Source organism: Epinephelus lanceolatus, chromosome 7 (genome assembly GCF_041903045.1).
Source record: "Epinephelus lanceolatus isolate andai-2023 chromosome 7, ASM4190304v1, whole genome shotgun sequence".
NCBI lineage: Eukaryota > Metazoa > Chordata > Actinopteri > Perciformes > Serranidae > Epinephelus > Epinephelus lanceolatus.
Genome location: NC_135740.1, coordinates 14,208,791 through 14,320,184, shown reverse-complemented (window position 1 = coordinate 14,320,184; position 111,394 = coordinate 14,208,791). Strand labels below are relative to the sequence as shown.

Below are 111,394 nucleotides of genomic sequence, written 5' to 3'. Positions count from 1 at the left end.
GGAGTTCTTTTGCTGTGCTCACAGGCTTCTCAGAGGTTTCTCAACTGAGAACAGACACAATACATAGAGAAATGAGACTTGAGGTTGATCACTGAGACAAATTTCTGAAATTGTGCAAACTCATTTATGAGCCAGTCAAGTTTTCTTTTGAATCTTACTGTTATCTCAAGAGCTGATTATTTCAGACAAATGAAGATTACTGTAGCAAGAGAGTAAAATGAGCATTTTTCAGATCTTAAAACAGGACTGCACCTAGACAGAGGGAAGCTATTTTTCTGGAGCTGAACTTGAGAAGTATGTGAAAATGCTCAAAATCTCATATTGATGTTGACCTCAGGTATGTCTAGGAGAAATAGTCTGGACAAAGAGGAGATCTTATTTTGAATTTTTATTTCCTCTGGGAAACCACTGTATCAATCAATATGCTATCTAACTAGTAGTTCCAGTGAAAATGTGCAGTATGACACATTTTCCTTAAATGGCTTGAGGTCAGTAAATATTTTGAATGGACTTACTTTTACAGTGTGGTCAGTAACTCTGGTCAGCAGCAGCTTTAACATTTATCACACAGGCCACAGCTGGGTATTTGGCGGGCTTTAGGACCCAGCGGTGCAGCTCCGTGAAGACGTCCGGGCAGTAGCAATATTATGGCAGTGTTTACCTGCACGCTACAAACCTAGGCATTAAACTAACCCACAGCACACTGTAACACTACTGTACACATGCTGTGCTGCTGGTAGTTGTGCTGTGACAGGGTCAGTGATCGCAGGAAGCTGCGGCACATCTCTCAGCTGCTGATGGAGCACATCCGACTACCAAAGGTAACCGCGGCTCTGGCTGCAGTGATTAGCTACAGTTTCCGCACTGTAACGTTACCTCATCTGTCACCATCAAAACCCGCCAAATGCGGTCAGGATGACTGCAGAGATTGAATCCAAATGATTAAACAAATACACAGGATTAATTAAAGGGTGTGTGGAGCCACGTAGGCAGCCAGTGTCCTCTTGTTGTTATCAGCCACAGTAGACGGCTGGGTGTGTTGGTATATCAGTGCAGCAGTTTACATATGAACACAGCTGTGTCATGTATGTAACTGATCGTGTGCTGAGGATGATGCTGTTTGATGTCCTTCCTCCTCCAGGTGGAGAATGTCAAGCTGCTTGACAGAGTCTCCCCCAGAAGGAGCAGGGTGGGCACCCTCTACCTGACAGCCACACACACCATCTTTGTGGAGAACGAGGCAGGAGTGCGCAATGAAACATGGGTAGGCACCAGCTATCAGATAAGACATGCATTGCACAATGTAGCACATGACATGTTACTTTGTTTAGATTCTGTAGTCACTGTGTGCACATATGCATCATGCTGTGCACTGTGTTTGCAACATACAATAAAAGATCCATGTTTGCCTTCCATATCCAACCAGGTGCTTCACAGTTTAGTGTGCAGTGTGGAGAAACAAGCTGCCACAGCGTCAGGATGTTCTCTGCTCATTCACTGCAAGAACTTTCAGGTTCTGCATTTTGTCTTGCCTCAAGAGCGGGAGTGCCAAGATGTCCATCTGTCCCTGCAGCGGCTCTCCCAGCCAGGTAATCTGTTAAGATCAGTTTGCTGAGGTTAGTGCTCAAATTAAAGTTAGGACAAGATCAGTACATAAGAAGTTTAATATTACTGTCCAATATTGGCTTTTATGACACCTTTTTGTGCTAGACATCTGCTTGTAATTATCCATATCAGTGATTGCCTCAACACCCTGTGCTTTTGCAACACTTTGATCCATCTAACTTCTACACAGTGTAGTTTTTGTGCATCAAACCTTAGTTGTCAGCCGGTGTTGTGCCTTGCAGAATGTTACGAGGAGCTGTATTGCTTCGCCTATAAGCCTAATGTTGATGAGGAGGAGAGACGGCAGGAATGGGACTTCTTGAACCTTAAGGCTGATTACAGCAGAATGGGACTCCCAAACTCCCTGTGGAAACTCTCCTCTGTCAACCAACGCTACAAGGTCAGAGAGCCAACTTCTATGACCAGTTGTACTGTTTTATCCTAATATGGACACGGCAGAAGCTTAGACTTGTGTTATTTTTTAAAGGTGAGTGACACTTACCCTGCTGACCTGTTTGTGCCTGAGTCCGCCACACCTCCGGTCATAGTGGGGAGCTCCAAGTTCAGAAGCAGAGGCAGATTTCCCACTCTGTCATACTACTCCAAAGAAAATCATGTAAGTTGACAGCATACATTTTCACTTGTTATTTTTCAAATGCTTCCTTTGACAAACTCATGTTAATTCAAAGGTTGCGAAGCGTCAATGACATTTCTCAAACTCAGTGATGAGTAGCACTTATAGAACCTGTCTCTGTGACCTACACAGGCATGATGTGAAACTTGTAAGAGAAAAGCCTAAAGCAGCTCAGTTTAGCAGAAAAAAACATATTAAGATGTAAAATGTCATGATGACATTAAGTCTTGTTTTTTATTGCTTTGCATGGCCAGTTTTTGTTGCAACACAAATCAGTCATCCTCAGCATTGTCCTCCCTGTTTAAGCTGCCAAAGTTTTGGTTTTACAAAAAAAAATGCAAGCAGGAAAGTAGAGATGAAACAGTATACAAATTTCAAAAATGTCCAAAAAGTACTGATACACACACTGAAATCTTTCAGTTTTATGGTTAAAACCACAAATAAAATTAGCAGCACTATGCACTTTTTACTTGCATTAAAGGTAAAACAACAGCATTGCCATTACTTTACGAAGACCATGTCAAATGTGCATTAATATTAGCATATATTTGAAATGTTTGCTCGAATGTTGGTGCTACTGTAGATGAGGACAAGGGACCAGTAGTATCACCGGGTTTGCCTGCTGCACGCCTGCTCTGTAAACAAAGGAATAGTAAACCAAACCCATGTTGCACGCTGCGCCTGCATCTAGGAAAAAGTTGCTATCTTCAGTTGCTGATAGACAGTGTTTAATGTTAGTTTTTCAAAGATAATCAAACAAGATTTTAACAATTGTTCAAATTTGAAACAGTAATACTAAACATTGGGAAATTTTACAGCAGTTTAAACTGGTAAATGTTTCATCCCTGCCAGAAGTTTCAAAGGTCACAAACCCCCAAAATAAACATCAAGCCAGTGCTGTTGAGTCATTAGTGCTGTATGCAGATGTATTATGGCATTTCATTAGCAGTTTGAAAGTAAAAATGTAAAAAATATTGTTGATTTGAAACCAGATTTTAACAATCTAATCGTACATCAGATTAAGGCACTGAGCTTGAAGTGAAATAAGAGAAACTGATGATACTCAGATGGCACCAAAGTAGCACCAGATTCTCTATTTGGTTTGGTATAATTTGCTCTGAATGTCTGACCGATCACGTGGGGTAAGTGCTTTCTACTAATAATGTGCATCTGCTACAACACAGCAGAGCCATAGGCAATATGAGACTGTGTTTGTGAAGATACAGAGCATAAACAGATGTCCACTCTGCTATTAATGTCATTTCAGTTTATAATGATTTTAAAAATGGCCCTGAAAAGTCTGATGTGTAACAACAAGTAGATCTTTAACATGGATATGGAAAAGACATGGAATCAAAATTGTGTAATAAAAAAAGGAACACGTACTGAAGATATAAAATAGAAAGAAACTACGCCATAAACAGGAGATCCTCAGCCATGAAATCTAAACAGGGGCTTTGTCAAGTTCACAAAAGGTCCTCTGAGGAGACATCTATTCTGTCATCATGTCAAAGCACGAATCATTACCATTTTCTATATCTGAATCCAGAATAAGGCTACACAGCTATAATCCCTTCTATTAATCCTTGACTGGACAGTTGGGAGTGCTTTATGTGTGTGAGGTCAGCTTCCCAGGCTTGAGGGTCCAGTGTGTGGAGCTCAGTTTGTATGAAGGGGCTCCACTCTGTTTCATGAGCCATAGGGGAGAATCACAAAACGCTCTCTGTCCCTCTCCCTTGTGGCTAGTAAATGGAGATAAGAGAAACTGTGTGGTTGATTAATTCAAATTGAACATGCAAGAAAAGAAAAAGTACTGTGAATCTGTATTCATGCTGATTCTCATATATTGGATTGTTTTGCTCTAGATGTCATCCAAAGTAATAAATCACTTAAAATCAGCTGTCAGACAAACATTCCTGTCCCCTTGCCTCCTCCCAGGCTGCCATCTGCCGAAGCAGCCAGCCCCTGTCAGGTTTCAGCGCTCGTTGCCTAGAGGATGAACAGATGCTGGAGGCCATCTTGAGGTCCAACCCCCACAGCGACTTCATGTATGTGGTGGACACCAGGCCTAAGGTGAGCCCTTTTTGCCCAAGGAACGGCCTGCAAAAATACAAGTCTTACAGTACTATGCTGTATGTTCAGGTGGGCTTTATTTTCCATACAGCGTTTTGCCAGCTGGATGGTCTCACAGCAAAAGCCTTGAAAACATCCTGGCTATGTGCATGTTGAACCGTGATCAATATTATGTAACAGAGGGTTGTGCTTTTTATGTCCCTGCCGGTAACAGCCATGGCCGGAGGCATAATGTTTTCAGGCTGTCCGTCCATCCCATTCTTGTGAGGGTGAGAATGGGAACGCCTTGAGGGAATTTCTTCAAATTTGGCACAAACGTCCACTTGGACTCAACGATAAACTGATAAGATTTTGGTGGTCTAAGGTTACCTTTTCCTCACATAACATGTTTTTGGGCATAACTCAACAATTATTATGAGGAAATTTCATACAAATGTCTAATAGAATAGGATGACTTTTAATATTCAAAAGGTCAAAGGTCAGCTACACTGTGACATCATAATGTTATGCAAAAACACTTTTCTAGCCATCACTCAACGCCATGTCTCAGGAACAGAAGGGGAGATATCTGATCAGATACTGAATTAATGACGCTAATCTTAGGTGTTCAACTTGAAACTGTGCTGAATGTATAGATCTGTGCTACCGGGTTACAGATGTGTGTGAAGCATTAACATTTTACAATTTATAGATTCTTTGCAGAGAAATTCATATTTGAAACATCATCTACTGTTATTAGTACAACTTTGTGTGCTATCCATAGATTGTAAAAAATAATGGATGTAGCTACTACGACATAACTCATTGGTCAGTGGACTCCAACTTTGAAGCCTCGAGTTTGGCATTTTGGCTGTCGCCATTTTGGATTTTTTGAGCCTGAAGTGACCATATTTGGATGAGAGGGTGGAGCTAACCTTAACGCTAGCTGCTAGCTTGGTTACTGACATGCATTTACCACTATTACTAACTGTGATAATGCTAATGCTAATTTTTGCTAGCAAACGCAGGCTTAAAACTATTAAAAGACAGTCAACTTACCACGAAAACTGACCATCTGAATTTTAAGAGGGTCTTTTAGTACAACTAAGAGCTAAACAAGACTTTTCTTAGACGACCAAAATGTTACCTTCCATTTAATTAAAACACACTTAAATGGCAAAACCTACACCTATACTCTGCAACTCTGGGGCAATAAGCTAACCAACGTTGTCGCTGTGGTAGCAACTTGTCAACAGGCTGCACCGTCCTGTTCCTTAAAGTGGGCACACTCTTAATTATGCATAACTTTAAGTCATGATAAAATGTAAATGGATGAGTCATATAAAAATTCACCCCCTATGCAGTTGTCATGAATGGGGAAATTAGAGACCAAAACATTTTTTTGTACCAGGCTGTAAACATGTTTATTTCTGTTGTAAAGTTGGGCATTTTAACATAGGGTCAATGGAGATTGACTCACTTTTGGAGCCAGCCCCAAGTGGCCATTTGAGGAAATGCAGTTTTTGTCACTTTCGCATTCGCTTCATTTTTCAGCCCCAGAGGCTGCAGCTTAGTTCTGTCCTGCTCCTCTGGTAGTCCACCACAAGCTTATTGGCTTTGCTGATACTGAGCTTCAGGTGTTTGTCGTTGCACCATATGACTGAGCTCTCTATCAGTCCTCTGTACTACTCTGTAAAAATAATCTTTACATGCAAACATCTTGTTTCTCACTGGAAATAATTCACTGGAATCATACACGTCAGTATAGTAATAACTTCCATTTTGACATAAAAATACACATTATTAAATTCCTTAAAAGTTTTCACTGCATATATGAGTCTGGACAGACATGAATGTAAACTACAACCGGATTGGTTGGCAGAGGCAAACAACTGTGAGGCAGTAATTCTAGTTTATTATTTTGCTCTTGAAAAACTATGTTTTGATGATTTATGAAATGTCTTTTCAGCTGAATGCAATCGCAAACCGAGCTGCAGGAAAAGGCTATGAAAACGAAGACAACTACTCCAACATTAAATTCCAGTTCATCGGCATTGAGAACATCCACGTCATGAGAAACAGCCAACAAAAAATGCTGGAAGGTAATTATCTTGTCTTACTGAAATGATTTGTCATACTGATTTGAGATTTATTTACTCTAGAAACCATTTGGAAGCCACAGCAGTGCATTCATCACTGTCAGAAGTGTTTCAACACATCAGTGTTTGTGGAACGAAATGTATATTTTCTGACATTGTCTGTCTAAAGTCCACTGCTTCTTCACATTACTAAAGCAGAGCAGGACCCCATGCTACCCTGTGGCTTTCATATGCACTCATGCAGACTGGACTGTGCTGCAATCAGGCCTCAAATGAGCCCACAGGAGAATTTCTGGGTATTGTGCAGGGGTGCTCCTAGGAAGACTTTGAATCCATCTGGATTTTATTTCTGAGCTATTTTGGTTTCCCGGAGTGGACAATCCGGGACCTTATCCCCCAAAGAGAGACCGAGGGCGTGAGAATGATGTGATTTCAAGTCTGAAAAGTTATAGCCGTTCTTAGTTGTGATAACTCTTTGCCCCCTGGCAGCACAAGGGAAGTCTTTAAATGCTGGAGGCAGTGACTGCCCTTCAGAGCCTGCCCAGCTCTCTCTCTACCCCACTGCACACTTCAGTGAGATTTCGAAGGCCCCCCGCCTGGCAGCATTAGCTCAAACATTTCTTCTAAGTGGAAGTCGGCCCTGCTAAGTGTTACAAAAGGTTGAATGAACCCAGTCACCTGCTCGCTCCCTATCAGTGGCCTCAGAGAGCGCTTACAGGTCAGCGCACTGATAAAGTGTCAGCAAAATCCACTTTGTCACCTCTGTCAACACCTTAATGAGTACAGAGAGAGCAGATGTTTTCACACAGTTATCTAAAAGTGTGTCTAAATTATGAATGCTAATGTGATAAATAATCCCATGCTTATGAAATGTCAGCTGAGGAGAAACGGGTTCATATCACTCTGCCCATCAGTCAACTTGCAAATATTTGTGTTGAACCCTGAGGACGGAGAAATGAATTGTAGGTTTCAGTTTTACAAGATAAATAAACAGAAGACAGGAAGTCTTACATTCATATCATAAAATACACAATAGCAAGACTACAGTCTACAGCGTTGCTAGCATTTCTGTGAGGCTATACCAGCACAAAGTGGTTCTAGTTAGCTAAATGCTAACTTTTAACTGATAATGCTAATATGTTGATGTTAAGCAGGTATAATGTTTACCATGTCCACCATCTTAATTTAGCACTTTAGCATGCTAACAGAGGTGGAACCAAGCTATTGCTTTGCAAGTCACAAGTCTCAAGTTCCAAGTCAAGACAGGCAAGTCCACGTCCTAAACTCTGAGTAACAAGTCCTAAACTAATCATAATGCACTCTACACCAAATGTATTGCCATTTTAACAACAGAGTAGTTATATATTAAATTCACAGAAATGCCTTTTAAATGTGTATGTATTTGGTAAAACAAGTTGCAATTAGTTTTTTATTGGCTACCGCATAGTTTTTCACCAACAAAATTATGTTTTGTATCATTTGGTCTTCATGGCTCTTTCCTGCAGCTTGATTGGTTGCTATCGGATTGGTTCAAACAGGTGGATTTTATTTAAGTGTCGACTTGCAGGGAATGAATAGTGTTAAGATTCAGGATATGATGGGAAACTAACTGATTTATGGCACGTTTTTAAATATATTCTTTTAAATCTTTGGGCTCGGGGAAAGATATTTATATTTTCAAGTCAAAAGGCTCAAGTCCAAGTCGAGTTGCAAGTCTTTTTTGATTTTGTGAAGTCCGGTCTACAGTAGTAGAATTTGTGACTTGAATTTGACTTGAGTCCAACTCATGTGACTCCACACCTCCAGCCAATAAACACTAAACATAAAGTACAGCTGAGGCTGATTAGAACGTTGTTAGTTTTGCATGAATTTAGTCATCAACCAAAGAACTGGACAAATTAAAAAATGTGATGTGATTTGAAAGATTTGCCAAAGTGATTAAAATTCATCATCAGGTAAATATATGAACGTTTCTGCCAAATATCATGGCAATCTATTAAATAGTTGCTAAGACATTTAACTCAAAACCACAAATGATGTCATGGTGGCATTAGAAGAAAAGTTAGGTGTCCCCAAAAGCACTACGATTATCATCTAGGAGCTATGATTATTTGTACTTTTTTGTCAGTCCATGTAGCACATGTACAGAGAGTAAATCGCAAGTGAAAACTTTGACCTACTGATGGGCCAAGATGAAAAACCAAAGGTCACCAATGTCAGTAGGATTAATCCTCTGGGGATCATGAATATGTGTTTAAAATTAAAGAATTGCTGAGCTATTTTAGTCTGGACCAAAGTGTTTGATAGAGAGACAGACTGCCATCCCTAGAGCCACCGTGCGTGACTAAAAACATTGACTGTGGTCCAAATGAACCATCATGTGAGAAGCTGAAGGAAATCTGTTCTGAAAAAGCACTTCAGACAATATTTTCTCATACTGTGCACAGATTCCCTAGAAATTCATTGTTGTGGATGATGTTAGTGATGTGAAAGTGAATGTGAGGTTTAATAAAGTCCAATGATCAGGTATGCTCCATGTTTCCTGTTGGTGAGACAGCTGTGTTGTGGTTACAGTGTGTGAGCTGCGTTCCCCCTCCATGTCTGACTTCCTGGAAGGTCTGGAGAACTCAGGCTGGCTAAAGCACATCAAAGCTGTTTTGGATGCAGGCATCTTCATCGCCAAGGTCAGTCTGGAGGTTAATCCCCGCTGTCTCTCTCACCACAGCACTCAATATTAGCTTAGGTGTGTGTATGTTTGTGTGTGTGTCTGTGTGTGTGTTGTATTCTGTGTGTGTAATACAGATATTCTATGTCTGTGAACACTCAGTTATGAGCTTTACCTAACCAAAACTTAGAAATTATGATACTTAAGTTCTGCAATAAATACTTGAGGCTACCCTCATGGCAGCTCAAAATAATAGAAACATTTATCAGTGTATCAACCACATCCCAAACTACAGCCTCCAAAATGAGTTACTCAAGTAAGTCCCCTCTGACTTCTTAGACAGTACTTGCCTTCAGGCTCCACCAGTCAAACACTTAAAGGATCTTTAATATGACATTCTCACCACGGGGGTGGCTGAGCTGGCAATGAGCAGCTAACAATGCTAACTCCATAAACTGCGCTAACAGTGGCGACAGTGCTGACAGAGGCAAGGCAAGGCAATTTTAGTTATGTAGCACCATTCATACACAAGGCAATTCAATGTGCTTTACAAGAGAAATACATCAAAATAAAACATTAAAGGAACAATAAAATTGTGTTTGAGATCATCAAAAACAAAAGCTAAAAGCAAGACAATAAATAGTTAAAAACAGTGCAGAAAATGCATTTAAAAAGCAAACATAAAGCAAAAGCAACAGCAGACAAATATAAAAACAATAGCTACAGATTATCCTAACAATAAGTTGCATATCTAGTTCACTGGTAAGCTGCAGTAAATAGTAATGTTTTCAGCCCTGATTTAAATGAGTTGACAGTTTCAGCCAACCTCAAATATTCTGGAAGTTTGTTCCACAGGCGGGGAGCATAGAAACTAAAGGCTGCTTCACCTTGTTTGGTTTTGATCCTGGGAACACTGAGTAAACCTGTTCCAGATGATCTGAGGGGTCTGGATGCTTCATAACGTACAAGTATATCAGAGATGTATTTAGGCCCGAGACCATTTAGTGCTTTATAGACAAGTAACAAGATTTTAAAGTCTATCCTTGGACACACAGGAAGCTAGTGCAGTGACTTAAGCACTGGTGTAATGTTCTCCACTCTCTTGGTGTTGGTGAGGACTCTGGCAGCAGCGTTCTGGACGAGCTGCAGTTGTCTGATTGATTTTTTACTCAGGCCTGTGAAGACACCGTTACAGTAGTCCAGCCTGCTGAAAATGAAAGCATGAACAAGTTTTTCTGTATCTTGTTTAGACAGAAATTCTTTTATTCTTGCTATGTTTTTAAGGTGGTAGTAGGCTGATTTAGTAATTGTCTTAATGTAACTATTGAAATTTAGGTCCGAGTCCAGAACTACACCAAGATTTCTGGCTTGATTCGTAGGTTTTAGTGTCATGGTGTCAAGGTGAGCACTGACTATTGATCTTTGTTCTTTGGGGCCAAAAACAACTATCTCAGTTTTGTCTGTGTTTAGTTGTAGAAAATTCAGAGCTAACGGTGTTACCCTGGCGGCGAACCAGAGGGTGGGCGCTACCCTTCTGCGATGACGCTGTGGGTCAGGACGGTGTTAACAGCAGTAACCACTGTAGGAGCACAGTGCAGAGTGGTGGCAATTAGCTAGCCAGTGGAATACACACACAGGGCCTCACATGCACATCTGGCACAACAAAGAACAGAGAAGTTCAGATTACAACGCATAAACAGGTAGTGCGGCTTCATTCTCTGTTCAGGACACCGCTATACTATATCATTATATAAATAAACAATGGTGATCATGCAATATTTCCATCCATGATTGCTTGCTAGCAGTCTTCTTCTTCCTTGCCTTCTCTGACATGTTGGTACATTTTGAAACCAGCATTGATCAGTAGAATAGCATATAACCAGGGGCAGGAATTTGTCTTTAATGTGTGTCCTTGTGCATACGCATGCATGGTGTACACAATGGGCACCCTCTCGTAAAAAACAACAACAAAGAATTTGCTTTGTTTTTGTGCTTTTTTAAACATTTCTAACATGTGTTTCGACACATGGCCTATACTAGATATTTGCACTTTGACGACAGTAGATCTTTCTAAATGTATTATGTTACCCTGATTGTGCTGTGGCACTGCATGGTGTGTGTTTGTGTATGTGTGCAGGCTGTTGCAGAGGAGGGCGTCAGTGTCCTGGTTCACTGTTCAGATGGTTGGGACCGCACTGCTCAGGTGTGTTCAGTGGCCAGTGTGCTGCTGGATCCGTACTACAGGACCCTCAGGGGACTCATGGTAGATACTAAACCTTTTTGTATTTAAGCTACAGTTTAGAATTGCATCTTTTTAAGTAGCACTGTGAATGTCACTTACCCTCTGTTTCATACTCATATATCCAGTTGCATTCAGGCTACAGCTGACAGTAGCCCACACTGGGCTCCTAAGGCTTGTTTCTTTGATCAGAAGGATTTGCACAGGCTAACTTGGAATCCACCAGGAGCCACTGTGGAAAATAAATATAACAGAGAAGCCTGCTTTTGGGAATTGCCTCAGAATAAAAGAATAAAATGACCCCACACAGACGGTGAAGAGGTTCAGTCATTCTGCAGGGATTATCTGTGAGCTATGTCTGAACCTTTAATCGTGACATACTGAAATTGTGCAGAAACTGATGGTCCTGTTTGTGTTTTGGGATATTAATGTGTTTTCTGTTCTTAGGTCCTCATTGAGAAAGACTGGATCTCATTTGGACACAAATTCTCCCACAGGTTTGACTTAAAAATATTACTGTCACAGCTTCCATGATTTTAGATGTTTCATTTCATCTAACCATCCTCACCTCTTCTCCAGATGCAACCACCTGGTCGGAGACCCTAAGGAGGTGTCTCCCATCATCGATCAGTTCCTGGAGTGCGTGTGGCAGCTCATGGAGCAGTTCCCCTGTGCCTTTGAGTTCAATGCGAGGTTCCTCATCACCATTCACAGCCACATCTACTCCTGCCAGTATGGCAACTTCATTGGCAACAACCAGTGGGAGAGGATAGAGCTGGGGTGAGATTTAAACCTGCAGCCACCATCACTTTCCTTTCCTTTTCACAGCACAGACATCTTGTCAGAGCCACCAAGACTGACTACTGAAGAGAAGTGATAGCCACTAGTATATCACATAACCCGCTTTCTGCAAATAAGGCGACTCTGTGCCATAATGTTCATCTAAATTGATTTCTTTTTCATCAAGCGTGATTTTATGTTGTCTTTATCTCTTGACATTCAAACAGACTGCGTGAGAGGACTCACTCTTTGTGGAGTTATCTATGGAAGAACCAGGCAGACTACATCAACCCTCTGTACCGGCCAGACCACAGCCAGACACAGGGTCTCCTCCGGCCGTCTACTGCCCCCTACTGCTTTAAGTAGGTCCTCACAAACAACCACACCACATACAACTTAGGTATTAAAGCCTGGTACACGCATTTCCTATTACTTGTACGTTGAAAACAATGGTCTGAGTCGTTCAGCTGTCTTGTAATAAATCCATTCACAGTGGAAATCATTTGAAATAATCACAGTTACAGTGATAAACCACTTACATGAATCAAAAAGCTTGAGACAGACTCATTTCTATACAAATGTTTAAATAATTCACCTATCATATTCAAGTAGTCCACTTACAGTTTTCATTTAGGGTCTCTTGTAGGAAGCACTTTTAAAACTTTTTTTTTACCTTACTCACATGGGTAAAGTATCTGTGGTTGAAGCCACCTCTTGTTGATTGACATCTAGTAAGGGAAAAGGCAAAAGAATTGGCAATGATCCCGGGTTTCCATAAGCTGGTTTGAGCAAAATTAAAAGGAGAGAACATTGTGTGTAAGAAACTACACGAGGAGGCTGCTTAGGCTGACACAGTGTCACAGGATGACTGGCCTGAGGATCAGTGGAGACAGATGAGACAAGAATACACTGAAGAAAACATTTGGAATGCCGATGAGAGCGGAATTTATTTCTGAGTACATTTTTAAAGCTTTTGTACTGTATTTTGAAGCAGTTAATAAAGTTCAGTAAATAGCAGCTGTCCATTTTACTACTTTATATTCATGTTATAAACAAAAAAATGTCAATTAGATGGTAATCTGCTTTTAAAGGTACGTGTGTAGGGCGTAGAGGCATCTATTTGTAGAAAGGTTTTATAATATTTATAACTATGTTTTCATTAGTATATAATTACCTGAAAATAAGAATCGTTGTGTTTTCATTACCTTAGAAGGAGCCGTTTAAATCTACACATGGAGCTGATTCTCTCCCACAGACTCCGCCATGTTGTTTTCGCAGTAGCCCAGAACAGACAAACAAAACACTGGCTCTAGATAAGGCTATTTGTGTTGGCGTTTCAGCCATTGTAGCTCTCCTACACGTTTGGTGCAAAAGGTTTAGTTCTGCAACCTCGCTGGTAGATGCCACTAAATCCTACACACTGGACCTTTATAGAAAAAGAAGCTTATAGTGATCAATTTGACCCGGACAGATGTGATTACAATAAGAGGTTTTCACCAGAAGTTGTATATGAAATAAAAGGAAGGAGCAAGAGTTGATGTGTTGATGTAAGAGCTGTAAATCTTTTGCTTCTTGTAGGTTTTGGAGAGGGCTGTACAACCGCTTTGACCGAGGGATGCATCCTCGACAGTCTGTGGAGGATTATCTGAGAGCCATCCAGGAGGAGACACAGCAGCTGGAGGAGCAGTTGGCTTCACACAAACAGGTAGGACAGGGCTGTAAATTCATTCTGCTTGTCATTGCTCCTGAGAAAAAAAAATCTACTGTAGTGTTTTTGCTGGTTTTAGAGGATGACCGTAGTCTTCATGCCTTATATTATCAATAGAAAATTGCTCAGCTGGAACAGGACCAGGAGTGGAGTGTTACCCAAAAAGCAACCGCCTTTGATAAGAGCCCCACAGCATGGGCTCTGGGTAACGACCTCGGTCTGGCCAACACCCCTCAGGACTACACCGGGGGCTTCTTCACCAGCAGCCCCTGTCAGCCCAAAGCACCAGACAGCAGCCTGATCCTGCCGACCCAGGACTTGAACCAAACATCTGAATCCAACCTCTCCAACGGCAGCGACCAGGAGTCAGGGATCGCAGACGTGAGCTGTCGTTCCCCTCTTAGTGAGGACAGCACCAGGGATCCAGACTCTGATGAAGCTGCCTACTCAACTGCCTGATCAAATGTAGCACATAGTGGAAGGTGTAGCATCAACCCTCCGTCCACTGTGCCACTGAACAAACACTACTGTACCTTTTTTACACTCAACAAGTAACCCAGCTATTGGCCAACTCCAGTGAAAAGTTTTATTGGGTTACACAAGTGACTTGCACTCCTGTTTGCATGTGGTGTGGTGGGCCCTCTCTGTTGCCACATACATACTAATTAATAGTTATTTACTGTAGCTGACCACATTTTACTTCTTATCCCGGTACAATGCTAAAAGTAATAACACAACTGGATATTGCTCACTGTCATGTATCTTGTTGATGGCAGTTAACCCATAAGAGTCTCCACAAAAAGTTGAAAATAGTTTGATGCCTCCATGGCCAGTGAACAGTTTAACGTTGGAGATATTTCAGCCACGATTATATTGAAAGCCTAAGGTGAACAAAAACAAGTTTACGAGAGTAAAGAATGAGTTAAGAACAATTTTGAACAATTCAGTGCACATGTAAGCAGAGGGTGTCCTCTCAAATTATTGGTGAGCCATTTAGTTGTGTGTGCTTGCTTTTTACTATGATCTTCCACACACTTTCATTCATTAGGACTTTGTCATTACAGTGTACACCTTTTAAACATGCTGTCATCAGCGGCACTTTGATATTGAGTTTTCAAAGCCACGTGAAACAAGAACCAGAGCTCCAACAAGACCAAATCATCATTTCAGTTGCATTGTTTGCACTTAAAGGAGCTCTATAAGATAATCAGAGCGTATCTATTGCTGCGTTCCCGTTTACCCTGGAAGTTGAGCTGGAAATGACGTCACACCTGAGTTGACCGTGTTCCAGTACGTAAGTTACAACACCTAGACGTTGTTAGCAATACCAGTTGATAACAATGCATCATACTGTATTTTGCACCTCAGCAACATTTCCACTTGGACAGAACTGTGTGTAAAACTGTTTTAATGAGACTTAAATAAGAGAGAAGTGCCAATAAGCAGTATATTACTGCAGCTTTCACTACCTTTGAGGCGCGGAGCAGCCATCTTGAATTTTAAGATCAGGGTTGGTGAGGTCCCTCCTTCTTTCCAAATCGAAAATCTGGCTTCAGAGGACAATTCAGTTAAAATTTCCAACTCCAAAACCCACAAATTCTGACTTCCTGGTGCAAATGGAAAGCACCATATCATTCAGAGATTGTCTCCACATGGCTCTCATCATGGAGGTGGCTGAGCTGGCAGCTAGCAGCTAGCAGCTACGGTGTTAACAGCGCCAAAAGTGCTTACAATGGCAACAGTTCTAACAGAGCTAACGGTGTTAACCAGAGTGAAACTGGACGCTTTTGAATGACTCATCTCTGTTGCAGTGTTTGCAAAAACTTTGTTTTATTTTTCTGTGTTTTAGTAATTTTGTTTAGCAGCTAATTTAAATGCTGTTGCACCTCATGGGCACTGCTGCTCAACCATAGTCAGTCTGAAGTCAAGTTTCCAGCAGTCAACCCAAATTTTAGTTCAAATGGCAAAGTAGCAGTGTTTCAACCCCAAAGGACTTATTGGGACCAAACTAAACTCACTCAGCACAACACAGTGACCTCAGCTGGGAATTTGTACCATTACACTACAGCTATAGCAAGTGGTGAGTTGTGGTTGATTGGCACCTTGAGGTTCACAGCTGGGTCGCTTCAACTTGATAGACAATATTGTTTTAAATTTACACTACAAGACATAAAAAATAGCTTTTAAAAGGCAACTTTATACATTTCTGTCCACAATATTTTGCTGTGAACAAACCAACATTCTTACCACAGAGAATTGACCCTCTACAGGTATAAATAGTGATGAGTCCAGACACAAAAATTCAGTAAGCAGTAAGTGATAGGACTACTGATAACTGAACCAGCAGATGAAAGCATGCGAACACAAATATAGATTACAGAGTGTCTATATTGGTGCCATCTCGATTAGCATTAAAACTGCTGACTTTAATAGTAAAGTAAACATGACTGCACTCCAATACTGCTAATGAACAATGCAAAGATTATCAAGCAAAGCATGTTAAGATATTTTTGTACTATGGCGTATTTTTTTGGCTACTTGCTTTAATGCATGTTGTTTTTATTTGTATGATAGAGTCTAAAATGTCCAGTCATAAGGGATTCTGACCCTGTAAAATAAAGAAAGAGCTTTATATTGCTGTGTTTATGTGTTCAGGTGGAATAAGAGCCAAATTTGTCAAACTTATCTCAATGCAAAGTTGTGTAATTTGTGTCAGTTTTCTTTTGAAATAAATAAATATGTTATTGTCAATTGTATTGTTCAACCATTCTTGTGTTCTTGACTTAGAAAGTAGAAAGTAGTTTTATTTAGAGTGACTGGGATGCTGATTGTAAAAATAAGCTGTGTCAGATTTTTATAGTGTGATTTTTTCATGCTCCATTGTGTTTTTGGGGTAGGCAGAAATTGCAGTCCAATCACCTGGACAAATAAAACCGACACAATTCACGTGGCTATATACCGCAAGTGGCAAATGACAAATTATGCTTTTTTTTGTAATTTGGGCAAACCAACCCTCTAAAAATGTTATCCAGCATTTGTATACTTATTTTACAATAGGTAAAATCTATACAGAACTCACACAGGTTGACCGATGACCAAGTACTTTTATTCAACAGTAGGGATGAAATCCAGTTATGTCCCCCTCCTGTTTAATTTTTTAACCATACACATATAAGATGCAAGACGTGCAACAGTTTATGTCTGAACATAAAAGAAAAGTTATCCAAGATCTAATGCTTCAATGAAGTGTGGAGATGTATTAGCATAAGACTGTATGAAAAGACAAACGCCATGGGGTGCTGTGCAAAGATATTAATTAACTAATTAAAATAAAAATTAGATAAATAAAAAAAGTGCACATACCGTATTCTTTATAGTTTGTATTTATTAATTAATTTATTTTTACCTGTGTTGTTCCTGTTTGTGTTGGTTTCTCATTAGGTCTTGATAGATAGATAGATAGATATATATTCACAATGTATTTGTGTCATAACAGGTGACTAATAAATAAAAAATAAAACTGCAAAATAAGGCTTAATAATATGAGTAAAAAATGTAACAGTGTGCGGACAAAAAGAAGTGGGATAATGTTTAAATGTTTAATTTTCGTTTTTACACATAAGAAGTTATTGAGGCACGAGCACTGGACAAATAGGACGCGGTCGCATACGCACATGACATGTGTGTCTTACGTGATGACGTCGTGTTGTAGGCTCAGCTATGATGGCAGCCGTGGGTTGACATCGATACATTACAGAATATAAACTATTTAAAAGTTAGCGGAAAAAACCCCGACACAATAACGTAGGACAAACTAACAGTTTTCAGATAGTACACACTTAATCACACATCCGCCCGGTTTGGGGAACGGTAAGTTCACGAGGCTGCAGTGAGCTTTGCAGTGTCAAAGTGGCGCTGAGTGTGTACCAGTGAGTGTGTGTGTGTGCAGCTAGTTAACTCGTCTCTTTCACGTTTTGCACACACTCATATTTATCTGTCGAGCTAGCTGTGTACCTGAGAAGTGTGTCACACAGCCTCCCACATGACAGCCAGCACTGTCCTGCTCATGTTAGCATGTTGTCTGTAGCCTGCTAACTGCTACAGGTAACCTAGCTAGCCTAAAGTGCTGCTACAGACTGCCTGCGACGAGCTAATGTTAACAGCAGCAAGCAAAGCGCGTCCAGCATGTCATGAGTCAAGTGTTAGCACAGTTGTTAGCGTCTAAATAACTTGTTAATTGAGCAGTTAAGGCAAAGTGTCCCAGCTGAGAGGAGGCAGAATCCGCTCTGAGGTTGAACTAGCTTCAGTGTTGAGACTGACATGGAGGTATCAGTGAATTGACACCCAGAGCAAGTTGTTTTTATGCAAATAATATTGCAACATTATCTATTGTAAGCCAAAATGGTCTGTCAGCACTTCTTGGGTGTCATATGCTGTATGCCTTTGATCTGCCACCTCTTACCATTTGATCTGTCATAGGTCAGCATGTTGGGGCAGCTCTATGACCAACTGTCGTCTCTTCTTACTGTATGTCTTATCTCTGTACATGAAGTGGCACTATGCCCGCAGCTACTGTGGATCACAGCCAAAGAATATGTGAGGTTTGGGCCAACAACCTGGAGGAAGAGCTGAAGAGGATCCGACATGTCATCCGAAAATACAACTACATTGCTATGGTGAGTGGTGCACAGGGGATGAAAACTGTCTGATGCAGCCGGATTTACATTCTGCATCATGAGCTGTCTGTCTTCTCACAGGACACAGAGTTTCCAGGTGTAGTAGCCAGACCGATCGGAGAGTTCAGAAGCAACGCTGACTATCAGTACCAGTTGCTGCGCTGCAATGTGGATTTGCTCAAGATAATCCAGCTGGGCCTCACGTTTATGAACGAACAAGGGGAATACCCTCCGGGAACATCGACATGGCAGTTCAATTTTAAGTTTAACCTCACGTAAGATGACTTCTCCCACTCTTTTTTACTTCTTATGTGCCATTCAAATTCATCCATAGCATGTAGTTGAGTATTTGGGTAGAGTATCTCAGCTTGCTCACAGCATGCACAGAGGTGAGAGAGAGTTACACATTTAGCTTCAAAACAAATCACCTAGTTGGCAGTGTTTCAAATGCAGATTGTCATTTTAGAAGCCTGAGGGCAAAATTTAGAAGTCTTTGAACTGCACACACTGACAGAGCACAGCACCTGAGTCACAGCTTATAAAATGCAGACTATTTTTATAATTATGATGTGCAGTTACTGCTCTCATACTTGCTCAATTGTCTTTTGTGGTTGAAATAATAACAGTGTGACATGTGTTTGTCTTCATCAGAGAAGATATGTACGCACAGGACTCCATTGAGCTCTTGACCACTTCAGGGATTCAGTTCAAGAAGCACGAGGACGAAGGCATCGAGACGCTGTACTTTGCCGAGCTGCTGATGACATCAGGAGTGGTGCTCTGTGATGGGGTCAAGTGGCTGTCTTTTCACAGGTATATTGCCTTTAATGTTTTTTCTTAAGCAGACAGTTGTACATAAAGTAGAGAGCTGCACAGCAACAGGATTCATATTTGCAGAAGTTTTTCTCCCAGGTATAACATCTCTTACTTTCACTTTTTGCATGTCCGTTAATAATCAAACACTGATCAGACACATTGTGTTTATTCTGGTATAATAGGGTATTATTTTATTGTGTTTGTGCACCACCATATTCATGATACGCACTATCTTTTATCCAAATTTTCTATATTATAAGTGTGCTAATGTGTAGTATATTTTGTCATGTCTGCACACATGCATCCCCCTGTGTTTAAATGTTTACTCATGATATTTGCCATGGCCTTTCAGAAGGACCATGAAAAGCGTCAAGATTTTTTTTTTGTAATATACATTTAAACTGGATATAAATATCCCGCTTAAGTGTGCTGGTCAGTTGTAATAAACACTTACATAGTTATATTTGGTCTTTAGTGACGAGCAGCCTTTTGCAAGTTTTTTCTACAATCTGCAGCTTAACATCTTCATTTCATACTCAGTTTCCCACTGTGTCTCCATGGCAAACTGAGGCTAAAGATAACCAGGCTTTGGAAAAATAAACAAAGCTTAGGTATGAAACACCACTGTCATCTGTTTCAGGTATTTAGAACACATTTTTACCAACAGGCTTTAATGTCATGTTGTTTTTATTTATATTGTTTCCTGGCGTATTTGTGTTTGTTCTGTTTTTGAAATCCTATTTCTTTAAAGGTATACTATGCAGGATTTCTTGACTAAAGTAATAGAATAGAATGATCTTTACTGTCACTATACACATAATCCCTCTCAATCATCACTTTTGACCCGCTAGAAGTGTGTGACAGTGTGTTTATCTTCAGAGACTCTGCTCTCTGCCTGTATTTTCTTCTTCTTTTGCTTTGTTCAGGACGGTCTGGGGGCACAGAGTGCAGGAGGAGGTAGCGAACAGGTTCCACAATGTTAGCAGCAGCCAGGCATGCAGGTGGAAGCTAAAAACATTGCAGACACAGTGCAGGGGAAAAACAAAACAAAAACGCAAATATAGTGAGGCAAAAGCCAAGCGGACAAAGCTGGATTTTGCTTTCACTTTCACTTGTGATACTGTTTATAAAGAGTAGCCCAAGCATTTCCTGCATAGTATACCTTTAAGTCATCCTAATTGTAACTGATTTTTTGTGAATTATCTGTTAGTGGATAATTGGTTTGTTGTGAGTATACTTAACGTCTTATTCACCGTTTTTAGTTTCTTTTAGCCACTGATTTATTTGACTTGTTGTTCATTAGGAAATTAAAAGCACAACAACGTATCATGACACAAAAATCCCTGAAGATAGCACTTAAAAGCATTACTGAAAGCACTTACTTCCAAGAGTCCTCCATAGGAATGCACGATAATATTGGCACGTCATCTGTATTGGCTGGTGTCAGATTTAAAGAGACTTCATAATCACTAAAATTAGGTGGAGAAAATAGTGGCTGTATCTATCAGCATCGATTATTGGCCAAATAAGTTGTTAAATACCGGAATATCTGACATTGGCAAAAAATCCAATATCGTGCATCCATAGTCCTCAATGGAAAACACAATACATGGCATGGCAGATCGATGGAAACAAACAGTATACAATGTAAACCTACTCGTTCCCCTGGCAACACCATGCCAGTAGTTCAAATTCCCTTCCTTAAAGGTGAACCATCAAGCCTCCCCTCAAAGCCGCCTTAGCTTTTGTTTCATAAATTGCCTTTGTTGAGCTCTGTGTAAAATGCAGGGGAAGAGGTTTCCATAAGGAGATCTCGGTGTTGTTATTTGCCCTTACGTGTGCAGGTGCAGGCGTAAGAACAAGAAAGCCAGTCTGCCTGTCTTTGATTATTTTTCGTGTCATAGCAGATTGGAAGTGACAGTATATCTCAAAGCCTCCTGCTGTCTGCTTTATACAAGGACATAGTTAAGAGTTGTGCACGTGTTTGTGTGTATGTGTTTTGTAGTGGCTACGACTTTGGATACCTGATCAAGATTCTGTCCAACGCAAACCTGCCTGAGGAGGAGGTGGACTTCTTTGAGATTCTTCGCTTGTACTTTCCAGTCATTTATGATGTCAAGTACCTCATGAAGAGTTGTAAAAACCTGAAGGTACCTAGATAAATATTTCAGCAGGTAGCTCAGAGTTTCTCCTGTTTTATTCATTTTAAAGCTTCACACCTTGATGTCTGTTGTGATCTCTTGTGAGTGTGGCCCTCAGGTTTTACTTTGACTTGATAGACAGACGGTGTTGTGTTTTCAGGGAGGGCTGCAGGAAGTAGCTGAGCAACTGGAGCTGGAGAGGATCGGACCACAGCATCAGGCCGGCTCTGACTCTTTACTCACAGGCATGGCTTTCTTCAAGATGAGAGAGGTAGGCTCCTCAGGGCAGAGAGGAGAGCCCTGTGAAACTCAAACCTTGCAAAGCCAGGTCAAAGTGTTACTTAAACCGTTTTAGACTGTTAATCTGATGGCAATTTAACATGGAAGTCTCATATCTGAATACGCACCCTGGTCAGTTTTACATAATAGCCATGAAGCCAGTCTTACGAAGTAACATTTCAGTATCTTTCAACGCGGCACAAGTCTAAACGCAATCCAATCAGATAAACAAAGGCTGCTGCAGCACAAGATAAAACATGCAGAGATTAAGAGACAGATCCCTTTAACAATTTTTATAGCAATCATCTTTTATATTCAAAATCAGTTTGATAAACTATGAACCACCGTAGAAGAGTTAATCTCCAGTTCTTGAGGATTCTTCACGTACCAGACCAGAATACAAAAAGAATTGAAAAAAACACACAGTACAAACAGCAATAATCTAACCAACAATTTCTCTCGATATTATTCATGTATAGTTATGTCAGCTGCACTAATGACTTAATAAATGTGCAGCACTCATAGCTGCTGCTTCTTTGCAATGGTCTTTTCCCCTTCCTGCCCCCTTCAGCTCTGGCTGGTTAACATAAAATGCGTCACCTCTGGTGCACCGGATGAGAAAGTCGACACAGACACCACAGCTCTAGAAATTGCGAAATACAGAGAGCTTTCCCTGGCAGCGATAGGCGTAATCAGCATTGTGTGACCTTGTTTGGCATGACTTTCATTTCTCAGTTAAAGTCCTACTCTCCAGCTTTAAACAAGAATTTACATTAATGTTTGGTCATGTCTGAGTGAAGTCATCACAAACATCATGTGACATGCCTGAATGACAATATGCTGTCACTCTAAATGTAACCTGAATATATTTAATAGAAGCAGATTCACACAATTTTCACATTTTGAGAACAGAAAACTTAATGTCTTTTAGCATTTTTTATTGGAAAAAGTAACTTCAGTGATAAATTGCCTGTCAAAATAGATTTGTTTTTGTAAATTAACTTATGTTCTCATAGACTAATGAACCAGTCACTTGCTTCTGTCTTCTATTTTGTAAACACAGTGCAGCTCTCTGGAAACTACAGTGAGATGTGTACATTTCTCAGAATACTTATCTAATGAAATCTGAGTTTCTAAAAAAAAAAAAAGTGATTTGCAAAGCTGTAAATGATAAAAAAAAAGACACAGACAACATATAAAACGGACAGATTTAAACAATTCCGCGTTAATGGCTGTGCAGTTCACTTTATAGCATAATTTACCAGCACATTGAGCTGTGAAGAAACACTCCAGTGCCTGTATTTCACATAATGTAAACATAAGCGTAAGTTTATGACCAGTTCCAGTGGATATGATTTAAACCAGATGTATTTCATAATACGACATTACAGTAATACTTCGCCTGCAAAATTACCATTTTCACATCATTTACTCACCATGTGTTACATTGAATTCGAGAAGAAATCTTGCTTTACCCGCATGCCTCCAGTAAATGAAGAATCCAAAAACAAAGAAAATTCTTGATTAATTGAAGTCATTGAGGTCCGCATTAACAACAACAAAGCTACATCAAGAAGTCTGTTTACAAACTCTCACACAACTTGTGCAGTGTTATCTAAGTGTCATTTATCCAGTCGTATGCTCAGTACTTCCTAAACAGATAGACGTTTATCGAAGGGAAACTGAACTAGGAGTGAAACTTGTCTTTGCTCTCTTTAAAGCCAGACTCCATTGACAAAGACAGCAATTTTATGACACAGAACACAGGAGTTGCTGGTCTACTGCTGCCTCCATAGGTAGTTTGTTTATGTTATTGTGTGAGTTTGGTGTTTTGAAGGGTTAGTTTGGATTTACCAAAGTCACACAATAGCACAAACAAACTACAAATCAAGGCAGTGGTAGATCAGCAGCTTTCCTGTTCAGCAAAGTTAAATTATTGTTTTTTTTCATATTTGTTTTTTTTTTTTTTTGGAGTCTGGCATAGATACATTTTTCTTTCAGTTCAGTTCCCCAGCAGAAATAGCTGTCTTTTTGGGAAGTATGAGACTTCAATTCATCCAGAATTTGCTCCGATATTTGGATTTTTCATTAACTGAAGGCATGCAAAGAAAAATCCCAAAGTTTTCTTCACAAATTCAACCTAACACAAGGTGAGTTTTCCTTTAAATGAACATGTGTCTGTTCTCAGTATCCTATGTTTTGTGGTTTTCCCCCAGATGTTCTTTGAGGATCATATCGATGATGCCAAGTACTGTGGTCACTTGTATGGGCTCGGCTCCGGCTCAGCCTACGTCCAGAACGGAACAGGGAACGCTTACGAAGAGGAGGCAAACAAGCAGCAGTCGTGACATCACTTCTGAAACTCTTCCCATCCTGCAGTTCACATGCACAATCGGTGCGGCGCTAAAGCCAAGCTTCGCCACCCGGATGATGATAACAATAATGGATAAACAAGAAAACATACACACGTCATTTAGCAAACTGCTTCTCATAGGCTCTGCTCACCTTAGACAACTGAATATGATGGTCAAAAAAAATCCCAGCTGTCCTCACACATGCCCCTGCTGGCTGCATGTGTGTGTGTGTGTGAGTTTAGTCTTTTATTCCTACGAAGCGGTGTAAATCAGTTGAATTTAACATGCTTGAAAAGATGGGATTTTAGTTTTCCTAAAATGTTCTGTAGAAATGTTTTTGCACTTTAAAGCTCTAACCTGATTTTATATGGAAAGCTGAAAACAATGTTTCTGGTGTCTTTCTCCTCTTTGTTGCCTTCTCTACGTTCCCATTTTACATTGAGAACATAAACCTTTAGCATCACAACAACCGCTCTCACCACGTTCAGCCTTAATATTAGCTGCTTTCTTGTTCTTTTAAAACTTTAATTTATTGTCTTGGTTATCTGACATCCAACAGACGCTCCACTCGACGCTGGGACATCACGTGTCCCCTTCTGTCATTGGATCTCTTTTATGATAACAAGAAAGGGAGTGTGTTTATGTGCACATTAATATTTCATTGAAGTTTTTTTCATTTGTTCATATAAAGATAATGTTTGTAATGACCTGAATAAGCTCTAATCCCACTGTGAGAAGCCTTTAACTAACCGGTGTAATCTGCTTATACAGTATGCAGATGGGGATACTAAAAAAACAAGTGAACTCATTTTCCTTTATACCATTAGTTCTTCCTGTTTGTATTCATGATAACGTTCAGAATAATTGCTTTCAAGGATATTTACAGTATGTACTAGGTGCATACAGAGGAATATGGGTTGTTTGTGCATGTAAACACCCTCATTGACACAAGCACATATGAACACATGCATCACCTTGTCGACATGGTCTTGCAGTTGATTTCAACCAAATTCACCAGACCTTAAAAAACTGAAAAGTATAAAAACACTCGCCTGCAGTAAGACATGCTGAGATTACCCTGAACTACTCTGTTGAGAGTAAATTTTAGTTGAATTTAAGGGTTTGTAGAGTTCTAGTGTTGTAATAAAATAAGAGAAAACTGTTACTCGATGGAAAAATGATAGCATTGCCTTTTAACATGCATCTTTCTGTTCCAGTGGAGTTCACTACACTTGTAGCTCTGGCCTTTTGAATGACCTTTTTTTTTTTTTTATGTATTGCTTTCCCGTTCATTCATGCTGCGTAGAACAGCCGCATGTACTAAAATGTTTGAATAAATGCTGTGTTGTTATAGTAGTATCCTGAACTTCCATAGGTGTGTGATGACGTGTAGGTTCAAGACTTCTTTTAACCTCCCCGAGCGTCAGAGACTGATAACTGAAACGCTTCTCCTTCTTTCTGCAGCACATCTTCCACACTGTAACGGAGTAAAAAAGGAATATGCAATATACAAGAGGATTGTTTTTAGATTATTTTGTAAATAAAGGCTTGAAACTTTTTCTACCGTACAATGCTCTTGGCCCGTTACATCCCTTTAATGACTCAGAGTTCTTCTGGACGTGCAACAAGGAGCTGAAGGAGGCTGAAGATGAGCTCATTTTATTCTTTAAGGCATCACAATTGTACAGTACATTGCCTCACACATCCATATTGTCTCTTGAGTCATACAGACAGAAGAATAGAAAAATATAGATTGACACTGACTGTCACAATGAAGCTTTTTTTTTTTAAACAAGCATACATTCTACCAAATTTTCAGTGATGGTTTAATCATTTCCAGTCGGAGACGAGAACAGACAGAATCCTCAGAAGGTGAAAAGATACTGCACAAAGCAGCTGGAGCTGATTATCTTTGTTTTTTTGCTCTGTAGTACATCCACAACATCATGTTGTGAGTTAGAAAAACACTCCACAGTATCTGCTTTGTGATGGTGAACAGATCTGCAGCATTACACAGAGGCTTTTGCTGGCGGCCGGTGTGCCGGCCCTCCAGAGACAGTCAGGAAGCTTTTGGCCGGCAGTTTGACGTGTACTGTTATGCTACCAGACAGCTGATTAGATATTTGGCAGAGGGGACGCACGCTGTCTCAGCACCAGCTTTCAGGTGTTACAGTGTGACAGCAACGTCCTCACTCATGCTATAACAAGTCAGAAGAGCCCTTATTCAAATGTAATTACTAACGACTACACTTTTTTTTTTTTTCAAATAAATCCAAGCAAAGGGGAGAACATCCTGTGGTACAGTTCACTACAACAAGGTGTGTTTGTGTTGACATCCTGAGATGAGAGCATGCATCGATTCAACTTCCACGACACTCAACATGGTGGGTGGAACACCTGTCCCCCCTCCCCCCTCCAAAACAAAATACTTCACTGGAAGAAAAAAAATGGCCAAAGGAATATCAGTTACATCACATCAACACCACTACTACTCTATACTTCATGTGCAAACATTTGGCAGACTCAAAACAGCATTTACCTCTGCGCTAAGCTACGGAAATAACAAATAAACATGTAGATAATTCTGTCTCCGTGACATGAACTGGGACATACAAAAGCAGCTCAGATTGTTCTTCTAGTATACAAAGTGCAAAACATCTCGTCCATGGCTGCTCTGTGCTTATTCATATACAAACAAAACATGATTGTTGGAATGCAATTTGTTCTGAAGCCCAAAAACTTTCAGATAGCAGCAGGAGTTGTTGCTGATTGCAATAAGAGTAATACTGACGGATGATAATTAGGCCTATATAAGTCTGATCTCAGTCATGTAAACCTCTCAGAAGCAGGGTGCAGTACGGAAAACAACAAATATTGATGATGTCACCACGTCACATTCTGATAGGCACAAACACTGAGGAGGGGGCGGCATAGACCTGTTGGATGAAACACATGGTAATAGATGTTGATTTTATATCTTGATATGTGGATAGTTTCTATAGGACTGAAACACTCACTTTTTCTTGAAGGTGTCACCTCCATCTGTGACTCTGGTTACGCTTCATTCTCTATGGTCATCCCTGGGTTACTGGCACCTGAACGAACATTTAAGTCATTAAAAGTCAGTGTTTCTCTTAGTAAAAAGTTTTCTCGGGGTTATGTGAGCAGGCAGCTATTGAGAAACTTATTAAAAGAAATATAACTTCACCCTTCCTGTCTTTGTCTGTTGCACTGTCACTCTCTGACCAGGAGGGAGTGCTGGTGAGCAGTCGGCTCTGAGACTCCCTCAGCGGCTTGGAGGGGAACTGGCGGCCTTCTGCTGCACTGCAAACACAAATACATATAAGCAGGGGTGAAGCCAGGAATCCTGGCCCCAGCTGTGGAGTATTTTGGGCTCACTTTCTTCTCTGAATAAAATTCTCTTATCATCATAATCCTATGATCTGAATTATTAATTAAAATTGCAACGCTGTGACTGTTTCAAGGTGATTCCCCTGCATCATTAAACCTACAGGCATAATTAACTACAGAGGGCTGACTTGCAGTTGTGCAGCTCTTTTGTTTCTGTGCTTTACTTTATGTGATGTGATGTGTGTGTTTCTACGTGTTTTACTCACCCCTTGTTGGCAGGGTTGGAGCCAGTGGGTGATGAAGGCTGCTCCGGGTCCAGATTCACCAGACAGGTTGGGAACGAGCACCCGTCACCTAAACTGGAAGCCAGCAGTAAACACAGTAGAAAGATGTTTAGATAACTAGCAGGTAATAAATCTGCTTCACTGTTACCACAAAGAAATTGTTTTGCAAAGCAACATAAGAGAAGAAGCTTCCCATGAGTTTGAGTATCACAGTGGGGGCTTAGTTTACAGAATAAATAAATCCATAGTAACCAGTTGTTGCAACAAAATGAGCTTCTGTCTCCCATTAGCAGCTGAATCTGAGCTGAATTGTTTGTTTGTAAAAACTTGGGGTTTATGTTTTAATAATTTGCCTGCGATTGCCAAAAAGCTGTATATTCATAATATTATTCATTCTGTCAGCATGAATTACTAATTTTTGCAAAACTGGAGCTTCGGCATGAATTCACAGTGGTGTTGTTGTTGTTGTTTACTGAAGATGGTGCTCTCTTGTCTCCTCTGGGACTTTCCCCTCTTCTGAACCATTTTGTTTCAAACTAAGTGGCAGGGCTCTCTAATCCCCGAGCTGAGGAGCGACTTCATTCATTCAGCACTTCTCTGACACCCTGAGTCAGATCATTTCAACTACAGAGGCACTGAAGAAGTGTGTGATGTGTACCATCGCTGTGCCTATTGATGCTGATTGTCAGGATTTATATAATCAATATGAATGAATTACAGTTATAGATGCAATCGTGACTTTGAAACACAGTATTAGATTTTAACATGATATGATATAGCACCTAAAAACTGTACATCATCATCATAATGACCTTAAAGGGGGCCAGTGTGTAGGATTTAGGGCCACCTATTGGCAGAAAGGGTACATAATATTCATGATGGGGGTCACGGGGAGAATGGAGCCTATCATGGCTGACATTGGGCGAGAGGTGGGGTACAACATTGAAACACTGAACACTGAACATTGAATTTCCCCTCAGGGGGATTAATAAAGTAAATAAACTTAAACTTAAACCTGGACAGGTCGCCAGACCATCACAGGGCTGACACATAGAGACAGACAACCATTCACACCTACAGGCAATTTACAGTCACCAATCAACTTGCATGTCTTTGGATTGTGGGAGGAAGCCAGAGTACATGGAGAAAACCCACGCTGACAGGGGAGAACATGCAAGCTCCGCACATAAGGGCTCCACCACCCTAGGGTTTGAACCCCCCCACCCTGGGTTTGAACCAGGACCTCTCTTGCTGTGAGGCGACAATGCTAACCACTGCACCACCATGCCACACTAAAAAAAATTGTGTTTTTGTTGCCTTAGAATGAGTTGTTTCTATCTACATTGGAAGCGGGTTGCAAATTTGTGTTTCCTATGTCAGTAAAGGCATGACCTGCCTTACTCTCCCTCTGATAGACTAGTACTTGTTGCTTGGTCAGGGTAAGAATATCAGAGTTAGCCAATTAGAGGCAGTGTAAGGCAGAGTATGGCGGGTCAAGCCTTCGGCATCCTAGGAAACACAAATTCGCGAGCAGGTCCTCTTTTACCGAGTCCTCCATATTTTTCTAAAGTAGCCCAGAATAGACATATCAAACACTGGCTCTTTCACATTTTTGCATTTGCAAGCCATCTGCTATACACTTGGCACACAGGAGAAGCCTCAGTTCTGCAACCTCACCACTGACGCCACTAAATCCTACACACTAGACCTTTTTGAACTCTGAGTCGAGTTTGTGCTGTATACAGATGCGTGTGTTAAAAATACAACTGGACCAAGTGGCCTCCATAAATATTAATGCATTATATAACTCCTAATAACTCATAAACTGGACATACCAGCATAATGCACTCACGTACACTTGATCAGTGTGTAATAAAGAAAGAAAAGATGCCCTTGACATCATGTTTTGACGCATTGCCAAGGATGTAGGTTTTGTTTCAGGTTTTTTAAAACGGGGGGTCTATTGTCCTCTGCCAGAAAGTTTAGAGCATTAAACATTTAATTTTGTACTTTTTGGTGATTTTTTTTGTACCACTTTGTTCCTTTTCTGCATCAATGTATGGCGTAAATGTCTTTTGTCAAAATAAAAGTCCTCTATTGAGACCCATAACCCTGATCTGTGGCTTCTCAACAGGTTTGATTTTCCTGATCCCATTTTTAGTCGTAGCCACACCGCAGGTGCACTGGGTTGTGGTTGTTGAAGCAGAGCCGGAAGTCTCTGACCTGCTTGTCCTTCAGTCTAGACTCAAATTACAGGTCATGAGGGCTGCTAGACTGTCAAACAACCTGCTGGGGGAAGTTATCAATAATTATAGACTTGCTTTACTGAATTTGTTTCTTTAGTTTGCCCTTCTTAATCTTATATTTCTTTTTAAATATAATTTTATCTGATAAATAAACCTAAAGGATTTTCTTAAGAAGAGATAAAATAAGATTAGGTAAGATAAAGTAGACTTATACCCTGAGGGAAACTGCTGTGCAGCAGCTGCAGTGCAAAGTTGGAGAGTGCAGAGACAAAGACTCCATTATACAAAAAGACTAAAATAACATAACAGTAGGTGCAAAATATAAAACTAGATAACAGAGGGGTGAAAATAAGATATATATTCATGTCTTTTGAATATCTTTGACAGTTGCCCATGAGACCTTACCCAGAGAAAACAGGAACAGGCCAGTATTTAACTTCATCACCAAAGACCTGGCGGAAGTTCTTACTGAAGCCCAGACTGAAGCCATTCTTATCGGTGCCGTGGCGAAACACTGGAGCGCGCACAGCCTCTGAGAGGACACACACGGAGAAGAAGAGTCAGTCTGACATGGAGATGAATACATGCAGCACTCCCTCTCAGTCTTTCTGTAATCTATTATTCAGATTAATAGCAGGAGCCCATTCAGACAACACATGAACGACTCCCGCTGAATGGCTGCGTCAATGAAACAACTCTGAATGAAAGTGTCTTTGTTGTGCAGGAGTAGCAGATCTGAGGACTGTGCCACCATGTGTGACTTCTCTTCCTAGCAGTGTCTGTTACTAAGCTGCTTACTGCTCTGAGCCTTGTGTCTTTGCATTACACTGTAACATACTCCTCTGGATAATCCACTCTCCTAAACGCACAGACAAAGTGTGCCACTGTGCACACATAATGAGAGACTGCTCCGTCTGATAACGGCCCAGAGAGGCTCATCAAATCACTGCACTGATGAGGACGGTGACTGACGGTGGGAAAAATGCAATGAAACATCCTTCATCATTAGTGCAAAGACGACACCATAAGCAGCAGATAGTGAGCATACACAGAGCTGAGCGAGCTGCTGTCCTACAGAGGCTATATAATTACTGCATCCACAAACAGGATACACACACACACACATGTAGGTACGATGCACGCCACCTACCGAGAGTGGATCTGTTCTTGCAGACGAGCCAGCAGTGATAGATGAAAAGTGAAGCCAGGCTGACGGAGAACATGGAGGCCGAGAAGAAGAGGAACAGGATGTGGAACTTGGCCTGAGTGTCTGGGAGGCCGTTCTGACGGGGAAATAACAACCAGACAATCAACACAGCTGAAAACACAACACACACAGGACACTAAGACACTCTGAGACTGAGCGGGATCTGAGAGATTTCTACTCAAGTGTTCTAGGGGAGCTCACTGAAGTGCTTCTATCTCAGTGCCACTAACAAGTTCATACCAGGTATTCTCTCAGACGGAAATGTGCTCTACCTCCAGCCTTGTGAAAAAGAAAAATACCAAATGTTTAACACAGACTGCATCTTTCAGATTTGATTAGAGATATTTAGTGCTAACCCAACACTTTCTAAAGAAAAAAAAAACAGTATAATCAATTGTGGGCACGCTTTACTTACCAGCCAAAACTTGATGAAGTACTGAAGATCTGTCGCAGTTATAAAAAGGCAGTAGAGTAGCGAATACAACAAGAACAGCATGAAAAACTTGTAGTTGGAGAATCCCACACAGTTGTTCACCCTGTAGCACGAATGAAAGGATGCAGGTCAGTTTGCGAATATAATCATCATTAATACATGTTCAGAGCTTTTCTTTAAGGAAAACTCCACCTGCAAAATGATCATTTGCATATCAGTTACTCAACTCGGTGTTACACTGAATTTATGAAGAAAACTTTTCCCGCATGCCTCCACAGTGAGGGATGAATCCAAAAGCGGAGAAAATTCTTGATAAATTGGAGTGAAAGGGGGTCCACATTTAACAACAGCAAAACTATCGCAAAACATCTGTTTAAAAACTCTTAATCAACTCATACAGTATGATCAAAGTCTTATTTAGTCCAATTAACCTCTGGCTAAGCCCCGCCCTCAAACGTGATCAGCCAATCACAGTGCATATAGCCATTCCCATACACTCAGACATTCTCTGCCTGGACGTTCATTGAAATGCATTACAGAAAGTCAGTCAGTTTTGTTCAGTTTTATGAGCTTTTTCTGAGATTTGAGGTTTAAAAATGGTCAAACGGTGTGCATGGGGTACATGCAACCCCGACACAAGGTATCCTGAGAGGCTGGGCGACGGGGCATATTTTTTATCCTTTTCTAAACCACATCTCAACCGAGAAAAGTGTCTCCTTTGGATAAAGGTGTGTGGTAACGTTAGACCACAACATCAACTCAACGTGAATAAGATTAACAATGATGTCTACATCTGTTCTAAGGTAAGTCAACATCATGTTTGAGCCAACATATTGTCACTTTACTGGAAATAAATATAAAGTTATCTCTAACATCTCTAGCTAACGTTAGCTAAAGTTAGCCTTACGTTAGCTCCTAGCTGCGTTGTTCATCATGTCACCTTGTTTGCTGGGAGTTCATTAGCCTATTTTGTTCTAGTTTTGTACTTTGGTGATCGTACATCATTGTTAGCTGTTGTCCAAAGGGCTCTAGTTAAGCTAACGTTAACTTCTGGAGTTTAGCTTCATTAACTTATCTGTGATCGCAGAGATAACAAAGGTTGGCAAACATTATGCTGAATGATTCAGTGTAAATACTGTAGCACCAAACCAACGGAGAGACACTCTTGGTAAAGATGGTAAAAAGGCCCTTATCCTTTTCTCATATACTGAGCCAAAAACCTGAACTTCAGTGGCAACGAGATGCGGTTCACAAGCGTACACTGTGACCTGTAAATTTTGCTTGTAATTTAAGCTTTTCATCGACCTTCTCAACAATAAAATGCTGAATATCCCTCCAGTGCGTAGTTTAGGCCCTTTTGGTTACCTCTCAATGACATCTGATCATTATGTCTCAAAAATTCATCAGTTGCCTCCTGCGAAATGCCGTGTACTGACACCTGCCATAGCGCCGGACTGGTCACTGAATGTTGATATTTTGTCCAAGTGACTGGAGGGCCTAGTCCCAATTAGAGGCCCAGTAGTTCTTTTTTTATCGACATTCTTCGGACGAATCAAACTGGGTTGTTGGCTACCTCAAATTAAGTGTCCATTCCTTGATTACCCTGTAAGTTATTCATATTCAAGCATTTTTCATAATAAATAATCCAAGCTGTGAGTATTGTTTTAACGGTATGCCGGGTGTCGTAATCCTGGAGCACCGTTACACTCTCTCTCTCTGATGTGCTGTCTATTCATACTGTTTTAAAGAATCAATTTGATCGTATTTCTCATCTTTGCTGAGCAACAGTTTTGTGTGAAAGGAATTAAAGACCTGTCCCATATATAGGCCTCCTGATTTCAGTGATTTAAGCAAATAATAGCCTTGGCTATTGATTTAAGTTTTAAAGTATGCCAAAGTGTTTTATATTATAATGTTTTCGCCAAAACGCATGTGTTTGGGGGATGTACTGAGCACATGACTAGATACATGAGACTTGGATTATACTAAACAAGTTGTATGAGATTTTGTAAACAAATGTTTTGATATAGATTTGCTGTGGTTAACATGGCCCCCATTTACTCCAGTTCATCAAAAATTGTCTCCATAATTAGATCCTTCATTCACCGTGGAGGCATGCAAGAAAAACAAAGTTTTCTTCACAAATTCACTGTGACACAGGTTGAGTAACTGATATACAGATAATCATTTTGTGGTTGAAGTATTTCTTTAATGCAGAGATACAGGAACTGAAGAAACACAGTGCAGCAGAGGAACAGTAAATATTGGGGGTTTTGTGGATGTGCAAATAACTATTCCAGGCAATTTTTTTAAATGACCCACTTTCCGTCCTGTTTGAGCCTGAAAAACAGGTAAATGCATCACAACTGGCAGAGCTTCATACGGAAACCTTCAATCAGCAGGTTTGTTTCATGTGAATTAGAAGCCCTGTTATTCTCAACCAATCAGGGATCCTGAGGACACACTCACACCAGAGCATTATAGAAAACCACCTATTGCTTTATGACATATGCTTCTATTCAGCTTCTTTCATGAAGCTGAATTATTGCAGATTTGTTTTGTCTCCCTCTGCTGCCAGAACGTGTCATCTGGCAGGATGAGAGGTTACTGTATTAAAATCTGTCCAGTACACAAGCTCTTTGTGCTTCCATGTGATGTGTGTTTACAGGCCCTGTTAACTGGAATGTGACTGTGAAGTGTGATGCTAAAGAAAAACTGTTTCTCCCCCGATGAAACCATGGAGCCTGAATACTCTGGGGCCTTTAATGAAAAGGAGATGATTTAATGATAATGATATAACAACACCATGTGAGTACAGTGGTACATCAGTACAGTGCCACTGATGTTAGTTTTAAATCCTATTGCCACTACATACCACGGGCAGTGGTGATCCATCTTCAGGATGCATCTGTAACACAGCAGGGTCAGACGTCAGTGTAATTGAATCTTACTCTGCCTGCCAGAATGCAATATATGGTGTGGTCTGATCTCTATAGGTGCATGAGCAGAGAGCCATACTTATCACAGACTGAACAATGGTGACATCGATCAGGCTTCAGCAGCTGGCAGCGGTCACAGAAACGGATTGCTGAGGAGACACAGCCAATTCAATCACACAGCCGTCAGCAGCAGCCTGTCTAACACTTGACCACAGACTTACAAGGTGACGGGGGTGAAATGAGCTCTGAGAGCTGCATGTCAGTCTAGACTGCTCCTGTTGTTCTGCATCATCAGCAGCAGCAGCAGCAGCAGCAGCAGCAGCAGCAGTGTGCGTTGTACTGTACCTCCAGAGTTGGTGCGGGTGTAGATGGGCAGATCCTTGGCTATCCTCCTCAGGATCTCCTGCTGAGACTCTCCCCGATCTTCACGCTCCAGCAGCTCTTTGTCAGAGTAGGACAGGTGAAACTATGTAGGGCGGAACGCACAGGGAAAGACAAACAACACCTGCGATTTAGCAATAGCTCAATCTGTGAGCAGTGCTGTTGATTTCTAATGAATCAAATCCTCGCATTTTTCAAACAGAGTCAAATCATTTGTCAGATGAGCTACAAGCTGTCTTAGTGTCAGTTACGCAGGGATGTCTGTCGCTGTGGAGCCGCAACTCAGTAGGCTGCGAAGGGAATTTCTGTGTCTTCCATTTGTTTTGATTCTTTCTGCCCCAGCAGGCAAATGGGAGCAAAGCAGCACTGAGCTGAGATATTACTTTCAGCCACTCAGGCAATTTATGATTGAACACTGGAAACAAATAACTCTGATGATAACAAATAGCACAGCACACATGAAGTGTGACTTTTATTACAATCCCAAAACCTCAAGTGATCCAGTTTTCACATCTCATAAAAGAAAGCCTTCATATGAGGAGCTCCGCCTCGGTTAGAATTGAAACGCAAAGGTGGCTTGTTTTTTTTTTTTTTGTTTTTTTCTCTCAGCGCCCTTGCTAAGATGTATGCATGTGTGTGTTCACCCTGCAGAGCCAAAGTGCTGCGGTCAGGATCAGAGCCATTACAGAGCAGCTCCAGGCACTTCCACTGGAAAGTATTATTAGTCTAAATGCAGTGTTCAATCACACGGGGAGGCTGTAACCTACATCTGCACTTCTCACCGTGCCTCATCATCCCAGCCGACAGTAACACTGCATCGCAGACAGACACACTCACCTCCTTCAGGGGGTTCATGGGCTTGGTGAAGATGGTTTGCCAGTACGCCCACACAAACATGATGAAGATGACATGGTACACCAGCAAGTATATAACTGAAAGCAGACAAATATAAACAAATCATCATCATCTATCATCAGTGGTGAGCATTTAACCATTTTCATTTGCAATAATAACACTGGTGTGAGTCAGTGTAATTTCTTTAGTTTTTAATAGCAAATAAAAAAAATCATTTTTGATGTCACAATCAGTATTTCATCATTATCATTCACTGTAGTAATGCACACTGGGTTAGTATGAAAATGTAAAAAGAAATATGACCAAATGCACAAAGTCAGCTCTAATAACTCAGCACTCACATGAACACGACTTTGATTCAGAATCTAATAATTTCTAACATTGTGTGGTGGGAGAAATATTATTGCAGTAGATAGATTTACAGTATTTGAGACTCTGAGCAGTTATTTTGGTGTCGTCTCTGGTGCTGATTGCTGCAAAATTTTGTAAAGATATCAGTTTCGTGTAGCTGCATTTAAATCTGACTATGAGAGTGAAAAATACATATTATGTTTAGTTCATAAATTTGCATATTAAAGGAATACTTCACCCACAAAATGATCACTTGTAAATCAATTGGTTATACGATGTACCCTTGAATTTGTGAAGAAAACTTTCACATATGCCTCCACGATGAATGAAGGATTTAAAAATGGATATCAGTGATCAATAAATAAATATGTTCGCCCTTTTCCATGGAGGCATGCGAAAAACAAAATTTTCCTCACAAACTGAAGATAACACAGCATGGCTAATTGATATTTAAATGGTCATTTTATGGGTGTAGTATTTCTTTAAGGCAGTGACAGCGTGTTTTTTTACATTTCCAGAATAAACAAGACTAAGAGTCTGCAGCTAAGCTAGCAGCTCTGTGAGGCTGTGTTTAGGCACAGTGGTGCATTGAGGTGAATGCTAACATCAGCATGCTAATAATGACAGTGCCAGCATGCTGATGTTTTGTAGACCTAGCTTCAGTGTTCACCATCTTAGTTGAGCATGTCAGTAGCATGCTAACATTTGCTGATTAGCACCAAACACAAAATACAGCAGAGGCTGATGAGAGTTTTATTAGTTTTGCAGATATTTGGTCATCAACCAAAGTATTTGCACAAACTGATATTTTAATCTGATGGTGGCGCTAGATGAGTCAGGGGATCACTACAGTGATTACATTTCATCCAGAGGGGGACTAGCTCCAAGGTTCATGGCAATCCATACAATAGTTGTCAAGATATGTCACAGCTTCATCCCACAGGCTGTAAGACTGCTGAACTCTGAACTCTCACTCTGGTTACTGTCACTCTAATCTCTCAAGACAGATTCTGCAATCTACATTGTAGAATCTGTTGGCAGCCCTGTGTGAAAGACGACTGGGGGGGGGGGCTTTGAGTCTGAACGATGCTGCGCTTTAGCCAATCACAATGGAGGGCGCACAGCCGAGACGTGCAGGTGTAGGAGGCCCCTTCACTTCCAGTTAGTCGAAAAACTCCGGGCTGTGCCTCCAGAGGTAAAGGAAGAAATTTTTTTTTTTTTTTACCGATGGATTTCCAGATTGCTGTCACTCTACACCGATCAGCCAAAACATTAAAACCACCGACAGGTGACGTGAACAACATTCATCATCTTGTTACAGTGCAATGTTCTGTTGGGAAACCTTGAATTGTGACATTCATGTGGTTGCCACCAAACACGCTCCACCCACCTAAACATCAGTGCAGACCAGGTACCCCCCCTTATGGCACCATGTCACACCACAAAAACTACTCAGGAGTGGACCAAGGAACATAACAGAGACCTCAAGGCATTGACCTGGACTCCGAATTCCCCAAATCCCAGTTTGATCAAACATCTATGGGATGTGCTATTACCCCACCTCACAACCAACAGGATCCAAAAGATCTGAAGCCAACGCGTTGGTGCCAGACACTATAGGATACCACCCAAAGGTCCTGTGTTCATGCCTTGACAGGTCAGAACCAAGTCCTGTCCAAGGAGGGCCCACCATGGATCGGGGGTACCTCCGGGGTACCAGCATGTCCCTCAAATGTTCGATCAGATTGGGATCTGGGGTATTTGGAGGTCAGGTCAACGCCTTGAGCTCTTTGTCCCATTCCTCGGGTCCTTCCTGAGCAGTTAAGGTGGTGTGGCATGGTGTGTTGTCCTGCTGGGGGGCACTGCCATTGACAAGTGCCATTTACTTGGGGTTTACTTGGTCTACAACGGTGTTCGGGTGGGTGGAGTGCATCAGGTAGCATTAACATGAATGCCAGGATCAAAAGTTTACCAATGGAACATTGCATTGTAACAAGATGATCATTGTTATTCACTTCACCCACCAGTGGTTTTAATGTTTTGGCTGATCACTGTATATTACATAAAGACAGTGTACCTTCCTTTAAATCAAAGCATACATTGTACATTGTATATCACTTCCTTCATATCTTAATTATGTTACATTTATCGTTTACTTAATTTTGCACTACTTTATATCCTTATATTTAGCTTCTCTTTTTCTCTACCTGTGTGATTTTAAATCATTACTATGTTTAATAAATACTTAAATTGCATTGTTGGAGGAATCTGTGACCCTAGTTTTTTATTGACAATAACTGCTCTTGTAATTATTGTTTATTTGACAATAAATAACCTTGCACCTTGAAAAATGAACCTCATCTTTGCAAGTCAGGGATCACCAAAGTCAGTGGGATGCATCCTGTGGGGACCATGAATGTGTGCACACTTCTGTAAATTTCTAATGGCAATCTATCCAATATTATATATTTCACTGCACTAAAGTGGTGCATCGACTCACTGACAGACCAACATTGTTATCCCTACAGCCAGGCTGCTAGAACATCTAAAAATAAAATGTAATTGTGTTCTGGTATCTTTCAGTTCATCTATACACTACAAAATGCACTCTGAATAAAAGTCTGCATTTATACATATAACTGGGATAATGGAAAAAAAATCTTATGACACACTTCCGGCTGATACAAGCTGATTATAGTGTTTTGATGTGGGCTGCCTCTGCCAGACTGAAGGCTGCTGAACCTCCTCTGGCCTAAACTCAACATCTAACAGATGCAGAACAGCTAAAGACACTTGTAATTCCTCTTGATTTTAAACAGCATTACAAAACACTTACCCTTTTCTCCCGTGTCTTCAATAGACTCTGAAAAATGAAAATGAAAAGACACAGTCAGGCCTTTGTTGAATTAAGAAGGTGAAACATTAAACACACATTTGTAGGTCAACATTAAAAGTTTCTTTTTTTTTTTAATCCTTGGCACAGAGACCACCTCTGCGTGGTGTATCGTATATGATAGACTGACAGTCGGCTTCTGAATTCAAATCAGCAAAACTGAAACATGCTGACTCTGTAACCCCTTAATACCACACCAGTCATAAAATCAATACACAGCACACTCCCAATCGAATAGCTCGACTTATTGATCCTCTCATGTAGACAAGCATAACTGTGCATTGACAAAAAGCATTGGAAACAACAGGAGTGTGCTGCACTTGATGAGCACCCCAAAACCCTCATACACACACCCACAGTGAAACAGTCAAACATAAAAACAGACAAGCAGAGACCTGTTGGAAGAAATGAGCTGAGACTGTTATATTTGTCCCAATATCTAAGCAATGATTAGCTGAGCATACAGAGCCATCCATCTTCAGCTGTTAGCCTGTGAAGCAGCACACGCGCACGCGCACGCACGCACACACACACACACACACACACACACACACACATGCGCACGCACACACACACACACACACGCACAAAGCAGGAACTGAGGAAAGGTGAGCCAAGGAGCTAAATCGAGGCATGCAGCCAGAAATCAGCCTTAAAAGCCCCACAGTCTGACAGTGAAGCATAAGTGTATGTGTGATTAAGAGACTGTGCAGAGACATATATTAAAATGTCTATGAGTGCATTATAGTCACTGTGCTGCTCTGTATCTCCTCCTGTTTGCATTTTTGCAACAACAAGGTCGGTCCCCTACAATAAATGAACTTCAAAAAGCCAAAGAGCACCTGATTCCGCATTTTTTAACAATCTTGGAAAAAAGGACCAATTGTTCAAAAGCTGACGTTCGGTGCTTTAAAAGAAAGTGGGTCAACCGCAGATTGCTTGGGGTGAATTATGTAAGCCAGACAATGGGATTAACTCAGCTACTGAACAAGAGGTATCAGCTGACAATACTTTCACACAACTGTCTCTGTGTCTGTTTGCAGAGCACATGCTGGCCCTGAGCAGCCGCTGTCCTGCCCTCCTGCTGCTGTTTTCATCTGTCCGTCCCATGTGACCCGGATGCATCACAATGTCGCTCTTGTTCCAATGAATGCAAAACAAGATGGTCTTAAAAAGCCCGGTGAAACAATGATTTTGCTTTTCTGTCACACTGCAGTAATGAAGGATGTCTCAATATCTCATAACAGAGTCACAGCATCCAGTAACTCGAGAAGAGGGTCATCCCGGGACAGACGCTGGCTGTCCTCTCTGGTCAACAGGGACGGGTTTAGAAAGTTTTGAATCAGGGGGCCAGACTGGGGCACAGTTTTAAAGAAGGGGGACACTTTGGCATCTTTGTGGTCATTTTGAGTGACTTTATGGTCTTTTTGTGGTCATTTATTTGTCTTGGTGGTTGTTTTTCCATGTCTTTGTGTTTGTTTTGCATCCCTTTGTGGTCGTTTTGCATCTCTATGTGGTGTTTTTGCGTCTTCTTGTGGTCATTTTTTTGTCTCTTTGTGGGCTTTTTGCATCTCTTTGTGGTGTTTGTGCATCTTCTTGTGGTCATTTTTTGTCTCTTTGTGGTGTTTTTGCATCTCTTTGTGGTGTTTGTGCGTCTTCTTGTGGTCATTTTTTGTCTCTTTGCGGTGTTTTTGCATCTCTTTGTGGTGTTTGTGCATCTTCTTGTGGTCATTTTTTGTCTCTGCGGTGTTTTTGCATCTCTTTGTGGTGTTTGTGCGTCTTCTTGTGGTCATTTTTTGTCTCTTCGTGGTGTTTTTGCATCTCTTTGTGGTGTTTGTGCGTCTTCTTGTGGTCATTTTTTGTCTCTTTGTGGTGTTTTTGCATCTCTGTGGGGTTTTTGCGTCTTCTTGTGGTCATTTTATTTCCCTTTGTGGCAGTTATTTGTCTCTTTGTGGTCACCTTGTGTCTCTTAGTGGTTGTTTAGCATTTCTTGGTGGCTGTTTAGTGTCTCTTTGTAGTCATTTTGTGTGTCTTTGCAGTTGTTTAGCATCTCTTGGTTGTTGTTTTTTGTCTCACTGTGGTTTTGCATCTCAGTATTGTCATATTGTCATTTTGCCTGTGTATAGAGGCGATGCCTTGCTGCAGAGGTTGCGAGCTCGACTCCGGCTTGCAACCCTTTGCTGCATATCGTCCCCCCACTCTCTCTCTCTCCCTACTTCACACTGTTCACTCTATCCTGTCCATTAAAGGCAAAAAGCCCCAAAAAATAATCTAAAAAAAAAAATGTTTTCTGTATATTATCCTACGAAAATTAATGTGCCCAAATTCATACACATCCAATGCATTTTGAAAGGCTGCGATCACGTGACCAATATGCTGACAGCGGAAACAAGGAAGCAGTCCTGAGCAGTCTTGCAAGGAGGTAGGTTGGGGTGGGTCACCAAAAACAGACCTTCCCCTGGAGTCGTGTGTTCATAACTGTGTGAACTTTGATTCACTTAAAGGCGCTGTATGTAAGAATGTGGCCAAAACGGTTACTGCACTCAAATTCAAAATACTGCCACGAGTCATGTCCGCCCCCCCTCCCTTACAGATTCGAGGTTGCTGGACATCGGCACACTGGAGACTGATTTGTTTGCCCACGGGTGGCTGCCGTGGCAGGGCCGCATCGCCACGTCCTTGATCTGCGGTTTTCCAGCGGACCGTTCGAGCAAGTTCGGCTTCTCTGCTGCTAACACTGCTGCCGGGATACAGCTGAGGAGGAGCCGGCTGCTAATGCTATGTACCGGGACACTGCTAATGCTGCTTGCCGTGCTGCTGTAGCTCAGTCGTAACTGTAACTGATGCTGAGACTCTACTGACTGTGTGACTGGTAGATGGCGGTGGGTGGCGCAACAGGCCAAAACACAAATTCAAAATATAAACATGATTTGCGGACTGTAAAAATGTTTTTTAAATGCGAATATTCTGGCTGTACTATTGTTGTCCATGAGATCAGTATGTTATATGAACATTATTCCTTAGTCTCTGTGACATATTAGGAGGATTTTACGACTATTTGCTTTAGAGTTCTTACATATAGCTCCTTTAAGGGAACATCCTCACCATGTTTCTTTTCCTAAACTTGACCACAGTAACTTAACTTGCCTAAACCTAACCTCTGTAATTTCACGTTAATTACGTAACTGTATGTCAAAGATGCAATGTCACTCATGGGGCGCTACTTTGAAGGATACTGTTGTGTATGCATTTTTGATAGGATATCATACAAAGCATTCTATGAGAATACACTGCAACGTCTGACTAAGGAGTGGGGGACACCATGGGGGGTTAAATCAAATTTCAGGAGGGGCCTGTGTCACCCCTGGCCACCCCTCTGGCCCCAGTCCTGCTAGTGAACCCAGTGACTCCTTACAGTACATCTCAGGTGTAAAGACGAGCAGAAAAACTACCCTTTCAGCTGAAGCTGGATATCATGTCTTGCTACATTTGGAGGAGCTCAGACTTAGGAACAGCCCCTCCCTCCCTGTGTTTTCCTCTGTTTGGTCTCATTAAAACATCTCCATTTCATCCCCCTTTTTTGACAGAAGAGATCTGCTTTCCTAGTGGTCTGACAAGCTGCCAAATGGAGCACATGAGTAGGCTGCTGAGACTCCTCTGAGACATCCTAGAATCCATTACTCACTATCCAGGTCAACTCTGTGTTCACCGTTCACCAAGAAGGCTCTCTGTCTGTAACCGCACCATCTAACGCTCAGCAGCCGGAGGGAGCATGAAGGAAGGAGACAGCCCTGACTCAAAAGCCATCACAGTCAGACCGCTTGCCAAAAGATAATGCTGCTGGTGTTGTGGTGGAGGATATAAATTCAGATAATGAAGCTCTGCAACTACATAAGCCTGAAGCTATTACAGTAAGTCTCTAAGATAGTGCTGATAGAGTGGTAGTGGTGGACTCAGATAATGAATCTCATGGACTCATCCTATTTTATACACCCTGTGTTAATGTATATGTCACAAAAGCTCCTTCAGAATAAAAACAGGTTGTTAAAACACTTCTTATTCTGTGAGATGATGAGGATTTGGAAATATTCAACTTGTGTTTGGCATGCAAAACCACACTGGCACTTCTTTTTAACAATATGCTGACAAATCCTGCTTGAACTGTTGTTGTCATGTGACTGACACTGTCCACACACTGCATAAACAACAAGCCAGTCGTCTGCACCCCCCCCCCCCAAAAAATCAGCATTGACCACAAACTGCTGAAACACTAATGTCTCCCCACCCCATCTCCAAAAAAACCACACACACCAGTCAGAGGCATTTCCCCCTCACTCACTCATTCACACAGACATAAACACACACACTTCGTCCTCATACTACCCAGACAGCTGGGGTCTTACCTATGCAAAGCTGGAGCACATAGGCGTAGTATGACCACGCCACTATGAGGGCGATGAAGAGGACCGGGATCCAGTACAAAACTCTCTGACAGCCCTTCTTGATACTACGCGAGCCCGACGGTGCCATAGTCTAGGAGCGGATCATTTCTCGTGCGCATTCGTCTGTTTACTCTCCCTCCCTCCTTCTCACTCTATGTGTGTGAGTGTGTGTTTGTGTGTGTGTGTGTGTGTATGTGTGTGAGTGTGTGCCCGTGTCTTCCTGTAGACTGTCACTGCATCGTTGCTCCGGCTCTGATCAGCCTAGTCGGCAGCTCAGACGCAACATCCTACAGTCCCAGCCTCCCGCCCGTGTCTGATGCCGCCGCCGCCGCCGCCGCCGCTGCCGCTGCTGCTGCTGCTGCTGCACTGCTCCCCTCTGATCGTCCTGCTCAGATCACTGGTACAGACTACAACAAAATATCAGACGGCTCACACATGCACACACGCGCGCAGAGACAGCGCCGCCCCTGCTGCCTCCCCACAGGTTGCCATGACGTCCGCGGGATGCTGCAAGCCTGGCACATTTCTCACCGCGAGCAGATGGGTTCAATAAGTTCATGCTCGCGAGTGTTGAAACGGGGGTCTGTTCACCCACGCGCACTCTCTCACACGCACTCACACACACGAAATCATTTCAGGGGAGCTCTAATCAGGACTGATTTTATTCCATTTTAATATGTGGAGACAGTGTCACTCGCACACAAAGACAAAAACAAGTTAAACTCACACAGGCTGATTTCTGGTTTCTTTATATTTCATCCCTTTGACACCATATTTTGGACATGTGTTGTGTGACAATATCAAGTCGGTCTGATTACTGTTTACAGTAAAATGGTTTCTTTGAGCCAGAGGTGCTGTTCACATATTGTGTGACAGTGTAGGTGGAGGTCTGCAAGATCCACCTGCTTCTGCTGCTTTGAGCACAACTGCACCTGCACAGTGTTCTGCAATCCTGCAGTACAACACACTGTACAAGCCCACCTGCCAAGCTGCACGCTAACTATTCTTAATCATCACATTTCACACATTGGCTTCTGCTTTCTGATTGAAAGGGGCTTTAAAATATTTCCATAAATGCTGTTTGAATGTAAGAAAAAATTAAGCTATGATTTTTCCACCTGTTGCCAATGACGTGGGCGGTTGGCACTGCAGCACTCTGACAATATGCAGAACAATATGCACATCTCAGTCTTACAGCACAAAACTGGACTAGTCTTGATGTTGTCCAAAAGCTACGAAACAAAAGACCAAATATGATACAACTGACCCCATATGACCTGTGTGTTTAGCTGTAATTTATATAAATATGAGCACTGATTGACCTTTGTGAGTATCTGGGAGCACTAACCTTGAGTTTCCCTAAGAGGCACTTCACTGGTTTTCCACATGAGGATTGATTTAGTTGTCACAAGGAACTGAGAAAACAGCTGTATGATGTCTTCTGTGGCTCTGAAGAGATCTTTTTAAAGTGCAGAAAATAGCCTTGATGATGTGAGCACTTACCAGGCAGGGAGGGCTGAATGAAAGATGCTACGGAGTTGCATTATGGGAATTATAGGATGTAGTGTTTCACAAGTTTCACCTTTTACAGAGACAAAATAGAGATAACTGCCTCTGCTGCATCAATTTTGACTATTCTTTCTGTCTCTAAAGGGGAACACCGCCTAAATTAAGAATTCTCTCCATGGTCTAGGAAAGCTCATTTAATATTTGTGAACATGAGCTGCTCTCTCTCTTTGCCAGTAACGACAGAAGTTGTCTAAAACTTGTGATGTCGTCAAGTATACAGTCTGGAGCTGCTTTATAGACAATGAATGGGAGCCTGATTTTGTGGACCCACAGACTGTTTGCTTTCTTTTTTCAAATCCAAATGAGCTTTACTCTACTGTAGCATTCTCAGCTCTGAAACAGAAAATGCACCCATATACTCAGATCATTCCCCTGGGTGCTCTCTCTTACTAATGTTTTTGGACTGTCTTAGATAATAGGAATGACGTGTATCATTTTTCAAAATGGGCATAGCTCCCCTCTAATCTTCCTCTTAAAAGTCCCCTAACTTTAAGTGCAGCGGTAAATTGCTGGAGACGTCCTTTAGACTCCCCATCAGGGGTCACTTTTGTTATTTTGACCTGATTGTTCATACTTAGGCAAAAGTGAAACCTCTTACCAATCCAAACAAACTAGAACTGGGCGACAGAGGGTGAGACAAATGGCATAGGGGTAGGTGATGTGATGTCCATGGGAAAATCAGTAGCAAGGTGTGGATCTGATGGGCAAGCATGTGCGACTGTTCATTTTCCCTTCACTCAACTAACAGGCAAAGCTCAGAACACTGAATCAGGAATGTTTTATGCAGCTATGGGACCAGGAAAATTATTATGCCGCAATGTTCAACACTAGTATGTATATATAGTAAAAATATAACAAATATGTGCATTTAGCTACAATGTGTAAAACTAGTAACCTATGTACAGTTTTAGAGAAATGAAAATATGTGTATCAAACTGCAATGTATAACACAATTTATGTATAGATAGAAAAATAAGAATAGGAATTATGTATAATTTGTGCATCTTATGTTAAATATACATTCAAGAGTAGTTTAAATAAATTAAGCTAATAAAAAGAATAATGCACAGTCGAATTATTGTTTTGTTTATTTTGTCTGTTTTTTGTTTTTGTTTGCCCTGAGGGGAAATTCATTTTTTTTCATTCTGTTGTCATATACACACAGGCCCAAACTACACACACATGCACAAACAGAACACATGCGTTAAATGGAGAGATGTCAGAGCAAGGACAGGCGCACCAAGCAGTTGGTTCGGTGCCTTGCTCAAGGGTGCCCAGAAGGCGAGCTTGCACCTCCCCAGCTACCAGTCCACGCTCCATATTTTGGTCCGGATGGGGACTTGAACCGGTGACCCTCCGGTTCCCACACAAATCCCTGTGGACTGAGCTACTGCTACCCGTAACTGTACAGAGTGTAGCAGCAGCTGAATTTTTGCACCAAATATTGAACAGTTCAGACAGTGTTGCACAGAATTATTGTACCCTTAAGTTAGTAATGCACAGATTAAAATAATAAATAAATCATGGAATCATAAATACTAATGGGTGAATTCAGGTCAAAGGGCCAGTCTATTGACTCAGAGTGTCTGACACTGTGAGAGAGGAGTTGGAAAGTTGGATGGCCACAGGCAGGACTGACCAGATGGAGTCAAGTCAAAAAACAGTAAATCTATTGGTTTACTTTGAGCCAATAATAACACTGCTGGATCATTTGCATAAATACGATCTTGATAAACCTGAAAGAATTCAATGTCTGAGAGTGAATGGATGAACATTGAAATGAAACTTGTCTCTATATCTCAGTGACGTGAGATATAGTGAGCGTTTGAAGGACCTCCTTGATCTCACTTCAAGAAGTTCAGGATTAGAGTGCGAGACAGCAAATTATTACCCTGCTGAATTAATCATTTAAAGATAAAAAGCCCCTGATTAGAGTCTCGTACACCCACACAGCCTCAGGTTCCTGATGATTAATACTGTTAATGATTTGCCTTCAGGTTGACAATAAAACAGCTAATTTATTCTTGTGTGCGGCTGCCATCAGTCTGCTGGAGCTGCAAAGAAAACAGAAGAACAGCGGTTTGCCTGGCGAGGACGGTGTGAACAGTTCACAGTTTATTAGTTGACTTGGCACGTGTGTGTTTGTGTGTGAGGGAGAGGAGGACAGACAGCACAAAATCACCAAGAATCCAAATATTTTACATGATATTTATTATAACATATCATCATAAATGTGTCAGTGTAACAGTCAAGGCCTGATTTGAAAGAATGACATGTGGCAAGAAGTTTCCAAAAGTCTTCACGAGGTAGACTAACAAATCCAAACATCCAAAATGAAAACAGAAAGTAATCTGTTACATACATACATTAGTCTGGTTAATATTACAGCATGTAACATTCTTTTTTCAGTACATAACTCCACCCAAAGCAAACAAGATGCCAGGAAACAAAAAGCCATTAAGAATTCCTCAGTAACTGCGCAGTTATACAAGTGGAGTGTTTTTATAAAGCAGAAGATAAAGTGTAAACTCTTCCTCACAGAGTCTAAAGGGATTCTAATGTATTGCTCCAAAACTAATTTAAGCGGACGGTCCCAAGAGTGAAACAAACATATGGCTTCAGTGTTTTGCATATTTATATTTTTATATAAAGAGGTCATCCCAGCCAGTGGCTTGAAAATAGCACTTGTCTTCACTAACTGAGAAATGATTAACAGTTAGCTGCCTGTAGTTAAACAGTGAAAAAGCCACTGACCGGTTGAGTTTGTTCAGGCCTGCTGGCTCTTGGGGATCCTCAAGGATTTTAGCTGCAGCGCACTGGGAGAGAGGAGGAGGAGGATAGGGAGGAGGGGAGCTGCTGTCCTAAGCTGATCTGTGCAGGGGGCTGCAGGGCTGACAGAAGGACAAAGTATGTGAGCAATGCCGCCTCCGTACAGAATCAGGATTGGGACAAAGGGAGGCTCAAACTGAACATTATACACTGGCAGAGCAGTAATAAGACAGCGTTGGACTTCTAGATTTAAAAAAAGAAAATAGGCATTAACATTCATAAACTGATAAATATATTTACAAGATGAATCAATAAATAGTTGTGAGCAGGCTAAAGCAGAAACACAAAATGATCACAACAACTTCAACTGCTCCTTAAGTGGATTTATGTTCATAATGGGTCATTCTTGTTTGTTTGACCACTTGCAACAGCTTCCCATTAGGCTGAACACATCCTGTTTCTGCCACATCCTGTTTATTTTAAAACTTCTAACAAAGTGCAATAAGATGCTGCAGCATGCATTAACCCCTTCCGTCCTGGTAGAGAGCACAGAGGAGGCCCAGCTCGTCCAGTTAAGACATGCATTGATGATGGGATTTTCACCTGGTGACAAAACAGAGAGAGAAGGATAGTTACAAGTCCAGTGTGACTCTTTGTAAATGTGAACCAACACACTGTGCAGCCATTATGATTATCATCTGCATTGTTCTGACAACAGAACTGCAGTTAATTCCTTCTTATATATTATATACTGAGGAACAACATTATATTGGACTACAGAGGAACAAAAACTACAGGCCTACACCTCCTTCATCAAACAGTCATGAAGTGCAGCAGTAGTTCTGCAAGTATGCAGAAACAGATCTGGGTCCTCTGCAGTGACCACAGCTGTGGATCTCCAGCACACAGGCAGAAACCAACAATAGTTCTCCCAAATACTTATAGCTTTCACTCATTTACTTTAAACAAATAATAACAATAATGACAATGACAATAAAAACTAATAATAAAAAATAATTATCATACATGGTAGAAAATCCAAATTACTGTGGCATTTTATGCTGAAAGTTAAAGGTCCAGTGTGCAGTATTCAGGGGGATATAGTGTCAGAAATGGAATATAATATAATTATGTACTATTTGATGTGTAATCACCAGAAGATAAGAATTGTATTGTTTTCATCACCCTAGAATGAGTGGTTTGTATCTACATAGGGAGCAGGTTCTTGTCCACGGAGTCCAACATGTTTCTACAGAAGCCCAGAGGGCACAAAGCAAACACTGGCTCTAGATAGGAGCATTTGATTTTTGCGTCAGCCACTGTAGTTAGCAGCCCCTCTGTGATACTCCAAACAGCATTGGAAAAACACCGATTTTTTTTTTTTTTACATGAAACTGCTTTAATCAGTGTTTTTACTGATTTTTTATCACCTGGTCTGTTTGTTTTGAAGTGAAAGAGACCTCTGCAGATAATTTGGCTCCTGGTTAAAACCTCCTGAACAATGAACACTGAAGGAGTCCTAACCAGGAGTTCATACCTGGGAGAAGTTTTAGCTGATGGCAATCTGCAAACCTTACCGCCAAGTGCCACTAGATCCTACACAGTGTACCTTTAAGAAAACTGTTCAGCAGGTAAATGCACTTATCTGCCTTCTAGCCGAGTTACATGAGAAGATTAATGCCCCATGTCTGTGCTGGAAATATGCCAGGTAGCTTAAACCGAATGTAAAGACGATAATAACCACCGCAACTTGCTGTTTTTACATTTAGGTTTTTGGACAGATTAAACAAACAAGATAGAGTTTGTTAATTAATAAGCTCTATAAGCTCTAGATGTGCTGGCAGGTGGATTTTGTTTCCTTTGGACAGTCAGGCTAGGCTGCCCTCTGTTCCCAGTCCTTGTGCTAAGCTAAGCTAACTTGCTGCTGGCCGTTAACAGACAGATGTAAGAGTGGTACTAATCTCCTCATTTAACTGTCAGCAGGAAAATGATTAAGCATATGTCACAAAATCCCTTTAACTGCTGACACTGCTTACAGTCATGTCAGAAAACATAAATACTGTACTAAAGTGAAATATTGATTGTTTACTGCGTTTTAATCCTGATCAAAATTATTATTAATAATGAGGAAAAACTGAGACAACTTCTGTTTTATCTAAAATTCTCAAAATAGGCATTTTTAATATTGTGACGCCGTTTGCAAAAACATCCAGATCAAGCCCTCTCCCAGGAGGTGCATTTCCTTTGAAATATTTATATGGCTTTAAACTGCATTGCTCACTGCTCATGTATGCAGACTTAAGCTGGTATCTGGTGGCAGTTGATCAGGCGTTAATATTACAGTGTAACTCGATGCCTCGGGCAAGCAGAGTGTGGGCCTCAAATACATCTGAAAAGACTGACTCTATGCTGGGATAGTGTGTGTGGGAAACGCTGCTAGGGAGCAGTTTAAAATAATCATGTTGCATTTTTCAGCCTCACCTTAAGCACTGTTAGTGTATTTTTATTTTTTGCCCCATTTAACAGAGAATGCTGACAGTGTGCGAGAAGACTTTACCTATTTGCCTGAAAGCTCCTTCTTCATGCAGGACTTGAAGGAGGTGAACTTCTCCTCCATTCGGACTCCCTGTGATGAGTGTGTGTGTGTGTGTGTGTGTGTGTGTGTGAGAGTGTGAGAGAAGGAGAGAGAGAAAGAGAGAGAAGTACTGTGAGAAGATCAATTTCATGATGTCCCGCTAGATGGCAGCATAATTTCACAAAAATCCCTAATTAACAACTGAGAGTTGGGATGTGTTTCAGTAATAAAAAGTGGCAGGAGTGTAATTTAGACATTATGGTATGGATGTATTTAAGTATACCACAACCTGAAGAAAAAAACACAGACATGATTAGTGCTAACTCAAAGCTGTAATTAAACAGGAAGGCTGGTGTTTGTGATGCTAATAGCTGCTTAAGCAGGGCTAATTGTGTAAAAGTACTCTGTTGTGAAAATAAACATGAATCCCTGTGCTCAGCATGAACCCATATTTGCCTTTTCGTCCTGCATCTTGTTAAATCTGGCTTGACTTTGCATCCATGTGTTTATCTGTGAGCTCTTTGTGGTGTCCTCCCTGACAGATTACACATTAAGAAGTAGCTGACAAAGACTGACAGTGCTGGTATCTTTCCCATCAGCCAGCGCTGCTGTGGAAGTCCAGACACCGACACCTCTGTCACCTTCAGAGTCATAAAAGAGAGATAGATGGCATCTAAATGGCCTCTGCTTTCTCACCCCATCACCACGGTGCAGCCGGTCCTTCATGACGCCGATGAACTCCTTGTGGCTGAGTTTATCGTCGCGATCCTCGTCGAAGATCTTGAAGACAGTGTTGACCAAGTGCCGGGTCAGCTTGATGCCTGTTGCCACGTAGACGGCGCGGGTAAACTCGTCTGAGAGTGAAGAAAAACAGATACTCATAACAAATCACCACATAAGAAGAGATTATTCTTTATTACAAATGTATTTGTTCTGAATATTAGAATTATTTCTTCTATCTGTATTTCAAACAGATTGTTTTGTTTTCAAGAAGTTTCGCTTGAGACACATGATAAAGGTCACCTGGGAAGTTTCCTTCCCTTAACTGATGGACTCACTGTAAATACAGGAAAAATAGAATAACTCCCTCAAAACTTAAGTATCCAGTGACACAATTTTAAAGGGTCAGTTCACCCCAAAGTCAAAAATCGATATTTTACTTCTCATCTGTAGTGCTATTAATCTAGATTGTTTTGGTGTGAGTTGCCGAGTGCTGGAGATATGAGCCATTCAGATGTCTGCCTTCTCTCCAATATAATGAAACTAGATGACACTCAGCTTGTGGTGCCCCCCCCCCCCCAAAAAAAAAAAAATTGGAAAAACTTAACAGCAATGTCTCTTTCCAAAATAATGACCCATTTACTCAAGATAATCCACAGACCTTGTTGTGAGCAGTTCGATGTAGGAACTATTTCCTTTCCACCAACTATGACCACCAATGTTATCACTGCACAGAAGGAAGCATGTGTCTACTGCTAGCTCACTTAGCACCAATAAGCTAACTTATGTTACAGCTCAGCCGAGGAGGATGTCATTCATTTTTTACATCACTGCATACCTGTACATATACCTACGGAAAAGTAATGCACCACAATTTGTATAAAACACATAATCAAGAAGGCTTTGATCACATGACCAATGCACTGACAGGAGTAAAGAAGGAAGTAGTATAAAGAGTGAATCTCTGCGCAATGGGGCAGGTTGGGGTGATGAATAGGTCAAATAAATATAGGACTTTACCCTGGGAGACCGGTGTTAAGTACCATTTGAGACCAAGTAAACTTTGAGTTATTTTAAGGTAGGCCCTCACTATGTTTCTTTTTCTAAACCTTATCTGTGTAACATAACGTTAAGTATGTAACATCATTCGTGGGGCGCTAACTCATTAGATACCATAGGAACTGTTAAGGATACCTTGGACGAGCAGGAGTCTCTAGTCCATGAGTAGATGCACACTTCCTTCTGCACAGTGATACAGCTGTGGGGGTAGTTTGGTAGAGAGAAAATAGCTCCTACATGAAACTGCTCAAACCAAGGTCTGTGGATTATCTTAACACGGAGTGACACGGTCATGACTTGAAAGAAAGACACATTACTGTTGAGTTTTTCAAGTGTGTTTTTTGATGCTTTGAGCACCACAAGCTGAGTGCCATCTAGTTCCATTATATTGGAGAGAAGACATCTCTACGGCCAACATCTCCAACACTCAGCAACTCGCACCAAAACAAGCTAGACTCATAAATGACACTACAGGTGAGAGAAAAAGTATGTATTTTTAATTTTAGGGTGAACTCTCCCTTTAAGTGTGCCACCATAATGTGACCACAAACTGTGAGACTTTACCTTGACCAACAGAGCGGTTGGCGAAGTTGTACATTTGCATGGCGATGGCAAAATCCTCCAGGTTGTTTAGGAACTGGAAGAAGGACCTGAACTCCTCAAAGGTGATTCCCTGCAAAGAGATTGCGACAATAAGGTAACGCCTTTATGTATGAAACATAAAGCTTGTGAAATGCAACATGAGAAATCATAAAGTGCCACATAAAAAAAACGGCTGCATGTGTCGACACTTCGCAAAGGATAATGCTACAATTCACACAACACATAATCTGCTTCCTTTCATCCTGCGGGGGAATCCTTTAGTGTGTGTGGGACCTTGAAGCCATCAGGTAGATAACACACCCAAACAGACAAAGTATACATTGCTGGATTTTCCCTGCGCAGTATGGACACGCTGAGCTGTCAGCAGTGGGGGGAGGATTGTAGCTTTTGGGAAGAGGTCAGGTCGTTTGCAGACTTTTCTAAAGCAGATTAACCTGATACTTGAATAAACAAAAACAACAGAAGTGATGAATCCCCAAACATCTCAGGCTTGGCTGATGACTCAAACATTGAGCCTATTGATCTCCACTCGACCGTCCTGCAGCTACTAGCTCCTTCTCTCGCCGGGGGCCCCGCCAAACAGGCAACACACAACAGCCTAACAAATGGAGTAATGACTAATCTGTGACGCTTTGCTGTTTTAACAAGGTGAGGGCCATAAAATATCTCTTAGCCTCACGATGAGACCCACTTGATTGTCAATGGAGATCTAGCAACAGGCTACTCGAGGTGGCTGGGGAGCTGTGGGTTCTTTTCAGCCTGCCAAGAGGAAAAACAAATTAAAGCTAAAATGAGGATGCTTCACTCAACAGCTTATTCACAGGGCTGTGCCAGAAGAAACGGAGGAATAAAATACTCTCATACTCACACTAAACAACAAAGTGCAATACCATGAATATTATAAATGTGTGCTGTTAATCACATATCTAAATGTCTCTATGACAGCTGAACAAGTTATAAACTAGTTCTGTTTGAGCATGACACTTAGGCCAAACTGCTGCAGCTCATGAGAATTGGTCATTGCTGTGTCTTTCTGTTGCTTCAAAGTCTGTGTAAAGATAACTAATTAATTTAAAGGAATAGTTTGACATTTTGGGGAAGACACTTCTTCACTTTTTTCCTGGGACTTAGATGAGAATATTGATACCACTCTCATGTCTGTATGCCAATTATATAGCTATAACGAGCAGGCAGTTTGGTTAGGTAAGAATAAAGACTTGAAAGAGGGGCAGAGTTTCCCTACGTCTCTTTAAAGTTAAAAAATAATATATCTCTAGCAGCACCTGTAAACTACAATAATTAACATATTATATTTTGATCATTTGCAGGCTCATACTTTTACTAAAACATGTTTACATGCTTTAAAGGTCAGAAACACTTTGTTATCCTTATACAGTCTGCCTGAATATACCTGTAGTCACCCTCTGTCTAAAACACTCCGGTCTGGTCAGCGTTAACGCGTCTTCTGTTCTGCTCTTTGCCGCTAGCTTGGTGTCTCTGCACCTGACCATCATTGCACCCAAGGAATGACGATAACAGAGGGTAACTGCACTTTCTACCATGAAAAATCCCCAATAAAGCTTCAATTCCAATAAAATCCAGAGAAATTAACGACACTGGCAACCAAGGTAACATGTTTCCCTGATGTTAGCATGTAGCTACATGTAGCAGCATATGTAATGTGCCTGGAGGAGATGACCATATAAAGACATCCGCCATGAGCTGACAACATCTTGTAGCCAAAGTAGAAAAAACGTTCTCGGTCTAATGCTTTTGCTCACAGGAGTTACTTTTACATATGTTTACCTCATTATTTGGAACTTTGGCTATGATTAATATGAACATCTGACACTGTAGCATTATATATATGACAGAAAATAAGGACAAGCATAATAAGTCCCCTTTCCGCTGTATAGACACTGATATGTAAAATGGCAATTTGGTATTGTAACTGACTGCATTTCGCAACCCAAACTATAACCGGAGACACCACACTCAGAAATCAGATAAACTGTTGTCTGTCAGTCAGCCAACACGTAACTCCACTAGAGCTACAAACGGTTATTCAAAATTTTCTTTTTTAGTTTTAATTTGTGTTTTGTGAAGAACATACCATACCATTAACGGAGTGTGAAGAACTAAGAATAGAGGTAGTGATAAGGTTACATGACAGGGGTTTGACAAAATATCCTGAACACCAATATAATAATGTCCATTTTAATAGACCTACAGCTTTTGTAAATCTTATACTGCTGGAGAGGACCTGACTGATGATCCAGCTCTGATGTCGTATTGGATTACATCATATTTTGTCTATCCCTTGTACTATAAGATGAGGAATGGGAGCTGTCAGAGCTAACGATGATCTGATGACAAAGCTCAAAGGAAACACCAGCTCACCTTTTCGTCTGGGATGCAGTGGCGCACGTTCTCCAAATACTCGTTGACATCGTCCACGTTGGTGTAGCGGAGGAGGATCCGAGCAAAGTCTTCCTCGCTAATGGTGGGCAGGCCTTTGGAGTATGAGAGGAACTCTATCTCAAGCACCTCTGTCTGCAGGTTGTCCATGAACCTGGAGGAGCGAGACGGACTGCTGACAGGAAACGCCACCACCAGAAACTCACATTCACAAAGGAACACTTAACATAGTCACAAATAAAACCACTACAGGTTTAGCCATTGGAGGTACGGGAATGATTAATAGCCATATTACACTGTGAGATAATCATTTTCTCAGGGACATTGTGATTTATTGCAGAGCAGACAAAAGGTTTTTTTAACTCACCTGTAAAAATCTTCAAATTTCAACTCGGCTTTGCCTTTTTTCCCAAAGAAATGCACCAGCAGAGTTGTCTCCATCTTTTCATCCATATGCTATTAGAGGGAAAATTATGACTTTATTATTTAAAAAAAATATGATATTATGACTCCTCATGGCTTTAAATATCCATCACAGTAAGGACTCAACCAAATTTGCACAAAATCTCAGTTGTCATGGTAACACTGGGTAAACATTAACAATGACATCTATCTAACCATGCTGAAAGCTTGAAGTAGATGTTAGTTAACAGCCATACCCAGATTCTGCTATTGAATAATTACTCAGAGTTAATGGTTAATTTTTCAACCACGGCAGCATTTCTCATTTCTGCACGATACAAACACACTCCATGCAACAGATTAATTAAACATGCCACAGAGGAAACATTAGAGAAGCTCTCTTTATTTACTCTCACTAACAAGAAGATAGATGCATAAATTAAGAACTTGCTCCTCTGTGCTCAGTAACATGGAACATACAGTAAGGACAGTCAGAACCTGGTGCACAGTATTACTGTATAACTAAAGTAATGAGGGCATGGCTACCTCAACGAGATCAGAAAACAGAACTTGACTTGTGCCACGTCTGAGAACATCCCACATGCCCCGGGCCTCCACATGCTGACTGTCTTTTTTAAGAACCTGTGGCAGCAGTTGAAGCACAGCTGTTAGAAGACAAAGTACATCTGGCACATGTTACTAGGATGAAGAGGAGGAAGATGGGCCAACAAACATGGACACTAGCTTCCTGAGACCCAAGCTTTTGTCTGGTATACATTTTTAATTTCTCCTGTTATTTGGGATGAGTAAGATCTGGTAAGTATCAAAAACAAAGCATTGTTTATAAGTAAGAGGCTTTTTTCTTGAAAAATGATGTCTTCATATGAGAATGTTGAGTTTATTTTTAATAGTCAAGAGTGTGCAATAAAGTATAAAACCTTGTTTCAATGCCTGAACATTGTTGTGCAAAAACAACTGTAACTCTGTGGGCTAGGGGTCATTGTTCAAGTCTAAAACTGCTCAAAACTGTTTCAATGCCTGAACATGGCTGAGCAAAAGCAAAATTGCAAATAATGCAACCTATCTAAAAGCTTTTTGATTTGTTTATTTTGTAACTCTGGATTAATTTTCTTTGTTTCATGCTCCAAGCTAAGATTGTCCGTTCTGTCTGTAGCAGCAGTCTGTCACACCTAACTGTGTGAAATGCGTTGATAATACAATAATAAAGTCCCATCATCCTCAAACAAGTACTTCCAACGGCTCCTTAGCTTGTCACTATTGCTAAAAATTGCCCAAATTTGAATGCAATATCAAACTACAAACATTATTGAGCATACATAAATATATTTCAACACTAAACTGTAATGAGGTTTTGTACCTTGTCCACTTTTGTGTTGGAATTGGCTGTAGACTAATTTGGCTGAGATGGCTGCCATCTTGTTTTTACATGGATTAGTGTATTGTGCTCTCCTCAACAGGTCTAATTTAAGCAGAATGAAGTATAATGTGCAGTAATACCAAACCACGATGGCCTCATATGAGGACGCAGGATCGCAGGAGGCTAGGAATACTAATCTAGATTTTTTTGTTTTGTTTTGGTTTTTAGTGAGTGATAACTGACACTTGTTAACCGATCATTAACCGTTAACCGACAAGTTCAAGGGGAAAACATGACTTTTGTTTCTTTATTTATTTGAAGTGGCTAAAATCTAGAGCTGCACCTCTTTAAATGCTTCACTTCACGTCTATTTGCCCTGCTGTCGCTCTCTCTTTGTTTGTCATGACACTAGACCACTGCTGCAGGAGTGTGAGCTCCACACAGGCACACACACAGTCATAGGGCAAACTGTTAGTATCACACAGCTAACTTTACCTGACAGGTGACATCACCTAATGGGTGCTGTGTTAGGGCCTGTGTTCAAATAGCATTTTTTTCTCAGCACCTGCATCTTTTTTAATTGTTCCCAATGAGGAGAGAGCGTATGCAGCCGCTAGTGCTGCAACCAGCGTCTTTTTTATCAAAGCGCTTCGCCTTTTTTGTGTGGTAGCTCCAAGCACTTCAAGTTGAAAATCTCGGAACTTTCCAGAAAGAAATTGCTGTCATCACTGCCGCTTTTTAAGCTGGGCTACTGCCACAACAAAGATAAGAAAAGCCCATTTGTGAGAGCAGATCGGCCGGCGGACACGGGATGTTGCTGGTGAGTGTTGTGCTTTTATCACAGTTCGCTTTGTAAGCTTGTTGTTAACTGTGTAGTCAACCATCTATTAACATAGTGTTGCAGTAGCTACCTAGCTAACGCCAACGTCAAGTTATTGTTGTCATAGAAACAAAACCCGTGCACAGTGCATCACTTTAAAAAAGCACCAGGAGCATTTCTGTATGAGTGCTCCCAGCACCTTGCCACTGCTTTTCTTTTTTTTTTTTTTTAAAGATATTTTCTGGGCATTTTTAAACCTTTAATTGATAGGACAGATGAGCGTGAAGGGGGGAGAGGGAGGGGGGGAGTGACACACAGCAAAGGGCCACAGGCTGGAGTTGAACCCGGGCCGCTGCGGCAACAGCCTTGTACATGGGGCGCCTGCTCTACCACTAAGCCACCGACGCCCCCTTGCCACTGCTTTTCTGCTGAAGAAAAACACTATGTGGACATAGATCCTTAGCTTGGGCTAACTGGGCAGACGTTAAATTCTTGGTACTGCGAAAAGTTGAAGTATCCAGTGAAGGAAATTGTCACGCCTATAGGTGTCAGCCTTTCTCTCTGGGTCATTCGCTAGTCATGTTCCAGGAGCAACATCATGGCATTGCCCGGGTGGCTTTGTACAACTCCAGCCTGGACTGCAGCAAACTTCCCTGTCTCATCATCTCCCCATTGTAGCAACAGTTTTATATCTAATATATATTTTTAAGTGTTCAATTGATCGTATTAATTGGTCAAAAATTCTTATTGTTGGTTAACGATTAAAGGGTTAAACTTTACCATCCCTAATGGACACACTGAGGTAGGTAGGAGGACAGAGATGCACAGACTAGAAAGAAGATAAAGAGTCAGACATGTGGAATAACAGATAAAAACATAAAAAGTCAGAGACAGAGAGACAGACAGACTGACATCCATCTACGCTCAAACTGGCAGAAACAGACCGAGGCTGAATCCAGTGTATCTGAGGCCCATCAGCCTTGACGTGAGCCTGCTCTGCAGCCATGCATGCAGCCTCTTGGCAGGTCACTGAGCCAACACAGCTAGCACATGTCCAAAGCATGCAGGGCGTGAGAGCTGAAGGGTGATTCATGCCATGTTAACTATGTAACCGAACCCACCCAATACATCATCATTTGATGCCAAGCAGGAAAGTAAATGCAGGTTATCAGACACATTTCATCCACTGTTGTGAAATATGTTCTGAATGTTAAAGTTAATGGTGCAGATTTTACCAATACCAATTTCCTGCTCAATTCTGCCTCGGAAATAGAAGCCACTGTTATTTTTCTTAATGAGGTCAGGCTCCTGATCTGGGATTAACCAATCATTATCGTTATTACAGTTTACACGGCTGCCTTCACTCTCCCAGCTGCTGTGGTAAAACTATAACTACAGCTACACTGAAACACAACTGTCAGAAACAATGTTCTTGTAATTTGTGGAATGGAAAGATCACATGAAATCCATCTTGAGTGGTAGTAAAAACTAAGATGTCTAACTCCTAGTTCTAAACCAAACCATGTCGGTGCCTCTTGCTCTCATTCTGTCTTTCAGCTTATCAATTCTTCAGTCTAAATGTTTCTCAAGTCTCAACATCACCTCACTCAAAAGCAACATCAGCGCACAGCCAACCAGAAACAGCCAGCCGCTGTCCACACGTGCGCTTAGGTATGGCTTGCTCCGTTTCATAATATTTATTTATCTTATCAACTTTTTTTTTCATCTCTCAACCCTCAGGGGGAATGTGAGACAGCTGATAAAACAGCTCTTCCTCTGCGCCTCATCGCTTTTCACCAGAGACAGAGATTTACGACATGATCTCACAGCTAATTACGGAACAGCTCTTTAATGCACCACGCTGTTCCCACCTCATCCCATGAAAAGATCCTGATACACTTGTAATTAGAATATGCAGGGGAAAGCCCGACCGCAGCACTGAAGACATGCCTGTTATGTCTTTTTGAAAAAGATTTGACTTTTGAACTCTTTGCTGGAAAGATACCTACAGTACGACAGAAGGAATCAAAACAAAAAAAGACACACCTAAAGATGAAGTCTTCAAACAGATGGGTCTGTCCCTCTGTTAGCTGTGGGCTCTTCTATGTGTGTGTGTGTGTGTGTGTGTGTGTGTTGAGTGCTTTTCTCAGCTCTCCTCTCTGACTGGCATCTTCATGGTCAAACCCATCACAAAAGGTAACCTGAGCCCAAATACCACTCCTCAAGAAACTGTAAAAATAAAACATGGGGGTCCGGGCGGAGCGTTGTCAGTCTTCAGGTAAGAGCTTTTTGAAGTGGAATCTCTCACTGACAAAAGGCGAGTACATAAATCATCTGCACAACCACACACACACACGCACACACACACACACACACACACACACACACACACAAAGACAATGTGTCAGATGATGCTGAAGTACACAGTGGTGTATTTCAATTCCAGTGAATGTGACTGAGGTTATCTGGTGTTAACAGAAACAAATACGGGTGGTGTCAGCCCCTGTGTGTGTCTCCTGTGCTAACGCACTCTGCAAGAGGCTAGGAAGAGTGCATGCCAAAAATACATGCAACAAGCAGAACAGTTCATTTTCCTTCAGGGAAAGAGAACAATACATACACTGTGCGGCTGGGGTTTACGTTGACCGTACAGCTGCAGGCTCTGAAATGCAGCACAGAGGGAGAAGATTCATTTATAATTCACAAAATGTTTGAGGACAGGGAAATGATAGTGATGTTAGTTTTCAAGCTTCAATTGACTGATTTTTTTTTTAAGTCAAAGCCATCAAATTTATGTGACGTGACTTCCAAGATTCTTATTGTTAAGCTTTGTGAATGCACCCCGAGTCTTCACCCTCAACTTTGTCTCCTTGCAAAGCCTCATTATATTTCCAAATCTAGAGTACCCATTCTAATGATCTTTTTGATGCTTATACGGGCTTCAGATTAATGCAAGACTGTCCAAAGATGCTAACATGTGTCTCGGCAGCATAAGCTCCTCCATGTTGTGTTTGTGCGATAAGACCTCAAAGAGTCGCTCTTATCGCTCTTTTCAGCTCTGCTTGTTTACATCCACCTGCATGCGGCACAAGACAGCCCTACAGAGATGAAAGCCTCAGGCATGTTTTACCCTGTACGACCACATTCACCTCAGTGCAGCCTGTGTTCTCTCGAGGAACACAAACGCCTGTCATGTAAGACTAATGGTCAAATTCAGACATATTGTGAACATGGTGTTGTATCTAAGCTTAAGAGCCGGATATCTCCCTTAAGAGTTGTTGTAGATTTAAACAGAGCTAAATGTGAAAATGCTTAGCAGGAACACGACTCCACGAGAGTTGCTAAGTTGCTCTGTGTCTGCTGGATGGGGAATGAGGCCAATTATTACTAGCACATTAGCCATGTCAACTTTGTACAGTGATAATATGTCATTGTTGTATTTACAGTTTGTTGCGCTGCCCCAAGTGTTCAAATGAATTAGCGCAGGTTTAAATTGCATATTTGTTTGGCCACTTGAGGGCAGCAGACCAAACTCGAAAGGCAATACCTGACATATAAAGTTGTTAAAAAATCTAGCCGACAGAGCAATGTTGTTTCTGTCATCTGACAAAAGTAAAGGCTCAGATATGCTGCGGACTTGTACCTGTCGCACAGACGTGAACATGCATGGCACCAGTGGTGTAGTGGAGGGTATACTCAGGTATACGGGGTATACCCACTTCTTTTTCTATCCAGTTACAGTATACCCACCTATCAGCTAAAAAGCCATTGTAATATATAGGAGAGGATGCCCACTTCCTCATCAGTAACCGAACTATCTACCTAGTAGTACACCCACCTCATCAATTGCTACTACACCACTGCATGGCACCATGAGGGTCCACGTCGGTCTGGCGTCCCACACACGTGTGCATTTCCTGAGTCACACTGCATTTCAGTTGGTGGCAGTAATGCACCGTAAATTTTTTTGCCAATCAGCATAACCATCAAATGGTTGAAAAAGAGAAGCACTAAGAAAGAAAATGGCGACCTAACAGCAGCAAGAAGAGCTCCTGTGTTTGTTGTTTTTGGCTGAACAACAAGAAAAAGGCAAAAAGATAAAATATAATGTGCAACCTCCGAATGACACCATAGGACCAGGGACTGGGACTAAAGTATAGTGGTGCAAGAGATGAGAAGCATAGATGAGGAGCGCACGCAGTTGGCACACTTGGTATGCATACAGTCCATATGGTCATAAATTTTGGGCTGCATGCAGACATCCATTTAGGGGTCCGATTGGACTCTCTCAGATATGGGCCGATGACGACATTCACTTCACGTGGACCAAAGAGGACCCTGACGGATATGCAGATGTGGAAAGTATGAATTGGCTTCAAGTCCAATGTTCACTCTTCTGTCAGCTCTGTTTTAGTATACCCCAACTCCTGAGGGACGAGGGCAACTGCAAAGTCTGCAATAACCCTCTGTGGGTCCATACTTGCCAACAAAAAACCCCTTTTACATTGCGCATAGTCATTTGGTCCATCTTTAATGTAAGAGATACTGAAAACAGCAGCTTTAATGACCATGAGCAGGCGTTTAAAAGGAGCTCATACCTGCTGATCAAATCTGATCATGTCTTCAGCAACTTCCTTTCTGTCCTTCTTCTTACGGAAAATTTCTTCCAGCTGGTGAGAAGACGATAAATTATTAAGCAGAATGTAACTGATCAAACGCACTTTATTATATGTGATTATCAAGAAGAGACTCGTACCACCAAGAACTCCCTTTTGTCTACCATTTCATTCCCATCTGCATCGAACATGTTGAAAGCGATCCTGAAGCCTGCGTGGGGCTCTGAAATCAAACAACAACTAATTACACTGAATTTTAATCTCTAAATATGTTTCGGGATAATTCTGCCTAATTAGTTGAAATATATTCTTACTTGTTAAAACGCAGAGCAGGAAGAGGTACTCTGTGTAGCTGATGACACCTGGAAAAAAGAGAAAGATTTGTCAAGCTGAGAAACAAAAACCAAGATGTTCCCTTCTCCACACAAGTCGGCATCAAATAGCATTAACTAAGCTGAGGGTGTTTAGAGACGATCAAAGTCATACGCCTGAGATGAATACGGCATCCACAGAAACAGACAGTAATCTTCTCACGCTCACTGATAACATCTTAAAAGGTGCCTTTTACTTCATGGTTGGTGTTCCCCTCACACAAACACAGGCTTTACAACTCAGCTGACCTATCTGGACACAAACCCAAACAAATTTAAGGCCTACGGCTTCTGATCGTGTTTGGGTAACAAGGTGTAATACATTCTCAAGTGATCTGTCACTGATTGAGAATGGCCAATTCAGGCTTTGTGTCGCGTCCTTCAGCTCCCTTTGTTGTGTGACACGGAGAAGGAAAGAGTAAGTGTCAAGAGACAACTCAGTCGACTCAGGAGGCTTCTCCTCTCTGACTCTGAAAGCATTCCCAAGCTTTTGTTTGCTCGGGAAGATAGAGAATCGAGCGCAGATAGTTCTGGGTGACTGCTCTGGGTGTTATGGGAAAAGAATTCAGGTACGGGGTTTGCTGCAGGGAGATATTTCCAGAGAGAGGAACACTCAAGGGAAAAAAAACTGGTGAACAAAGATGTCATTTTTACACTGCTCTCCTTCAGGGGCTGCAACTATGCTGCTAGCACGATGATGTAAAGACAAGTGAAACACGTGTACAAACTGAGGTGTGAAAAGAGAATTAGTGATGCATGCCATTAGACACAGTTCATGTAAAAAAGTTCTGCCCATCCCAGCACTCTTTGTTTGGCAGGTACGGCCCTATAATGACAACAGATCTCTAGCTTCAAAGCCTTTAAAGCTTAAATGGGTTGAAGAGAGAAAAAAACTTTTAAGATTCCAGCCATGTTTCACCAATACCACACACCTTCACTCCTGGAGGGAGCCTGCCCCTCCTCCTCCTCCCTGCAGCTCAGCCTCTGAGCTCAAGTAGATGTTGTTAGACAATACAAAGAATTCCACAGAAACACTTCATACAGAGTGGCAGTCCCGGAGATGTAATCCAATGCCATTCTTAGGCTTCATAATGTCCGCGGTGATCAGGGGGGTGGCCAGTGAGACATGTCTCGACATAGCTGGGTTCAAACAGCTCCCTCATTCTCTAAAGCGACGCTTTGTTCACAGATCAATCCAGTCCTTTTTTCCCCTGACAAAGCCGCAACGTTTAACAGCAGGATTAAAAGCCCCAAATCCCAGCATTGGCACTTAGCTAAAGCAACAGAGGAGAGAGCAGAACAGTGAGATCTGATGCTCCACTGGCTCGTATGACCTACTGAGCGGGAGTGTGCAGGCCCAGGTGGGAAAATTAAAAAGATCATCACTCACACTAACAACTTCTTTTTATTGATGCAACATTACTGAGGTCTGCAGGTGAAGAGTGCACTCATTTCACAAGCCCCTTTAAGCAAAGAGAGATTCTCATGAATAGTCTAAGGGCACAGTTACACATTCATAAATTTAGATTGGCGAATATTCGCTTTCTGTTAGCTTCCATTCAATAGAAGTGGAGGGGCAAATAAAGCATTCATTTCCGATGGCAAAGCAAATTCACATATTTGCTTCAACTTTGGTGAACTGTGACCAGCAAAGTCTCGGCGTCAACCAAAAGCAAAGAAGAATCTGTCAAGGAGACACTACTCACTACGTTTACATGCACAGTTAAGTCGAGCAACAGTTATAGCTCCAGTAGGCCATTTAATTGGACTCCTGTCCTTGTCCCAGTATACAAGGGAGGAATCGATTTATTGACTGAAGTAGGCCTATGTCTGACTCCGCTACAATAGGTGGTGATATGGCCTCTTTCAGCTTGTTGATATTGGACCTTTTTACAGTTGACCTATTACATCACAGACCAAACAACAGGCAATAAACAAGTTAGCTGTGGTTAGCTAGCAGCAAACTGGTACCATGGTGGACAACTTTACAGTTTCAGTACATTTCATTCATCCAAAAACGCACAGCTCTGGATGTAGATTTCGCCATGCTGTTACGGACTTCTTCTTCTGTTATGCATTTAATGCTATTCCACTTCTGGATCCAAGCCTGAGGTGGAAACTGTGGAGCATGGACAGAGCGCCTAGGGCTAGTTTGGGTCCCATTGACTGTATACATGCAGGAGTAATTCGACTCCCAGTCGCATTATCTGTGTTGTGTTAGTCCAACTTTGAGAAATTCGATTTAGTACAATTTCAGTCAGACTAACATGTTTACATGTATTTTAAAAGTCCAGTTTTGGTCGAACTATCACAATAAATCGTTTTTCTCTAATGTCATGTCAACGTACTGTATGAGTACCTGCAGCATAAAACCTAATGATTGTTCCTGTTTTCAACCAGCCCACACTGTATGATACTGGCCATGAAAAATACAACCTGCCCCTCACTGGCTGGCAATGAGGTCATGAGGTCAGGAGACAGGCATGGTATGTAAAAAAATGGAAAATGTAGCAATAACTTCATATTTTGCTGTATTTATTAGAAAGCTGGCTAACATTAGCTAACAAGCTAGCTTTCCATGCGTGTCACATCCTGCACTGCCCACATTCACTTCCAATATCGTCTCTGCAGGTGATGGTCACTTGCCTGCATTTGCTCGTGACCATTCCATGTGTTTGTAAGTAGGGTTGGACCTTGTATCGATATTATATCAATATCATGATACAATACCACATATCATCTCAGATTTTGGAAATTGTAATATCGTAAGTGTTGTCTTTTCCTGGTTTTAAAGGCTCCATTACCGTAAAGCAAAGAAATGACTGAAAGCATTTTTAGGTTATTCAAGCCATTGCCAGTTAATTTTCATCTGATAAACTAAGTGAATAGTTACCTGTGACCTGTCTGTTTCAGCTCTAAAAAAAATATTTTGCATGGTATAATGCACAGAAGTAGGCTAGCACTGAGAAAATGACCAAAAAGTATGCTGTCTGTAACAGTTAAAATGAGGTTTTCAGTAAAGGAAATTATTTCCCTATAATTAGTACTAATTTAGTTCCTTCCAGGAACCTCCATAGTTACTGCATTTTTGTATTCAAGGAACAGGGATGGATAATTATGTATATCATCAATGCACCATTCCCTCCTGCAGAGGCTACCTGAGAATAAATGTACAACATGTTACCAGGGCGATGGAGAGATAAGATAGTATTTACAACACACTCACTACACTGGATTATACGAGGCTGACACACACAACAGAGCACACTGTTATATATGGAGGGCCTTTATAAGAGTACACAGGGGAATTACTTAAACTCAGTGGATTTATGTGTAGAGCTGTAACACATCCGGCGGGTTACTTCACCTTGTTCACGAAGCGTTCTAAACATATTAGATGATCCTTTCCAAACAGGCGGGGTATCAGCCAGCATCTTGTCTAAATCCTAGGAGAATAGAAGAAAATCCCAAATCACTCATTCATTTCTAAATCCTGAGTAATCACAGCATAATGCAATGTTTGTTGGCATTACAGTAATTATAGAGGTTTTACACAGATGAAGAGGAGAATGTGTAAAACAGCAACAAGTACCTTGATGACAGAACAACTCACCTTTTTTGTAAGGGACCTCCACGCTCTCCTGCCTAAACAAAACAAGGTAACAGTTAGTGAATGTACGTGTGACTTATTGGGAGATGTTTCAATGCTGAGTTCTACACTGAACAAATTACTTTGTCTATGCACACATGACTTACGTCTCTCAAATTTTTGTGCACAAATGTCTCAAAATCTACATCAGTGAGTGGTTCTTTGCAAATATAATCCATCCACCTGACAGGTGTGACATATCAAGATGCTGATTATACAGCATCATTATTACACAGGTGAGATTTGGGCTGGACATTTATTAGGCACTCTCAAGAGTGGATTTAATATGGCTAGGGCTACAGATATGCATGTTTTGGTCACATGGGATTGATTTGTGAAGAAAGCACTTCTCCTAAGTGCCAGACACCATCAACGGAGAGCAGTTCAGTTATACTGACAAACAGCTCTCAAGTCAAGACCCTGATGAGGATGATGAGCATGTAGATGAACTTTCCTGAGACAGTTTCTGACGGTTGTGCAGAAATTCTTTGGTTGTGCAATCTCATTGCTGTATCAGCTGTTCAGGCGGCAGGTGAAGACGCTGGATGTGGAGGTCCTGAGCTGGTCTGTGGTTACACTTGGTTTGCAGTAGGAAGGATGGTTGGATGTGCTGCCAAATTCTCTGCAACAACATCGCAGATGGCTCATGGTGGTGAAATGAACATTAGTTTACAGGCAACAGCCCTGGTGTTGTGAGATCAAACTGCGCATTTTAGAGTGGCCTTTTACTGTGACCATCCTAGGGCACACCTGGGTATAGTGATGCTGTTTAATTAGCATTATGACATGCCACACCTGTCAGGTGGATGGATTATCTTTGAAAAGGAGACGTGCTTACCAACACATACAGTACAGGCCAAAAGTTTGGACACACCTTCTCATTCAATGCGTTTTCTTTATTTTCATGACTATTTACATTGTAGATTCTCACTGAAGGCATCAAAACTATGAATGAACACATGTGGAGTTATGTACTTAACAAAAAAAGGTGAAATAACTGAAAACATGTTTTATATTCTAGTTTCTTCAAAATAGCCACCCTTTGCTCTGATTACTGCTTTGCACACTCTTGGCATTCTCTCCATGAGCTTCAAGAGGTAGTCACCTGAAATGGTTTCCACTTCACAGGTGTGCCTTATCAGGGTTAATTAGTGGAATTTCTTGCTTTATCAATAGGGTTGGGACCATCAGTTGTGTTGTGCAGAAGTCAGGTTAATACACAGCCGACAGCCCTATTGGACAACTGTTAAAATTCATATTATGGCAAGAACCAATCAGCTAACTAAAGAAAAATGAGTGGCCATCATTACTTTAAGAAATGAAGGTCAGTCAGTCCGGAAAATTGCAAAAACTTTAAATGTGTCCCCAAGTGGAGTCGCAAAAACCATCAAGCGCTACAACGAAACTGGCACACATGAGGACCGACCCAGGAAAGGAAGACCTAGAGTCACCTCTGCTTCTGAGGATAAGTTCATCCGAGTCACCAGCCTCAGAAATCGCAAGTTAACAGCAGCTCAGATCAGAGACCAGATGAATGCCACACAGAGTTCTAGCAGCAGACCCATCTCTAGAACAACTGTTAAGAGCAGACTGCGCGAATCAGGCCTTCATGGTCAAATAGCTGGTAGGAAACCACTGCTAAGGAGAGGCAACAAGCAGAAGAGATTTGTTTGGGCCAAGAAACACAAGGAATGGACATTAGACCAGTGGAAATCTGTGCTTTGGTCTGATGAGTCCAAATTTGAGATCTTTGGTTCCAACCGCCGTGTCTTTGTGAGACGCAGAAAAGGTGAACGGATGGATTCCACATGCCTGGTTCCCACTGTGAAGCATGGAGGAGGAGGTGTGATGGTGTGGGGGTGTTTTGCTGGTGACACTGTTGGGGATTTATTCAAAATTGAAGGCACACTGAACCAGCATGGCTACCACAGCATCCTGCAGCGACATGCCATTCCATCCGGTTTGCGTTTAGTTGGACGATCATTTATTTTTCAACAGGACAATGACCCCAAACACACCTCCAGGCTGTGTAAGGGCTATTTGACCAAGAAGAAGAGTGATGGAGTGCTGCGGCAGATGACCTGGCCTCCACAGTCACCGGACCTGAACCCAATCAAGATGGTTTGGGGTGAGCTGGACCGCAGAGTGAAGGCAAAGGGGCCAACAAGTGCTAAACACCTCTGGGAACTCCTTCAAGACTGTTGGAAACCATTTCAGGTGACTACCTCTTGAAGCTCATGGAGAGAATGCCAAGAGTGTGCAAAGCAGTAATCAGAGCAAAGGGTGGCTATTTTGAAGAAACTAGAATATAAAACATGTTTTCAGTTATTTCACCTTTTTTTGTTAAGTACATAACTCCACATGTGTTCATTCATAGTTTTGATGCCTTCAGTGAGAATCTACAATGTAAATAGTCATGAAAATAAAGAAAACGCATTGAATGAGAAGGTGTGTCCAAACTTTTGGCCTGTACTGTATGTGTTGGTAAGCACGTCTCCTTTTCAAAGATAATCCATCCACCTGACAGGTGTGGCATGTCATAATGCTAATTAAACAGCATCACTATACCCAGGTGTGCCCTAGGATGGTCACAGTAAAAGGCCACTCTAAAATGCGCAGTTTGATCTCACAACACCAGGGCTGTTGCCTGTAAACTAATGTTCATTTCACCACCATGAGCCATCTGCGATGTTGTTGCAGAGAATTTGGCAGCACATCCAACCATCCTTCCTACTGCAAACCAAGTGTAACCACAGACCAGCTCAGGACCTCCTGGCCTGTACTGTATTTCAACAAATTTGTGCACAAAATGTGAGATGGAGTCTTTTGTGTGCGTAGAAAAACTCTTGTCTGGATGTTTCATTTTGACTAATGAAAAATGTGAGCAAAAACAAAAGTGCTGTCCTTATATTTTTGCTCAGCATATATTAGCACTATAGGACTAGGAACAAAAGTGAAAACAGGTGTTTATGTGGACAGAAACACAAGCTGTGTATCTCTATGAATGCATTCCGATGGTCAATAAAGCAGAAGATAAGATGGAGGTGTTGTAAAAAAAAAAAAAAAAAAACCTGGCCGGGAAATCACATTGATAACAGTGACAATAACCCTCCGCTGACACATTTTAGAGCCTGCGTCTAAAGCTGGGATTATGATTGCCATGTGATGGCTTGCTCTGAGCATGTTGTCCTCAATTTGAGGATGTATTTGACAACCTGATATGAATAATTTACATTAGAGCACTTTACGTTTTAACTCTAATGGTTCACTACTGAACCTGGGCATTTGCTTCATGTGTTGTCTCTGGAATAAAACCATCAGTGGTGCATAATGGTCACGTCCAAGGCCTTCCTACACATCCATAAGAATGGCACATCTCTTTTTACAGCCCCAATATAACCATAAAACACCATGATTACTATATTGCAACACATTAGCCACCAGAGATAAATGGCACACAGTACGCTTATACATTAGCGCTCCTTATTTACCTTCCTCATTAGATGTCAGTGAAAACATTAGAGAACGTTACAGCAAGCCACACACCTTAAATCATAATCAATCAAGTAATCAGAGTGTCTTATCATTACATTTATGACAACCATACCCAATTGTTTGGTCTCTCTGGGTCTCTGAGAGTTTGTTGCCACATAAATGAGCCATAAAAGTGGGGTTGCTGGTAAAGATGTCTATCTTTATGCAGGTGTTATGACTGAAGCTCTGCAAGCCGCAACTTATTGTCTGATGACACTTCACAGGCCCTCAGCAACAAGTCATGTTCCAGGAAAAAAACACAGGGATTTTTTTTTTCAATCTCAAGTAATTGGAGGATGAAGGAGCAGGGGTTTATCTGATGAGGTGACGGAGGTGTAATTAAGTAAATGCTTCCTGACAAAGGTGGCTGATTTCTTCACAGAGCTGCAAAGATTATACAGGTGGTGGAGCCTCTGCAGTGCAGCACAGTGTTACAGTCTTTTAAATGCTAACATTTAAAACAGATTTAAGCACTTTAAGAACACATAAGAAAACTAAAGTTGTGTCCTATGCATTTTAGACATACTGAATACGCCTGGTTGCAGGAACTTCTCTAGGAGCCCAGAAACCTTCTTAGTAACTCAAGAACCTTACTTGTGTTTCAACAAGCAACACCGAGATCTAAATATAGCTGCTAACACCAAATACATCAATTTTCTGGTACTTTCCGATGGCTCGGGAACTATCAGGGCAGCTTGCAGGGTTTAATGTTGCTCACTGGTCAAACAAAGCTCAGGCTGCTACAATTTAATCACATGGTCAGCAAGCACTGAGTGCCACTGAATCAATATTAGGATGAGTTCTTGTAAAGATTGTTGACGTTGAAGGGGACAGTCCACCCCAAAATCAAAAACACATATTTTTCCTCTTACCTGCAGTGCTATTTATCACTCTTAATTGTTTTGTATGAGTTGCCGAGTATCAGAGATATCAGCCAAAGAGATGATGTAAAGGAACTACATAGCAGATACCGAGCTACACCTGCCAACTGTATCACCGCACAGAAGGAAGCACACATCTACTCTTGGATGAGAGGCTTGTGCTCATGACAGCGCTGATGTAAACATTTATGGCTACAGCAACGTATTGATTACTTGACTGACTATCCAAGGCCTAAACATCAACAACGATGCCTCCCTTCCTCCACAGGATGTTTAGTATTGTGGGAGCGATCTGAGTAATATGAGTACACTCACTCTTGGGTTCATTCAAAGTGACGGACTCAATGAAGTTTTGTGGCGTCATGTAGAGCTGACCATCGTACTCCACTGAGCTGAACAGGCGAAACCTGTTTTCATAGGATGACATGTACACATCTCCATCATCCAGACCATAGGGCCGGGCCTGTAAACACACACAAACACACGTACACACACACACACATACAAACACACACACCATCAGGAAATATTGCAAATCATTACAACGGTGATAATACCGTCTGAAAGATGCTTTTTATGAAATCCACGGAAGCTTTTCTTGTCACGAAAAGCCTCGCTCACATGGACCAACAAAGAGGCCCATGCTTTAATTCAGTAATGGGGTGCATGTTATGTCAGCCCTATTTTTCATCCCCGTTCACCAGATAATGTCCCTACAACTGTTCAGACCCAGCCAGATCAGAAGGCTGGATTGGTGAAGACAGAGTGGATCTCTCTGTCAGGTGGCACAGTGCCAGGTCCACTGGGCACAGAGCAAACACCCAGGGAATGTGTGCCCCCCTCTGCTTAACCATTAAACCCCCTCTAACCACCCCCTCCTCTCATCAAATGTCAGCCCCTCCGCCAAGACTCAGTGTCCAGTTTCCTGTGTCCCTGGATTCCTGCTGCCTGTAGACACCAGTTGAGCTTTCCTCCCTCTAATGTGAGACAAGGAATCTTCTGTAGCTCAACGTGTGCACACCAGACCTGTGTAACATGTGTGTTTGGTGTTTACAGCCCCTGTGATCTATGAAACTCCTGTCAACAATGTCAGCACATGTCTAAGCTAAAGAGACTGTAGAAGTGCTGGTATGTAGGTTAATGAGGACCAAATACACGCTGCACACGAGGCGGACAAAACACCTTCTAACAGCATCTGACATAGTGCAAAATTAATTATTACTAATCATGCTGCAAAAACCTATGTGAAGCAACAGTGCTGAAATGATGAAGTCAATTAATTGATTGAAATAAAGTGTATCAACACTTTGAATAATCAGTTAGTCAGCGTTACTCAAAAAAATATGCCGACACTACTGTTCCCTAATGCAGCAACTAATGCTTATTTTTAATACTGATCAATCTATTAAATTGTTTTGATTAATCACTGTGACTGGAAGTAGGATACATTGTGCCAAAAAACCCTACTTTGTCCAGCCAGCAGTCCAAAACCCTCCCAAAATCTTTAATAACATTAATGTAAAATAGAGAAATGAAGCTGGAACCAGGAAACGTTTGGCATTTTGCTTGGTGAACAACTTAGAAGATTAATCTATTCTCCAAATAGTTCCTTATTGATTTTCTGCAGAATGACTAATAGTTGCTCTAATTTAAATACATTGGTTTAAGCCTCCAAAATTTGGGGATGTGCTGCTTTTGTGTTAAAAGTATCACTGTAAATTGATTACCTTTAGGTCTGGGACTGACAGTAGAACAAAAAAGCCAAACTGAAGGTGTCACCTTGAGCTCTGGGAGGTTGTGATGTCACTAGTTTGTTATATTTTAGACTAAACAATTAATTAAACAAATAATGAATAGATTAATCAATATGAAAATACTCAGTTGGAGCCCATGGCAGTGGCGCAGGTTCGTTATGATGGGCCCCAGTGTGCTCTAGTTACTACTTATGAAGTACACACACAGAGTTTTAGGTGCATATATATTTTACCAGCAGTGTGTCTTACTGCCACTTTTATGTTACATCTGCTTACAGGTGCGCCCAGCTTGTCAGTCTTGAGAGATTTTGCACCTAAGCTAGTTACTCTAAATCATATTGTATCGTTACATGATTAAACAGAGACTTGATATTGGACAAAATCAACATACATAATCACCCAGCAATCATCATTACATATCTGTATATGACAAAAACTACATAAGACAATAGGAAATTATTAGTTGAAATTATTTTTTTATAGTTAAATTATAGTTTATGCAGAATAAGCATGAAATGTGCTATAGATTGATAATATTTTACAAAAACAGAAAGCCATGATGGAGATGGGTCTGCCTTTTTGAATGCATATATAAAAAAAAAATCACACCATTTTGAATTTAATGTGAGTTCTTCTTCGAACATGGGCATATTTCCAGGTGGCAATTGGGCCCCTTCACCCCACTGGCCCCAGTGCAACTGCACTGCCTGTACTGTCTGTATTTACGCCCCTGGCCTATGGTAACTTTTGTAGCCGAGTTCATCTCAGTAGATACTTAAAATGATTAAATTATAGGAATATCTTATATTATCATAAACTTGAATAAATAAGACAAACTCTCTCATATAGTGTGAACAAAAGCATACAGTAAAGGCTTCACAGAGCTCTGCTAGGCTACTGTAGTGGATAACATTACACATATAGGTGTCAGGTGTCTTTGTTATTTTGTCCAGCCCCTAGATGTAAACACAATGTAAACATAACATCTATTTCTTCTTAATGTGTTAAGGTAAGTAGTAATTATCGACATATATGCAGAAAAGCAGGTAAGACCCTCACTCATGTCAGCCATAAGGTCACGTGACGTGAGAACTGCTATGACCATTTTGCCACTTCAGCACCAAAGGTCGGGATAGCTCCTGATGATGACGACACATTAACGTTACTGTAGTTTTAAGTGCACTTAATGATGTAGGCTAATTATGTTGGATATGCAGATGCTGCAGTCATTAGTCTGTGTTTATATGAGGAAAACAAAGCTGAAACTGAAACATTTTAACGACAGCCGGTGTTTCTGTCCGCCGGTATGTGAGCTCAATGTCGCTACTGAAGCCGCGCAGCTTGTCAAATGTCCCACTGTACCTTATCGGTGGCAGAAACTGATGGCAGCGCCAGATGAAAGAGTCGAGCCTCGACATGGCTCCTGAGCCCGGAGCGCCTGCCGGTAGTCGAGTAGCAGTAGTAAACAGCAGCACCGGCCACGGCGGTGACGCACCCTCCGGCCGCGAGAACTTTCAGAGCTTTTGTCGCCTTCGAGGATGTTTGCTGCTGCCCCGCCGTAAACGTCCCTGTTTTGAGGCTGTTGGTGAGTGAAGGGATAAGCCTGCGCAGGGCAGCCATAGCTGTTTACACTGAGGTGTCGTAACCGATAACACACTCACACACACAGCAAAGAGCAGAACCGCTCGAGACGCCTGCTGCTCCGAGCTCGCGAGAAATGCCGTGGGTATTTCAAGTCTCTGTGGGATTAAAGGGCGTCAAATGTGTGTGAGTGAAGAAAATGTTGAAATAAACACAGAAACAGACGCTGAAATATTTCTTCTGTTTGTGGGTTGATTTAAAGTGCCACATATTTGTGTTCACAGATTTAATTTAATTTTAAGTGATGTAAGTGCTCAGTTTAAGCCCACAGTCAACTCTCCCCCTGTGTCTCTTATTTTATGCCTTAGGAGAAGGGGGAAAAAAATCCCTGCCAGGGCACGTCTGAACTGTGACAGCCCCGCCCATTACTAGTCCTGTGGTTTTGCACCTGCCTCACCACCCCTGCCACTTTGAGCGCAAAACCTTCCAGGAGCTCCTCTACCTGCACTGCAGCGTTTACTCAGCCCTGACTCCTGAATCCTCCCCTGCTCTCCTCCTGTCTCCTCCGCGGCTCCTCTGAGGCATCACGCTGTGAACAGGTATGCAACATGAGGGCTGTCTGTGAGCAGCAACTGCAGCCCACCCGCAACTGATGAAGACGCAGCGGCAAGAAAGAGGAGAAATCGGTGTAGCCGGGAGCGGAGATTTGGTGAGTGTTTCATGTCAGGAGACAGAAATCCGCGCGTGTCCTTGCACAACGGGTACACGCGCTAAGTAACGGGAGGAGGTGGACGTAAACATGCAATAAGTGACAGTGGCAACCAGGTAGTGTACTACGCACGAGCGCTCCCTCCGGACCTCCTCACTGAACTTTACCCGCTGAGCTTTGACGCGATGGCTGCCGCTGCTGCTGCTGCTGCTGCTCTGGGGGAAGTTGGAGGCGTCTTGCACGGCATCGATGGTGTCCCACAGGTCGGGTCCCATTTCTACCTGACCCCTCTTGGGGACAGTCCGACGCTTCTAGGGGAGCACCTCCTGCCTGGGGACAGGCTCTCCCGGAGCACCACGGCGGATCTAACGCACCTGAAAGGGATTCTCAGGAGGAGACAGTTATACTGCAGAACTGGGTTTCATCTGGAAATACTTCCGGATGGCACAGTGCAAGGGACGAGGAAGGACCACAGTCGTTTTGGTAAATACTGACAATTACTTTTCATATATTCTATAATTATTTAAATAATCAGCAGCAAGAAAAGAGTGAAAAGGTGCTGAAAATGACAATGTTATAATGCTAGTAAAGTTAAAATGTATTTATTATGCCAGTAGGCTGCAGTCAGAGTTTATTATTGTTAGATCTTCTTTGATAATATTCTGTTATCTTTGTCAAAGTCTGAAGTACTGAACAACTGTGTTATTCTTCCTCAGGTATTTTGGAATTCATAAGCCTCGCTGTTGGGTTGATAAGCATTAGAGGGGTGGACAGTGGACTCTATCTGGGGATGAATGACAAAGGAGAGCTGTATGGCTCTGTAAGTACCAGCTTTGCTTATTCATGTTGCCCCAAATCCTCATGTTTGGCCATGTGATGACCCACAAGGAGCTTTTATTGTCACTTCTCATATTTATCCTCTGTCTGCATCATGAGCCAGGACTCATCTTATGTTGTACCCTTTGTCTACAGGAGAAGCTCACAGCTGAATGTGTCTTCAGGGAGCAGTTTGAGGAGAACTGGTACAACACATACTCTTCCAACCTGTACAAACACGGAGACAAAGGGACACGTTATTTTGTGGCATTAAACAAAGACGGGACACCAAGGGACGGGACTAAATCCAGGCGGCACCAGAAATTTACACACTTCCTGCCCAGGCCTGTGGACCCTGACCGTGTGCCAGAGCTGTACAGGGATATCCTGGGACACAGCTGAGAGCTGGAGGCCCGGTCCAGTTCAGGAATAGCTGCTAAAGCCCTGGCAGGCAGGGAGCAGAGGAGAGAAGAGAAGAGGGACGCAGGCAGGGATGTGGTCCGGTGCAGGCTGGTGGACAGCAGCCCGATCGGCAGGGATAAAGGCACCGGGGGCCTCTTGTAGGAATGCACGGGCCATCTCTCAGCAGCCAGGAAGACGGGCTAGAATGTCTGCACGCTCGGCATGAGGGGGGCGTTTGTTTCAGAGGCCGGACGACCCTAAAAAGTACCTGCGTGGAATAGGAGACGAATGGGAAACGGAGCTGAATGATCAGAGAGCATCTCCCCTCTGGTCAGATGGGGACGTCAGCTGAGTCCATGGGAATCATGAGATGGTACTTTTAATTTGGGTCCTGTATCAGAGAGCCGTCGCTTGTTCAGAAGGACTTTGAAGGAATTCTGTTTTTTCTTACCTGTGTCTAAACCTGTTTGAAAAGAGCAAAAGTGTAACGATTTATTTATTCATTTTAGATACATATATTTATGTTATATATTTATTTATTTGAGAATATATTTTTACAGTTAGATACATTAAAATATAGAAAAACCACTAGAAACTGTATCGATTATATAAAGACTGAGACACTGTACCATTATGTCTTTTATTCTGAAAAAAAAAAGCTAGTGATATACTGTAATATGACCAAAAGTATGAAACATATTGGCAACTTTTGAAAAAGATCCCCACGTCTGAAATGCTCTTTATTACAATATGGCAACTGTGAATCCATTTTTAAAAGAATCATTGTAACACTGACGTATTAATTCTGACCAAACTACTGTTACATGTGTTGCAGGAGGAATTGAAGTCAACAAACTGACAGTACAATCAATAAATTGCTCAAAATGTGATTAAAATCATTTTTTGTCAGCCTATATGAACATAGATGAAGGTATTATCACCAATATTCACAACATTTTTACTTTTAACTGACCAATATTTTAAGAGAAGTTTACTGGTTGCCTTTGTCTTTCAGAGTTTAAACATATAAACCCGCTTACGAGACCAATGTTGTCTTTCTTTATGGACACCATTACGCCGAGAGAGGAGTCGTAGGCCTGATGCACGCATAAAACTTCAAAGCCTCCATCATGAGTCCTCTGAATGTAGAGGTCACGCAACAACACGATCAGAGCCAAATAAAATGTGACCTTTAGCTCAGGCCCAGCAACTTTAGCAGCTGTGTAAAAATGGAGGTCAGAGCGATAAGGATTAAGTAACCTCTGCTGACAGTTTGGGGATGATAAACCTGTTGAAATGTCCTATTAAATGAGACACGTATGCCTTATTCTCTTGTTTTCAGACAGGTTTTGTTTCTTTGTGGCAAAAATGTAAGATTGTTTTACTGTCCCATCATTTTAAACCAACTAAAAGTGTGTAACAGTGTGAATTAGGAGGTTAAAAAACAGCTGAATTACTCCTTTATTTTGAAAAAGGCACTCTCATATCTTTGCACAGGTTCCTCCGCGGTTGGCGGAAGATCTGTGTCCAAGCATGAAAGCTCAGCCTGTGATCTTAGCGCGTGTGTGTGATGGCGAGCCAGTTGGGGGGGTTGTCTCGATACAAGGGAGTCAACCCCGCTGCCAACTCTCTCCTGTCTGCACTGTGATACTGTGGGACTTTCCCACCTGCACACCTTGAACATCAACACGCTTCTGTCGTCGATTAATGACAGCACCGCAGAGTGTATTATAACCTGCGTGCGCGTGGACATCCCCTGTCCACCGGGTAAACACACGCGAGCCTATTGCAACATGAAAAAAAAGGATTCTGGTGCTTGTTTTTGGAAGGATGCTGTCACTGCTCGTCTTTCCTTAGCTTTGATAGAGAAGTTAACAAGTGTGAAAATGATGGACGGGGTGTGCTTCATTCCTGTCCTGTCCCATTTTTCCCAGCTAAAGAGCGTGTTGCTGCAATAGTTTGTCCATGACTTTGACCCGTTGCTTTACTTTTTGTTGTTGCAGTACCTCCAGAGAGACTAAAATCTCAATGCAGGGCTCGTCGCCATCGCCCTCGTGCCCATGAAAAGCAGACTTTGTGCAAATCCAAGAGCGTTACTCCCTCCGCCCCCCTTTTGACATTTTTGAAGGTCATCCCTCTAAACACACTGGAAATCCTGACTTGTGATACCTGATGCCCAGAAGTGCTCTTTGGCACTTGTTAAACTGGTGTTTTTGGAGTCTACCTGGCCCTGAGACAGATGCTTTTGTTCCACCTACTCCGCCTCCTCCAGGTGGTCTGTGGCTCCTTGCTGAAAACACTTAAACCCCTCATCCGCACCCACTCTGGAAGGCCGTCTCACACGCTTAATGGACGCTCCCTGACTTTCATCACCTCCTCAGCAGCGGCCTTAAAGGGCTCTCGAGGAAACCCAATCAAGTGTGTGTGTGTGTGTGTGTGTGTGTGTGTGTGTGTGTGTGTGTGTGTGTATGGCATCAGTCCATGGGCAGGTGTGGAAGTCAGTGATCTTCTGTGTCTATCTTCGCAGTCCAGTCAGACAGCGCAGGTGTTCCCTCAGCACTCAAGCTCTCACACTCTGATCTAAGGCCTGCTGTTTGTCAGCTGGGGATATGACTTAGCAGCAGGAGCAGCAGCGGCAGGAGGAGGAGGGTGGAAGTATAGTCGGCTTTGTTGTCTGCCCCCAATTATCAGAGAGCATAATTTCTATATTTAGAAGGCTGCGTAGGGGAAGACAGGGGAGGTGCCGAGAAGCTCACCTGTTGCTCTAAAGCCGTGGCCACTTCTAAGAGTGTGTTTGTGCAGGGATGGTGTCTGCAGCTTTGTGTCATTTCAATCCTGCAACTATTGATTTCAGGCTCTTTGTTGTTTGTTTATTCCTTAGTAAATTGCTGTGCGCACAAATTATGAGCTACATGTGTGTTTATAGGGATTACAGCAGAAGTGTAAGTATAGCGTTATCCACTTGATACTTTTGGGCTTTCATCCGTGTCCAGAGAGAGAGGAGAGAAGCATTCTGGAAAAAATCTGCAGCCAGTGGTCCCAAATATCATCCATCCTTCCATCCTGCATGTTTTGTGGCCTGAAAACAAAATCATCTTTCACACTTGCTGCATTATACTCCCGTTGGGTTCAATCATTTTTAGTGTCATAGCTAAGAGGATTTTGCGGTCTGCCTTCCGCAAGCGGCAATTAGAGCAGCATACCTGATTTACTGACACTCCACATTGCAAGCTGTCAGCTCCAGTGGAAAATATGCTCCTCTGTTTGCATCTCCATGGAGACGTTAGTAGAAAACAACAATGTTTAGGTGTTGTGGGGAACGAAAAAAGAAGAAGAAGCTGAGGCACTGTCACTTCTGCAGAGTTTAGTCTCTCAGCTCTAACAAGGCACACACACTGAACAACAGCCCGGTGCGTTTGCAGGCGCTGCCAGTGACTGACTGACATTTTGTTTAACTAAAGGGATCTGAACACACAGTACCTGGAGGAGGCATCTGAAGCATCTAATACAGCCCGCATACAGGTCGACAAGAGGTAAAGGGGAAATGGTGTTGTTATGTAAGTCACATGACATACTGTGAAATGCTAAACTGTTAAATAACAGGATTTTGGCAGTGTTTGGTTTAAATTCAACATGGTTTTAATCATCATTGAAAAACACTGAAATTCTCTATTCTTATATAAGAGTATATACTAAATTTATTGCAATATTGATCACAGAAAGTGTGTTAAACCGCAACAATATTACACTCTGAATGTCAAGAGACTGAGAAATTCCTAAAGTTCAGTCATGAGAGGCCAACATGTTCTCTCACTCCTATTTTGTCAAATGTAGCAGCTTGGTCTGTGGCCCACGCTTCAAACTGGCACTCTACATACCTCTCTAGCATCAGCTTTGGACATGCCAGTTTCCATGTCAATTTCAGCTCATTAGATGCCATGTGTGTTTCAAAAAAATGTTGGTAATGACAGGAAACGTAACTTTCACCACCAAAACTACTTTGGGTTTGGGTTAGGTCTAGAAAAAAGGGGACCTGCCCACTGTTCCGATGGACCAAAATTGTTTTCAGAAAAATATCCCACTGGGCCGAAAGCCCATTTCTCCAGCAGCCCGTTACCCCCAAAACAAATGCCCTTTGCTCCAAAGTCCAGTTTCTCCTGGAAATACACACTCCCTACAGTTAGCCAACCCAATCAGCAGAAAAGATGTTCATATCATAGCTACATTTCTGTAAACCACGGATTCATTACTTTTGTCAACATTACTGTAATGGATGTTGTTAGATTTAGGCACAAAAACCACTTGGTTATGGTTAGGAAAAGAGCCTGTATAGGCTTAAAAAACACCTACGTTAGGTGGCACATAAGTCATTGGAAAAGCATGAATGGGTTGGCAGAAAACATCTGGGTTCACTGGCTCATACGGCACTGGGAAAGTAAAACTGAGTGGTAGTGTGTGGGACTTCAGAGCAATGGCCGGTTGTTTTGGGGATTACGGTTCTGTTGGCGAAATGGGCTTTCAGTCCAACGGGGCATTTTTTCAGACTAATGGAGTTTTGGAATTATGTGCCATCAGAGCAGTGGCATGGGACTGCAAAAAGATTGTGGTTTGGGTTAAAACTATGTTTGCTATGTCACTTCACTTCAGTAAGTAAGGTAAAGAGTACATCATGTGACGTATGTGTCACATTAACTATGTTAAATAGTTTTTGTTTTTGTTTTAAAAAACTAAGCGTTGACTTTTGGTTTCGCACGGGACACCAAAACTGGTCTCCTGGGTGAAAGTCCTGTGTTTATTTAATTTTTCTGTCTCTATACTACATCATTGCTGCGAAAGGTTTTACATGATGGTTATATGAAGACCTAGTATGTCTCATACAGATGCTTAAAGGTGCCTTGCTTGTCAGAATCAGCAGTTAACTGCTACTGACCAAGTTGCCATATGTGACACCCTGGTAATGAGATCAGGTTGAAGAGGCAGTGATTTAAAATAAGTACTTTATTTAGGATTTTTACTTTTGTGCTACTTTATTCTACATTTCAGAGAGAAATATATGTGACAGGTATTTGAAGATTAAGATTTTAAATATAAAACATATGATTCTTTGATGAGAGCAGTGAGAGTGAACCAAAACAGTACATTAAAACCAAAACAATGAGCTGAAAGATGCTAAAAATGGCCCACAGAGCTAAGTGGGACTGCAGTCGGAGACAGTCCTTTGTAGGTTTGTCACAAGTTACAAGATACGTTGTTAATATGTTAAATGTTAAGAATATTGATAGATGCAGCTTTAATGCATGTGTAACAATATTCCAGTTATATTATATGTAATAACGTAACAATCTGAAAGGACCGATTCTGTACAATGAGCACCTTTACCTTTGATGGGTGAGTACATTTTTCTGACAATGGCCTACACATTTTCAAAGTCTGAATTCAGTTTTAAATTGTTATATTGCTACGTTTACGCAAAGAAATCCAGGTAAGATACACAGAGAGAAGAAAGAACTATTGTTGACATTTTAAAGTCATTTATCTTCCAAAAAAGTAACCCAACACAAAGTTGTCTCTGATAATCTGGACACTCAGGTTAAGTTTTCTCTCCTTCTCTTCTTGCTGTAACCCCCCAGCCCCTCACATCTGCTGACCAAACCAGTGTGTGAGTCCCTCCGGAGCAGCCGTGTCACCCCTTCCTCTGGCCCATGTGTCCACATTACAAAGTCACAAATTAGGTCTTGACATTTGGGCGCTATAATTGCCCCTGAAAAGCATGAGGCATCAATTAGGCTCTCAGCACCATGACAGGTTATCCCTACAGGACATAATCGCCCTGCTGGACTGCTCGGCTGGACTGCCCCGCCAGGGTACACACACACAACAGACACAAACACACACACACATACACATACAGAGAGTTTATAGCTCCCTGGTAAAATTTTGGTAGCAATCAAGCGAAGAAAGGCCATAAATCTGCCAACGTGTTCCATAAATAGTTTGACATTCTCATTATAAAATTAAATCATCATTTTTGAAATGATAGCTGTGTGACAATAATGTGTGTGTGGGGGCCATGATGGAGGAATGGCAGTAGGTCTCTAATAACAGCATAGATCCCTTTGATTTCCCGACTCTGGTGCCGCCTGACAGTTTCTGCTCCCACAGGGCGTGGGGATCTTGAGGGTCACAAAAAAGGTCAATTGGTTCATTTCCATAGCTTCTACTTTAAACATTCTTGTCGGCTTTGGAAGCAATTCAATCAGCAGTGAAAACACTGGTTAGCAGCGTGGAATTACCAGCCGTCGTTAAAGATGCAGAGAACTCATAAACAAGATGGATGTATCCCACAGAGACATACAACATAAACTGAGTGCAGCCCTGCGAGGTCTTGACATATGAGTTGGATGTTTTTCAGTGCTTAAAGATATTAAACTTAATGGAGGTGATATGTTTTAGAGCATTGTGCATAATTGAAAAAAAGACATTTCTTTCTGTTTGGGGAGATGATTTATTTACATACTGACTTTAGAAAAGACAAGTAGACACAATGATTTATGTGCTAAACAAATACAAAATGGTGATCACAAACAAATGGAATTAACCAGGTTCAGTATACGATATTCATAACATTAATATACCGTATCAGCAAACAACTATTTGCTATGTGACGATATCAGAGTAATGGTGTCCTGAGCAGAGAATGATGTCATGCACTCTCTCTGTGTGTTGTTATCTGAGCTTCTCTGTTCTTCTTGTAGTAGACGGGCCAGCCACACATGCATGTTAGTGCATGTGAGTCCCGTGTGTGTATCCTACTGGCTAGGAATTTACCACTGCATCTGTGCTTATACGTGCTTACCGCTGATACCACCATCACCACTCTCGGTGGCAGGACAGCATTGCCATGGAGGCATAAGGCCCATCCTCCAGTTCCACCCAAAGGTTTAGTAGGTGACTTTTATAGAAATAATTTTTTGTGATATCTGCATAAACTGTGACTATATCCTCCTGAGACCCTGTGTCCTGATATGAGGACATCACATTTTGGGTTTACTGGACCTTATACTTCATTCTGCGCAACTTAGACCTGTTGTCCATGTTTGTTGACACTTTTTGTGCCATGTAGTGGTAGTAGTCATTTGAGGACGTTGGGACTTAATTATTGTTGACAATGTTCCGTTTTTTTTATACTTATCGGGTCCTACTGATCCCAAATAGCTAGGAGAAATTAAAAATGCATACCAAACAAAAGTTTGAGTCTCAGGAGGATATCCTGACAGTAGTACATGCGACAGATAATCTATGAGCAATTAATGTTCTTTTGGCTCCTCCTAGTGCTCCTAATGACATTAAGAAGAATCCACCACACCTGACTGAAAACAACCAATCAGAGCCAGGTGGAGTCTGTAAAACTGAGAAACACCAACAGCATTAAAAAAGCTGAACTTCCCTCCTTTGCCGACAACATCATACACAGCAAAGACAAATAAATAGGGAGAATAAAGCCACATGCTGCAGATATTGAGCCTGACTGAGTAGCTTCTTTTACGCTACCTGTTCAAGGTGGGAATACTGTGCCGTTATGCTGCCTTACCATTCTGTATAAAAGGTACAATTGCAGAATGGGGGAACAGAGTTGTCTAGCCTTTAAGCTGGCATCGGAGGTAGTAATAGCACTGATATGATCTCTCTTTAAATGGGTCAGCATTACACAATTTAAAAATTAGCTGATAGCAGTTAGCAGCAATCACAAAGAAGAACAGTGGCCAATGAATTGGAAAAAACAATGAGGTCTAGGAGCTCCTGACTGTCCAAGCAGAGGATGAGATTAGCCGCCATATAACATATATGATTGTTGTTGCCATGTTATGCCACTGTTATTGTTTATAAAGCGCTGCCAACGCATATGTTAGATGTCACACCAGAGGCCGACATTGTTGTGTTAAATGTCACACCACTTTTGCTTCTGTGATGCTGCCATGCTGTCTAAATCACACACAAGAGTAGCATGATGCAGTTGCTGTTTAATTCTGTATAAAAATGCAAATGCTGCATGAAGAAGGGACTTCGTGGCGGCCCTAAAGCGTGCTCTCTGTGTAAAAAGGACTGCACTGTTAGAGACTCCTCCTGGCTCTGATTGGTTGTTAAAGTTGAGGCCAGTGAATTCTTGCAGATGCCATTAGAAGCACCAGGAGGAGCCAAAGGAGCCTGAGATTGTCTGTCTTAAGTGCTGCTGACAAAATGTCGTGACAGTTTCAGCAAATATGACAGAAAGTTATTTTGATAAAAGTTACTTACTGAACATTTAACACTGTAAGCACTCTCAGCACTAATGCCGAAGTTAGCACTGTGGTCGCTGTTAGCACTGTTAGTGTAAACAACTGTTTGCTGCTGCCGTGACGAGGCAGTCTCGGCCCAGAATAAATGAATGTCTTGAACACCATTTTTAAGTTCACATTTGATGTTCTCCATTTACATTTTCCATGCAGAGGATATTCTTTCTGGTGTCCACACAACACGTACACATACACAGTAACACATAGGCCTGTATACAAAACATGACCATGTCAGAATTTTGTCACCCCTTCCCAAGAAAAAAGACACCGATAAATGCCAGCAGGTATGAAAGACATGCTGCCACTACTATAGTGACCCTAAAACACAAACTATTCCAAAATAGTGTATCTCAGCAGCCTGCCGAGCCACGGAATTAAAAAAATATATATACAACTATATATACAACTAATAAAAAACCAATCATACTTGCAATGTACCCAAAAACAAGACCAGTAAAACTGGCAATATGTGAAACAAAACCTTAAATAATTATATCAGAATTACAACCAATATCACACAAAGGCAAATTGTTATGTCATTTATAAGCTGTTTTCAGTAGATCAGATAATAAATGTCAGTGTGTCAGATTGCTGCCATAATGCACACAGATTAAATATTAAAACAAAAGCTCAACAATTTAAATGACACAGATTCATGTCAATCAGTTATGCAAAAAAGAAGCTATGTAATATTATTTTCTATTAAATATCAAAGATTTTCTTAATTTGGTCAAAAGCATCTGATTCAAGAAAAACAAGCTTCCCTCTCTTCATCAACAGATTACCTCACTGTGTGAAGTCAGACTTTCACTTAAGTATGTTTGTCTTGATAGATCATACCGAGTGTAAGTGTCTGTTTTGACCATGAGAGCTGCAAACAGCCAAAGTAAAGAGTCCAGCTATGTGTAACGCTCAGTGCCTGGTTAAAGAGCATGCTAGAGGAAGACTGTACTCTCACTGCCTACCGGTGAAAGTGGAAATGTGCTTTGTTGCCTGTCAGTCAGGCGGAAAATTGCAAACCCATTTGTCATTGTGTGCCAAGATGCAGAGGTCAGTCAATGGATTCCTTCATGACAAGCTTACGGAATCAAATGTTTTTCCACGGCCTCACCCTTTCACACCTGCACCTCCAGGTAAAATAACAAAACAAGGGGGGAAAGAGAGAAAAGAGGGCTTAGAGCGAGCGACTTAAAGACAGGGGAGAGAAAAACGATACGCGAGAAGAATTTACCGTGAAACCCTGCACGTCTATTGCCCATTTCAGCTTATTTGAACCCAATACACGTTTAGCTCACAGTGGCAGATGAAATGCCAGGTTTTGGCCAACGTCCAAAACCTGGAGAATACCACTAATTATTCCTGGCTGTGACCACAGAACATTCTTACAGTTCTCAAAAGGATGTTGTTTGTTATCCTCTTGGTCAAAACAGCAACTGCTTGATTTAAGGTAACAACAGAAACACTTAAGAAAACTTTTCCACAGCTTGATTGACTGCCTAATCCTGCAGAGAGGCTCTGAGGCTGCAGCGGTGTTCCCACAGGTCTGATGCACGTGGGACATCAAAGACAGCTACCAAAACAAAAAGATTCAGCTTTCTAATCAGTCATCCATTTTAATAGTTTGATTGTGTCTCTGTTTGCAGAGGTTCAATAGAGATCAGTATTAAAAACAGTAGTCTTAATTGTTTTTCTGCATGAGAGCAGCATGGTTTGAAGCAAGGCTGAAGTCATTCAAATTACCCTTTGTGTTGAAATAGTTTTGTGTTCAGTGCAATTTGTACATGCATTTTCGGCCAAGATTGTGGAGACTGCTGCAGCAATTTTATTTAAATGATAAAATGCACAATTATTCAAGGTTTGAAGCAAGACTGTGTCGCTCTCTGCAGAACAGCTTGTGGTTATTACAAGATAATGACACATTGAATTTCCCTTCATTTCCAGTAGCTTAAAAGACACCATCATTCAGTAACTTGACCGACAGCATGATGACTGTGAATCATAGACTATAAAAAAATATTATGGACATAGTTACTGTGATGTCACCCATTGGTTTGTGGACTACCACAGCCTCGAGTGTGGCATTTTGGCCGTCTCCATCTAGGTTTTTTGGAGCCAGAAGCAATGATGATATGGATGAGACAGTGGAGCTGCGGAGAAGGAAGGGCTCAATCTGACTGACAAACTGAGTGCTGAGTGGAAGCAATTTATCAGTGACATGGTAGCCATGCTCTAAAGCATACCCTGGTTAATCATCCATTTAACTCTAAATGGGACTATAATTTACAAAGTGAACATCGTGCTGTATTGAAGAAGATTTGAAACTAGTGATAGAGACCATAAACTCATCAGGAAAATGTTTGCTAGGGTAATAAAAGTGAGAAGTAGAGTCATTTTCTCAGAGACTTGTACACAATCTGACTTATTTTTGGACCACCTTCTGGCCATTAAAAACAATGCAGGCTTAAGGCACTTCTGCATTGGCTTCACTACATCAGTTTATTTTACACAGTCTGTGATGGGGCCAAAATCAACAATATGGATTCCCCCCCACAGAGAGCCCAAGTGAAACTGGAACTGTCAGAAGTAATAAAACCTAATTCCAAATCCCACCAATGTTTGTAATAAGGCATGTGTCGATCCATATGTTTAGATAAAGATGGTCATTAATGAACAAAAGAAAGTGTTGGTGATTATGCATGCAGACAAAATCATGATATAATCTTGGCAAATTATGTAGTTATATGTATACTCACAAAGTTACCATTGTTTGACTTTGTTAAAATCTCAAGGTTTTCATTTTAATGGCAGTGTTGTAGTGAATGCAGACATGTCTTATATAAACAATATGGACAGTAAACGTGGACACACACCAATATTTTTTAGAAAAACAGATGTGAGAACTTCTCTACCAAAAATTCCCAGAATCTGGAAAAGCTGTTTCTCTTTGTGTGATGTATCAGCCAAGGAGGCCAGGGAAAAGACAGAGACACGGTAACAGTGTGGTGAGAAACCTTCCCTACTTTAATCATAAATGGGGCGCTATCTTGGATCCGGTTCTTACAATAAAACGGCTCATATTGTGTTAACTTTTTATTTTATTTATGTAATAAAACTACTGAGGTGTTTATCTGTGTCGTGTTAAAACATTGTGACAAAAATAGAAATTACACACCAAGATCTATTTTAAGTTTGCTAGCATTAGCCACCTTAAGCTAATGTCATACTTGACTAAGGCTGTAGCAGCAACCCTCTGAGTGTATTGAATTAAATAAGGGTGTGTTTATTGTTAATGAATCTGACTTTTCATTCGTAAAAGAAAGACGAAGAAGAAACAGCACTTAAATCGTTTCTTTGTAAGTAATCCCTAAACATAAAGAAATAATTTTCCTTTCCAGAAGTGTGTTCAGTAATTGTGAAAAGGATATCTCCTTTGACAAGATTGCTGCACAGATAGAGTTTAAACAGGGCTTTACCATACAGTACATTAATCTGTGGCTCTTACATAGTTACATTGTATAAATCACAGGGCTACACATGAACAAGCCCCAGCGAGTTAGGAGGCACAAGTGATCCAAGAGTGCCGCTTGAGTCCCAGTTGTTTTGGAGAACAGAAAAGCAGTCTGAGCCAACACAGACAACCACTTCAGAGGAATCAATGTGAATCAATAGAGCTGTAATCTGTTAACGCTCCAAACTCTACATTCAATCTGTAATTACATCACTTATACATAAAGTGATGTAGTAAGTAAGTAATGTAAAAGGTGGATAAACGTGGATTTAGCCACACACAACTTTCCCAATGATTGTGACCTTAAAATGGAAATTTATTTTAAAAAAGAGAGAAAGAAAATATGATTGTCTTTCAGTGTGTGAGCTCACTGCTGTGGCTGCTCGAGCTGTGATCTCTGGGAGTGTTAGCTGCGCAAAATGCTGTGGGGAACTTCAAACAGGCGTTGCAGCAGAGCTCAGATCCTCCTCCACAGTAATAACCTTGAGTGCTTCTGGAAGAAGGAAATCCCCTGGCCAGGAAAGACACATCACTCCACTACAGAGGCAACGAGCCGGGCAGTTTAACACAGCCAGTCCACAGACTCCACCTTGAAATAACAACACACAAAACTACTACATAGTAAAGACAAGTGTTATAGCAACATAGTCCATGGTAACTCAGACACAAACGTCCACACACCACTGCTTGTATTTAGTTTAACACTGAGGTGGTGCTATTATTAATAATAAGTAAGTTTTTAGTTCAACATTTTTATGTGACTAATGACACTACAGCCAACAACTCATGCAAACAAGGTCAAACTAGACGTGAAAATTATCTCAGAAGCCCAAGAACCAAATGATGACATGATTATTTCATGTAAAACCTCCAAAATCAGTGAGAGAATCAGTAGACTTCTTACAGGCCCATCCATGTTGATCAGAATCCATCTGCTGATTTCTCCCTGTTTATCTCAGACTCTGAGGTTAATCAGTCACGCTTCAAACAGGCTTTTATTTTGCCAAAGCCTGCATTTCCCCCAGTATCAAAGGCAACATGAAAACCAGAGCAAGAGGCTGCAGCAGGTGATAAGCTGCAAGAGTTAGAAGAAGATTCACCTTTCAAAGGAACTTTTGGGTGCAAATTCCTCATTTGTACAGTAATGTTAACTCATAAATCAATATTGTGATGCAGCTCTTATGTAGTTAATGCAGTTATGGATTTTACGAGATTGGATACGGAAATTTTGTATTTGAACAAATGCAAGCGCGCAGTTGAGAGCAACTTTAGTCCCAGATAGGAAAGAAAATTAAGAAGTAAAGAAGACTTAGGGTGTAAAGCCGTGTTAGCAGCTCAGTGAGGCTGTCATGAGGCACAGAAGTGCTTTGAGCTCACAATGGCAATGCTAACATGCTGATGTTTAACCAGTGTATCCTCATACAATGGTTCATATGATATCTTACAAGGAGTTATGATATGGTTTTTGTGTATCTTACAAATTAGCACCCCTTCCGATTAGATTAGGTTTAGGAAAAGAATCATGGTGGAGCCTTTGAAGCCTTGAGTTTGGCATTTTAAGTGCCGCCATCTTGGTTTTTTGGAGCCAGAAAGGCCCATATTTAGATGAGAGTGTAGCGACGCCTTGCAGACAGCCTGTCACTCAAGCGGCCCTGCCTCTAAATATGCGTTAGTGTGAGCCTTGATAAAATGTAGAATGTGTGAGTTATATAAAAATTCAGCCCCAGCGCAGTTGTCATGAATGTTGAAATTAGCTATAGAGACCAAAACCATTTTCTGTACCAGGTTGTAAACATGTATATTACTGCTGCAAAGTTGGGCATTTTAACATGGAGGTCGATAAGGACTGACCAGCTTCTGGAGTCAGCCTCAAGTGGCCATTAAAGGAACTGCAGTTTTTGGCACTTCACGTTGGCTTCATTTTCAGCCCCAGACTTTGCAGCTTGGATGTTACCAATGCGGATAACTTAAAACAACGCAGTGTTGACTTTTGATTTCATACAGGACACAGACCCCGGTCTCCTGAGTTAAACTGCTGTGTTTGTTTGACCCTTCCACCTTCGTACCTGGACTTTGTTGCCTTTTATACCACCGTTTTTATGACCCAGATTCCTCCTTTGCTCAGCCAGGACAGCCTGCAGCACACAGGTCATGTAATCACAGCCTTCTGGCTTGCAATTATGTTGTTTATATACAAATTATAGTGCATTACTTTTAGTGGGTATAAGCACGAACACCCTGGTTTAACGGGTAATATTCAGCCCGTTTACTGCCTTAGTTTAGTGTGTTAGCATGTTACAGTTTTTCAATTAGCACTTAACACAAGCTGTTGACTCTGATGGAAATGGCATTCATTTTGCAGGTATTTGGTCATTAAGTAATGGGAAAATTAAAAATTTGACCTGATGATGGTGCTTGATGAAACGTGAGACGATCACCAATGTGATACAATTCATTCTACATACAATTCTTAGGGAAACATGAATTTTCATAGCAATCCAGCCAGTAGTTGTGGAGATAGTCTGGACCAAAGTGGTGGACTGGACTGACATTGCCATACTCAAGGTGTGCAGCTAGCTGGCAAAACATGGATAGGTTTATTGAATGGCATGAGAACTTGCATTAAAAAGAGAAAGAGAACAGTTTTAAAAAATACTGAACTGAATGTTTATTTTAGATAAAGTATATCCACATTTGTGGACACAGGGCGGTTTTGATGACGCTCTGGCCTCCACCTCCACCTCCTCCTCCTCCTCCTCCTCTTCTTCCTCCCACTCATAAGCCATGCATACCTCTCCACGTCCCAGTAACTAATCATCATACAGATCTGGCCAAGAATAGAGTAGCTGAACACACAGGAAATATCATATTCAAGCTTTCTAGAGTTTCACCTGTGCTTCCCAAGTTCATTTCCCATGCCTCGACTAAGAAGATGTCAGTATTGTCTGCTTCAGTGGGCAGAAATTAGACTTCAAAGCCTCCAGGCTGAGCCGGATAGTTTAAGGAGACGTTCAAATGTTCCAGTGTTTGAGTGGAGAACCATTTATATTCCCAAAATAATGTTTACTGTGCTTCTGTCTGGTTGGCTCTGCTCCTTCACTAACCCAGGTGTGTTGTTGGTGGATTCAAACGTATCAGTGAGGTGATCAGAAACCTGTTGCCAACGAAGCAGGTCAGCCTCTCCGTGTTATGAAACCAAAAACATTTATTGAGACAATGAAAGGCATAGAGAGATGTATGGGGTTCAGAGGTAAACTTTGTATTAAATATCTCTTGATGAGGTTCGGTCTTTGCTCGTGTGGCCGAACACACAGGAAATATAACCAGTTAACTTGAGTTGTAGAAGAAAAATAATTGAAGTTATCTTTCAGTGAAATGAGCCAGGACAAGCTTCTCTCAGATAGTTGACACCCTCTTGCTCGGGAGGATCAAAGTGCCTCTCTATGCACATTAGGAAAATACAGGGGACTCATTTCAAGCGCTCAAAGTGCCACATAGATGCTTAGCCACACATTCCCCCTGTCAGAGGCAAACAAAGAGCGTTTTCTGGGAGGAGAAAGGCATGCTGTTTCCTCAACATGCCTCACCTGTGGTGACCAATCACAATAGCAGTTGCAATCCCGAGCCCTGAAGGAAGATAGGTGAGGGTTTATGTTGTCATTGGTGGATGTTTTACAATCGGGTGTACTACATCTCGCAGTTAATGTTTATTTTCACAGGGACCACCTCATTCCTTTGGTCTGACCCAGAAGGATGCAGTGTGTAATCATAACAGCATTGATAGGAGCCTGTTTAAATGTCTACAGAGCGGCAGACGTTACACATTCATTCAGCTTCTGCTGTGTCAACAAGCAAGCTGTCATTCTGTGAACTGGAAATGTTTTTGTGATTTTTAGCGTGTACATGCAAATATTGAAGTAAAACAAAGGCAGTGCCAGGTTCTCAAGTTAAACTAGAGTTAGAGTTGAAATAGTTTCTCTTCGGGGTGACATTTATAAGAAGTGGGTGGAATAGAGGTTGTTTTTAGTGACAGTGAAGGTGCAGCCAAAGGGGAACATTTGTGCCAGGCTCCTGAGGACAGTGAGTGGTGGCTGCACTGAGAGGCCCATATTGTGTTCCTTTATCCGTCATGGTTGGTGCACCTGAACAAAACAATGTTAAAGGGTCAGTACACCCAAATATTGATTAAAGACTAAGTCTCACATAGCTCTAGTGGTAAATATTAACTTTATTAATAACAATAACAATATTAATAATAATAATAATAATAATAATAAACTCAAGAAAGAAGTATTGTCTTTCTCCATCTGTTCTTGAATATTAGCTACTGTAGCAAATGACGGAGAGCAAGCTATACCCAGCATGCTTTCATACTCATGCAAAGTGTGAAGTGGATTGGAGGCACAGACAGACAGACAGGCAGGCAGGCAAAGACTCCTTCCATTTTAGTTAGATATTATTAGATTTTTCTGAATGTGTAAGCAGCAAGTACCTAGTCAACCTTGAGGTATTTTTAAGTATTGTTACATTCTATTGTATACTGTTGGGTAGTTTCTCATTTTAAGATGAGATATGTAATCCCTACAGCATGTTATGGGTCTGCCCTGGGGCCTCCTACCAGTGGGACATGCCCAAAACACCTCCAGCGGGAGGCGCCCAGGAGGCATCCTGATCAGATGCCCGAACCACCTCAACTGACCTCTTTTGACACAAAGGTGCAGCGGCTCTACTCTGAGCACCCTCCAGATGTCAGACCTCTAGTGCTCAGCTGAGCGACCCCATTGAGGAAACTCATTTCAGCCGCTTGTATCCACAATCTCATTCTTTCAGTCACTACCCAGAGCTCATGACCATAGGTGAGGGTTCGCCTTCGCTCAGCTCCCTCTTCACCACGGTGGACCGGTGCAGCACCTCCATCACTGCAGAAGCCTCACCAAACCGCTGATCCATCCACGCTCCATTCTACCCTCACACGTGAACAAAACCCCGAGATACTTGAACTCTACCGCTTGAGGCAGTAATTCTCCCCCAACCCAAAGGGGGCACAGAACCATGGCCTCAGACCTGGTAGTGCTGACTCTTAATCCAGCCGCTTCACACTTAGCTGCAAACCGCCCCAGTGCATGCTGGAGGTCATGGTGTGATGAAGCCAACACAACCACATCATCAGCAGAGATGCAGTTCTGAGGTCCCCAAAGTGAGGCCCTTCCTCTCCCCGGCTGAGCCTCGAGATCCTGTCCATGAAAATCACAAACAGGATTGGTGACAAGGGACAACCTTGGTGGAGGCCAACACCCACTTGGAACGTGTTTGACTTTATGCTGAGTATGCGGACACAGCTCTCACTTTGGTCATACAGGGACCGGATGGAAGAAGAAATGGATTGTAAGAAATGGTACATAATATTCATAATTATGTTTTCATTAGTTTTTTATCACCTGAAAATAAGGATTGTATTTTTGTTACCTTAGAATGAGCTGTTTATACACATAAAGTGCAGGTCCTCTTTCATGGAGTCCGCCAGGTTGTTCTACAGTAGCCCAGAACAGACAAACCAAACACTGGCTGTAACTTCGTGTTTTCACATCAGCCACTGAGTTTAACTACATGCTTGGCACTCAGGAAAAGTTTCAGTTCTACAAACTTGCCACTAGAAGCCACTAAATCCTACACACTCAACCTTTAAGATGTATGACATGGAGTGAAAAATGCAGTTTCATAGAATCGTGTGATAGAGTAGAAGTATCAAGTAAGATACTTAAGATATAAATACTTTAGTAAAGTCTCAGCACCTTAAAATTACTTAAATATACATTGTCTTATTATTTGGCCACTTGTAGGAAGAGCAATATGTTATAAACACTTTCTTGGCATATTAGCACCTTATGTAGCTGTTATGGCTAACATGTATTTACACTTCCAGCAGACACAAGCCATATTAGAGTCGTGTTTTTGGCCACCAGGCTAATGTTAGTCCAATTTTTACTCTCCTGTAAGCTCTGTTTTTAGTCTCCAACAATTCTTATGGGAAATATCTGGCTCTTTAGCAGCTAAATGCTCCAAAGTTCTCCAGTTAGTCACAAACTTTGTCTGCCTGTGGTGTGGTGTTGGGCAGGTAGTGTACAGTGGGCTTAATAGATAGTTTTCACTTTGAAACAACAGCCCACTTCGGCTGGAAATTTGGAAAATATATTTTTATGATTTCTTTGCTTAGACAGAAGATTGATTTATTGAAAGTAACTGCAGCACTTGTGTTAAAAAAAACACACACACACACAAAATGATCCTCTCAGTCTGACAGCGAGGCCATCACTGTTCTCAACAGATAAAGTAACATTAGCCAACTTTGAAGAAATGCTGTTTTAAGGGTGGAGATGGAGAGTGTAAATCAGCTGGCACTGCAGCTCAGGACCTCAGTGCAACTCACAAATCACAGCCTGGGAGGCCCTGAGTTCCTGTGCCAGGCTGGAACCCAGGGCCTCTTGGACTCAGCCGTAATCTGACAGAGCATCAGATCGATAATAAAACATCACTGAAAGCCTCGAGCTTTGGGCTGTCCAGAGACCTTGTAATGGAGAATACGCATACGACACCAGAAGAGCCAATGACGTAGATAATTACGGCAGCAGATGTTTTTGAAATCTCTCTCCTGCTCATGTAAAGCCAGCATCTCTATATTTTGCCTCTGAAAAGCAATAACGTGCAAACATATTGTCTCTCCTCTGCATCATGAAGGCTTCTCTCTGCTGTGATGTTGTAGGGCAGAGAAGAGCAGAAGAAAAAAGCTGATGACAGGGTACTTTCATGTTACTTATCGTGACACCCTATCAGAGCGATCTAGATGGGCCAGACAAAGTACCACCAGGTCCCGTAGCTTTGAGCAGAATCTCATCTGTTTCATCACATCTCCCCGCCCTCAATCCTCTGGCGAGATGGGAGGTTGGTGGTCCACGCATTTAGACCACAGTGAAAATAGAGGGGGAGTCTGAATGACAGATAAGTCTGGTCTTATTCAAGAGGAGGCATCTGTGTTTTATAAAGGACTTACAAATATGGAGCTGGATGAAAAGAAAGAGAAGAAAAGCTCTGATAAACTACACACACATCGTCTCACGCAACACTTCTCAGGAGGAGATAGCATGCTCATCTCTTAAATGTCCCTGAAACTGTAAGAGGTTGCCTCCATCTGAGGAGGCAACAAGATTTAACAAGAAATATCCACAGACAGTAGAGTAGATTTTATTATGCGCATTTCTACACACTTCACTACCAAAAATAAATAAATAAAAAAGTTATGAGATGCACTAAAACTTCAGTGGTTGATGTATCAGCGTATCTCTGACTCTGACGTAGGACAAACTAAACTGACAACGTGTCGCCCTCTTGGCCTGCAGAGTCTGTCAGCATGTGCTGTGATGATGTTTCCAGACGTCACTTGATATATCTCCCACAGTCCAGGAGATATTAACATGAGAGACTTTCCAGACTTTGCTAGAGTTAAGAGTGTGGTGTAAAGTACAAGGAGCTGGTATGAATGATCAAAAAAAATCTGAAAATCTGTTGAAGATAAATCTGAAATCCACATTTGCTGTGTTAATTTGCTGTGATGAAGTAGTTCAAGAAAACAAAACCAAGCATCTACAGCCATGCTACCAGCTCTGTGAGAATTAGGCTAATGAGGTTGAGAGAAATGTCATTAGCTTTTCAAGTATTTGATCCCAATAATCTCTACAAACAGATATCTGCATATGAATACATATATCTATAGGTAACGGGAGTTTGAGTTTGTAGTCTATTAGTCTCAGTAGTATAACCAATCACATTTGAGTGGGCTTTGGCTGCATGAAGCTAAACAGTCTGTGTGGAGAGTAAAAGAGACGGAATGTGTTGGCTGAAATGTTGGAACCCATCCGCTATTGTCTGACGATGATTTAGCTTTTTATGAGCTTTTTTTTTTTTTTAATTCATCTGCACACTATGACCAGCACACAGAAATGGAAGTCTTGGGCCCTGGTTACACAGAAAGTATTTTAGCAGCTGGAGGCGACTTTTTGTAATTGTTTTTGATGAGAATGAAGCTTTTTGCTTGCGTTTATTGCATTGTGACGCACCTCATGTTTCTGCATTCTAGGCTCCTGGCATTTTTGCCAGAGCGCTCTGAACTCCTCGAGCTGAAAAAACTTCAACTCAAAGTGGGAAAGCGCCTCATGTTATCTCTTTTTGTCATCTTTTTTCCCATTGTCCAGTCAGATGATTTGAGAGGTGGTGGGTCTTCTGTGGTGGTCATGAATACATGTTCACAGTTGGTAAACAATTTAGGAGAAACTGGTGGTAGTGGTTGCTGGATACCCAGAGCTATACAACCCGACGATAGACAGCAGGTTGTCAGACTGCCCCTGAGTCAACCTAAAATATGCCTGGAAACGGTCATCATTGATCCACCCTCTTTTTTAGGGTGTCATGTACCCACACAGGACCTGCAAAACACTTTCTGTGTGATCAAGGCCTTGGCCCACATATCTGGAACCCATGAAATATTGGCTGTCGTCGTCAGAGCAACAGCTGATGGATTCAAAGTTTGGACCACAATTAGGTATGTGTATTGGTAACCCTTCACAGCTCTGCTAATAATGACTACCAGCACAGTGAAGAGTGCAGGTATTTGGCGGTGAAGGTATGTAATTTCCTCTTTTACCGTCACTCTTGTACAGTGCTTGTTCCTACATGGAGCTGCAGCGGGAAACCCCAACTTCCCAAGACGCAGCACACTCTGCTCATCTGCACCAGCACTGCCAGGTGTCATCTTGAGACGCCTTAATAAAAAGGCGTTTTTTTCCATGCTCGTAATGTATGAGTGAGAAGTCTATAAATATCTTGAATGCTGGCTTGATTTGTTTGTTCATTCTCAGTTTAGTTTTTATTCTAAAAGAACGTCAGTTTCTGATTATAGATTCGTCATGTGGTGATAAAATTGGAACATTTGCATCAAGGTACCTGTCATCTCTTATCTCCACTTCACTGTTAAATATGGCACAGTGACTGTAAATTAAGCCATAGCACAATATCAAACAAAACTGCAAATGAGGCTAATTTTAGACCTTTCCTAAGTGTGCTCTACATTGTTGAAAATCTTGGCTTCAGACGCCGCGGTCCTCAGAGGAATTCTTAGTGTAGAGATAAGGACAGACTGCTCTATTTGTCAGTGCAGGGGGCCCCTTAAGGACCCGGAGAATCTGATGTCCACACACACTCTCTCTCCTGCACTCTGACATTTTCTCAGCAGTATGAGGTTACATACGAGGAAAAAGACATCTACATCATCAAGCCTCTTTTTCCGTGAACAAAACGGCCTCTCACTCCTGTTTCTGGTGACATAAGGACAAAATGTCAAAAGTTCCCAAAAGGTTGCCAAAGTCCTCTAAATGAGAATGGACAGGAGCGAGTATTTTTAGATGACCTATGTATCAGTTGCTATTTTTATCTGTGGCTTCTGTTTGGTCCGATGACCTGTGGCCTGCGAGGTTCTTGCTAAATTTTAGAAAGGGGCAAAGAGCATAAAGTGTACTGAAGTACATCCCTGGGATTACAAGCGTTTCAGGGTGAGAGTTTGTAACCTGCGGTAGCTGCAGGCTAGCAGGGTCACAGCCCACCCAAGGGGGAGGGAAGACAGGGTCACGAAGGCTGAGGAGGATGCATGTTCCCAGACACAGAGTAGACAGCTTCAGAGCCCAAACACAAAACACAGGAAAGCACAGGCAGACAGGCAGGAAAGGCTTGATTCTTGATACTTCTCTGTAAAACCCCAAGTTTAAAAAAAAATTGGCAAAAAATGTGGCAATGTGATGAAGCCAATACAGACCCGATTTCAAGTGAGATCATGCTGACAATTAATTGCACTTTGAATCTAAAGATATCTCTAAGCAGTGCAGGAAAGATTACAATTTGGACAGTGCAAGCAAAGCGAATGACAATACACTCTTGCATACTTGATTGCAGCGGGGTCCCTCAGGAAGAAAAGGTTATAGGATCTCTGAAAAGGCGGCCATTGTTCATCATCTCCAGCAAAATGACTTTGTAAAATTGAGAGGAAGAAAGGCAAGCCACTGGACCAGTGTGATAGCAGCCCATGAAAGTGGAGAGCATTGATGCATGAGTGAAAAGCGCCTTATGTCAAATATAATTGTCCTGCCCCTGAAAAACAAGCTACCGATGTCTGATTTGATTCCCTCCTGTTTGGCTCAAGTTACTTCCTGTCCGCTTTAAGCATGTTTGCCGAGACAATCAAGCTTCTGGAGAGATTTTGGGATGTTCTGATGTCTTTGTCCACCAAAGAGCTGAATTTAATGACCTCCCATTTCCTCTGTTTTCTCTTTGAAGTCAAATGTTTTTTTTAAAGTCCCTGCAACTTGTTTTTAATCTTTAAGTAGCCTTTATAAATTTTAGGAAATGCGCGTTTTCACTTTCTTGCTGAGAGTTACGACAAACAAATTGATACGACTCTCCAGTCCGTTAGTTTAGCTGATGTTATCTGTTGGGATATTAGCTGTGAGTAGTGACCTCCTGAAAAGTTGTTGTTCTATAGATTTAACAAACGCAATATGTGTTATTGTAAGTAACACAGTATACACAGTATAAGAGAGCTCCAGGTGCTGGTATGCAGATTTCTTCTCATTAACAGTTTTGCAGTGGCTGGGTGCAATATCAACTGACCCTTCACAAAGTCCCGCCCCCAGACACAAATTATAATGTGGTGGTTCCCTTTTACACTGTGATCTGTAGCCTATAGTTCGGCTTTAGCTTCTAACTATCTTTGTCTTTTTAACCTGTTGTTGCTGCTGAGTCAGTTTGACATCCTGGATATATCCTTCAAACACAGACTGTAGACCCCTCTGTCTCCTTCTCTCTGGAATCACTGTTTCATTTATCCAAAAATATGATCATATTTCTTCAGGGAGTGCAGTTAGTTACAGTGTGGGCTCCATGCTTACTCTGACAGCTTGTTGGACCATCAGAAAGAGGCGGGGCTTAGCGAAAGGTCAATTCAGAGGCTCACAAACTGCGGGAACACATTCATACTCATGAGGGTAAGGTGGCACGCCCCTTTTTGGCTAAATTAGGTTATTACTGTAAACCAAAGAAAATACAAAAGGTAAGCAGCAGGTAACCACTGTAGCACATACAGGTAGCAAAGCACATACCTTACAGGATGGTGCCCCAGTCCCACATGGTGATGTACCTTCACAGTCCCTGTAAGCACAGTGGAGCTTTGATCTAAATGCTAACACTGGCTTGATATTATGCCCACAGTAACCTAACAACATGTTCATGGTCTCCATCTTAGCTTAGCATGTTAGCATGCTAAAATTGGTACAGCAGTACACCTGAGGTGAGTAGGAATGTAATTTGTTTTGTAGGTGTTTCTTTGCAGGTCAAAGTACAGGAGAAACAGAAATTTGGACCTGATGGCGGCGCAGGTTAAAAAGTCAGAGGGTAACCAAAGCTACTACATTTCATCCTGAGGGAGACAACATCACACAAATTTCACAGCAGTCCATCCAGTTGTTGTCGAGATGTTTTACAGGCACTACAGAAAAGTTAATGGGATCACCAGTCTGTAGGGTTCATCCACTGGGGACCATTCATTCATTTATCAATAGTTTTTGAGATATTTCAGTCTGGACCAAAGCAGTAGACTGACCGACTCTATCCATAGAGCCATGGTGCCAGCATAGAGGTGAACTAGTGTGATGTATTACATACATTTATGAAAATGATCTGCAGTGAGTTATTATTAGTAAAATCTTAAAATAAGACCGAAACAAGTCATTTTTTATAATTCTGTCCCCATGACTGGAGAGTCCAGCTGCTAAGTCAAGATGGAGGAGGTGGATGTCTTTCGTGGACACTTGTCATGCTCCATCCTGAGTTGTTGGCTCCGTGGTGAGATGTCTGCAGTGGCCCTTCTCCTGGCTTTTCTTTTGCCCTGTTGCTGCTGGCCTGGAAGCATGTCCAGCTGTCCCATCATTCTGTCAGCGCCGCTGTCTCCCTCAGCCCCAGATTAAAAACGCCAAAGGGGCCGCCAGGAAAAGTGGCTCGCCCCGTCTCTCAGGACTTATGTCAAAAATGTTTCAGTCCTCAGGTAATTTGCTACAGTCTGGGATCCTTTCACTATTACTTCAAAGAGCCTCGCAAAGAGAGGGAAAGAGAGAGAAATGAAAGGGAGGAAAAATGATATTTAGTTGTGAGTAGTGACAGATCTACATTCTTGAGTATTGACATGTGATCTGAGTGAGGAGTTCTCCTCCTCGAGAGATGCTGACTGAGTCTGCAGCAGTCCTCAAATCTGACTGATAAAAAGCAGTGTCCATGGACTGTTGCCCAAAATCGAGCTTAGTTAAACAAACTGACTTAACTCCAAAAGAATTCACAGTCACTCTTATACAAACAGACAGCACACTGCACAGTTAAATGTTCTTATTATTTGTTTTAAGGTTTAGAAAATCACTCTGTGGAACTGTTTATCACCTGGTTGTTCATATCTGACACATTATAAGTTATTAAAGGCAATGTACATTAGGTAATTTAAGATGTTTTCTTCAATTGTATCCAGCCCGAGACTGCTCTCCTTAATCTGGCAGTGGGTTAAAGTGTCTGGATCTGTTATAAATGGTGTTGGATTGGTGCACTTACGTAAATGTTGGCAAGAGATGTTAGTTCTGCCCTCTGTGTAAAATAATCCTCTGCTACTGGACTTAAATACAAACAGGTTAAGACCTGTGGAATGAGGAAGAGAAACCGGAAATGTTGGTTAAATTTAGCTTGGAAATTTAGATTTATTAATGTTGTTGTGGTTGAAATAAAAAGTGCTCTGAAACCAGAAGTATTTAGTTCATGTGAATCACACATGAAGACAGAGATATGAAGAGTTAAGCAGTAGATCTACTGTTTTCACTGTCTGGATCTTTCTGGGACGCTCATGCACCTGTCCTGTGCTTTGTGCCGTTTGTGTTTATGCTTTCAAAGTGTACAGGTTTTTTAAATGTTTGAAATGCACCTACACAAAGGTATTCAGATATCCTCAGCAGGCCACGACAAACCCGTGACACCTCCGCAGCATGTCTCGAGTTTTCTCCAAATCAAGAATGCATGGGTTCATTCATGGCAAACAAAAACAGTGATTAAAGAGTGTAACAGGATCAGCTCTAATCAGCGTGTCCTTAGAAAGTGCCAAGGAGTTTTCAACCATTGTCAGGTCACTCAAAGAGATGATCTCTTTCCCTATTAATTATGTGCCGTGCCGAAGCAATCGTCCTCTGTGGCGTGAGCAACCTTCTCTGCTTTCATATGTCTGTGCAGAATGATCAAAACACGCAGAGAGACAGCGTGGAGAATCGAGCTCCCAGTGATGTACCTGCCCTCTCATTTTCTGACAAAGAACAATGGACACCTCATAACTAATGACACTCGCACAGAGAGTGCTTCTCCAGCGTAAAGAGGAGTAAAGAGGGGGGAAAAATAACCATTATCCGAGAACATGTTCTATCATGTGATACATTCTGTTTTCTCAAGCCAAATCCGTCAGTGCCTCCCTGCTGAAAATATTCAGAGCTTGTAATAAAGATTTGATGGTCAGATAAAGAGTGGGTTGAGCATTGAGAGACAGAAGAGGAGAGAGGAGTGATGAGCATGCATCTTGGGCTTATCGCTGATGGAATAGCTCAATGACATCCTCTATTTAGCCCAAATGACAGGCCCCTTCTGTTATCCTCATTGAGAGAGGTCAGGGAGGGATGGAGATACTTGGCTGCATGGCTATGCTGTGTCAATGCTGCCCTCTGTTGGTCAGAAGTGAAACATCCTCTAAACCTTTTAACTGTTCTCACACTCAGTACCTGCCACTGTGGGTGCTTCTCACCTCACTGTCTGCACAATAAATGGGTCCAGTGAGGTTTAGGTTAAAGGGATAGTTTGGGTCTTTTGAAGTGTGATTGTATTAGGTACTTATCCATAATCTGTTTATTACATACAGTAGATGTCACTTGGCCCGCCCCCCAGTTTGGAGAAGCAGGCTGGAGTTCAGTGCTGAAGCTAAGTAATATACTGCTGTGGAGGGGTCAGCAACAAAACATATTTTAGCCACCTGAAAAAAATCAGTATCAGTTTAAGTGTATGCTATGTTTAGAATACTATCACTTCTTTACCTCTCTGTCAGACAGCAATTTCCACCTGGGAACTGAAGCCATTTTATCACTTTCCTTAAAGCCAGACTCTACCAAGAAACACAGCGATTTAACATTGCTGAAATGAGGAGCTACTGGTATACCGCTGCCTCGATCAGTTCCATCAGGAGAGACTTGTTCTGAGAGAAAAGAATATTTATTTACATGTGCACATAAGAATGAGAAATGTGAAAAGTCTTTGGCGATTAGACCCCATCGTGATGTCATCTATTCGAGGAGGATGGTAAAGACACAGTAGATGTGGTGGTTGTAATGGTGGTGATGAGATAAGATGAAGAGGGAGCTGAGGATCTGTATGTGAAGAGGAGTGGACTTTTGATGAGCTCGTCCTGGGCTCTGGATAAGGTGACTGGAGGTGAATTCCGCGTAATAGACAGCTGACAGGAGCAGGGAGGAGAATGGATTTTAAGTTTGGCAGCAGCAACATGGAAGGCTGGAGGAGATCATGGCGAAGTTTGATTGGAGAGGCGAGTCAGCTGATGAGTGGAAACGTGGAAGTGGGATAGAGAGAGAATTGTGAATGGATATAGCATAAAGAAGGTCTTCCGGATTGAACTGACCCTTTATTTTGTTTGTGTTATTGTGTGACTTTGGTGTTGAAAAGTGTTTGTTCAGATTTACCAAAGTTGCACAATAATACAAACTAACTGACTAATCAAGGCAGCGGTAGACCAGCAACTCCCATTTTCAGCAAGCTTAAATTACTGGTTTTTGTTCATGGAGTCTGGTGGCTTTGACGAGAGCACAGATGGAGAAATGTAGCTGTTAATAGCTTCTCCATTGGAAAGGGCTGTCTGACAGAAAGGTAAAGTGGTGGAAATGTTCTCAATACAACATACATTTTAACTGTCATTGACTGTCATTTGATTTTTGTTTAGGTTTGACTTTTTTAGGTGGCTAAATGTGTTTTGTTGCTGACCCCTTCACAACAGTAGATAGCTTAGCTTCCATGTCAGCACTCCGTCTGCTTCTCCAAACTAGAGGTGTGTTGACTGACATCTACTGTTTGTAATACACTGACTATGGGTAAGTACCTCATATAACCCCACGTCAACAAATCCAAACTATCCCTTTAAGTTTAACTTTGACCTTACTAATGATTTTACAGCTGACACTCACAGTTAACATTTTACGACAAGTTACACACAGTCTGATTATGAGTGCAGTTAAAATACAAAGCTTCAAAACACACACCATGTGGCCTCACTATAGAATAACTATAACATAATACATGATGTGTGTTGTGACAGAATGCACTGTGTAGCTGAATTATCTTGAAAAAATGTACAGTGAACACATGAGACTAACTTGTAACTGCAAAATAAATCATAGTAAAGAATAATGTGTTAACATGCAGAGGATGACAACATGGAGTACAAAACACACTAGCTGTCAAAAGCATGTTCTCCACAGTTGGGGTGCTAATGGCTTGTTAGGGAATATTTGTTTTCTCAGCCTGATTAATCTTCAGCAGCTCCATGGTGTGACAGATGAATATGTTGCAGTTTGTTCTGCAGAAGAAAGTCCATGACTTTACCAGCCTTAAGTATCATCAGAACCCATTGTCTCATATTATCAGCGTATGTTATAATGCATGGTACGCCATACTATTAAATTCAGATTAGTCAGCTTGAGGTCATTTAGAGGATCCCAGGTTTTGCATAATGCATTTTTGTTCAGTGGTTTGCTTAAAGCATTTTACAACTTGAGAGCTGTAATTTTTATAAATGAGCTCAGAAATGGTTCTATTTATTTGTCATTGTGAATGTAAATGTTAAAGGTTCTGCAAAATATGAGACTGATCATCAACAGTTATGAGTGTAGCCCATTAATTTATGTTTTAGCCTATTATTAATAGAATATCAATGCATGTTAAAGTATTGTTGCCACCTCTAGATGTCCCATTGCAACCCTCAGCTACCAGTGAAGAATTCAAAGAACTTCCACTATGTTCTAAGTTACACAGCTGAGGAAAGAAATGTTTGTCATATTGCTTGAAAGTCTCTCCTTGATGAACAGGAAGCTGTTGTGATTCCTATGGCAGTTGGACATCTGTTCTTGTGTTATGATAGGTGGATTAGTGACACTCATCTTTCATTTACCTCATATTTACCACATCATCATTCATTCCTAACACCAAATTCAAACGAGCAAGGTATTTCTACATATAGTTAGTTGGTAAGTTGCAGGTTGACTCTAATACCATCCTAAAACAACCTGAAATACAGTGCCCTGAGTTTCTGGGGTCTGCTGGGTCTTATGCATCACAGCAGAGGGATCTGGCAAACAGGTTGTCATAAACATCTGAACAGTGGAAATGGACAGGCTGAGATGATTGTCTTTGCATTTCAACACTGTGCAGTTATAAATGTTGCCAGTGTTCTCTGATCAGTGGTCATGTTTCACTCAGCACTCTACTGTGCAGCATGCCCTGAGAACAATTTTGCCTTGAGACACACTTGATATAGACCTCAGTCTCAATATTCACATGTTCACACTTAATGCGTGTAACCTTAGCACTGAGGGCAGGTACAATTGGGACAGCCCATTTCGGAACACTGTGTCTCACCCCTATAACATCGTCAGGCAAAAGAAAGGAATATAATCCATGCAGCAGAACCAGAGATATTGTCTTCTTTTTCAATGCATTTTTCTTCCTTGTCACAATTTGGAGCCTCCATTACCCACAACTCACACTCAAGCACTGGTAGTTCAATTGGAGATTTGTGTGTTACGGTCGTAGTGGTTCCTATAGCCTTGGGTTGCAGTTCTCAGTCAGAGATGAGGATCAGGCCGCAGAGGTATGCTCACTTTGTTTTGACTCTCTACTTACAGATTTGTTTGTTTTTAAATTTGTAGATCTCAGCAGAACTGACCCAAGTGAAATCATTTCAGGACATTTATCAGACTTCACACACACAAAAAAGGCTTATAAAACTTTTATCGTGTATGCAGTACTCCCCAACACCTGTAAATGGTGTTTGATGAGAAACATTGGTGGAGTTCTCCTTTAATGCTTTAGTCGCAGCTACAGTATGACTGAGCATCAATGTTGCTGTTTTTTTCCATGATTACTGGTCTCCATAATCTAGACATTAAAAAGGGTTGCCTCTATAACTGTCTTATTTTCTTTCTGTTCATTGTTTATCTACTGTATTGATACTAAAAGAGAGCATCTTGCACAGGTTACAGTTTTCTCAGTTGCTGAAACAAGCTTAATCAAACTGGGATACACTTGATCTTCATCATCACCTTCTCAGCATGGAAGAAGTCTTCTCTTACAAATGTGTTACATGTTTTCTTTGGTTTCACACATTTTCACACCTTTTCAAAACAATTAACGCAGATCTTATAGAAAGACCTAAACTGCTATTGGATGAGCTGTGTTAATTAAAAGGAAAACATTCACAGGTGAGAGAAATGACTTGCATAATAATGAATCTCTAAGTCACCTGTGTGAACCTCTTTTGCACAAATTTTCAATCAGCCTTTATCCATAAAAGATGCTACCTCTGTGTTGCTATTTGCAGCATGGATCAAAGAGGCTGAAGTCACTTACAAAAAATTAATGTGATAAAATGGATGAAGAAAATCATGTCCTTTTATTAGTATTTCAACTGGGCATCTAAAAAAGTGTAAACAGTGCAGAGTGCAGCAGGGTCTGTTATCTCTAGTAAAATCAGTTTTGGAGAGCAAAATACAACTCATGCTGTGATATGCTTACTTGCCTTTTTAACACATTTATAACTATGTCGAGTATCAACAAATGACACAGACATACAGCACAAATGACTGTTGAACTGGTTCATATTGATAGCTGTATTTTGTTGTCCATTGTGTCATGATTGATTAAAACAACACTTAAATTTGACCACAAGCTGTGCTGTTTGATGGAAATATTTGCATTTGCTGCATGTATTTTTTTTGTTTTGTGAGTGTCAGAGCATTTTGCAAACAAGAATGTGTCAGTTTGGTCATTGGCTTCAAGTTTAGGCCTGTGTGTGAACTGATTTGCAATTGTAATGTCTCATGCAAATGAGAACACCTGTTAAGTGTCTTAAAAAGTGTCTCAAAATAGATTTTTCTTTTCATGTTTTCCCCTATATTTTCAATGGTATAATTAGCATGCTGCAGTAGGTTTTTTTTTCAGAAGTGTAACTTTTATAACAATTTTGATGCACATCAGTGAACACAAGGCCTGTGAGGGAAAATAAAACCTGTTCACAGTCAGTGTATCATTAAATGAATACAGTAGATAACTGCACAAACTGAGACTTAAAAGATTGAAGTACAAGTTTTATTTAGAACAGAAATACAAAATATAGGAAATTTGAATAATATGTACACTATACATTCCCAGCATGGAGAGTTTCTCATCCTCTCCGCAGCCAATGATTGCAGTTAGTTCCCACTAGGTGGCTCTGCTGTTTCCAGTTTGTCAGTCTCTGATGCTCTTCATCAAAACCAAGGTCTCCACATGGCTGAAGAAGAGTTTGGTGGTGACCCCTCCCTCGGTGCAGGGTGCGGAGGAGATCTCAGTGAGATGAGAGGGGGGCAGTGTAGGACAACAGGGCCCGAGTGAGGGGCTGCGGGCGAGAAACTAAAGAAGGAGGTGTTGGAGGACAGAGGTGACAGGCTGGGGGGGAAGGAGAAGTGAGAGGCAAATGACGGGAAAGGAGGAGAGGTGGTGTATGTGGAGAAGGAAGGAGACAGCCAAGGAGAGGGAGGAGGGGACAGATAGTCGTGGCAAGGTGTGGAGCAAGACTGTGGCTGAAATGGGGAGTGAGATGGAAACTTTGGAGGCTCTTCTTTTCTCTCAGATGTGCAAATGGCATCCAGAGATATTCCATCAGGTCCTCTGGCCGCCTCAGTCTCAGGCACTCTCTGGGTGAAGTCTGGTTTAATGCTGTTTGGCTGCCGGCTCTCTGTGTGGTGTTTCAGGCCCTCGATCAGGCTCGTTCTCTGTGTCGGTGTTATTTTGTGCATGTAGCTGGTCAGATGGGCCACACACTGCTGAAACCCTGCACTCTCTATGCTGAAGAGAGTAGGACCACTGGAGTCTGAGTGATGAAGGTTTACCACAGGACCATGAGTCTTCATGTGACTGTCAGAGTCTGCAGTAACTGGAAAAACATCAGGGCGAGGGATAAAACAGGAGTATGATTAAAACACTGATTTGTTGCAGCAGAAAAAAAGCTGTTTTATGACATATTTCATACATTTGCACAAGTTAATGAACTGGTTCTTTGACTAACCCTTTCTTATGTTCTTCCCATCTGTCCACGTCTTAAGATATTCCACAGCCAAGTCAAGAATCTCTGCTTTCTCTATTTTAGGGTTCTGCAGCCGCTGTGAGTGATCACAGTCAAACAGGGGAGAAATACATTTCATCATATTAAGGTTGTTATTCCCTTTAATACATGTAGAGACTGGATGTGATGTTGTTGACATGACTCACTGGATCAGATGTATGATTCAACAGCAAACTCCTTAGTTCAGCCAGACTCTGATTTATTCGATCTCTTCTCTTCTTTTCCACAACGGGTTTCAGAACCTAAAGAGATGATCAGCATTATGTGAGTATGGTGGGTCAGTGATCAAGGAGCCCCAGCTGTTTGACCAATATGTACATATGTATCACCAGTTAACATCCACATACAGTGTGTATATGCAGTGAAAAAAAACAGTGGTGGAGGAAGTATTCAGTTACTTTACTTAAGTAAAAGTACTAATACCACATTGTGAAAGCACTCTGTTAAAAGTAAAAGTCCTGCACTGAAAATGTTACTTCAGTACAAGTAGGTAAGTATAATCAGGAAAATGTACTTACAGATGAAAAGTAAAAGTACCTATGCAGAAAAAAAATCACGCAAAAAACTCTAAAAATCATTCCTACAAATAAAATAAAATAGAAAATGATTTATATGTTTAGCAAAATAGTTGCCAATTAATTTTCTGTCAGCCAACCAATTTGTTAATCGACTAATCTATGCAGTTGTACTTGTATTAACTGTTGTGTAGATTAATTTACAAAACAAAACATAATATTTTATATACTCTTCTTGTGTTTTTTATACAAAAATCTTAATTTTTAAAGTAGCCAATAACTCAGGTCGTTACATGAATGTAGTGAAGTTAAAAGTACAATATATCTTTCTGAAAAGAAGTGGAGTACAAGTTTTTAAAAAAAGTATAAAATAATAAAATACTCAAGTAAAGTACCTCAAGTTTGTACTTAAGTAGGCTACAGTACTTGAGTAAATGTACTTAGGTACAATTTACCACTGAAAAATGTGCCATTGAGAAACCATTTGGTTTATAAGTGATACCTTAATTGCCAAGAACAACTTGGGTTGCCAGGCTGTGGAAAACCCTTGTTTGTTTTCATGAGTAAAGTGAAAAATGTTAGTTTTCATTAAAAAACCTGGCAACCCAAAAATAATTCCCATTAATGTCTTAGAAATGCTCTGCAACTGATTATTAAACTATTTATTAACATTAAGAAATCATTAGATACGACTTTAACATAAAACCTTTATGAAGGAAGAAAGAGGTAGGATACTAAATAAATGAAATAAAAGTTCTTACCCTTTTTCTACTCTTTCCATCTTCCACAGCTGGGTTTTGTAGTTTCCTGGTCATGTTGCAGAGTTTGGTCCAAATGTCCTGACTGGAGGCTGCAGCAGTTCAAACAGCCTCCTGTAGCCTGTGGGAGAGTATAAGTAGCGCTCGTGCTGCCTCTGATTGGCTGAAAAGTGTGAGTGACGACACTTAACCCAAAATGGTCTCCAAAAAACTTCATTATTGGCCACAGATAGAATCGAAACTACCTTTCAGCAGAGATCAGGTAATGCGGTGTTTCTAAAAATGAATAAATCTAATATAACAGGTAATATTAAAGGAAACAATGATGCCAATAAACTTCAGCTTTTCTTTACAAATGATGCCATCATCAGACAGAGGCAGCCTGCTGATGTAGTTTATCCGAGTAAAGATCAATATTTCGGCTGCCTTATTTATAGTAAAAACATTTCATAATGCATAAGAAATATATGTTGGAACTAGTGAGGATGGCCATTTTGAATACACCATGTATTATTTCATTAGGCCAAATGTAGTCTGAGCACCTCCTCCCAAAAGTGAGACCATGGGAAACTGGTCGTGGAAACGTGGGAACAGAGATGAAGTGAGAAAGTGGGCAGCTATGAGCACTTTTTATGATGTGTGAGACATCCACACTCTGAGTAAGTGATACAAAAGACCAAATGAGAGCAGAGTTGGTCCAAATAAAGAATCCAGACAGTTTTATTTACACAGCCCAGTAACACAGACCACACATTTAACTGCAAAAGCCAGATAATCAGATCTATGCATTTACAGTTAAACATTTAATACAGAAATAAATCCTGACTGATGAACAGACTGAGTGACAAAAGGGAGCACGCCACGTTTGTCAGTGGATGTGAAGTGTGAGGATGATGATTACACCTGAGTGTTAAGTGTGCGCCGCCTCGGGCCAGCCTCATACCTCATGTTTGGACTTCACACAAGAGCCCTTTATAATCAAAGCAGTTGTTGACTTGACTTGACTACATGTTCCCATCCCATCAGCTCCGTTTGATTTCAACTCTTTTGTCAGTGTGGCCGACACACCTGAAGGATCGCGATATTAGAAGTCAGCGGTCCATCTCTCTGCCTCCATAGGGCACATTTTTACTAATTAGTTTCCATCACAGGCTCAGCCGAGCATGTTATAGGGCTTATTTACAGGGCGGGTCCACGTGGCTTAAGCTCAGAGTGCATCAGTTATATTTATCAAAACAAATTCAAAATATTTCCTTTTCCTGTAATCATCACTATATTGGACATTATAGTTGAAGTAGTAGTGTTGAAATCTATATTATAAAGTGAGTTTCCTCGAGGTCCTCGCTCCCATGGTAACCAGCAGTGATCCCTGAGCCTCCACTAATCGCCCTCTCTTTGATTTGAAACGGAAGTATCATTGCCTCTGAAAAGCCACTTAATCTACGGGATCCCTGTGATCCGATCATCCCGCTGTTATCTCCACACTTTAGCCCATTATAGGGATCAGGGTGCACAGAAATGCAGTGCGGAGAAAGCTGCACCCTAAACTCAGAGCCCAACTCAGACTTTACTGTGAAATCATAGGCTACACTTTAAACATGCAGCTGTTCCTGCACAGATTTTGTCCAGGCTCCTTAAAGCGAAGTGTGTATAGCCACACCCAGTAAAGACAAACACACTCCTTCAAACAGCACACGCGTTTGTTTAGGTGTGATTCGGGCAGTTTGGCTCTACAACACAAGGCCAGGTCCTACTTTGAGATATGTGGAGGGTAAGGATGGTTTCAAATCAATGCTCAAGAAGTGTTTTACTCCTCAAGCCATCATCAGCCTGTAGCTGTAACATGCAGCTTAATGAGAAGATCTTTTACCTGGTCACTTTCACCTTCTAATTTGGCTTAAATGTGACTTCATTGTTTATTTTCCCTTGATGTGATCCAGTGTGTCTTATGTAGTGATCTTACTGTGTATGTAATATTCTACTGTGGATTTTATGGTACCTTCATGCCTGGACCAAACAAATATTGTGTGGGATAATAAAGTGGATCTGAATCTGAATAAACAGAAATGACTTCCATCCCAGTTGCATCTATATTTCATTACATATATATATAAAAACATGTGCAGTGGAATTTCACTCTATATACTGCCGTGATAAAACCATAAGGGAGTGTTCACTATTCATGAGGGGGGAGGGGTGGTGCAAACATGGGGGAAGCATGTCAAATGACACTGGGGAGGGACTTCTGTTTTTTATTTTGGCTGTGGAGGGCATACATATTTAAATGGTTGCATTTTGTATTTGGAAGGCGTGTTTTCTTTAGAAATAGCCAGAAATTATGATTGTATTTTCAATTTTCTGTGAAGAATGCCTCAGTCAGGAAAAGAAAAATCAGAGCTTAAAATAGTGATATTTCATCAGATTCACTTTATATGTCTCATCTAAATTTTGGGCAAAAATACCTTTGCACTAACTAATCAGCATGTATGAAAAGAGTGAAATACTGAGGCTTTTTTTCAACTTTTAAACATCATGGTATGTTCTTAAAATCTAATAAATAATTTATGTTGTATGGAGGGTTGTGTATTTCCTGCTAGTTATTCAGGGTTCAAAATACAAAGAAGAAGAAGTCACACTCAAGCAACCCCCTTGTCTGAAAAGTTTCAGTGTTA

At 41.4% G+C, this 111,394-nt stretch overlaps 6 protein-coding genes across 9 annotated transcripts; 3 read left to right on the top strand and 3 right to left on the bottom strand.

Moving 5' to 3' along the window:
- The first annotated feature begins 624 nt into the window (after window positions 1-624).
- On the top strand, window positions 625-16,536 carry mtmr7a (myotubularin related protein 7a). Its single transcript, XM_033633913.2, has 14 exons — window positions 625-821; window positions 1,142-1,264; window positions 1,427-1,589; window positions 1,848-2,005; window positions 2,093-2,221; window positions 4,178-4,312; window positions 6,261-6,393; window positions 8,965-9,074; window positions 11,193-11,318; window positions 11,742-11,791; window positions 11,874-12,074; window positions 12,302-12,436; window positions 13,653-13,779; window positions 13,900-16,536. Exons 1-14 carry the CDS (start codon window positions 798-800, stop codon window positions 14,239-14,241), a joined length of 1,956 nt encoding a protein of 651 aa, XP_033489804.1. The 5' UTR covers window positions 625-797; the 3' UTR covers window positions 14,242-16,536.
- Window positions 16,537-17,470: 934 nt separating this feature from the next.
- cnot7 (CCR4-NOT transcription complex, subunit 7) lies at window positions 17,471-26,456 on the top strand. Its single transcript, XM_033632560.2, has 7 exons — window positions 17,471-17,652; window positions 18,335-18,458; window positions 18,540-18,733; window positions 19,110-19,271; window positions 21,280-21,424; window positions 21,576-21,686; window positions 23,911-26,456. The coding sequence occupies exons 2-7, from the start codon at window positions 18,342-18,344 to the stop codon at window positions 24,040-24,042; spliced, it is 861 nt and encodes a 286-aa protein (XP_033488451.1). The 5' UTR covers window positions 17,471-17,652; window positions 18,335-18,341; the 3' UTR covers window positions 24,043-26,456.
- zdhhc2 (zDHHC palmitoyltransferase 2) lies at window positions 25,692-43,865 on the bottom strand. Of its 2 annotated transcripts, XM_033632557.2 has the most exons (14): window positions 43,392-43,865; window positions 38,932-38,958; window positions 35,727-35,821; window positions 34,854-34,974; window positions 34,588-34,657; window positions 34,445-34,477; window positions 31,552-31,672; window positions 31,377-31,415; window positions 31,080-31,212; window positions 30,335-30,461; window positions 27,666-27,758; window positions 27,257-27,372; window positions 27,066-27,143; window positions 25,692-26,984 (listed from the first exon to the last, which is right to left on the bottom strand). In XM_033632557.2, the coding sequence occupies exons 1-13, from the start codon at window positions 43,516-43,518 to the stop codon at window positions 27,103-27,105; spliced, it is 1,143 nt and encodes a 380-aa protein (XP_033488448.1). In that variant the 5' UTR covers window positions 43,519-43,865; the 3' UTR covers window positions 25,692-26,984; window positions 27,066-27,102. The 2 variants fall into 2 exon arrangements, with proteins under 2 accessions (XP_033488448.1, XP_033488449.1); XM_033632558.2 differs by lacking the exon at window positions 31,377-31,415 and having other exon boundaries at window positions 43,392-43,853.
- A 3,328-nt stretch (window positions 43,866-47,193) lies between these two features.
- micu3b (mitochondrial calcium uptake 3b) lies at window positions 47,194-74,303 on the bottom strand. Of its 3 annotated transcripts, XM_033632554.2 has the most exons (15): window positions 73,911-74,303; window positions 71,110-71,257; window positions 66,344-66,375; window positions 66,098-66,176; window positions 62,674-62,721; window positions 62,500-62,582; window positions 62,342-62,413; window positions 60,364-60,405; window positions 56,092-56,187; window positions 55,511-55,599; window positions 55,126-55,297; window positions 52,687-52,795; window positions 51,040-51,197; window positions 50,326-50,394; window positions 47,194-48,371 (listed from the first exon to the last, which is right to left on the bottom strand). In XM_033632554.2, the coding sequence occupies exons 1-14, from the start codon at window positions 74,166-74,168 to the stop codon at window positions 50,326-50,328; spliced, it is 1,455 nt and encodes a 484-aa protein (XP_033488445.2). In that variant the 5' UTR covers window positions 74,169-74,303; the 3' UTR covers window positions 47,194-48,371. The 3 variants fall into 3 exon arrangements, with proteins under 3 accessions (XP_033488445.2, XP_033488446.1, XP_078025333.1); XM_033632555.2 differs by lacking the exon at window positions 56,092-56,187; XM_078169207.1 differs by lacking the exon at window positions 60,364-60,405.
- Window positions 74,304-74,461: 158 nt separating this feature from the next.
- fgf20b (fibroblast growth factor 20b) lies at window positions 74,462-76,970 on the top strand. The gene is made up of 3 exons (XM_033632831.2): window positions 74,462-75,321; window positions 75,555-75,658; window positions 75,811-76,970. The coding sequence occupies exons 1-3, from the start codon at window positions 75,024-75,026 to the stop codon at window positions 76,054-76,056; spliced, it is 648 nt and encodes a 215-aa protein (XP_033488722.1). The 5' UTR covers window positions 74,462-75,023; the 3' UTR covers window positions 76,057-76,970.
- A 29,625-nt stretch (window positions 76,971-106,595) lies between these two features.
- her11 (hairy-related 11) lies at window positions 106,596-108,803 on the bottom strand. Its single transcript, XM_033632453.2, has 4 exons — window positions 108,726-108,803; window positions 107,596-107,691; window positions 107,393-107,486; window positions 106,596-107,197 (listed from the first exon to the last, which is right to left on the bottom strand). Exons 1-4 carry the CDS (start codon window positions 108,777-108,779, stop codon window positions 106,596-106,598), a joined length of 846 nt encoding a protein of 281 aa, XP_033488344.1. The 5' UTR covers window positions 108,780-108,803.
- Between the last annotated feature and the right edge of the window lie 2,591 nt (window positions 108,804-111,394).

Bases quoted from the DNA above. Each gene is read 5' to 3' on its own strand.
- mtmr7a (XM_033633913.2), top strand. From the start codon at position 798: ATGGAGCACATCCGACTACCAAAG. The intron at 1,590-1,847 runs GTAATCTGTTAA...TGTGCCTTGCAG, and splicing joins GCAGCGGCTCTCCCAGCCAG to AATGTTACGAGGAGCTGTAT. The intron at 12,437-13,652 runs GTAGGTCCTCAC...TGCTTCTTGTAG, and splicing joins ACTGCCCCCTACTGCTTTAA to GTTTTGGAGAGGGCTGTACA.
- cnot7 (XM_033632560.2), top strand. From the start codon at position 18,342: ATGCCCGCAGCTACTGTGGATCACAGCCAAAGAATATGTGAGGTTTGG. The intron at 21,425-21,575 runs GTACCTAGATAA...TTGTGTTTTCAG, and splicing joins AGAGTTGTAAAAACCTGAAG to GGAGGGCTGCAGGAAGTAGC. The intron at 21,687-23,910 runs GTAGGCTCCTCA...GTTTTCCCCCAG, and splicing joins CTTTCTTCAAGATGAGAGAG to ATGTTCTTTGAGGATCATAT.
- zdhhc2 (XM_033632557.2), bottom strand. From the start codon at position 43,518: ATGGCACCGTCGGGCTCGCGTAGTATCAAGAAGGGCTGTCAGAGAGTT. The intron at 34,975-35,726 runs GTGAGTGTGTCT...CGCCCTACATAG, and splicing joins CCATGAACCCCCTGAAGGAG to TTTCACCTGTCCTACTCTGA. The intron at 31,213-31,376 runs GTATGAACTTGT...TTTCCCCGTCAG, and splicing joins TCCGTCTGAGAGAATACCTG to AACGGCCTCCCAGACACTCA.
- micu3b (XM_033632554.2), bottom strand. From the start codon at position 74,168: ATGGCTGCCCTGCGCAGGCTTATCCCTTCACTCACCAACAGCCTCAAA. The intron at 62,414-62,499 runs GTACGAGTCTCT...TCTTCTCACCAG, and splicing joins ACAAAAGGGAGTTCTTGGTG to CTGGAAGAAATTTTCCGTAA. The intron at 56,188-60,363 runs GTATGTATTGTT...CTGCTGCCACAG, and splicing joins GTAAACCCCAGCCGCACAGT to GTTCTTAAAAAAGACAGTCA.
- fgf20b (XM_033632831.2), top strand. From the start codon at position 75,024: ATGGCTGCCGCTGCTGCTGCTGCTGCTGCTCTGGGGGAAGTTGGAGGC. The intron at 75,322-75,554 runs GTAAATACTGAC...ATTCTTCCTCAG, and splicing joins GAAGGACCACAGTCGTTTTG to GTATTTTGGAATTCATAAGC. The intron at 75,659-75,810 runs GTAAGTACCAGC...CTTTGTCTACAG, and splicing joins AAGGAGAGCTGTATGGCTCT to GAGAAGCTCACAGCTGAATG.
- her11 (XM_033632453.2), bottom strand. From the start codon at position 108,779: ATGACCAGGAAACTACAAAACCCAGCTGTGGAAGATGGAAAGAGTAGA. The intron at 107,487-107,595 runs GTGAGTCATGTC...GATCACTCACAG, and splicing joins TGAATCATACATCTGATCCA to CGGCTGCAGAACCCTAAAAT. The intron at 107,198-107,392 runs GTTAGTCAAAGA...TTCATCACTCAG, and splicing joins TGGGAAGAACATAAGAAAGG to ACTCCAGTGGTCCTACTCTC.